Here is a 112,967-nt window from a genome sequence, read left to right on the forward strand (position 1 = left end):
CCTTTTTTACAGATCATATACAATGACTTTAATAAATTGTTTTGTTGCTCCCAGCATATCTTATATTCTGAGTATATTTAAAATAATATCTGAATCCCTTTTCACCACTGTTGTATACTCAGTACTTGCACCAAATAAGTCAAGTAAAAATGAAATAATGTTTGAAATTAATAATACACTGAATTCAGAAGGCTGCCATTCTCCTGAATTATTTGAATTACATTTTAAAATAAACAGCAATTCAACGTGTATATCTGACTTAAAACAAGAGTCTGTTCTATTACATTGTATTCATTTAATGTTTTTTTTTTAAAGCCATCATGATTACAGTACATGTAATTAGAAGTGGATGTTTCAAAAGCATAAATATACAGTGAAAAGTGACCTTCCTCAAACCATTTCCTAAGCCCCCTGATTGCTCTTATGATATGGTTTACTTTGCTAATAAAATAAAATGCAATACTGGTTTATTTCTGTCCTGGCTGGAGCTTTCCACTAAACAGTAACCTATCACATTTCACAGACTGGCCCTGACAGAGCACAGAGGATATGTTTAACCGCAGCACTAGACATAGTATTCCTGGGCCCTATTAAATATTTAAAAATATGAGACTGATGCTATCAAGCTCTTCGGTGAAGGAAAGGGAAATGAAGGGCAAGGCAAAGAAGTTGTGTTTCTTTTCTTTTTAAATCATATCATTGCACCATCCATCACAGAAAGGGCTCAATGTCAATGTCCAAGGCGGAGCAGGGCATAGTCAGTTCAAATTTGCTGATGACATCAGGATGAAGGACTCCAAGCTTCCCTACGCTCTGTCCGAGAGCCAAAATCTCAGCACATCTGCCAGGAAAAAATGTGGCATCTATCCGAAAAAACAGCAGAGAGACAAAGAGAAAAAGATCAGTGGAAAACTGTATAATAATAATAACAATAATAATACATTTTATTTACATAGTGCTTTTCCCATAAGAACATGAAATAAACAATGATACCATTTAAGGCTGCTCACGTAACAAAATCATTTTAATAATGCCTCAAATTTCAATGTCTTATAGCAAATTAAAATTACAGAGGCTTCTAGAAGTTATTACACATGCAGGTTTGGCCAACGCCTGTACAGAGTATGAGAGCAAATGATGACTTGCTTTGCACAACACATTTCAGGCCCTTTTCCTTATATCCCACATACTGTAAGAAGCCCTTAAAAAATATATTAAAATATAGCTTCAACTTACAAATCTGTCAGATGATAACCGAGATGACACATTTCTAAATACATCAGGGAGGGGCAAAAAGGTATGAGAGATATAAGAAAGCACTAAACAAGTTTACAAGTACATTAACTTGTTTGGCTGATGCCTTTATCCAAGGAAACCTTCAACGTCTAGAATACAAATGGTTACACTTTTTGTTTTCTTTTTCCCCCAGATGCAGTACAGGCAGGTGAAGTGGCTTGCACATAGTCGCACAGTGCCAAGTAGCAACATTTGAACCCACAACCACTGGGGCTGAAGTCCACAAACCTTAACCACTATGCCGCACTGTAACAGAAGGATAAGAAGGAGACTTCAGAAACATATATAAAAGTAGCAATGGTATAGGTAGGAAGAGGATGGATAGATAGATAGATAATGTACTATATGATGATAGACAGACAGACAGATAGATAATGTACTATATCATAGATAGATAATGCATTGTATGATGATAGATGGATAAATAAACAAATAGTATATGTGTGTGTACAGAAAGACAGGAGTATAAATATGTATAAACTTAACAAAGCATACACTTTAAAAGGGAATTGAAAAATAGAGTGCATAATATGGAGCAGCTGACTCGCTCTTGACACACACTGGGTTTTTCTAAGAAGGAAATATGCAGCAGATAAACTTAAAAAGTTGAAACATAAACTGCACATTTGCTACTTTTAAACTGCTTTGCCTATACATACATGAGCTAATGGCTGTAAGTAACCCTGTACTAACAGCTACAGATTACATCTAGAAAGAAATTTCAAGCTGAAATTTGGCTTCATTTTGATATTTGACCCTGCTATTAAAAGACTCCAAATCAACCGTCTCCTCCCCCCAGCACAGATAATAGACGATTTCAATAAACTGCAGTAAAGACAGGTCAGCATGTGACTCTGCAGGTCAAACTTTTTTCATTGCTGCTGAACTCCAGGGCTCAGACATGCCAGCGAGTAGTTAAATAATACCTTCTGCAAGCTCTTCTGAAACCTGCAATAGCCTCTCAGAGATGAACCAAGACCATCCCTTTGATGAAAAAGGCCTCCTTTGTTCTGTAATCCACTCAAGTATCTGCTCTTTAACACATTTTCAGCCCAATTGAGCGCCAAAGACCTAATACAGTCTCGCCTGCACTCAATAATCACATTGTTTTTCTTCTTTGTGCTTTTTTCTTATTGTGTTCCTTTGCAAACACAGAATTCTTTATAGAACAGTAATAATGTGTACAATGAGGTATTCAGTGGAAGCCCTACTACAGAGAAGTAAATATATAGCATACACCATTTTATTTTAAAATAACTGCAATTTTTTTTATCATTTTAATTATTTAGTAAAATGTTTGCATACTAAATCACAACTTGCAAGCAGTCCAACACATTTCAAGAGCCAAACACATCTTAGGAAGCTAGTAAAAAGTAGTATGTTTAATAACTTAAAAAATGCAGCTCTTAAAAAGTATGATTCTGAACATACATTTGTCAGAAAAGACATAATGGCCAGAAGGCTTGCTAGCTATTTCTGTTTTGCCTCAGTCAGATATATTTAGTAGAATGTTATTAGATAAATAAGTATTCAATGTTTATTTTATGTTACTTAACATGTTCACCCATCTAGCTATTTCCTTTACCAGCAACTTACCTCAGCAGCAATTTGTACAAGAGACCAACCCACCTGGGAGAGGGGCAACAGTCCTGGGTGCCGACCACCACAGATACAAATACACACTTCTGAGGTTTAGGGACGCCAGCTAACTAAATGCCCCTCAAAGTGCGAGAACGTGTCGGCTAAACTTAACCTAACCTCTGGGTTGTGCCAGCTATACCCACTTTGCCACGGTGCTGCACTCTCTTAACATTCACTGACATGTTCTTTGTTCTCAATACCAACCAGTTTGGCTTCAACAAGAACTACTTGAATAAGATGGATCTACTAACTGTGGTCAACCAGCTAAAATTGGCTAAAGCTACCAACACATCAGCAATCCTGATCTTTCTACACCTCTCCTATGCCTTCAAAACCGTCAACCACAACATCCTTCTTGCCACCCTATCTGACCCCGGCATCACTGGGACTGCTCTCAGACGGTTACAGTGCTACATCTTTGGCAGATCCTACAGTGTGTCCTGGCGAGGAGAGTTGCCAAAGGCACACCAGACATGCACAGGGGTGCACCAAGTATCAGTGCTGGGTCCATTACTTTTCTCTTTCTGTTTACTACCTTGCTGGGCCCCATCATCCAATCCCATAGGTTCTCCTATCAATGCTATGCCAATGATACACAGCAATACCTGTTGTTCCCTGCGGAGGACAATATGGTATCACCTAGAGTCTCTGCATATCTTATTGATATCTCAACCTGGGTGAAGGACCACCATCTGCAGCTCAACCTGGCAACAACCAAGCTTCTTGTGATCCCGGACAGCTAGTTGTATTCAGCTTACCATCTCCCTACTGCTTTGGCTCACTGTTGCTAACACCTGCCAAGTCAGTATGCAAACTTGGAGTAGTGATTGATGAGCAGCTTTTTCTGACCACATTTCTACCATTTCTCGTTCGTGCAGGTTCACTCTGTACTACACCTGCAAGATCAGACCTTATCTGACAAAGTATGCAGCACATGTCCAGGCTTTTATCTTGTCATATTTGGACAACTGCAACTCGCTTCTGACAGGAGTGCCCGCATGTGCTATCAAGCAGCTGCAGATGGTCCAGAACGTAGTCTTATATTTAACCAGCTGAGACAGGCAAGTCACACCACTCTTCAGGTCATTACTTTGGCTCCCTGTAGCATCACACTAAGTTCAAATCCCTCATGCTCACCTACAGAGCAATCAATGGGTCAGAACCTGCATATACAGAAACACTGGTGAGGTGCTATGCTCCTTCTCGCCTACTCAGGTCTGCCAGTGAACAGCATCTGGTGATGCTGCTTCTGTGTGGTATCAAGTCTAAATCCAGACTTTTCCTGTACAGTTCCTAGTTGGTGGAATGAGCTTCCCACCTTCATCCGTAACGCTGACTCACTCAAAGCATTTAAGAAAACTGATTGGTTGAGAGAAAAAAAAAAGTTGGTTTATTTGTTGTTACATTAAGTTTAATTGCTTTATTAATTGTTAATATAGAATTGTACATTTATTAGTTATTACATCTTTTCATTTGTGGCAATCAACTTTTGTTGCCTTTCCTACTACACTTGCTGAACAAACAGGCCCCAGCCTAATGTTACTCGATTATGTATACCGCTTTTGTGAAGTTGCTTTGGATAAAAGTGTCTGCCAAGCAGATAAATTAAACTGTAGATGTTTTATATCACTTTGAAAAACAGTACAGAGGACTGTAGAACAAAAGGCTGATTATGTCTATAACAGAGGGTCTGACTGGAGAGAAATTAAGGCAAATAAAAAACAGACAATGCATGACAGCAAAACTCGTACCATAAGAGCCAGTGTCAGCTATGTCAACCGGGTCAAAAAAAAGAAGTTCAATTGAGTCAAACAAAGCTCAGTCACACTGTCAACTTTCCTTTTCACTCTTACTCTGACCATCTTGACTGGGCCCAAACAAAGCAGCAGCAATATGGATAGAACTTGTATTGTTTTTATTTATTTAGGGCTTTTTTTTAATTACATTAATTAATTATTTAATTACATTAGTAAATGCGCCTCTGTTTTGTAAGATTTTATTCACAAATCTCCTCAGTGGAAAGCGGTAGAGAACAACAATGCTGGAAAATCCAATCTGCATTTTTTTTCATCTATTCCATGAAATCAACAAACAAAAATGATCTCTTATCTACTTTTCATTTTCTTTATTTAATTGTTTACATTTTTAAAACTCATTATACAGTTAATCTGGTCTGTGTTCTAGTGGTACTTGTATCCGTTGATACTTGGAACAACCTATGTTGTATTGCGACATGTGCTAGTTCTATGATATACCTTTGATTGTCACTGTGAGGATGGATGGAGATGACTAAAATGTTTCGTGATTGCTCAGTTAATATTGTTTCAATACAACGACAATAACAACATTTACTTATATAGCACATTTTCATACAAACAATGGAGCTCAAAATGCTTTACCTGATGTCAAAGTGACATCTTGTAAATGCAAATATTGGCATTTTTCTAAAGTATAAATTTCTTTTTTAATCTGATAATTTCATATTTTGTTATCCATCTACACATGCGTTTGCCTACCCACTTATCTATTTCAGGTCTGTAAGAAGCTGCAGTTCAGAGTTGCCAATCAGATATTCACACAAATCACTGGGATATGAACACAGGAAGAATAGGACAGTAAAAGTGCCAGGATTCTAACCCAGTACTGCCGCACTAAGCACTGCACCACTATATCATTTTGTGTAAAACACAGAGTATATAGTACATTACGAATATCAAGAAGGTAACATTTATGCAAATTTAACAGAAATTCCTAAAAGACTGCACCTAATTTTCTGAAATACTTTTTCCATTCCAGTACATGGACAATACCATAATTATTTGTCAGTACAGGACAATAAAATGTGATTTGGTTCCATCCCAGACACCAGCTGGCTGATCTATATCTGACATTCTTCCACCCACAGCAATTACAGCTTGTATTGTGGCCTGAAGTATAAACAATTTGCACAGATTCCAAAGAAAGTCACCAAGTCTAAATCTTCCAAAACAGTGTGTCTTTAATTACTGGATTACATATGAGCAAAAGGTCTCATTTCCAAAGAGAACCTTGACGATCTAATACCATCAACTGTAACGATATTGCTTCAAAGCAGACCTCGCCCTTCCTGAGTTAGAAGACTGGACACTTTCCTAACTCTCTGGAGACACTGCTGCCGACCTCTAGACTACATCTAACCTGTCACGCCTGTTACAAACCATCCACTTCCATATTGAAGTTTTTAAAAGGATTCCCATCATGTGTTTCCCCCCCTGGATGACCACCATCACTGACCATCTTTCCAATATTCTGGCGAAACTCCATAAATCTGGGGTCAACTTACAACAGTAAAAGCTTAGAGGAACATCGCAATTTCACCCACATCACTGAACAGCTGTGTTCACATACAGGTGTCTAATTATGAGCATCGGGGGTTAGGACCTCTAAGCAGACCTGTCAAAGAACTTAGCAGGCAGCATATGGCACCAAACCACACGTCCTGAACGCAGTGAACGAACAAAATAGCAAGGCCAGCATGCAAACAATGATGCAACACTAAAGTTGAGATAATGTTCTTCATTAAAATCCAGAAGGGTCACATTTAATTAAGGGTCATATCGGGAGCAGAGTGCAACTTGATTTCTATTGGTGTTGAATGTGCTGACCGTAGTAAATAAAATTACACTGCAGGAATTTAGTTAATGAATGTATTTTTATTTGTTACAGTGCATTTATGTAACATACTTTACAAAACTGGTGACTGACAGTTATAAAAAAAAATCATGGAAACTGTGTTTTGAGATATTGTTTGCTCCAATACTTAGAAATACCATCCAGCAATACATAATCAGTGGTAAAATGAACAAAAATACTCAAGCATGAGCAACTGAATGAGGACACAATATGATAATATAGAAATACTTAATTCTTAAGATGATCGAGGAATTGGGAGATATAGGAAAAGCATACCCAGTAAGCACAATTTCTGCTGAGATTTTGCTAAATGTCTCCAATGTCATAAGATCAAATCAATCTTTATTTTATGTGCTGTTTTTTGTCATAAATAGCTTAACATTTTCTTCATTATTTTCATCATTGCACATCTTTGACAAGTAATCTGTTATTATTTAATTTTTTTTCCTGGTGTTTTGTGTTCTATGATCAAATACCATTGCCTAAAGCAATAGAGGGGATTAATAATATTAAATTGATAATAATATTTATAATAAAATTGAGAAAGGGTGTTATTTAATTACTAAAGTATAGATATAATTTAAAAACCACTATGACACTAGGAATTCAATCTCCCCAAATACCCTTCATCTTCTTAGAAAAATGCATCTAGGGCAATAAAAACTCCCTGATGCAAGTACTGTGATGAAAAAGCATAGTTAGTTATTTCTCTGAAGTGAAGATTAGACTGTAACTGTCCTGAAAAATGTTCAGTTTCCATATACTAAGACTTACTGTGTACTGCATCTGTCAATCACTACTTCCTGATAGTAATAATCTGCATTTCTTGGAACATCACCACAGAGGCATCTGTATATGCAGACAGGCACAGAAGAAAACGGTCCTAACTTTAGAGCCTTGCGATCGATTAGATAATGGACCCTTCACAGATCCAAGGGCCTTTCTGTGTGCATGACCTTGAAGAGCAGTTTTCAACATTTATTATAACAGCAGCAATTTTAAATGAACACCATAATTCAGTCTACAGCATGTAACAGCTGGCAGACAGTGTAAAATAAAATCTGCTACAAGGGTTTTTCAAGAGGAGGTAGGTGGTTTCGTTTTAAAACTACAATAATTTTTTTTTTTTTTTTTTAAACACATCAACCCCAAACACAAATGTGGCTATGCACACATCGATACACTAATCCTGAATGTTCTAAACACTGTACAGACCTTACCTTAACATGTTAATGTGTGTTCTGTAAAATGTATATAACCAGTAAAACACTTCTGTTTATTTTCTTCACTGATAAAACAATGCAGTATGAAGCAGTATGAAGGCTTATTCAAATGCAAGAAAGTCACAGTGATCCAGGATGTGTCACATTCTCCCACAATACTCCCAGCTAATTATCATCATAGGAACTATTTGATTTTTTTAAATTAATTTTAAATCACTGACTGAAAATCACAAATCCAAAACCCTCAATTTTCAGGTCCTTACCCAGAAAGAAAACCTGAACGTTGACTGTTTTGGATTTGGACATGCTATTATTCTAAAATCTGAAATCTGTAGATCCTTGAGTGTGTCTCTGTGTCTGTATTTATGAGCATGAGTCATATCCTCTGCGTAAGCAAGTCAGCATCTATTATTGGAAAAGCCTGAGGATATTTCAGCTAATATATTAATGTATCACACTATCACAATATATCACTATACACACACACACACATACAAACATACACATATTATATATAATCACGACTAATCACATCTAACATTAAAATATGTAATTATAATATTAATACATATCTCATTAAGTAAATACACACTGAATCACACATTTAATCAATAACAGAAAGGAATTAAAAAATAATGGCATAGTTTAAACTTTATCAATGACGTTAAACCTGAACTTTTAAGAAAATACTACTTGAGCAAGTACAACCTGAATTTGAATGCCTTTCTAAAAGGCAAGTTGAAAAGAAGGCAATAACAAAACGAGGCCAATGTCTTAATTCTCAATTGGCATAGCATATTAAACACATACGTGTCAAAGTAAAAATTAAACAATCAAAATTACTGTTCACTCTTCAGAAGTGGATACAAAGTCATTTAACTGAAAAAATAAGCCTCTCTTAAATGAGCAAACTTGTGTTAAAACTCCACAAATACTATCCTCAATAGTTCATCACCGTCAGCGTCTTGATGATTATACTCTACATGAGTGTTTGTCAACTGCTGGGCTGTGGAAATAACAGTGTAATGCCACTGGGACATGCTCCTCAGGTGATTGAGACCTGTCTGAGAAGGATAGGACCACCTGGAGAAGCGGACATAAAAGCAGCTCTGTGATCACCGTTTTACAGAGAGTTTAGCACATCTAAGAGATTTACTGCTTTTGTGTTTGGTAGCATCATGCCTGAGGATTTTTTAGGTTACAAAAAGTGACTGGACAACACTGCTCTACCTACACTGTTGTTCCTGACATACTGAAAAATATCTCTGTAGCTGCTATCTCACTTAAAAACTAACACAGTGTATTACTTGGATAGTCATGTTGCATTCTTTGCATAAATTAGCAAAGATACTTCAAACTTGAAACATGAGTAGGGATAATCACTACACTTCTGTTTAGTAGAATTTTGTCATTATATAAGGGTAGTCAGCACTGTAAGCTACCTGGCAGACCAGCAAGTTAAATACAGAATTACTAGAGACTTATGTTGGTTTTAGTGCCACTCAAAGATAACTTATTAACTAAGTTATCTTTGTGATATAATTTGATCTTCTTACAGGAACATGAAATGAAAAAAAAGAGACAGTATATTTTTTACCTATGTAACTTTTCACTAGCACTGAACGAGAACTGCCGTAAAAGTCCACCTATGTCAGTATGTATAAATCAAGAAAATGAACACCAGTGCTACGTACCGACGTCCGGTGTATTGTTCTGAACTGTTTAATACAAAATGTTAAAGCTTTCAATTAAAATTTTATTTCATAAAATATTAAAAGGTAGTACTGATCGTGTATGTAATTCTTTAGGTACACATTTAAATTATTTGCATTATTGTTTCATAATGTTAAAAAAAAAACACATGAAAATGCCATCCTGACCAAAGCACTGGCTGCAGCACTTGCCTCGATGCCAGCCCTGGATGCAACAATATTTTGAAATGCGTTAAACAGGCCACATTAATCACAAACGTTAATGCGTTAACTTTCCCAGGCATGGAAGCTTAGCCCTGTTGGGGCACATGGTCGCGACTAGGGGGAGCCTGTACAATTCTGGAGCCCTGGACTGCTGCACTTCTGCCACAACAGGAAGTGGTGTAGGAAGAGCATCAGGAAGCACCTGGAGCACATCTGGGTGCAACATAAAAGGGGCTGCCTCACTCCATTTGGGAAGCCGGAGTCAGGAGGCAGAGGATAGAGCTTGCGAGTGGAGCAGTGAGAGTGGTAGAGAAGAAGTAGAAAAGACAAAGAGAAGGACAAAGAGGGAAAAGTGCAGAGCAATAGTGCTATGGGTGATTATGCATGGTGCTGTAAAAGAAGATAAAAAATAAACGTGTGTTTTGGGACCTCTGTGTGTCCTGTGTCTGTCTGGGTCCGGACTAATTCTGTTTAACAGTCCAAAAGAATCACTGATTTCTTTCAATGTGTCAAATACCCCCAAATAAATTATACAAAATTCTAATCAAGGTTTTAAAATAGTCTTTCAAAATATAATATTCTTGTATGAGTATATTAAAAAAGACATTTGCGGTTTATACAATAATATTTTTTAAGTGCAGTTATTCTGAATTCAACACAATTGTCTTTTTCATAACAAACTTACTTAACAAAATATTTGCATTTTGTACCATGAATGTTATTTGTTTTATACTTTACTAAATATCACAGTTTCCAGCCACTATCACCCTGAAAAATAATAATGTGTGTACATCTTCAAAATAACTATTTGGCAATTCACAAAGAGAGAGAGACAAATAGATTAACTGAAGTATATTTTAGGATGCAGGAATCCTTCTCTGACCTCTGAAGATTAACATACCTCTTGTGTCACATGAAATTATATCAGGCTCACATGTTAAAAACTCAAACTGATATAAAAGAAAAAAAAGGATGTCTTACCTTCAGCAGCTTGAATGTAGTATCCCTGCTCTTTGCCAGGCTTTATATCTAAAAGCTGCATAATTCTGTCCAATAGACCATGGATGACTTCAAACCCTGGGCTCTTGTTGTAATATACAGCACAGAGACGCCGGTTATTTTTTGCTCCAACATCTTCAAAAGTAAACAGAAAATATTCTTAACAACATAAATAACATTCAAACATTCAATTTAATTACCAACAGGAGCATCTCTACTTCAGAATTTTATTTATATATAACAATATTTACATATACAAATAAGCATAGGTATATGTATATACACACGCATATTTAATATATACAGTATTTAATACAATTTAATAAAAATTTATTCCATCCTTTAACTTATCTTGTAAGTCACTGTAGTATGTATTACAACGAAACTGTAATGCTTGCTGCACATGCTGACTGCAAAACAGCAAAGTGAAGATGAGACTTGTCCTTATTCATTTGAGATTGTTATTCGTGAGTACAACACAGGGAATCCAATTGCTGTAATTCCAGGGAATGGCCAAGTTCGCATATATAGCGTGTAAAAGTGTAAAATCGATCAAGAAATAACAGAGTTATGCTGTAGTTGAAAACTGAGGACTTCATTGATGTCTGTCAAACAACAGCTTTGAATATAAACTTGAAATTGCAATGCGTCAGTCTGTTGCATCCTCATTATCTGTGCCAAGAAACTTGCCGTCACAGAATGATGACAACAAACTGGATGCATCACTAACAGCTGAAATGGCGGTGTTTCACAGCAACGGCAAGCGCGGGCTTTGTTTAGAACAAGTGTATCTGTATCTGATGACTGTGCTGCCTACTTCAGTGGAGGCAAAGCGTGCTTTCTCAGCAGCTGGCGTACTCTGCACGAAGTACTCTCTCGCCTGGACGACCGCAGGCTGGACAAGTTATGCTTTCTACGCTCTTATTACCGCAACTAACTAGATCAGGGATGCCCACAGTTTTTCGGCTTGCGAGCTACTTTTAAAAATAACCAGGTCGAAATGATCTACCTACATTAAAAAGTGTGTATATATATATATATATATATATATATATATATATATATATATATATATATATATATATATATGCATAACTGAATAACCTTTATAGCACAATAACAATTCAATACATTTATGGTCACTACAGTATTTGGATTTAATAATCTTCATGTGGGAAAAGGCTGACTCGCATAAATAAGTAAAGCCGAATAATGCAGTCAAGGAGCTTTTGAATTCAGCTGAGTGAAAAATGACGGCTGTCCGATTAACTGCAATTTTAGTTCCCTCTCTTTTCTCTTTTTCAGATCGCTTTTCGGAAGGAAGTCAGTTTCGTAGTTTTTATGAACAGTTCGAAAGTGCCTTTCCACATTTTCCTTCTTTGGAATAGCAATGATAGACTGACAGATCAGACAAAGGCACTTCGGTTGTGACATTGTGAAAGAAAAAAATCCTCTTCAAATTACACATAAAGCCCATACCTTCCCCAAACAATTTTTTAAAAATCCCTTCTTTAGTCGATATAAATTGGAAGGCTAACTAGATCACAGCCAGAGTTTTGCAGTAGCTCGCGCGTTTGATCGTGCATGCGGGTGATCAGTGTCTTAGAAGAAAGGAGATATCAGACTGGCTGCCCTGTATGTCAATCAAGTGGCAAATGCCATAGGGAGGATATATGATAGACTAACGTTTAAAAAAATTTCTTTTGAATGCAACACGATCTACCTGCACTGCCTTTGCGATCTACCGGTCGATCGCGATTGACACATTGGGCACCCCCTCAACTAGGTACATGTACTTCTATGACAGCATGAACTGCTTGTAGATAAGGTTAGTCTTTTATTGGTGTCAACATGCTGCAGTAGTTTTATTAAAAATAAGTGTCGGTTGTTCTAAAACCGTTCACATGTGAGATGCCCGTGCACTGTGTCATCCCGGGAATGACATGCAGGATTCCCAAATTCCCGGGAATGGATAAACCTGTCTGGGAATGGATTCCTTAGTACAACACATAGAGCTATATATATGTGAGTTAGATGTTCTCTTTCTTTGACACATTGATGGTCTGTAAAGAATTCAGAAACCTCACAATATGAAGAAGAAAAGGATGATTCGGCTCCTGATGAAATATTTTTTAGGTCCCTGGGAGTTTGTTGTGACAGAATTTTACCTATATATACACATATACATTTCATGTTAGGCTTTGTCTTGTTCCTCCGAACTCTGGGTCTCTTTATGGAAGAAGTGTTCCGAAACTGTTTCTTCTGAGTACTTACAGGTACATTTGAAATCACACAAGGTAGGGCTTTCTAGTCCCTTCAGTGCCCCCTAGCATGCCACCAGGAATGCAACAGGGCTGACCCAAGAACTGTAATTCCCATGTTGCCCTGTGAGTATCTGCAGGGGTACCGTAGCCCAGGGACGCTGCCACTTACCATGTAAGGGGGAGACAATGACCTGAATATATTGCCTTCTCTGTCCTTCCATGATACTGGCATTCCGGCCAGGTAAGAATCCCAGATCAACCCCGGCTGGGCTGCCAATCCCAACATGCCGTCTCTCACAATATAAATACAATATATGTATGTCAATTTCAGGGGCTAAACAGTAATTGGACAATTGACTCAAAGGCTATTTCATGGGCAGGTGTGGGCAAGTCCGTCGTTATGTCATTATCAATTAAGCAGATAAAAGGCCTGGAGTTGATTTGAGGTGTGGTGCTTGCATGTGGAAGATTTTGCTGTGAACAGACAACATGTGGTCAAAGAAGCTCTCCATGCAGGTGAAAGAAGCCATCCTTAAGCTTCGAAAACAGAAAAAACCCATTCGAGAAATTGCTACAATATTACGAGAGTGCATGAAAGTAAATACAGAGGGTGCACTGCAAGGTGCAAGCCATTCTTAAGCGTCAAGAATAGAAAGGCTAGATTGGACTTTGCTAAAGAACATCTAAAAAAGCGAGCACGGTTCTGGAAAAAACAGTCTTTGGACAGATGAAACCAAGATCAACCTCTACCAGAATGATGGCAAGAAAAAAAGTATGGAGAAGGCATACCACATCATCTGTAAAACACGGTGGAGGCAGTGTGATGGCTTGGGTGTGCATGGCTGCCAGTGGCACTGGGACACTAGTGTTTATTGATGATGTGACACAGGACAGAAGCAGCCGAATGAATTCTGAGGTGTTCAGAGACATACTGTCTGCTCAAATCCAGCTAAATGCAGTCAAATTGATTGGGCGGCGTTTCATGATACAGATAGACAATGACCCAAAACATACAGCCAAAGCAACCCAGGAGTTTATTAAAGCAAATAAGTGGAAAATTCTTGAATGGCCAAGTCAGTCACCTGATCTTAACCCAATTGAGCATGCATTTCACTTGTTGAAGACTAAACTTCAGATAGAAAGGCCCACAAATAAACAGCAACTGAAAGCCGCTGCAGTGAAGGCCTGGCAGAGCATTAAAGAGGAGGAAACCCAGCATCTGGTGATGTCCATGAGTTCAAGACTTCAGACTGTCATTACTAGAAAAGGGTTTTCAACCAAGTATTAGAAATGAACATTTTATATGTCTAGTTATTTAATTTGTCAAATTACTTTTGAGTTCCTGAAATTAAGGAATTTTGTTAAAAAATGCTTTAGTTGCCTCACATTTTTATGCAATCTTTTTGTTCAACGCACTAAATTAAAGCTGAAGTCCTAACTGTACACACACACATATATATATATATATATATACACACACACACACACACACACACACACACATACATACATATCCCCCTAGTCTGTGTGTGTGTGTATATATATATATATATATATATATATATATATATATATATAGAGTCACATGAAAAAATTTGAGAACCGCTCTTGTTTATCTTTGGCTGAGCTTTCAATGTAGCAACTTCTTTTTAATATATGGCATGCCTTATGGAAACAGTAGTACTTCAGCTATGACATTAACTTTATTGGATTAACAGAAAATATGAAATATGCATCATAACAAAATTAGACAGGTGCATAAATTTGGGCACCCCGACAGAGATATTCCATCTATACTTAGTTGAGCCTCCTTTTGCAAATATAACAGCCTCTACACGCCTCCTATATCCTTTCATGAGTGTTTTCATGAGGTATTTTTGACAATTCTTCCATACAAAGTCCCTCCAGTTCAGTTAAATTTGATGGCTGCTGAGCATGGACAGCCTTCTTCAAATCATCCCAAAGATTTTTAATGATATTCAAGTCAGGGGACTGTGACGGCCATTCTAGAACATTGTACTTCTTTCTCCCTTTGCATGAATGCCTTTGTAGATTTCGAATTGTGTTTTGGGTCATTGTCTTGTTGGAATATCCAACTCCTGCGTAACTTCAACATTGTGACTGATGCTTGAACATTATCCTGAAGAATTTGTTGATACTGTAGTGGGTTGAATTCATCCGACCTTCGACTTTAACAAGGGCCCCAGCCCCAAAGCATGATGGAACCTCCAACAAATTTAACAGTAGGTAGCAGGTGTTTTCTTGGAATGCGGTGTTCTTCTTCAGCCATGCAAAATGCTTTTTGTTATGACCAAATAACTAAATTTTTGTCTCATCAGTCCAAAGCACTTTGTTCCAAAATGAATCTGGCTTATCTAAATGAGCATTTGTATATAATAAAGCGACTCTGTTTGTGACATGAGTGCAGAAAGGGCTTCTTTCTCATCACCCAGCCATACAGATGTTCTTTGTGCAAATTGCGCTGAATTGTAGAACGATGTACAGATACACCATCTGCAGCAAGATGATCTTGCAGGTCTTTTGAGGTGATCTTTGGGTTTTCTGTAACCATTCTCACAATCCTGCGCATATGACGCTCCTGTATTTTTCTTGGCCTGCCAGACCTGGGTTTAACAGCAACCATTTTCTTACAGTTGAAACTGACAGTTTAAACCTGTGAGATAGCTTTCTGTTGCCTTCCCCTAAACCATGAAACTGAACAATGTTTGTTTTCAGATCTTTTGAGAGTTGCTTTGAGGATCCCATGCTGTCACTCTTCAGAGGAGAGTCAAAGGGAAGCACAACTTGCAATTGACCACCTTAAATACCTTTTCTCATGATTGGACACACCTGTCTATGACGTTCAAGGCTTAACGAGCTAATCCAACCAATTTGGTGTTGCAAGTAATCAGTATTGAGCAGTTACATGCATTCAAATCAGCAAAATTACAAGGATACCCAAATTTTTGCACAGCCAGTTTTTCACATTTGATTTAATTTCATACAACTAAATACTGCTTCACTAAAAGTCTTTGCTCGGAAAACACCCCAATACTCAGATGTTCCTAGGAAATGAATTACATGCCACTGTTATCTTTTTTGTTGAAAGTAGAGTAAATTATTATGCAAGCTGAGAGGGGTTCCCAAAGTTTTTCATATGACTATATATATATTTTAAAAATACTAATAAAAGGCAAAGCCCTCACTGACTGACTCACTCACTCATCACTAATTCTCCAACTTCCTGTGTATGTAGAAGGTTGAAATTTGGCAGGCTCATTCCTTACAGCTTACTTACAAAAGTTGGGCTTAATTTCGAAATTCTACGCGTAATGGTCATAACTGGAACCTATTTTTTCGTCCATATACTATAATAGACTGCAGCTCGATGGCCGTGGGAGGCAGAGTTGCGTCTCCCAACATCACGCCTCCCACGTAATTGAGTGCTTGCCCATATAAGGTAAATATTTGCGGGTGAAGGACTGTGCTTAACATATTCATAAGTAAAAATATCTGAATCACAAACTGATGTTAATTATATTTTGTCCATGAATACTTATTAAATAATTCCAAACAGTCTGTCCGCTTCCTTTCATAGCTTTTCCGATGGTTGTGCTGCTTCCAGGCATGTATTTTAGTATTAAAGCATTTAACCAATCAAATTTCAGCCATCATTTGTTGCCAGGCAGAGAGGCCTTCACAATCCGTTGTGCAGACACTCTTAACACAGAATAAATGTGGATTAACCTGTTGCTGCAACCAATCAGATTTTGATTTGGTGTCAGTACGGCCCTCTAGCAGGCGTTCGGCGACGTCACTGTATTCAGACCCATTGATTGGATAGAAGCCGCAGGTTCGACTTTCAGCGTTAGCTTCGATGGCGATAGAAAGGGACTTTTAGATGGAACTGAGGCGCACGGATAATCCGTACGACAGAGTGATTGAACTGTTTTTGAGGAAAGAGAGGAGGATGGATTTTGTTTACAAATAATCCAAATTTTTGGTGAGTAAAATTTTGCGATTTTCCTAAATAATATTGCAAGTTTATGAGTTATTATTGATGTTTTTTATGTGTGTCGTGGCTGTGGCTGCAGTAGAAAGGAACTTGTTCACCCCTGGTTTGTCTATTCAATAAAGGCATTTATTGTGGCTACAGGAGTTATCTATCTGTGATGCAGCGGCTCTTTATACTGTATTTCTGCATATTAAGATGTTTTTTATAATCATAAATTAGTTTTTGAGGGGCGGGTTGATTTAGACGGAGCAGTACTGAAGGCCTAGGTGTGAGATGCACGGTCCGCCAATGGACCAGATGATACGTAAATTTAATGAACATTACAACCCAAAAAAAACCAAAACTGTAGAGAGGCCCATGATTAAATGAACAGTAAAAAAGTAAGATCGAAGCGACGGTGACTTATTGAGGCAGGCAGCCGAGACCACAATAGCAAGGGGCTCGATGTAGTGCACGTTAAGTCGATCTAAAATGCGTGCTCAGATTTGAAAAAATATATCTTTTCAAGTTCTATTTGGATATAAGTCAGTTCTGTTTATTCGACAGAAATATCTTTGGTAGGAATGTAAGCTGAATTTAGTCTTTACATTTCTATGGTGAAGAAAAATTTATGCAATGATGACTACATTTAACTTACATTCCTACCAAAGATATTTCTATCGACTAAATAAAAATTACTTATACTTAAAATTTAAATAGAACTTGAAGAACAGATACGATAGTTCATAATGCCCACGCAGCACTACGTGCACATAAGAGCAGAAGTCATCCGTTTTAACAAGCAGCGTATTGCACTGATACGAAATAGCCTGCCCATTTATTTATTTAGGAATGGATAGATAAATTAAGATTTTGTACAAATAATGTTTTTCATTTTCCTTCCTCGATGGATTTTGGCACGCCCAGCAACAGTTGCTCGCACCCCAAAGGGTATATATATATATATATATATATATATATATATATATATGTATGTGTATATATGTATGTGTGTGTATGTATATATATATATATATATATATATGTGTGTGTGTGTGTGTATGTGTATATGTATGTGTGTAGATATATATATATATATAAACTGCTCAAAAACATTAAAGGAACACCTCAATGGGAAAAAGAAATCCTCCTGGATATCTATACTGATATAGACTGGGTAATGTGTTAGGAATGAAAGGATGCCACATCGTCTGATGGAAATGAAAATGATCAACCTACAGAGCCCTGAATTCAAAGACGCCCCAAAAATCAGAGTGAAAAATTATGTGGCAGGCTAGTCCATTTTGCCAAAATGTAATTGCAGCAACTCAAAATTGTATGCAGCACTTTGTATGGCCCCTGTGTTCTTGTATACATGCCTGACAACATCGGTGCATGCTTCTAATGAGATGACAGATGGTGTTGCGGGGGATCTCCTCCCAGATCTGGACCAGGGCATCACTGAGCTCCTGGACAGTCTGAGGTGCAACCTGGTGGCATTGGATGGACCAAAACATAATGTCCCAGAGGTGTTCTATTGGATTTAGGTCAGGAAAGTGTGGTGGCCAGTCAATGGTATCAATTCCTTCATCCTCCAGGAACTGCCTGCATACTCTCACCACATGAGGCCAGGAATTGTCGTGCACCAGGAGCCACTGTACCAGCATAGGGTCTGACAATGGGTCCAAGGATTTCATCCTGATACCTAATGGCAGCCAAGGTGCCTTTGTCAAGCCTGTAGCGATCTGTGTGACACTCCATGGATATGCCTCCCCAGACAATCATTAACCCACCACCAAACTGCTCATGCTGAATGATGTTACAGGCAGCATAATGTTCTCCATGGCTTCTCCAGACCCTTTCACTTTTGTCACGTGCTCAGGGTGAACCTGCTCTCATCTGTAAAAAGCACAGGGCACCAGTGGTGCATCTGCCAATTCTGGTATTCTATGGCGAATGCCAATCGAGCTGCATGCTGCTGGGCAGTGAGCTCAGGGCCCATTAGAGGACATGGGGCCCTTGGGTCACCCTCATGAAGTCTTTCTGGTTGTTTGGTCAGAGACATTCACACCAGTGGCCTGCTGGAGGTCATTTTGTAGGGCTCTGGCAGTGCTCATCCTGTTCCTCCTTGCCCAAAGGAGCAGATACTGGTCCTGCTGATGGGTTATGGACCTTCTATGGCCCTCTCCAGCTCTCCTAGAGTAACTGCTTGTCTCCTAGAATCTCCTCCATGCCCTTGAGACTGTGCAGGGAGACACAGCAAACCTTCTGGCAATGACACGTATTGATGTGCCATCCTGGAGAAGTTGGACTACCTGTGCAACCTCTGTAGGGTCCAGGTATCGCCTCATGCTACCAGTAGTGACACTGACTGTAGCCAAATGCAAAACTAGTGAAGAAACAGTCAGAAAAGATTAGGAGGGAAAAATGTCAGTGGCCTCCACCTGTTAAACCATTCCTGTTTTGGGGTCATCTCATTGTTGCCCCTCTAGTGCATCTGTTGTTAATTTCATTAACAGCACAGCAGCTGAAACTGATTAACAACCCCCTCTGCTACTTAACTGACCAGATTAATATCCCATAAGTTTCAGTGACTTTATGCTATACTCTGATTAAAAGTGTTCCTTTAATTCTTTTGAGCAGTATATATATATATATATATATATATATATATATATATATATATATATATATATATATATATATATATATATATATACATATATATGTGTGTGTGTGTATGTTGTCACGCACGAGTGCTTGCGGAACAGCGGATCGATCCGGTTTGTTACGGAAAAAGTACCGCGAGGGGTCTACGACAGGGTACTAATTTGTCTTTCTTTCCTTCTTCAGAAAGCCCGAGGCCTCACAGACATAAACAAACGCCATGATGGCTATAGGAAGCACGCACTTCCGGGTCTATTTAATTCCTCTGATGACCCCTTGATGACATCACAGTTCCCAGAATCCATCACGAATACCCAGCATCCTTCACATCAATCTCCGCTGCGCCTACATAAAAAGCCCGTCCTTTCTCCCCTCATTTGTCTTTTTGCTTTCTGATGTTTTGTAAAGCGACTGACTGCTATACTTTGGTTACAGTATACGGGGTTAAACACCCCAAAACTTGCAACGTGTCTTGTCTTGTATTACAATGTATATATGTGTATATGTATACAGATACCGGTCATAAAATTAGAATATCATGACAAAGTTGATTTATTTCAGCAATTTCATTCAAAAAGTGAAACGTGTATATTAGATTCATTCATTACACACAGACTGATGTATTTCAAATGTTTATTTCTTTTAATTTTGATGATTATAACTGATAGTATAATTGAATGGAATTACTGAAATAAATCAACTTTGCCATGATATTCTAATTTTATAACCAGCACCTGTATATATGTTTATATGTATGTGTGTGTGTGTGTGTATGTGTGTGTATTCCAAAATGGATTAAATTCAGAATTCTACACACAACACCCCATAATGACAAAGTGAAAAAAGTTTACTTGAGGTTTTTGCAAATTTATTAAAAATAAAAAAACTGAGAAAGCACATGTACATAAGTATTCACAGCCTTTGCCATGAAGCTCAAAATTGACCTCAGGTGCATCCTGTTTCCCCTGATCATCCTTGAGATGTTTCTGCAGCTTAATTGGAGTCCACCTGTGGTAAATTCAGTTGATTGGACATGATTTGGAAAGGCACACACCTGTCTATATAAGGTCCCACAGTTGACAGTTCATGTCAGAGCACAAACCAAGCATGAAGTTAAAGGAATTGTCTGTAGACCTCCGAGACAGGATTGTCTCGAGGCACAAATTTGGGGAAGGTTACTGAAAAATTTCTGCTGCTTTGAAGGTCCCAATGAGCACAGTGGCTTCCATCATCCGTAAGAGGAAGAAGTTCGAAACCACCAGGACTCTTCCTAGAGCTGGCCGGCCATCTAAACTGAGCGATCTGGGGAGAAGGGCCTTAGTCAGGGAGGTGACCAAGAACCAGATGGTCACTGTGTCAGAGCTCCAGAGGTCCTCTGTGGAGAGAGGAGAACCTGCAAGAAGGACAACCATCTATGCAGCAATCCACCAATCAGGCCTGTATGGTAGAGTGGCCAGACGGAAGCCACTCATAAGGAAAAGGCACATGGCAGCCTGCCTGGAGTTTGCCAAAAAGCATCTGAAGGACTCTCAGACCATAAAAAACAAAATTCTATGGTCTGATGAGACAAAGATTGAACTCTTTGGTGTGAATGCCAGGCGTCACGTTTGGAGGAAACCAGGCACCGCTCATCACCAGGCCAATACCATCCCTACAGTGAAGCATGGTGGTGGCAGCATCATGCTGTGGGGATGTTTTTCAGCGACAGGAACTGGGAGACTAGTCAGGATAAAGGGAAAGATGGCTGCAGCAATGTACAGAGACATCCTGGATGAAAACCTGCTCCAGAGCACTCTTGACCTCAGACTGGGGCGACGGTTCATCTTTCAGCAGGACAACAACCCTAAGCACACAGCCAAGATATCAAAGGAGTGGCTTCAGGACAACTCTGTGAATGTCCGTTAGTGGCCCAGCCAGAGCCCAGACTTGAATCTGATTGAACATCTCTGGAGAGATCTTAAAATGGCTGTGCACCGACGCTTCCCATCCAACCTGATGGAGCTTGAGAGGTGCTGCAAAGAGGAATGGGCGAAACTGGCCAAGGATAGGTGTGCCAAGCTTGTGGCATCATATTCAAAAAGACTTGAGGCTGTAATTGCTGCCAAAGGTGCATCGACAAAGTATTGAGCAAAGGCTGTGAATACTTATGTACATGTGATTTCTCAGTTTTTTATTTTTAATAAATTTGCAAAAACCTCAAGTAAACTTTTTTCACGTTGTCATTATGGGGTGTTGTGTGTAGAATTCTGAGGAAAAAATTAATTTAATCCATTTTGGAATAAGGCTGTAACATAACAAAATGTGGAAAAAGTGATGTGCTATGAATACTTTCCGGATGCACTGTATATATGAGACAGCAACACTCATAACAGTGACAAAACAATTACATTGACAATCATGTTACGTTATTTTCAAAATGTTTCCTTTTCTTTATCATTACTTTTAACACACTACTTCTCCGCTGCGAAAGCGCGGGTATTTTGCTAGTACATATATATAAATATATATATTTATATATATATATATATACACACACACACACACACACATACAGTATTTCACAAAAGTGAGTAAATCCCTCACATTTTTATAAATATTTTATTATATCTTTTAATGGGACAACACTGAAGATATGACACTTTGATACAATGTAGTCAGTGTACAGCTTGTATTACAGTGTAAATTTGCTGTCCCCTTAAAATAACTCAACACACAGCCATTAATGTCTAAACTGCTGGCAACAAAAATGAAAAATGTCCAAATTGTGCCCAAAGTGTCAATATTTTGTGTGGCCACCATTATTTTCCAGCACTGCCTTAACTCTCTTGGGCATGGTGTTCGCTAGAGCTTCACAGGTTGCCACTGGAATCCTCTTCCAATCCTTCATGACAACATCATGAAGATGGTGGAAGTTAGAGACCTTGCACTACTCCACCTTCCGCATGAGGATACCCCACAGATGCTCAATAGGGTTTAGGTCTGGACACCTGCTTGGCCAGTCCAGCACCTTTACCCTGCGTTTCTTTAGCAAGGCAGTGGTCATCTTGGAAGTGTTTTTGGGGTCGTTATCATTTTTTTGTTTTTGTGTTTGTTCTTTATTTCGCCTTATACAATTTCTCTTATAAGGAATTTGTTCGTTTTCGCATACCCCTTGGGGTCAGAGCGCAGGTCAGCCATTGTACAGCACCCCTGGAGCAATTGAAGGTTAAGGGCCTTGCTCAAGGGCCCAGCAGAGAAAGATCTCTTTTGGCAGTGACGGAGTAGCTCCCCAGTGCCGGCAGCACTCATACAGCCCCAAAACATGACACTCCCACCACCATGCTTGACTGTAGGCAATACACACTCGTCTTTGTACTCCTCACCTGGTTGCCACCACACATGCTTGACACCATCTGAACCAAATAAGTTTATCTTGGTTCTCATCAGACCATGTCCTCAGTCTGCTTGTCTTCAGCAAACTGTTTGCCGCCTTTCTTGTGCATCATCTTTAGAAGAGGCTTCCTTCTGGGACGACAGCCATGCAAACCATTTTTTTTTCAGATCTTCAGAGAGTTCTTTGCCATGTTGAACTTCCAGTGACCAGTATGAGTGATTGTGAGAGCAATAACACCAAATTTAACACACCAGCTCCAATTCACACCTGAGACCTTGTAACACTAACAAGTCACATGACACCGGGGAGGGAAAATGGCTAATTGGGCACAATTTGAACATTTTCTACTTAGGGGTGTACTCCCTTTTGTTGCCAACGGTTTAGACATTAATGGCTGTGTCTTGAGTTATTTTGAGGGGACAGCAAATTTACACTGCTATACAAGCTGTACGCTGACTACTTTACATTATATCAAAGTGTCATATCTTCAGTGTTGTCCCATGAAACGATATAATAAAATATTTACAAAATGTGAGGGGTGTACTCACTTTTGTGAGATACTGTGTGTGTATGTGTATGTGTATTTATATATATATATTGAGATGGTATGCAAGATAATATGTGGCTCCCCACTGAAACATTTATTCCACTATTCCACTGCAAAATATACATATTGTTTATTCTAATGCACCTCAGTTTTCAAGGGAGGCAGATCTTTGTTTTGCAACCACAGATAATGAATGCAAATGCACACACAAAAAATACATTACTGTTCAGTTTGCACTAGACACACAGTAAACCAACTAAAAATTGTACACCTTAAACATCTCTCCAGGCTCAGACTTCATAAATATTTACATAAATCTATCTATGGGGATGGAAGAATCAGCTACATCAAAAAGCAGAAAATAATATTGTATTAATGCTGTAATGTAATAGTACACTTCTTTCTGCTTTATTAAAGACATTTAGAGATAAAAATCATTAAACAGACTACACAATTTGCCATGAGTGAGAAACAAAATACTTGATTTTCTTTCACCTTTACTATCCAAGCCATGAACTCTTTAGGTGTTCCTGTCTATAATAACACCGAAAAAAATTAAGAAAACAATTACAGTAATCATCACAATCTAACACCAAGTTAGTAAAGCGTCAGAGACATCAATCTGTCTAATTAGGAAGCATAAGCGTGAATCAAATATACGTTCTTTGGTGCAAATGAAAGTGACAACAGGTGCACTGGAGAGGGAACAGCAAGACATCCCACAAAAAGAAAACATATGTATGTACTTAGTTTATTCCAGATGTGAAATGCAAGAAAACTCTGGAACAAGGAGAAAGAAAGAAAGAAAGAAAGAAAGAAAGAAAGAAAGAAAGAAAGAAAGAAAGAAAGAAAGAAACTAAACCTTTGTGGGGCATTAGAATAGAAAGCAGGACAAAGATGTGAAAATGCAGTGCAAAGCTCTAATCTATTGTACAAAATGTAAGGTTTCTCTGTGTCTATTGGCAAGCAGAAATTGTTTCAAGGACTGATATGAAAAACAGTTTGGAGAACAAATGTTTAGAAGAATACATTAAAATTATACATACACGGTTACAATTTTATTGCTTGTGGCTCGTTTAGGTGCAAGAGACTAAATGTTTCCAAACTGGGACACAAAATGCTTCCACAAAGGGGGACACCTTGTGTCAAACAGTGTAAAATGCAATGCTACTAGACATGAAATCTAAATTTAGTACAATGATAACTGACAGACTGGGACACAAAAAGAAAATTGATTCCAGGGTTGTGCATTATAAAATGTCTTGATTTTATACTGTAAAATTCAGTTTCTTTGAGAGAAGTTCCTAAAACACCTAATTTTATTTAGTTGATATTGATGTGAAACAAATGATTTTAGGGCTATTCAATTACAAATTCAGCTGGGCCAGATTTTTAAACCAAGAAGTTTAGGTGGGCCAGACATTTTCAGCAGACCATAAGCAGCAGGTAACAACAAATTTTAAACCAACGCAAATGAATGTATTGAAAAACAAGTAATGTTTATTCATTCATCCCTTTTGAATTTGGTCACATGTGACACAGACATATCTAAAAATGCATAAAAAACAATAAAAAGGCAATAACTGAACAGAATCTGAGGTAGTAGCAATACTTTTTTTCCAGTTATGAAATAAAAAAAAAATAAACATTTCGGTCATATCTCACCTAGTCATACCTCAAAGTGCAGAAAAAAAAAATAGTGCGCAGTAACATTTTTCCCTTTTGAATTAAATTAAACATTTTGCTAACATATGATCCAGACATCTCTCAAACAGTATAACATCAAAAAAGTGCACAGTATTATAAATAACATCTGCTCACCTTTTGAAATAAAGTAAATTATTTTGGTCATCAATGACCCAGGCACATCAGAAAGTGCATTTAACAGAATAAAAAAACTATCAATGCTACCAAAGCTCTCAATGCAGAAACCCATAATAAGTGATAACAGTAAGTAACACACAAGCCTACAACATCTACTGTACATTGAGGGAACATAGGTTCATTTTATATCACCACATGCATGATTAGCAGTGCATTTTTTGTAAACAAAAAGGTGGCAGGACGCATATGTTGTATTTGGATGAAGATTGAGGTGCTGGTATATAGAGGTCAAGAGTCCTAGTGCTAATGTTTTGTTTATTTCATGAAAAACATAATGTGCAAAATATGAAATTGAGAAATCATCAAGTATAATAATAATAATTCTTTTATATTTATATACCACTTTACTCACTACTCAAAGTGTTTTGCAAACTCCTTGCAGGAGGACCCACAACGTGAATCCATGATCTCCTTATTACATGGCAGTGGCGCTACAATTATGCTACCTGCATAGGTGTACTGTACTGCATAATATTGTGCTGGATAAAATTACACAGAATTTCCAAAATCAAAGAATATTAACCGAGCTCTGCATTCAACAAAAAACTGTAGTTGCAGTTCCAGAAAACAATGAGTGCTTAATTTGATTGTGTTTTAAAGAAAATTCCAAACTGTTTGCATTTTTTCATCAAATGCAGTCTTTCTAATTCCTTCTTTGCTTTGAGTGTCAGTGGCTGATCATCATCTTCTTAACAGCCATGAATCCGCTAGATAGAAGTGTATGAGTGGAGGGCCAACCAATCATATGAAGAGAAGTGCGGAGGCAGTGTTTGTCAGTAATGAGGCTCTCATTGGAGTAACAGTTAGATTCAGTTCTGAAAACCCACATTCTTGATGAAACTGGAGTACAACTAAGACTCAGCACACAATTGATTATAGAATCATTTAACATGTAGTCAATGCCACGACCAGCTGTCGCGGCCGAGGTGCTGGTACAACATATTCCTGTATCTCAGACTACTACCATCACATCTAGACACACTACAACGCACTGAATTATGGGTTGAATGTTGCTAGGCTAAGCGAAGTTTTACATTCGCGGTCAGTACTACTGTAGGAATTTATGTAGGAATTTCTGAAGGCCCATAAAATGTGTTTTTCCCAGTTTTTCTCTGTGTTTCTAGCAGAACCATGGGCTGGGCCACTTGAAAGTTGTTTATGGGTTTTTACGTGGCCCACGGGCCGCCATTTGAATAGGCCAGATATAAAGACTTTCTTTTAAAAATCTGGAGTGTTATACTCACTACTCTTCAGAAAACTGCAGCTCCTTTATTAAAAAGAATAACATTCATTTTTGGGTATGCAAAATAAAGAAATTATATAATGACAAAAAACTCTCAAGGCATAAGGAGTTCAATTCTTCATAACAGCAGAACTGAATAAATTTCAAATAAGATTAAGAAAATAATATTTAAATAAATAAGTAAAATTTACTGGCCAGATTTTAAGAAGATAAATGAATGTCTGTTCTGGTAGGGTGTTTTACCATGTTAGCCATTGAGAGTACAATGATTACATCTTGCATGAAGCAGGAGCATGAGCTTGCATTTTGTAATCTTTTCAGTTAGCCAATAAAAGGTGTCATTTAGCTTGACTACTCAAAGGATAAACGAGAAAACCATGAACAGGCCATATATATGCATGCATGATTTTGTATATACTCTGGTTTATAGTCATGGGTTGCTTTTTGCTTTTTGAACAGTAACTTTTCTTCTTTGGCCCTCTGAAGTAAATTTTGCTATTACAGAATCAAGGTGAAGGCATGTGTGTGTGTTTGGTTTCATGCATACAAATCCTAAGGTATAAAGAGAAAAAGAGAACGGAGTGCTCTTACTGATACATTTTTAATCACTTAAATTGTGAACAATTCACCCATTTATATTACCATTCAGTTAATCCACTGAAATAAAGAAAATCACGGCCAATTAATTATATAACATATGTTGCTTATCAACAAAGCAAGATTAATTAAGAAATTCTAGTAATCTAACAGACCACAATGTCTTTCTATGCTACTTGATTTTGTACAACTGCTAGATATTACAAAACTCCCCTTAACACCCTTAAATGATCCATTTATTTTATTTCCAAACATCACAAAAAGGCTAAAAAAATCAACAATTTTGCCTTTACTGTCATCATTTTATTTGTAAGCCGTGTCTTCACTCAGACAGTGCTGTTTGGCAAAAGGACACACATCTTCTGCATGACCTGTTTCAGATAAATCAATTAGCTAGCTAGTTAATTTGTCTTGGGTGATGTTTATGTCACATGCATACAACATGACAATACAATGCCACTCTTTGTATTAAAGACTAGAATTCTTTGTCTCAGTAAAAGCATCAAAATCATTTTCTTAATGCTCAGGTCATCACAGCCTCTAGTGCATCCTTGACTACTCTAAAAACATATCTGAGGCCATTCAGCTAGCTGTGTCTTATAGCTGCTAATTTTAAAGTTTTCAATGCTATAGTTTCTATTCATAAATTTGTTTATGATTAGATTTCGAAGTTTTAAGGTATGGGCTCCGGAAACATGTACTGTTAAGCATTGTACATAAATACATACATAAATAAAAAGACTCCTCCAATAACTTATAAAGGTGGGCTACGGGACGCCAGACCAAATGTGTGAAAAATTTGTCAGTTTCAAAGCAACAAAAAAAAAAAAACATGCCTTCCATGTCTCTGACGTATATTTACAAATTTACAATTTATTCTTATAAATGATTCTTGGCTCCGTTTTTTTCAAACTAATCTTTTAACAGTAGTTCTGCACCGATAATCCAAGGTGAAAATTTACTAATTCTAGGTGATATTTTTATCATAAAGCTAGAAATAAAGTATTTAATCAAGTGGTTGGGTACAAGGCGAGGAACATTTTCCGGGTACATACTTCACTTTAACCCTTACTTTTCCAAGCACTAAGATCGTCTGCTGAATAGTGTGGTGAACATTTGTCCAGCAATAAAATTCCCCTTTCTTCCAGTTTTTGTGAATGAAAATGTCACCTAAATGATGACATAAAAAATACCATACTAATAAACATATGCTATGTCAACTAAGAATTCTCTGAATTAGCATTAGAATTCACGATACAAGCAGCAGCACTGAGTAGATTGTCCAATGTATAGGGGCTTCAACTGGTGCTTACTTACTGCACAAACGGCAAACAACAATTTTAGGTAATTATTAACACTTTCACCCCATTATTATTTCTCACATTTCATAGACTGATTTTGGCCTTCATCACTAATTTTGAGAAAAAAAAACTATGCAGTCTTCAAACTTTCTAATTACGATTCTGCACTCAGGACTTTCATAGTTATTTTCATTTACAAAGGAATAGAATTCCAAATTCTCTGTGGGCACAAAGTAGATAAAGTTGCCAAAAGAGAACTCCCTTCCAAGTCCCCTAAAAGCAAATACCAAAAGAGTTTGGTTACACTAAAAAGAGTTACAATACCTGACATAAAAAACTGTATGCAACAAAAAAATAAATAGGTAAATAAAAAAATAAGCAAACAATAAGGTTTATTAACTCAGTCAATTCAGTAAGCACTAAAATAATCATATCAAAGTATAAAATCCTGGACAAATCTTAAATGTCCGAGAGGCTCCTTACAAAGGAAGACAACTCTTGTCAATTTGATCTTACCTATACAGATACTTCTAATACATAATGCCATGATCCAAAGATACCTCAGATAATATAAGGAAGAGTGTTGTATGTGCTGATCTCTACATATACCTATATCTCTATAAAATGGCAAGTTGACTTACTAACATATTCACTCACTCATCAACACAAGCACTACTTCCAGTTTAGTTAAAAAGCTGACATCTGGCAGGACTGTACATCTAGGACAGTATGCACACACTAAAAAAGGACCTATAGTCCAGTAACGAAAACAGAAAAACTAACTGCCCTAAATTCTCAAAAAATCATCAACTGATTTCACTGAAATTTGGTGACATTACAGAAAAAGATAACTAGCCAAACAATGTATTTTTATTTGTCAATATTTATTAATATTATGCTAACATATATACTCTGTGCTCTGCTTGGAGATGTCTTAATGCAAGCAAAGGACACATCAGAAGGAACTGATAGCACCACTAACCAATATGTCTGAAGAAGTGGTGGTGACATAAACAGGAAAAAAGAGACGTGGTCACATTTGTTGAGTTCAGTAAGGTGTGAATTGGAAAAAGAATATTTGATGAAGCTCAATGTTTAGAAAGTGCACTATAAATCTCAAGTATTGGTAGCAGATGCTATGGTTGTGAGTGCTGGAGTTGCTTCACTAGTAGCAAAAAGGGAGGGAGAGAGAAGTAGAGGTGAAAGTGGTGTCCTTGGATCCAAGAAAAAGGGGGACAGACAGAGTAAGGTTAAACTTAACAGGTCCCCCACAAGGTACTCCATTGTAATATACATTCAAATCTGTGAACTTTGAAAGGGAACACCCACCCTGCCCCCTGAAATTGTTTATATTTACATGCAAATCTGCTTACTTTGAAGGGCATGTCCCTTCCCAAAATTCTTTACATACACATCTACAGATCTAAATGGATCTGCAGACTGTTTAATAAGCCTCCAAAACATAGTACAGGCAGTCTTCTTCTTCCACTTGAAGCACTTGGAAAAACAACCTCAAAAGTAAAAATATTCAATTCACTGCATGGGCTGCCTTAATATACAGCCTGTAAACATCACTGCTGTTTTTAATAAGTTGAAGTAAAATGTGTTAGACAGTGTCAGTAGTAGGATTTGAACCCACAACCTTGGTCCAAAGTCCAAAGCCTTAACCACTACACCATACTACTTAATAATAATATTAGCCTTTGGTTTAAAAAAAAAAAAAATCTACAAATACTTTATACAGAAAAGTGCTTAGTTACATAGTACTTTTGATACATCTTATTAACTGACAGCACTATAACTGAGGCCTATCGTCTTAAAAAATTTCCTGGGTGAAACCAGGTAACAAATTTTGAGCTCTATAAATGGAGAATATTACAGAAGCTGCCTAAATGTATCTTGGAATGATAAACTATCCATACAAAAAAGGGACTGTAACACAAACTCTTGAAACACTTCAAAAAGCCTCTTGATAATGCTCTCTGCAAAATGTGAAGACAGACTGATTAAATTGATACCATCATCATATAATCACACACCTGTTTTACTGTCCTTCAGAACCACGTCAGATATTTCAAACAACTTCAGAGGAAGAGGCATTTTTCTATTAGCTGCCACAGTCTTTAAGAGGCCAGGAAGGAGAGTTGTGCGTGCCACCTAATGAAAGAACAGTCCACAGAGTAACATAAGTAGTAAGTTTCTTTTACGTCATTAATAAAACACCATAAATGAAAGCCATCTATCTTCAAAATTAAGCATTTGCTTTTTTTTAGCTCTTCAAACTAAAGCATGAAATATTAAAATAATTTAAATGCTGCTGTGCTACATTCCTCTCTTACCACTTTAAAGGATACTACATAAATGAGAACTTTTTTTCAGACTGTTGCATTCAATTTTTTATATTAAAATAATAACTATGTTAAAACTGAAATGATTATTTTTTTCGTATATCACTACTGTCCATTATTTGAAATATAAAAATGATCAAATCCTGATATTTCTAATATGTAACTTTCTACTTTTCTTCCTACCTGAAATTCAGCAGTTTTTGGATTTGAAATGTGGACTGCTCTGATATTACCAATGTCCTTGCAGAGCTTGTCAGCAATATCTTCCTTGGAACACTAAGAAAGTAAATCATGTTATTCAGACAAACTGTACAATATAAATAGAATTTGTTATAGTAAAAATGAAGTCAAAGAACAATTTTACTTTTAAAATTATGCTTTTGATAACCAACACTAGCTGGGCATATAGTCTATAATTTTCAGTAATGATTATACCTGCTTTCACGCAGACAACCTTTCTTTTTCATAGTTTTGATGCATATGCCTAGTTCGCTAGAATCATGTTAATCTTAATAAACAAAATAAATAAATGCAGCAGGTGAGAAAAATCATATAACAATTCTTTTTTATTTAAGTTGTTCGATTCTTTTCTAACAGCTAGGTGAGCATGTATCCTTCTGTATCCACACTTGCTCCAGCACTTGCCTTAGTATAATGAAACACACTTTCACTACGAATACAAGAATAAAGCATACAAGGCTGGTGTTTATACTTCTGGCATCAAAATAACATTACAGATACAGCAAAAAAATAGCCATGCCTGCATACTGCTAATGTAATATTGTTTGTGATTCAGTGCCTTGTAGCGATGTGCTGGGGGCTGTGTCAGAATTCATTACTGTTTTATCTATGACCTGCTGGGACACATGTTCAACAACGCACAGTACACCGTTAATCGGAAATTAACTAAAGTTTAAGAAATTTAGAAAATCAAAATTGTGCCTCTTCTATTTCGCTGCCACTGCTGTTACTACTTGCTACGTCTCTGGTTTATGCTGTAGTCTATATACTGAGCCAGTCCAATTTTTTTCAAGAAAAAAATGGCTTTGTTTTAGACTATGTATAACTGCAATGTCTGCAGGGGGTTGGCACCCTTCCTGGGATTGGTTCCTGCCTTGTGGCCTGTGTTGGCTGGGATTGGCTCCAGCAGACCCCCGTGACCCTGTGTTCGGATTCAGCGGGTTGGAAACTGGATGGATGGATAACTGTAATGTAATCTTTACCACTAAAAAACTGCAACACATTTTTTTTGTGAAATGCATTATATTATATATGTAGTAGTCAAATTTAAAATTAACATATACCGCTTATGCTAATTTTTATAGCAGTTCTTTGTTACAATAAGAAATAATCTGTGAACTGCATTCCTGAAACTTAATTATGCACCCCTACTAGTCACAGGCTCTTTTACTAACATGCCTTTATATTTTTCACAGTCCATTCATTTAATTTTGTACATTCAGAACTTTACAAATGACTCAAAAATTGAATGTTTAAGCTTATTTTTTGAATATACTGAAAAATATTTAATGTTTTTTTAAAGGTTGCTAAACTAACTAATTTTAACTCAAGACAAGAACAGGTTTTCAGCCTAACATTTTATTATTAACCTACTGGTTAAAACACTAACTAGTATAAATGTAAAAAAAAAAAAAACAGATCCACATGTACATTGTTCTAAAATATACAAATATTTGCCTTTATCCCAAAATAATTAATTAAAGCAGCTCTCTGCTGCCCTCTAAAGTTTGAAATGAGTGCTTTTTTCTAGTTTGTATATTAACCTTCAAACCTCACCAACATTGTTTCTATTATATAGAAAATATCAAATGACATCCTGAAAACTATAGTATAGTATATAGTAATTGAGCTTTGAAAACAAATATCCTTTTAGGTCATTTTATCACACCAACAATGATTTAGTATAACTTTCCTGAAAAAATTATGTCAGAAGAAAAAAAACCTTCATTTTTCAAGACATTTATACGGAAAACACATCTACTGAAGCTTCACTTGGTTTTCCAGATATACTGTAACCAGTAGCTCTTACTGAAGAATACATACCAAAGCAAATGTGAGTGCCTCGGTAAATCCAGCAGCTGCCATATCTTGCCTTAGAAGTTCAGTTAATTTATTTAAAGGGAACTAAAATGGGAAGGAAAAAGAAAGCAAGTATTTCTATTTTGTTGTATTTGATGAATATCAAATATCTTTCATAAAATCAACAAAACTGAAAGGTTAACAATGGAAGTCATAAAATACCTTAGTTACAAGTCTCAGACTGAAATTACAAACCTGATTAGCAACTGTATATGTTGTAGGTATAGTCCTTTTAATGTTGTTAAAACCAAAGGCAATGGCAGCATCCTCTACAATGTCACATGCATGAATAATATCAGGCCTGGTCGGTGGGATTTCAACTTCAATTACGCCTTCTGTTCCTGAAACGTTTGATTTCAAGCACATTCGGGTCAGCAGTTTTGCTATGCTTTCTGGGGTTTCGCTGTATAAAAGAAACATTTTTAGGAATTAAACTTGAAACATGAAGGCTAACAGATATATCAAAATCAACCAATATATCAGAAACACAACCAATCATTTCTTGCTAAATGTCAATTTATGTTCTAAAATACAGAATCATGGACTTCCAAAGCTAAAACAAAAGAAAAACGTGCATGGAAAGTCATTTTAGTACATACTTTTAAATGGTAACAAATAATCTTGCCTTATATTTTAGCAGATATTTATATCCTTTCATTGATATTATAGATCATTTTACTGATATTGATTAAAGAAACTTTTTAATTTCTGTTTAGGGAAGTCGTATATTTTGTAGTAAATTCAGATTTGTATTTGTGGCATGCTAGTTCAGAGGTTTACTGCTTTTGCACAGACCTCCAGCAACCTGGATTCAAATTTTCACCTATTCACATTTTGTATTTTTCCATGTAGTTTAAATGTTTCAGTATGTCTACATGGATTCTCTTTGCAAATTCCAGTTTCCTCCCAATTCTCAAAGACATGCTTGGTTAGGCTTACTAGCATCTTTGTACTGGTTCTGCATGAGTCAGTGGTGGTATATGAGTGGGTGTGACCTGTGATACAGTGGTGACCTGGTCAGGGTTGACTTCTTCTTTACACGTGAAGTTTCCAGAACAAGCTAAAGCTCCAAACTAGCCCTTTCCTAGTTTAAACACTTTCAGAAAATACATAACCTGACTCAGGCACTAGCTCAAAAACCTATTAAGGGCCAATAACAGCTTCTCCATTTCATCAGACCAGTTATAATATAAAGTACGTAAAATTACAACACATACCTGACACCTATTTTTTTGTTGATTAAATCACCAGTCAGCGTTTCCTTTCTGTAAGGTAGCTCCTGAAATGCAAAATAATTAATGGAAAATATTAATCAAGATACATAAATAATTGTGTCTCTGGTCTTTATTTTATAAGATGCTGTACACTAAGATGTAACAATGGCTCTTGAAGCTATTGGCTATTGTCTGTCCTTGGTGTCAAATATAGGATATAAATTTTTGTGAATGATATAAAATACATTAAGGAGATGCCAGTCAGGTAAACAACAGCAAATAAATAAAACTCAAATGTTATTTTCTAAATCTAGATCTATTATGTTTCAGACTTTGTTTTCTTAAAACACATGCAATAGTGATACAGAAGTTTAAAAATACCCATATAATAAATAAAAACTGGTATATTTACCAAAAACTCACGTTTCTTTTCATAAAAGGCTACTGAGCATAACACGTTCAGATCTGTTACATTTGTGCATGGCACAGGTTTAAAAATAAATAAATAATACTCTGATTTGGCATGGCTATTACAACTTTTATAATAGGCACCCTTTCCTTTTTATAGTGTTCTGACCTGTTCCTTTACTAAAGGAGAACAATTTAATATCAGCCACCCAATCTAAGCATTTTGTGGGCGGGTTTAGACAAGTCATTTGTGAAGTCACAGGTTAAGTACCAGACAACAGAAAAACCCCAAAAGAAAACATCTAAACAATACAGCAAAAGTTACATACAGTTCAAGTGTAAGTTAACCTCTGTAAGTGAAGTGTTGGTGCTTGCTTCACAACTCCACTGATTGAGAAATTCTAAATCAACAATTCAAAAAACTGTTTTTGAACAAAGTAATATTGCCTGACAACCGTAAACTACTGTACATCTGATACAAATGTTTTGAACAGTTTGCCATGTAAGGTCTTTAGGTGAGTCCACAGACTGTCGCTGGAGTTACTGCTATCTGAGACATCCCTGCCACATAACCAACAACAACACATCACTTCCAGGATTATAAGAAAGTGAAAATATTCAATGAGCATCACACAAGACACTACATTCTGTTTAACTCAGAAATAACTGCAGCTTCCACAGATGCATTATCTCTGAAAGGTGGCCATGTACTGCTTAGTCTTCTTCTTCTGTCCACTGCTCCCGTTAGGGGTTGCCACAGCGGATCATCTTTTTCCATTACTGAATAATAAACTGAATTTGGCACCTTTTCAATTCTGGAGCCATTCTTCTTATTAAACTAGCATGTTATTTCGATCCAGTTTAAAGACCAATCAATTAATCAATCAATTAATAAATCATAAGCACAGATGATATGAATTACATAGAATGGTATGCATGTGGAAGGACAGAGAAGCTGCTTGATCTAAGTTTTAAAAGTTGTCTGAATCAAAAGACTTGTCTACTAGAATCATAAGAGGATTCAGTCAAGATCAACACTGGGCATTCTAAAGTATACAAAATAGTAATTAGAAATGGCTTTCACCTGAACAGTGTTGAAAAAAACTTGCAGTATTTTCATTTAAGGGGTACATTAGCTGACTCTAATGAGAATATTATAAGTACTGCTACTGGATATATAACACTGATCCCTGCAAGCTTGCCAGGCAGCATTTCCTGACTAATTTGCATCCATAACTAGCCATGTGCCCAGAAACATCTCAAAACAAACCTTAAAGGAGGCAGAGAAAGAAAATACACACAACCCTGTGAAATAATAAAACATGAAAGAAAAAAAATGCAAAGCTTCTGCACAGAGATCAGAAACAAAAAAAGCTTTGCAGCTGTAATCGGTGCCGCAACTTCATACAATGGAACAAGCCAGTCTCATGCCACTGCTTTGTCACATAGCTAATATAAGCCACAAGACTGGAACTCTGTAAACACAATGATATATATAATTTTAGTCACTGCTAGTTTGTGGATTTGTGGTTATCATTCAGTTTGCATCTTTTGTTATTTGAGACATGATGGTGCAGTAGTTCGCACTGCTGTCTTACAGCGAAGATCACATTTTTGGCCACAAAAAAATCAGTCCCCCATAGTTGGCGAACACTTCCCCTCAGGGACAATTAAAGCAACATGGCACCATTATAAGCCCTTTAAACCTAGTTAAGGTCCTTCTTTACCATTTACTTCAATACATTTCACAGAATTTGGCAAAGTTTGTGAACATTTCAGTGATTTCACCAATCAAATGGCGAAGCGAACTCTACAGGATTCATTCATGACAACTCCTGAATTACTGCTTTCTTTTTAGTGGGCTCAAATGAAGCACCCACTGAATATTCATATAAAACGTTCCACAAAACATCCAACCCTTTTCCAATTGATGGCTTTCCATTAAGATATAGATTTTCCATGAGATATCCATTCATCCATTTTCCACCCCGCTGAATCCAAACACAGGGTCATGGGGGTCTGCTGGAGCCAATTCCAGCCAACACAGGGCACAAGGCAGGGACCAATCCCAGGCAGGGTGCCAACCCACCGCAGAACACACACAAACACACCCACACACCAAGCACACACTAGGGCCAATTTAGAATCGGCAATCTTTGGACTATGGGAGGAAACCGGAGTACCTGGAGGAAATCCACGCAGACATGGGGACAACATGCAAACTCCATGCAGGGAGGACCCGGCAACGCTACCACTGTGCCACTGTGCCGCCCTCCATGAGATATCATTTTTTTTTATTACCTAACAAATAGCACGTAGGAATAAGCAAGCACAAGCCTTTCAAAAAAGCTGTCAAAGCAACCTTAAATCAAACACTCCCTGAAGCACAAAAACATAAACAACAATAACATATTGTGAAAGAAAATAGAAGTACCCACATTCAATCAAGACTATAAAAAAGGATTATTTTAAATATTGCCTTTTGCATCTTTTCATTCTGAATCATCAACTATTTGATATATCAATTTAAAAAAATGAAATTACTGTCTAATATTACATAATTGAAAAGCAAATTGGCAGAAGAATATGATATTTAACTTTTCCACAAAAACTAAAAAGTTATGAAATCATCAAGAGTTATTTCAAAGTAATTCAAATAAACAAATAAAATAAATAACTTCTTGTTTCAGAAACAAATTTAAAATTAAATGAAATACTTACAGGATAAATATAGGTGTTCCCATCAGGGTATAGGACTTCTGCTGCTTCAACTCTGTAAACATATATATAGTGATAAATGAATTTGCAAAAATATGACCTACTTTTGCATTGTTTTTCTTAAATTTTGAGATGTACTTACGTGAAGGGTTCTTCACAATATTCACTGAACATTGTCACCATCATATCTAAAACTATTTTAGCCTGAAAGGAAGAATGGCAAAAGTTATGCTAAACTTTTCGTAAATGCAATTAACAATAATACAAAATGAATGTAGACATAATTGATTTACCTTTGTTAAATCAGTTCCTGTGCACTCAATAAATACATTTTTCGTGTTCAAAGAAATCTTTGTATGATTCCCTGAAAAAGTAAGTGTTTTCTGAAATTCACTGATTGCAATAAATGTTATATAGCAGTTAATATAAATACAATCAAAAATCTGAATGCTTCACTGTGTGTCTACTCTTGAAAATTAAAATTGACTACTTATATGTTTCCACTGTGAGAGGACACCTTATGGCTTACAACTAGCATATAAAACACAAACACACACATAGATATATACACACACACACACACACATAGATATATACATACACACACACAAAATGATTAAAAACATTCCCATTTTCTCCTGGCTTGAATTGTACAGGTACAGATTAAACTCTTACAAAAAACATCTACCTTTAAGATGCATTAATGACTAAGTTATTCTTAGTACAAAATACATACTGTATTATGATGTATTTAGTGTTTTTTGATAACAGCTTCACCAAATTTTACTTAGTGAATTTAATTTATACCTTCTTTGAGTGTTACACAAAAAAGGAAAACTTACCATTGATAATTGGTGGCATCGACAAAACAATGCCATTACTATCATAAATAACAGGGTACACTGGCTTGTCTTCAATTATATGCAGATAGTGGCGTAGATGACTATCATTCTGAAAGAAAGAATGAACAAGTTAATGCAAAAAATGGCACATTTGTAATCATGTTGTTCCTTTGCTTCTTTGTATTTGTTCAGTACAGTGGTGAGTAAACTTGGCACTAAATGGCACCTGGGGTTTCAGGTTTTTTCAGATTAAATCTTTCAAACAGATGTCAATTTATGCTCATAAATGTTTCATTAAGAGATTTTGTGTCATGTATATACTCTCAAATGAACTGTTCAATATATGATAGGTACCCATTAATCTAGGCATTATTTAACCTTTTAAACCCATTTAGGGAGGCAGAAGCCAGAGCCCATCCAACAGCAACAGGCACAAGAACCATTTTTGGACTGGTCACCAATCAATTAAAAAGGCACACACTCAAATGGAGTAAATTTTGATTCAGCAAATTTTTTAGCATGGCTTGAAAATGCCATGCACACATGAGGAGCATGTGCATTGAGCCTGGTTGGAACCCAGGATCCTGAAGCCCTAAAGCAGCAGCACCAACCACTTAATGAAAAAGGATGTTTAATAAGTAATATTTAACTGTCTTACAAAATTTTCCAATGCAGGGCTACATTCAGTCTCTTCATGTTTCCTTACTTTTCATGATGACCTGATATAGGCAAGAATGAAAGTATAAAGACCTTCATATAGTCAGCTTCCATTACCACCTGAACTTCAGAACAGCTGCTCCACATCATGCTAGGCATGCTTGGACCCAGTCAGTACTTGGATGGGAGACCATCTAGGAAACAGCTTGGGTTGCTGCTAAAATAGGTGTTGGTGAGGCCATTAGAAGCAGCTCACTCAGTGTGGATCTAAATAACTGAGCAAAGCGACAGGAACATTGTGCTTTAAAAATTGTTAATGTCCTTCAGATGAGACATAAATCTGAGGTCCTGACTCTTTGTGGTCATAACAGATCCCGGGACATCTTTTGAAAAGAGTAATGTGTTTCTCGATTTCCAGGCTAAACTGCATACCACGGCCTGACCATTCTGGCCCCTAATCATCCTCTGTCCCTTACTGGTTAACTATCTCTTCATCCCTTCACCACCTAATAGCTAACATGTGATGAGTATACAAAGAGCAAAAAAAGCTTGCTTGATCCAGGTGGGTTCCCCACTGTCTATATAAAGTGCTTCCAGTAGGTTAGAAAAGACTATATACTATACATTATATACAGTGTAATTATTCAATTAAATCATCCACTGGATTTTGCAGCACCAATTTGTATTTGTTCACTCAAATAAATAGGCTGAAAATACATTAAAACTGCAAAATGAAAGAGAGGAAGTCTTCTGTGTATTTATTAAAAGAAAAAAAAAAAGATAACAACTTCAGATATATTAATTTAGTGAGTGCCTTAAATAAATACATTTAGATGTATGTATATATTAAGCAATTCAGCTGAGATTGACAATATAACACTTCAAAAAAATTAAAAGCCGAACATGAAAAACCATCCACACATGAAGGTGTAAGTTATATTAACTTGAATAGTTGTGTTACACTGGTTAACCTAAGGACGTTTTCTAGGCCCATGGGCCTCAGTTATATTGCCATTTTTTAATCGGATGTATCAGAAGTAAAATTTAGGTACTTTAGCTGCTTATATCGTTGAACATGCTACATACAGTACTTGGTGGTGTTGGTCTGAAAGAGATTGCAGCAGAACTCCATATTAAAAAAGTATTCAATAATGTTACAAAGGTGATTTAAAGTGGATTCACTCAAAGCTAAAAACTGCTAAAAATCTAAAATTAGTACTACTTCAGTATACAATGGATTTACCAAAAATGTTTACCAATAAAAAAAAAACAAAAGTTTTAACAAAAGGATTAACCATCCTGTTCTCCTCTTATCACATTCAGAAAAACAGAATTTCCATCAGCTATAGAAATTATTCTGCTTCATTCTGTTAAGCTGTGGCTATGTTCCATTAGTTAATCTGCTCTTTTTTGTTTCCTTTTAGTTTTTTTTTTATATAAAAAGCACTTAACACTGATCACTGACTGGTATTGTGAACTTAAAAAAGATATGCAGGTATACAACAGCGTTGGATTTTTCAAAAACACTAGGCTATACACTAATTTTAAAAAATGTAGTGTAATCAGTTTCTCTCTGATCTGTTGTCACATGTAGCACACTTCTGGGACACTGAAACTATCACCAGTGCTGACAGATATAAAGATTGAGAAACACTGCTCGAAAATAAATGCTGTAATCCAGCAAGACAACAACACTGATATCTCACAGTGGGGGCAAAAAAACGCATCAGTTGCTACTTTTGATGACATGCCGCGTTGTCATTGGTCTTATTTAAAGTTTGTCTATGTTGACAGTCACAGCACCCGGCAAACTCTTGCTAAACGCGTCTTCTTTGAGCTTTGCTGAACTTTGCTTCTTTCGCTTTAAAATGGAGGATGCGGTACATTAGAATATGCCATTCTCTCTTGGGTATTACAAATGACAAATATCAACAAATAAAAAAAGTGCTGGATACATTTGTTTCTACCATGTCACCAAATTTCAATTTAATCTGTCAGATATTTTTGTGATTTTTAGGATGTTTAATTTTCCTGGTTTTACCCCTAAATATTGATACTGTATATCGAAATGTCCTTTCCTAGATGTACCATCCTGTCAAATTTCAGGTTTTTGGCTAAACAAAACAAGAAACTGTGTTTTTGCTGATAAGTGAGTGAATGAGTCAATCAACTGTGCATTATATATAGATTATGCTGTAACTGGAACAATCTGAATGTAAATCCTTCAGAGTACTAAGCAATATACCTTACCTTATAGAGATGCATAAGCTCAGAAGCTGTATATTCTTTGCTTTGATTCAGAGGTGTAAATTTAATATCTTCTGGTGGTTTTGCAGTGTAGGTGAATGGTCCGGAAATTGTGTCCAGATCATGAGTGCCAATTGCTACAAGTGTTCTTTTTCTGAAATGATAATAGAAATAGAAAACAAAATTTACATTATTATAAGAAACATTTCTTTTCAAGAACTAATATCAATCAGTTATTACCTTTTATGACTCATACTGTATATGAAAATGGTATTAAATAAAGCCACTTCTCTAAAAACAAAGGAATTATAAGGAAGTCACCATCGTTTAATAAGAACACACACTATCTTAAATTAGAAAGCTGTAAAGTAGGACATTTACAGAGATCAACAAAAATTGCAAGTTTACTACTCAACTTTACAAGCAATTTCAATACAAGGCAGGTTCTAATTTACTATTCCAGATCCATAGATACAAATTAAATTGAAGTCACTTTATACATTCTTTAATAATAAATCAGATACTGATCATCACCAATTTATCAGTAATCTGGGAGTGCAATATACATGTAAAATATGGTACCAATGTAGGCAACACTTTAATTCCTGAATCCAATGATTATTCCCATACATGATGATCATTTATTCCATCCATCCTCAACCTATGTAGTATTTAATTCATGAAAGGCAATTGGTAACAGAACCATTTACGTACAACTACGTTGATAATAAATTTTGCATCCTTTGGGCAATAAATTTCACATACATTCTGAAACTAGCATGCTATTTTAATATGTGAAAATTATAGGAAAAAAAACCCACCCAGATTTCATTAAAATACATTAACATCAGAAGTTAATCATCATAGGAAAGAATAGGAGATTTCACATTTGACTTTCAAAACGAAACCTACTACCCATTTTTTGAGTATGAATGCCTTTAAAGCAGCCATTTTCAAATCAACATTAAATAGATCAAATGAAGATTATAATATTCTCAAGAGCAATAAAAAATTTTTCAATTTACCTCTGTCCTATAAAGTTTTTAAGTAAATGGTAATTTCATCATTTTCTTATTTTAAAAAATATAATCTTCAAGGGAATTTTCAGTCTAGCTTTCTCCCCAGTCCCTCTTCTCTATATACAGTACATTACAATTGGGAAATGTATTTCAGAAACGCAATATCCAATTTTATTTGTATGCTAATTGTACTCAAATGAATTTATAATGTAATGTAAAGAATACTTTTTCAGTTTCATCAATAATTAACTGGTTTACTGATTTAAAGTAGTAGATGAATAAAAATGATTTGTTTGGTTGAAACCAGTGGATATGTAGGGATTATCTTTGACCTGAACTTAACTTTTGACCAACATATTTAAATGTCTTTAAAAATATGTTCTCTACAGCTAGAAAATATTGCAAAATTATCGTACATATTGGCATTTAAGTTCTCCCACAAATAAGTCAGGGATTGATTTTACCATATAATTTCCAATATTTTATAATGTCAGTTGTATAAGTCAAATGCGGAAAATTCACGCTGTTGGTCCAAGAGATTATGATATGCTAATGCCCACCTGAAGAGAGTAACCATGGAGCACACTACCTTTTTGTTCTATGTATTGGGCCGACGAGACAACAATGTAATTACCGAACTATTCTGAAGCAATATTTGCACTGTTTTGTGTTTTCTGTATCTCACGTCCTCATATGCCTTTATCGTAAGAGCATCCCTTATCTACAATGGAGTGTTCGATCAGAAGAAAATATGAAGATGGTTTTAAATTTAAAGTCATCGAAGTGGCGAAAGAAATTGGTAACTGAGTTTCTGCAACAAAATTCAATGTGTCTGAGAAACTGGAGCGAGATTGGAGGAAGCAAGAAGATATACAAAAAAAAAAAAAAAAGTGTCGTATTTTTGAGCGGGCATATAAGTTGAGGTCTGATTTTACGATGGATTTTTCAGGTTTCAAGACAGACTTATACGTGGGTATATATAGTAAGCTATTTCTTAAGCAGTAGGACATTTTGGTGATTAACAGCAAAATAAAAAGTTTAAGATATAGAGATAGTAGAGGGAAAAAAAAGAGGTTGCATTATGACTATAGATGGGGACTCACTTACTTGATTTGTATGCTGACCACTCCTTAATATCATTCAGCATCTGAAACCTACCAATTTTACTTGTGTTGTTATTTTTTATTTGTATTTGTAGAACTCAAAACCCCAAGTGTCAGTTTAGTCAATTATAGGAGAATAAAATGAACATATACAATTGGGTCATGTGTATTTAAATGTAAGGATGTGTAATAATAAAGTTGTTTTAGTAAACTATTATGTTTGTAAAGTATTAGAGTTAACACAAGTGGCACAGGGATTTCAAGAACATGGGTTTGAATTATGGGCCGAGTCATTGTCTGTATGGTGTCTACACAGTTTCCTCCAGTGACTTTGGTATGCCACTCATCTTGAAGACATACAGTACATGTCAGATTAAAGGATGACACTAAATTGTCCCTGCATAAGTGTATAGGACTAAAGCACCCTCCTACAAACAAAGGCAAAGAAAATAAAGTGAAAACCTTACGTATTTATAATTTTCCAAATTAATGAACTAAGTTAAAACTCTCTTTATTTTTCTACAAATGAGAGCAGATATGTGCATAAGTTTTCCCTGCACCAGTTTTTTGGCTGATTTTGGGGTAGGCTCTCATACATACACTGAACTGAATGAATCCAGACAAATAATGAATTAATGAACACTGTAGACAATTAAGATCTTTGTAATACATTGATGGGAATATCATGTCATTCACCACCTGCTACTGTCAGAATAAATTGTGCTCTCCTTCTAATAATACTAACAAAGTTAACATTCTTATGAATTTAATAGAACAATGGATAAAAATGACTCGTCAAATAAAAAAAATATTTTCTTTGCAGCTCAAAACCATACATTAAGCACCTAATAACATTACTTTTCAGTTTGCAATCAATTGAAAAATTTGTATGTAGTACAAATTTAGTCTTTGACTGAGTATGGCAGGTACAGCATGGCACAGATCAGCTAAGATGATTCATTGCATAGCACTGGCATCTCTATAGTCTATTCTCTTTTCATGATTTCTCTGTAAACAATTTTAACCCTTTATAAGGCTCCAAAATACATTTGTAATTGTTTATTCTCTTAAATGTCAGCTACCAGCTACTGAGCTTGGGAAATGAGTCATATAAATAAAATGTATTATTATTATTACTATCATTATTAGTTCTTAAATTAATCCTTAAATTCTTAAACTACCTGTCTCAAAAACCTCAAGATAAGAAACTTATGCTAGGTCTACTTAGTACAGGATAGCCCCTTTGAGTCACTTGAATTTATATCTAATTTCAGGGGAAGATTTAACTCTCACAGGAGATAATAAAGAAGACCTGCTATAACTTAGAGAATATGTGTAGGAAAATAAGCGTCTTCAATATTTTACTCAAGAAAAACACTATATAAGAATGGCTGATTCTCTGTTATTATGGAAAAATCACTAGAAAAAGAAATATGTACTGATTCTTAGCATGTTGCTTCCATTATATTTGGTGTTTTCCTATCTTAGCAGTGTAAATATTTCATATTTTAAAGAACCAACCTGCATACATTCTGGTGCAATTTCTCCTGTAACTCGATGAAACTCTCATAGTGTTCTTGATTGAAACTGATGTTTCGCAAGACTGCAGCCACAGCATGTGGGCGCACTTGAGCAGTCTGGAAATATTAAAAAAATAAATAAATAAATAAAAATTGCAAAACATTCTTGATAAAACTGCTAATTATGCATATTGCTTAGTTGTCATGGAAAACGAAATGTTAAAATGCACAGTTTAAGTTGTTTTGACCAAAGACAACAGCAAGAAAATATTAATTCCAAACATTTTTTGGAAACTAACTTCTTCAGTAATAAGGAGTCTTTGAAGGTCCCCATTAGCTGGAACAACTCGCTTGAATCTGGGAGGTTCACACCTATTTGAAGAAGAAAAAAAAAAAAAACATTAATTAGATAAACTATAAAGCCTTAACAACTGTTGTCTCTACTGGGTGACAGCAAGAGAAGTGGAAAGAACTACATTATAGTCATTAGTTATAGTGATACTCAAACCATTATGCCACCGATGACTTTCACTGTAAAAAATTATCAATAAATTCACCAATCACAAAAATTATTTTTTTCCCCAACATCTATTTTTCTAAACTTTATGGTACTCAAGTTCTAAGTGCTCTTTTACACTAGGTATTACGGTAGTTGAGCCTGCTGTGAGAGCTTCCTGTAAACAGACATTAGCAAAGCAAGAAATGGGAAAAATTGGCTTTTAAATGAAGGTGGAGTAATAAACTGAGAAAACAGAATAGGTGTAGTTGGACCAATGGCAAGAAAATCTGCTTCAATGAACTCAAGCCTTTTCATTTTGCCCTTTAATTAAGACAGATGCTGCTTGTTTAAGTTTGGATAGTGAGCAAGCTTTTCTTTAGTAATGCACCTCACATTTTCATTTAGAAATAGCACAAGTAAAGAAGAATATGAAATTTCTGAACAGGCTTATGTAACATTACACTCCTTTTCCAGTGATTTTCGGTTGTAGACTACATTTACATAATCTTAGCTAATATTAGCCAGTTAGAGGCTGTTGACAGCGAGCGCCCGTGAAGTTGACTGTCGTGCCTAAAAGCTGAGACCAACTAGTTGGTGACTGGCTAGAATAAAATCAAAATGTTTGATTTTCTCGTTAGTCATAGGGCAGGCTGTGTACACTGGACAGCTGACAACCACATGAAACAATGAATGCTCCTTTGGAGGTACAATGCATAAAAAGTAGTGGTAAGGAATAACGAACATGTGTGTTCTGAAACTCACTAACAGATGACAAGCTTATATGTCTGATGCCTCATATTCTAAATACCATAACAGAATGGAAAACATGAATTGAAAGGCAGAGATTGCTGCGAAACGCATTTCAACAGTTAGCTCTTCATAAAGCATTGCTCCTTCAGGAATTTTCAGTATGTTTTATTAGTCAAAAAAATGTGTATTTTAAACAAATTTTATTTATTTTAGTATTTTATGGTCACTTAAATATAAGCCAAAAGAATTTTATTTTGTTAATAAAAATTAACAGGTAATAATTTATTGGTTAGTAAGATTATCAGTTTAATACAGAATATAACACTTCTACACATCTGGTTATGAAGGAGCTTAGTGTAAAAAATATTTTTAAAGGGAAAAAGAAAAATATATTGTAATCAACCAGTTGTAACAAATTGAAATCAGTGAACAGTATCAGTCTTTCCAAAACCTAATTGGGGTACCACTATTAAAGACACAATGTTTTAATTCCAGAGTACTTACAGAATCAAAAAACACTGATACTGTGGCTGTGGCATGCAAAATTTAAATAAATAAACTCCAGGAGACTGCAGTCAAGTCCCAGACTAGTCTATGTGAAGTTTATATGATCTCTCCTTGTCAGAATGGGTTTTGTTTATAAGTACTCTGGTTTTCCTCACACATCCCAAAGATAACTGTATGTAGGATAACTGACAACTCAAAACTGGTCCATTGTAAGTAAACATGGGTGTGCACATGAATGTTACTAGAGGAGATTAGTGTTTGTCACGGATGTAAATCGCTGTATGTGGCGTGTAAAACAGTTTGTTTGTCGCGGATATGAATCGTTGTATGCAGCGTGTAAAACAGTTTCCGAGGGGTTTCCCATGGTCTTAGACTTGGTGGCCAGGTCTCTGTCAGTTGCTCTTGCGACCAGGCACATGACCAGGCAGTGTGTATGCTTCGAGTGCGAGGGTGGACGCGACAGGACCATCTAAGAAAAATCATGTCGCAGATGTGAATCTCTGTATGCAGTGTGTAAAACAGTTTGTCGCAGATGTGAATCACTGTATGCGGCGTGTAGAGCACTTTGCGAGGGGTATCCCATGGTCTTACAGTTGGTGGGCGGGTCTCTGTTAGTTGCTCTTGCGAGCGGGCACATGACCAGGCAGTGTGTGTGCTTCGAGAGCGTGGGTGGACGCGACAGCACCATCTAAGAAGATTCATATTTGTCGCTGATGTGAATCGCTGTATGCAGCGTGTAAATCGCTGTATTGTATGTTGCCCTCTCCAGAGTTACATCTTTTTATTCACCTACAGTTGTATACACAATGAAGTAAGCAGTCTTTAAAAACCGAGTTTTCAGTTACGATGCACGGCCGCGTGCACCATAGCAAACTGTTTTACACGCTACATACAGCACTTCGCATCCGCGACAAACATGCGTCTTCTTAGATGCTCCTGCACTTTGTAAACACCCCCATCTACCTCGCTACTACCGTGGTCGGGTGTCTTGGTTGATTATATATAGAGAGGCAGCCAAAACCGCACAGAGCAATGAAAAGTCTACGTGAGTCACAGGTGCATCTGGACTGTGCAAAGACGACAACGACTCGAGTGACGAGTTGGAGATGGGCACATGAACAGGCAGTGCATACTGGACGAGAAATCAGTAGACTAGCATGACGGAGGGAGCGGAGTGGACGTCCTTCTCCTCTCCTCCCGTTCCACCCTCCGCGCCTGAGCGCTGCACAGAAGATTGTGTGTTGGTTCGTTCCGTGCATTGTTACAATGTTGCTTTTCTTGCTGATATATTACATTACTGATTTTTCAAATGTTAATTTTCTCCCTGTGCTTAAAAATCATTAAAAAACCGGCCTGATTATGCGGCGTATGGTACGCCGTGGGTTGGCTAGTTGTACTTTTCTTTAAAAAGAAAAACAAAATTTCACATTCCATCCTAAAAGGTGTAATTGGAAGTATTTTTTGCACTTGTTAAGCATCAATCATGCTGAACACAAGGAACACCAAACTCAGTTTTTTAACTAGATATACAGTAGTTTATGTTTCAATATATAAAATGTATTTTAAATCATTCAACTGTGTATTTGCATTTGATTAAAATGTTGGAAGCATACAATTATTGCACTTTGAGCTACTGTTTGTATGAAAATGAGCTATATAAATAAATGTTGTTGTTGTTGTTAATGTAATAAGCACAAAGAACACTTTCTTAATAGATTTATTGCATTTTAATGGTGATCTGTAATTTCACTAAAAGAATTTTAGCATTAACTGATACAAGTAACACTTAAACTGTGCTGTGCAGCATCTCTCTGTTACAATAGTAACACTACAGGCTAAACTAGCAAGTTTCGAACTTAACATTTAGTGTAAAAATAAAAATGCATGAACTTACTTTAAGAAGAATACAGCTAGAAGGTGATCCAAACTTTTTTTTCTTTATAAGTGCATATTCAAAAATATTTTAATACTAAAAAACACTCAGACATTCATTCTTAGAAGAATGGTGGTTCATGCTCCTCTCATAAAATAGAGCACCCCATGTCACTCCACATAGGGTGCTGCCACCTTTGTTGTATCAATCAGTTAGCCTGTATAATGTCATCGACTACCATCTAATGTCACTGCATCTCGTTTCCTAACCACATGCTCACAACACCATTCTTTTTTTATTAGCCATGATGCATGGTCGTGCCACCACTTGCTGTCCCAAGTATCCAAATCCCAATAACATGGCAGAGAAACACACACCTCCAATTCTTTGGGTGTGTATGACTTTCTCTTGTACTCAGAGTTTATGACTTATGTTTGTGATGACAACAATTACTCGACTTGTGTAATGTACTTCACTGTCAGCAGAACTCGCTGCAGTTTTTTTTCTTGTCAGCAATTCCGTGTACCCGCTCTGCTATTCTTTTCCTGTTAGCCAGGGTATGTAGTTGCACCACTGCACCTCCATTTCTTGGTCTATTTACACATATCACTTCACAAGCTGCTGATTAAGACCAAAATCAAGGTTCAAGCCCCAATGTTTTGCAAGTTTTTGTGTGACATATAACCCTTAGCATTTTATATATATTGAAGATATTAACTCATTATAGATTATTCTCAACATCTCTAAAACAATCATACTGATATTAATGATTTTTTCAGTGATGGAGGATACATCTAGGTTTTTTCACTTTTAATTTTTTTTTTTACTTCAAGATTTTATATACACACACACACACAACACAGATCATTAAAGTAAACATTACAACATCTTATTCAGAAGAGGTACACCTTCCCTATCCCCAAGTTTCAAAGTGAAATAATCTTTCGGTTAGTGAAATATTCAAAATGTTGCCACAACACAGACAAAAGCCTTCCGGATTCTAAAAAACATTTGAATATTCTTGTAAGGTGCATTTATTTATTGTAATTTTAAGTAAACCAGGTCATCATCCTTCTATTATTTTATAGCAAGTATGGTGGAATACATTCATTTGGGGAAATTAAGACATCATGCTAGCAGAGAAGGGCTGAAAAACAAACAGAAATAAGCAGAACCCACAAGTAAGTCACAAGCCACCCCCTTTGTGTCTGCTGAACTGCTGGTTTCCAGAACATAGCGAGCAATCAAGAGAGTCATAATAACTACGTAATAGTAGTACACATGATGCACATTTGAAAACCCACTTCCCAACATTTAGGCATCAACCAGCTACATAAACATGAAATAACTAGCAAAACCTTCCTGTCCTCGACATTATACACAAAATGACATTGGAAAAATAAATCTGTAAATTTTGAGCTGTCATAATTTGACATTAAGTCTAGAAATATGCCTAAATGTTTACATGTTCCTGATATTTTTATAATAAACATTTACCAAATTTCTTGGATTTTAACATCTGTAGTCATTATTTTCTAAAACAACATGTAAATGAGCTAAAAAAAATCACCTATTCATGTTTCAAAAGCCACTGAGGAGCCAGAATCTATCAAAGAAACATCAGGCGCAAGGGAGAAGCCATTCTTGAACGAGATGACAGATCATCAAAGGATCTTTTCATACATACAACCATTCAAAATTTTCATTTAAAAATGTATTTAATACAAAACTATACAACCTATTTCATATTATCTTGTGATTGTGGACCTTGAAAATACACTCATTTTTTAACATCATTTACCCATATCTAAATTCATGAATTGGCTTATTAACTTTTATTAAGGAAATATCATACTAGAGGACTACTAAAGAGATTGCTTACCTCTCTTTGAAAACCTGAAGTCCACGGCTCAATCCTTCCAGACATAATAGATCATAACGGTTTGCAGGAACATCGATTTTGTATAAAATATCATCTGAAGCACCCTCTGCTTTCACTGTCCCCTGTTCTTTAGCAATTATGTCCTTCTCTGATGTCTAGAAATGTATTTAAAAAAAAAGGGATACTCACAACAAAAGGTAAAACACTTATACATACTGATTACTAAATTTTAATAAGTTTAAAAATACAGTACTTTATACAGCTTGCATCTGTAAGGTATGAGATAATGAAAGATAACACATTTACTAATGACACAAATGTATCAATTCATGAGGGCAATCATTTTTAATACATAGACAGGAAATTCCAAGAATTTACTTAACAGAGAAAGAACTATATAATGATATACAAAATTACTATAGCTCCCAGGGCCAAAAGTTTGGCATGGTTAGTGCTATGTGTGTGCAACAGACATTCAGAGGATTGCTACTGGGAGCTTTCTGGTATTGGCAAGTTTACCCTGAACAAATCTGTCTCAGGGAGGGGTAGGATAAAAATTATTAAGGTTCATATAAAGCCCAATAAAGATCAGGGATGCAAGCATCCATTATTGGAGTACGGCCAGGTGTTGGTGTTCAACAGAGGGAGCTTATTGGCCAGTTGATCCACACAGCTCAACAAAATTCATCCTAAACATAATCTACACAGCTGTTGTGTGGGCTTCACCACACACAAAACAGAAAATGTAAGTCAGGTGAAATGTCTGTTGGATGTGCAAAATAAATCCAGTTAGATTAGATCTTGGAAAAGGGAACTGGCTCTTGGGATGTGAAAACTTATTTGACTGGAATATTCTGAACATGTCAGTAAAGAGTAAAGTTGTAATGTCTATTTGCATCAAAACTCAAGCATTCAGATCACAACTTCAGTAATGTAGTCATACTTCACAAACACTCCTGCCTATTTTTTTAACCAATTAAAGTTAAAAAAAGACAAAAAAAATACACATAATAGGTATGTTTTAGGCTGGGAAACTATTCATAGTGCTTGTTTCACTCCCAGCACTTTTAAAAAACTTATGAACTTCAAATATAAAAAAACACCCATGTGAAATAAATGTAAGTACTGTATTTAAGAAGGCATTTAATGCAATGTTCATTAATATTCATTGGTCCAGAGCTTTAAACATAAAGCACAAATAACAACAGTAATTTGCAGCAAATACCAAAATCTGTGATGAATTTACTTAACTTCCTTCCTTAACTTACTTAATTTTTGTAAACCCCTTCCAACCTGACGGTTTTAATGCCAGGGTCATTTGTTGCTTAAGTAAGGTTAACTAGTTTTGTGCCTGAATTGATTTAATGTTTGCTTACTTATAACTTTTAGAGCGCTTTTCACTTCTTATGACTCACTTTGTAACCTAGTCTTTACTATTTCCAAAAACAGACCCCTAACTGATGTTTACTCAATTATGTTGGCCTCATCTAACGTAAATGTAAGCAAGCTTCACTTGAAATTGATGGTGTGGGCTAGTTTTCCATAGTACTTAGGCAAATATCTGACACATTTAGCATACTGTTAGCATGTAAGCATAGCAAAACTATCCCTTAGCAGTTCATTTCCAATTTTATTTGCAATATTTATTGTATGTTACAAGATGCAGGGGACAGGAGGATATGGAAAAAGATGATCTGCTGTGGCAACCCCTAATGGGAGCAGTGGAAAGAAGAAGTATATCAGAATTCGGACTTAAAGTTGTTATGTCAGTATAAAAATAAAACTAGGCTATGAGCAGCAAAGAAAAGAGTAGTATAAATATGTCTGAAAGTTCATTTTAAATGAAATATAAAATGTTATTTTGGAAACTTAGCTGCTGAGTCTCCTTTTGAAGGAATATGGTGATGCAGCCCTAATATTAATTCCGATATGCACTATACAGTGCATCCGGAAAGTATTCACAGCGCATCACTTTTTCCACATTTTGTTATGTTACAGCCTTATTCCAAAATGGATTAAATGAATTTTTTTCCTCAGAATTCTACACACAACACCCCATAATGACAACATGAAAAAAGTTTACTTGAGGTTTTGCAAATTTATTAAAAATAAAAAAAACTGAGAAATCACATGTACATAAGTATTCACAGCCTTTGCTCAATACTTTGTCGATGCACCTTTGGCAGCAATTACAGCCTCAAGTCTTTTTGAATATGATGCCACAAGCTTGGCACACCTATCCTTGGCCAGTTTCGCCCATTCCTCTTTGCAGCACCTCTCAAGCTCCATCAGGTTGGATGGGAAGCGTCGGTGCACAGCCATTTTAAGATCTCTCCAGAGTTGTCCTGAAGCCACTCCTTTGATATCTTGGCTGAAAGCTTAGGGTTGTTGTCCTGCTGAAAGATGAACCGTCGCCCCAGTCTGAGGTCAAGAGCGCTCTATAGCAGGTTTTCATCCAGGATGTCTCTGTACTTTGCTGCAGTCATCTTTCCCTTTATCCTGACTAGTCTCCCAGTTCCTGCCGCTGAAAAACATCCCCACAGCATGATGTTGCCACCACCATCATTATGGGGTGTTGTATGTAGAATTCTGAGGAAAAAAATGAATTTCATCCATTTTGGAATAAAGCTGTAACATAACAAAATGTGGAAAAAGTGATGCGCTGTGAATACTTTCCGGATGCACTGTACCATACCCATTAAAGCATGTAGCGTATAACAAGACAAACAAATGAAAGCACACAACAATTAAAAAAAAAATCAACCAAGAGGAAGCTATTTCTGAATGAAATATTTAAAACATTTGTTTTTCTACGGAAGATAACAATGTATTTGTGCTGGCAATATACTTCTTTAAACCAACAAATTTGAAAAGACATATGGAAGATTTTATAGTGGGAGAGATATCCATACTTTTAATCTGAAAAGGATTTTCTACTTTGAAATATCATATTGTAAAAATAATGTGTGTTGGAAAGACATTGTGACTCCTGTATTTACATTAACTGGCAATATTATTCTTGTAAGATGCATTTTTCAAGGCTTTGGTATAAACAACTAGTTTAAAAGTACTCCAAATACTACTGAGCAAATGTACAGTTTACACTAACATAGATCAAAGATTGCTATGTCTGCTACTTGAATAAATTCCTCATCTTAAATGTGTTTTGGTTGTGTTACTATGCAGAGAAAGGATTTGTTGCTAAAATAGAGTAATTTATGTAACCATTCTTTTGTAATTTCATTAAGTAAAATAAATACACACCACCATCTTTGTAGCCTGGAGTTTAAATGAACACCCATATTTCATTCATTGTAATGTATGAAGTGAATTAAAATTATGAGGACTTTGTGAGCTTTTTACTCTTGTGTTTCAATGTTATCATGTTTCCTCCATATGTATGATCAGACACAGTTGCCTAAACATACTTCTTAACTGGAAATACTGTATGCGCCTTGAAGACTGTCTACATGTAACTTAAGTCATAGAATAGAGGCATGTGTTTTTTTGTGGCTTTCAGTATGCCATGTCCTTTCCATGTTTTTTTAGACATAGTGATTAATTGTAATTGTCTATTCTGTCCATTACATTATGGTGAAACCCTGTTTGTGCAGTGGCACACAAAAGCTTGGGCAACCTTGCTTAAATTGTCTGCTACTGTGAATAGTTAAGTGATCAGAAGATGAACTGATCACTAAAAGGCATACAATTAAAGATGACACATTTCTTTAATATTTTAAGCAAAATTACATTTTTATTTCCACAGGTACAAAATACCAAAAAAAAATTAATAAGGCCTGAAGCAAAAATGTGGGCACCCAATATGGGCAGTACTTAGTAAGACCCCCTATGTCAAGTAAATGCTTTTTGTAGCCAGCTAAGAGTCTTTCAGTTCATGGTTAGGGTAATTTTGCCCTTTCATCCTTGCAAAAGGCTTCTAGTTCTGCAAGATTCTTGGGCTGTCTTGAATGTCCTGCTCTTTTGAGATATATCCACAGATTTTTAATTATGTTTAGGTCGGGAGACTATGAGGGCCATGGCAAAAACAACCGCTTGCGCTTCTTGAGGTATTCCATTGTACCTTTTGAGGTGTGTTTCAGATCCCTATCTTGTTGTAAGACCAATCCTATTTTTCATTTTAACTTTACTACAGATTGTGTGATGTTTGCTTCCAGAATTTGCTGGTGTTTATTTGAATCCATTCTTCCTTCTACCAATAACATGTTCCCTGTATCACTGGTTGCAACACAAGCCCAAATCATGATCAATACACCCCAATACTTAAAAGATGGTGAGGTGTTCTTTTCCTGGAATTCTGCACCCTTTTTTATCCAAACATACCTTTGCACACTTGGTCAAAAAGTTCAAGGACTTGTTTCCAAAGTGCATTAGGCTTTTTTTACATCAGGCACTGAATTTTGTGGCTAGAATGCATGAAATATTTTATTTTGCTGACTGTACCATGAAAGTGATATTTGCTCAGGTGTCGCTGCACAGTAGAACAGTGCACCAACACTCCAGAGTCTGCTAAATCATCCAGAAAGACTTTTACAGCCCAGTGGGTTTTTTTTAAATTGTCTATCTACCAATCCAATGAGCAGTTCATTCAGAAAGTTTTCTTGATCTTCCAGACCTCAACTTGACCTCCAACATTTGTGTTAACTGCCATTTCTTAATAACACTATGAAGTGAGGAAACAGGTACCTGAAAATGCCTTGCTATCTTCTTGTAGCCTTCACATGCTTTGTGAACATCTATTATTTTATTTTTCAGAGTACTAGGCAGCTACTTAGAGGAGCCCATGTCTGCTGATTGTTTGGACAAGGTAGAACTTATACAGCTTTGCACTTTGCATGAGATGGGGTTTCCTATTGATAACTGTTAACAAGCCATAGCCCTAACAAGTGAATTAAGGTCTGAGAACTTGGGAGAAGTTATCTGAGGCCTCAAATATCTTGGGGTGCTCAAACTTTTACATGGTGCTCCTTTAATTCTTTGACTGTAAAAATGTACAAAACAAAAACAATACACTAATTTTGCATAAAATGTTGAAAATAAATGTCACCTTTAATTTTGTCTTTTGGTGATCAGTTCATCTTATACTCACTCAACTATTCACAGAAACAGACATTTTAAACAAAGGTACAGAAGGGCTGTACAATCATATCCTAAAAACAGCACAAGGTAGTCCATTGTTAAAAGTGGCATATGCTGTGAAATTGAAAATCACAAATATGGAGGCAATAGTAAAAAGAAAAAAAATTGTTATATACTATATATATATATATATATATATATAAAGCAGAGTCGATGTACGTGTGTATGTATGTATGTATGTTTGTTTGTCCGCCATACAAATCTGCACCAGGTGTCCGATTGCTACCAAACTGGGGATGGGGCTCCTTTGTGACCAGGAGCAGGTCATGGGGTATGTTTGGTTGGGAAAAATGTTTGTGGTGAAGTGCAGGGAATCTTTTCACCGACGCAATGTTCAGCACATGTCCCCATACTTATCATCGACAAGATGGCCGCACATTGCAACAGACGTTCACGGCGGCACCATCTAGTGGCAGCTTTGGTCCCTGTGTGTCGCTCTTTACCCATGTTTCTTTAAACTGCCAAGAGATGGAGGAAGTGTCCAAGTATTACAAGGCCGACTGCTTTGATCAGGTGAAGGGGAACTGCCTTATGGATGTAAAATGTGAACGATCCAGTAAGTGTGACTGGCTCACACACTCGCATTTCTGCGGGTCACACTCCCACACGCACTGATACTGCTGTATTTCATTCACCAATGTCCATTATATGGCAGCACGTTTGAACAGAGACTTGCCTTAAAAAGAAAGCATCCTTCCCCCATAATTTTCCCCACAAGTGGCAGCGGTTGTATGTCACTTCTCTCTGTAGTTACCATTGCCAACTTCCGTTAGATGGCAGCACAGTTCAACACAGACGCTCCTTACAAACAGAGCACCCCTACCCGCCATTTTTCCCAGTACGGTTTCAGTGATACCGTTTCTCACTGGCTTTCCGTATTTGTGGTGCTATTTGCTCACTTTCCGACTCACAGTACGATTTCAGTGTTGCTCTTTCTGACTGACTGGTGCTATTTGTTCGCTTTCCAACATATTGTTAATAACGTAAATTCATCTCACTGTAGTGCTTATTCTATATGTAATACCATTTAACACATTATAATTGTCCTGCTTTTCGCTAATATACCCATGCCACCGAAAAAAGACGTAGAATTGGAAGGTCCACTTCAGATGCCAGAAGAAAGTCTATTTCAACAGCATCTGAAACGTCACACCAGCCAAATCCACATTGGAGGAACTTACAATAAAACGTGAATCAGAAAACTGTTTGTTCCATTTGGGAAGAAAGAAAGAAAGAGAGAGAGAGAGAGAGAGAGAGACAACCCCAATTCCCAAAAAGTTGGGACGGGACCATGTTTTCCATAGTGTAGCGTTCTTTTCACAACAGTTTGTAAATCTCTGGGAACTGAGGAGACCAGTTGCTGAACTTTTGGGAGAGAAATGTTGTTCTATTCTTATCTGATATGGGATTCTTGCTGCTTAACAGTCCTAGGTCTTCTCTGTTGTATTTTTTCATGATACACCAGATATTTTCAATTGGTGAAAGGTCTGGACTCTTCTACTATGAAGCCATGCTATTCTAATAGATGCAGTATGTGGTTTATCATTGTCTTGCTGAATTATGCAAAGGCCTTCTCTGAAAAAGACGTCATCAGAATGGGAGTATATGTTGCTCTAAAACCTGTATATCTTTCAGCATTGATGGTGTCTTTCCAGATGTGCAAGGTGCCAATTCCATAGTCACTAACGCACCAGCATACCATTGGAGATGCATGCTTTTCAACTGAGAGCTGGTAATAATCCAGATGGTCCCTCTCCTCTTTAGTCTGGAGGACGTGGCTCCATGTTTTCTGAAAATATTTCAAATTTTGATTTGTGTGACCACAGAATAGTTTTACACTTTGCCTCAGTCCATTTTAAATGAGTTTGGGCCCAGAGAAGACGGTGGCATTTCTGAATCATGCTCAGATATGGCTTCTTCTTTGCATGCCAGAGCTTTAACTTGCATTTGTGGATGGCATGGCGAACAGTGTTCACAGACAATGATTTCTGGAAGTGCTCTTAAGCCCATGCAATGATTTCCATGACAGAATCAAGCCTGTTTTTAAAGCAGTGCCACCTGACGGCCTGAAGACCACAGGCATCCAATATTGATTTTCAGCCTTACCCCTTGCACAGACAGACAGATAAGACAGATAGATAGAGAGATAGATACTTTATTAATCCCAAGGGGAAATTCATATAATCCAGCAGCAGTATACTGATAGAAAAAAACAATATAAAAGAGTAATAAGAATGCATGTAAAAACAGACAATACCTTTGAATAATGTTACCGTTTACCCCCCCGGGTGGAATTGAAGAGTCGCAGAGCTTGGGGGAGGAATGATCTCAGCAGTCTGTCACTGAAGCTACTCCTCTGCCTGGAGATGACACTGTTCAGTGGATGCAGTGAATTTTCCATGATTGACAGGAGCTTGCTTAGCGCCCATCGTTCTGCCACAGATGTTAAACTGTCCAGCTTCATTCCTACAATAGAGCCTGCCTTCCTAACAAGTTTGTCCAGGTGTGAGGCATCCTTCGTCTTTATGCTGCCTCCCCAGCACACCACCGCGTAGAAGAGTGCACTCGCCACAACCGACTGGTAGAACATCTGCAGCATCTTATTGCAGATGTTGAAGGACGACAACCTTCTAAGGAAGTATAGTCAGCTCTGACCTTTCTTACACAGAGCATCAGTATTGGCAGTTCAGTCCAATTTATCATCCAGCTGCACTCCCAAGTATTTATAGAGAGATTTCTCCAAAGTCTCTGAATCTTTTGATATTATGTACTGTAGATTAAGAAATATTCAAAGTCTTCTCAATTTTACGTTGAGGAACATTATTCTGAAATTGTTCCACAATTTATAGGTGCAGTTTCTTGCAGATTGGTGAACCTCTGCCCATCTTTACTTTTGAAAGGGACTGTCTCTCTAAGATGCTCCTTTTATACCCAGTCTTGTTACTGACCTGTTGCCAATTAGTCTAATTAAATTACAAAATGTTCCTCCAGCTGTTTCATTTAGTATAACTTACTTTTCCAGCCTATTGAAACCCCGTCCCAACTTTTTTGAGATGTGTTACTGCCATCAAATTCAAACTGAGCTAATATTTTTCATTAAATAATAAAATGTCTCAGTTTCAACATTTGATATGTTTTCTGTGTTCTATTATGAATAAAATCTGGGTTTATGAGAGTTGCAAATTATTGTATTCTATTTTCATTTACATTTTACACAGTGTCCCAGCATTTTTGGAATTGGGGTTGTGTGTGTGTGTGTATATATATATATATATATATATATATATATATATATATATTGTGAACGCTGGCCCCAGCACAGACAGACAGACGACATATTTTTCACCACACACTCTTTATTATCCACTATATACAAGTTATGCACTCACGCAACCCCAGTGCCTTCAGCACCGAATTCCCCAAAAGTCCAGGGCCCACAGTCACTGTGCCTTTCCTCTGGCCGCCTCCTGTCCTCTCTCCAGCTCCGTCTGCTTCCTCCCGACTTCCACCAATGACTGGAGGAGGCCCTAAATAAGGCTCCCGGATGAGCCCCAGGTGTTCCGTCCTTAGCCACGCCCCAGCGTGGCGGAAGTGTCGGCTGTCTTCCTGGCAGCTCTCCGGGTGCCACACAAAGTCTTCCCCGGCACTTCCTGGTGTGGCGGAAGTGCGGGCTCCCGGATAATTAGGCACCGGGGCGCCGCCTGGCGGTGGCCACGGGTCCCTACAGGGCTGGGCTTGAAGCCCTGTACCCGAGGCCCCTGCCTAACCAGGACGGACGCCCCACTCTGTCTGGAGGAGGCACTCGCCTCCTCCGGTCCTCCAAGGCGGCCCGGCCGGGCTCCAGCCCCGACCGGCAACCGCACGGGATAAACCGGCATCGGGGCGCCGCCTGGCGGTGACCACGGGCCCCTACAGGGAAGGGCTTCCATGCCCTCAACCCGTGGCCCCAACAGAACCAGGACGGACGCCTCGCGGTCTGGAGGAGGCACAAGCCCTCCTCACGTCCTCCTATATATATATATATATATATATATATATATATATATTTTGTGAACGCTGGCCCGGACACACACAGACGGACAACATAGTTCCACCCAACACACGTTTATTTTCACAATATTTACAATTAGTGCACTCACAAACCCCAGTGCCTCCAGCACCGATTCCCCCAATGTCTAGGCCACACAGTCCTGTGCCTCTCTTTCTCCTGGCCGCCTCCAGTCCTCACTCCAGCTCCGTCCTCTTCCACCCGACTTCCGCTTCTGACTGGAGGGAGGCAGCCCCTTTTATAGGAACCCGGATGGGCTCCAGCTGCTTCCCGGCAATCTCCCGCGGAACCACCCCCGTGTGGCGGAAGTGCCGGCTGCGCACCCGGAAGCCGTCCGGGTGTCCCCTGTCGTCTTCCCCCCGGCACTTCCTGGTGTGGCGGAAGTGCCGGGCTCCCGGGATAATCAGGCACTGGGGCGCCGCCTGCCGGTGGCCACGGGTCCCTACAGGGCTGGGCTTCCAATCCCTCTACCCGAGGCCTCCAGCATAACCAGGACGGACGCCCCCTCTCGGTCTGGAGGAGGCACAAGCCCTCCTCTGGTCCTCCCGGGCGTCCGGCCGGGGACCACAATATATATACACACATTATGTATATAAACTGTATATATATATATACACACTGTATACAGTATATACAGTATATATATATTAATGAATCTACTGTTTTAGACTCTACAATCACTGCCAAATATTTTCTGGATTATCGGCTAAATTATTGGAATTTCTGTGTACATAGACATTAATATTAAGTATGTTCCATGTATATAGTCTAAATATACGAGTATAAACAAAAAATGCATTTTTTCATGATTAGTTTTTAACACTAAATTTATTAGAATTTCTTCCAAACTTTGTCATGAACTGCATTGTGTGCATAGCATGATTCAGATAATTGCTTTTAAATTTATGATTCATTTTGTGGTCCCAAGGAACATAAAAATATAATTGACTAGAACTGAAAATGAGTCAGTTATAACATAAAACACAAAAACTACTTACGATTTCATCCAGTTCAAGTCCAAACTCAAAGCAGAGTTCATCAAACTCCTCATCAGCTACAAAACAAAATATTGGAGAATTAACAAATTTTAAAAGTTAAAAAAAATAAACAATTTGATTATAAGCTACATATTACCATGTCATACTACATAAGTTTGACAGCTTTTACAAATACTTGATTGAAAAAATGTTAATTATTTTTAAATAGAGGATTATTTATACACAACCAAAAATCTATTTGATCAATTGTCATTTACCACTTTTAATTCTATGCTAAAAAATATTTACATAAGTGAGACAAAATATATCCCCCAATCTAACAATATTTGAGTGATTTTGCTATGTTAGACTTTTGTGTGTATAATTACTAAATTACTACCAATTAAAATACTCCAACAAATGTATAATGCATAATCTCCTATTGTCAATGTTTAGCACATACAGATCTGTCCAACAAATACTAGTCAATTGAATGTTACCATATCCAACTACTACCCTTCTCATAGCAAGTAAAGCAATCATATACAGGAGGAAACATAACACACATCTGGCCTTGAAATTTCCCCTAAAAGAGCTAGAAATTGTTTCTGGGGATAGAGAAATTTGTGCTGTTACCAGCTGGGGGCAGGCTAGAAAAACCAAACCAAACCCTACATGGGAAATGGTATCCAGTGTCTAAAAATAAGTTCTATCTGTGAAATGGTAAAATGACTGCTGATAAGGTACAAATATATACAGGTAAAATTCCATTACAACGAACTCCCAGGGACCAAAAAAATATTTTGTTGTAACGAAATTTTCTTGTAATGAGATTCTGTATTTGTTACGATTGTGCTTTCTTTAACTTGCATCCAGGCGTTTGCAATCATTTCAATAGCTTCTTTCACATTAATTTTAATCTCCTCCTGCCTACATGTTATGCTGATGAGAATTTTTCTCAGCATTTCCTTGCGATAATACATTTTCAGGGTGCGAATGATGCCCAAATTCAATGGCTGAAGCACTGCTGTGCAATTGGGTGGGAGGAATTCAACGTGAACATTATATAAATGTAATAACATGTTGTGGGCAGCACAGTTATCAATCAGGAGCCAAATCATTCATTTCTTCTTCATATTGCGAGGTTTCTGAACTCTTTTGAGACACCCCAAACCCCACAGGAACGATACGCTGAAGTGAGTTCCGAAGCACAATTGCAGCACCTGTGGAAGATTATTTGTCTGTTGCTGCGGCAGGGCAACATCAGGCTCATAGCACTGCAGTGAAGTGACACAAAAGCAAATCATAAAAGATTGGGGTCGCGTTATAAGTTCCTGTCTTGTACCCCAAAACACGAGGCTTAGTCTCATTACTTTAGCAAAACCAGCTTTATTCAGTTTCGGCACACTTATTAATTGTAGCGTGATCAGCCACTCTGCTATACACAGACACAGCAGTCAGGCAGGGTCATGGCCAGATCAATGACCAAGTAAACCTGTTTTCTGCATTTACAATGTACCTTGCATTACCCATCGATATCTTTTCTGTTTGCTTTGGCAGAGAGACACAGCATAGCTTTGTGCCTGCCGTTGCCCCGGCAACAGATAAACAGTCTTCCATAGACACCAAGATTGGACTTCGGGACACTATTCAGCGTGCTGTCTAGTTGGGGGAGGTCCCAAGAGAGTTTACAAACCTCACATTTTCTTGAATGAGTACCACATTAATAGGAATGTTTCATGAATGAGCATCACTGAACCACATAAAAACTGCTTTTTCGACGTCTTCAAATGCAGCAGTTCACAAACGTTTGCAACCCAAGGTTTTTCTTCTTTTTTTGCTCGGTCTTTCAAGAAAGTTGACAGCGTCAATAGCAAAATTCCGAATTCACTGGCAACGTCTTTTTTCTTTTTGCTGCAATCGAGAGCTGCAAAAATGTAAAGTTTTTTTTTTATAATTTGAACTGTTATCGTTTTTTCGTGTCTGCCGGTGACAATGAATTAAATTCCAATGGATGTTTTTCAAATGTTGACAAGCAATAAGCACCGAAAACAAACAGGGCAAAAAATAAAAAAACAGTACGAGGAAAGTTCAAAGAAAGAAAAAAAAATGAAATGAATGAAGAAAGGTCTTTTGTGCACTTCATTGTAATGAAAGTATCTGCTGAATGTACTTTGTAGTAACAAGATTTCTATAGACTTGCATCATATGGGGAAACTGTCGGGACCATAAAAATACTTCGTTGTAAAGATATTTGTTGTAATGGAATTTTACCTGTACTTCTCTTTGATTAACTAGGGCTGAATCACACAATTTATATCTAGACAAGAACATACTGAAAAATATATCAGCATATTCAAAGTGCATTTGTTTTAAATGTACTAATATTACTAAAAACAAACAATATCCACTAAGCCACATCCATGTTTTACTTCAGTCTGTAGGAACTGACACTGCATCTACTCAAGCTGTTTCTAATGAAGGTTTATGTACTTGTAAACTAACAGTGCTCAGCAAAAATGTATTTTATTCCTTTTTCAGCATTATTTTCAGTGTTTTATAATGTTTGGAGACATGACTCTAAGCTGGTTTACCAAATCATCTAGCAGTGATCATGAATTTAAAATGTTATTTTCTATAATGTTTTAAGTGTATTCATATAAAAGGTATACAACCTCTATACAGTGAATTGTAGAAAATGTTGTTTAATCTGTGCAGCAGATAGGAGTGAGAATATTAATGTTTTTATTAATCATAGTCTTTTTTTAGCAGACCCTAAATTTATTATTCACAATCTTTTTAGCAGACCCCAAACTGTAAAGTATAATTTCTTTAACTGCACACTATTGTAAGAAAATACAGTAAGCATGTCCACTGATAGGTCCTGCGTATTTTAGCACTAGCTGATACATGGAAATTTGATTGTCATTTCCATGCTATATGTATATTTAGCAATGAAATATAGCTATACATATTAAGGGTTTTCTGCATGATTGACCTGATAGCAAATCGATGTTTAGTTCAGCTTCAGCATTTTGACATTGCCTCACATTGTACTCAGAGTATTCTACAATACAAAGAGTAAGTTATAGTTGAATCAGTGACAAAAAAACCTGCCAGGACCTTATGCAGGAAGGTACATAAAAATGTAATGTTCACATCACAATAATTCACAGCTAGTAAAGGGTTCTTCAATTTTTGGCACGTGCCAAACATTAAGACCACCACTGAAGCAAAACGAATCTAACATTGACTCATTTTTATTTGGTAGAATGACTGAATTGAAATTAATTTTGTGAATTCCCCCAAACCCAAGTATCAACAGTCTTTCAACTCTATTGACCTTAACACTTCAGCATCCACATATATGAATTTAAGGCTAAACCTGATAAAGTTTCTCATCTTCATTTAAAGCTGGGAACTATAAGCTGATCTTTAATAATACTTCTCTGGTGCATGCTAATGCAAAGTGTAATTTATCCTTTAGTATTATATGTTAGATGGGGACACTAAAACTACTAACAGAACCAAACTAATACTCGTATATAACATTTTATTACAATTTGTATGAGAAGATTAGGCTGTGTTCTTGATACAACTCAGTGAATTTGTGATATAATGAAAGCAACTATGTAGTTCACAAATCTACAAAATTTACAACAGTCAGTCACTCATCTGCGAGGCTGATTAGCACACTTGCATGTTCTGGGGTCCAGGACAATCTACAATCACTTTCAGAGGGCCAAACGAAACAAAACATCAAGAAACAAGATTTTTAAGCTGTCTTCCAAAAATGCTAAGCACTATAATGTATTACCATTCCACCCTAACAAGTAAACCTGTCAACATACATTTGTAAAGGTATTGCAGGTTGTTTCAGATTCTTTTACTCACACATTAAAGCAAAGACGTATGTGTGGCTGAGTTATACAGTGGGTATAGAAAAGAATCACCCCCTTCAAAATATTCTCATTTTTTGCTTTACAGCCTTAAATGAAAACACACACAAAACATATTTCTTCCCAGCTTTATTTACTCAATGCAACCTATAACATCAAAGTGAAAGATATCACAGCTACAGTTTAGAAAAATAATAAAAAATTAAAAACAAGACATACTGAGATTAATAAAGGATCACTCCCAATGTTAATATTTTGTTGAACCACCTTTTGCTTTAAGGACTGCCTTGAGTCTGCTGGGATACTTTTCTATCAGCTTTGCATATCTAGATTGAGCAATATTTGTCCACTCTTCTTTACAGAACTGGTCAAATTGGATGGGGAGTGTTGGTGGACTGCTATCTTCAAATCTTTTCATAGATTTTGAATAGGATTTAGGTCTGGGTTCTGATTGGGCCACACAAGGACTTTCACTTTTTTCTCCTTCAGCCACTGTGTGGTCAATTTAGCTGTGTGCTTTGGGTCGTTGTCATGTTAAAAGGTGAACATTCTGCCCATCTTCAACTTTCTGGCAAAGGGTAGCAGGTTTTCCTCAAGAATTTGATGGTATTTTGCCCCATCCATTTTTCCTTCTACCCTAACGAGAGCCCCAGGCCCTGCGGCAGAGAAACACCCCACAACAGGATGCTGCCACTTCCATGTTTTACTGTAGGGGTATGTTGTGGATGGTTAGCTGCATTGGATTTCTGCCAGGTGTACCGTTTGGTATTGAGGCCTAATAGTTTGATTTTGGTCTCATCTGATCATAAGACCTTTTTCCACTTGGCATCAGAATCTTCAAGGTGCATTCTGACAAAGCTCAAACGAGCCTTCCTTGCGACCCTCCCGAACAAGCCACAATTGTGGAGCTGTTGTGAAATTGTTGTCATATGCACACAATGACCACTCTTTGCCAAATAAATCCTGTAACTCCTTCAAAGTGTCCATTGGCCTCTTGGTAGCTTCTCTTACCAGTTTCCTCCTTGCTCTCCCATCCAGTTTGGAGGGATGGCAGGATCCAGGGAGAGTCCCAGTAGTACCAAACTGCCACTTCTTTATTATGGACTTTACTGTGGTCCTTGGGATTGATAAAGCCTTTGAGATTTTTTTGTATCCATCTCTTGCCTTATGTCTGTCCACGGCTCTCTATACCTGAGATCTTTTGAAAGTGGCTTGCCTCCCACAGTCAATTGTTTGCTGTCAATTGCACTACCAAGCAAGGGAATGCTCCAGGAACAGCTGTTTTTAGGCTTCATTAATCACACTGATTACAGTTGATCTTTGGTGGAAGCCGGTAACCATGGTCTGCAATGGAAATTGTGGTTACTTAAACCTGATTGAGTTTACAAATATTGTTTAGGATGGGGGTGATCCTTTATTAATCTAAGTATTTCTTGTTTTTTATTTTTTTAAATTCTTCTAAACTGTAGCTGTGATACCTTTCACTTGGCTGTTATAGATTGCATTGAGTAAGTAAAGCTGGAAAAAATATTGGTTTGTGTGTTTTCATTTAAGGCTGTAAAGCAAACAAAAGGGAATATTTCGAAGGGGGTGATTCTTTTCTATACCCAATGTACATCCAATTTATACAAAAGACGTAAAATGTAAATAACAACGTTGAGATTAAACTATTATAAGCGCAACTTTATTCACATTTCTGAGACACTGAAACGTCAATACGCGACTGTAGGAACAAATGATGCAATCCACTGACAGCGAACGCTCCGCCCAGCTGACACAATTAAAACCATGTTAGCCATTTACTCAAAAAAATAAAAGACTTGCATATCAGATTTCTGTGATTCTCAAGTTTTTTACACAAGAACACCACTGCCGTGAAATTTCCTTGCAAAGACAGGAAAGTCAAAGACGTCTTCATTCATTTTTTTGTAAGAAAAGCACTCAGCGTGTCATATGAGCAAACCACGAGTATACCATTCGAATATAAAGTAATCATCCAGACCACTCTACAAAAGACTCAAATAAACAATATAATATTTTTTGTGTACTCACTGTATTCTCTCCCTAAAGCTTTAAAAAGCAAATCACGTTTAACGCTAACAGTCGGCATGGTCACCAGCTCCCGATCGCCAACTTCCTTAGCACAAGGACCTCGCCGTTAGCTGACGAGAATTAGGCCTAAGCAAAATTATTATGTATCCAACGATACGCATCTTAATAATTCATAGTAACGCACTTAACTAACATTTATTAGTATTTAGAAAATTGGAATTAACTTGTCCGGCAAAATATGTATTAAATGGATAAACAGGCAAAATATAAGTCAACTAAAGTATTAACTAAGTAGAGACTAAGTAAGCGTCATGTCTGGAGATGTTGTCGTTGCCTTTTACAGAGACTGAGGTGTTAACACTTAACGGCGTTGCTGTGTGTACACTCGATTGTTTAATCTAAATGCTTCACACAGAAAACTGTACAAGGATGCGATATATTTTTTGTTTACTATTATTTCAAACTACAGTATATATCTTCAGCATGTACTGTTATATCATCGGACCGGTAGGGTAATTTAATTACAGTACTAGCCCTGGTGACTCGCACTTTTAGAGGCCAGAACTTTGGTCTAGTATCAGTCTTTGAGGATTTTGAATGTCTGCGTTTTCCCGTTGACCCTGGTTTGTTATAAATATGTGCTTGATTATTATTGGCGATCCTTAGCTGGTTCTCTCGGCTGTAATTGGTACTGTAGGAGTTGGCTTTAGTTGACTTCGCTGTGTAATGGATAACGTGAATTCAGAAAGTGTAGTAATGATTTTATTCAACTTTGTTTTTTCAGTACGTGTTATAGTTAAGGTATATGTGTATTTTAGTACTATCCCGGAAGATAAATATTTATAAAGAAAATATTCAGGATAACACTTATTACCAGACTTCCGTCAACAAATATGCGTCGACTTGTGTAAAATATTTATAATGAAAACGTTCTTTGGTTGCACAAGGAACTGTTGCTACCAGACTTCCTTTAGGTATCAGGCGAAAGGAAGCGTCCACTTGATATTCACACACAATGAGGATTGGCCTAATGCTATGTCTTGGAAGTACTGTAAATTTCAAAGTGCCCTTTAAAAACTGAGAGAAATTGATTAAGTAACATATATGGGTGCTGGATTTTATGAGAATCTTTGCAACATATACTGTATTTGCTGTGTTATATTTGATTAAATACATAAATATACAGTATGGGTGCAATTTAGATTGACTGATGTGCTGTAGACAAAAGAGCAATGCAATCAGAAGTGAAAGCAAATGGAATACAAATACTCATATTCATACATAAATATTATAGAAAGGGAAGTGGATCAAACTGACAAGTCATTTTTTTGAAATAGTTAATATACTGTCATATAAAATCCTATAATTAAGGTATAGCATGATTTACTGACGTGTTCCATGGAACATGGTGGTAACATGGATCAAGGCATACAAGGCCTCCTTCCTAGAAGCAGTTTTCTGCTACTTCTGTGCAGTTTCCAGATGCTCAATCAAATTATATAATCCCTCCAGTGTGTAAAGGGTCTGTTGCCCACTACACAACTGTAGGAGGTGCCCAGGGATAAGGTCACTACATGCCCCAACTACTTAACTGGAAGTTCTACTGCAACCTCAGTCACTACTGGAGCAGATTCAGTAGCAATAATAATGTTAAGTTATTTTCAAATTATTTTTATATCATTAAACTTTATTCTGGCTTTTATTTTGACAGAGACCAATATTTCTACCTTTAAGTTCTAAAAGGGATGGTTTGTAAAACACACTTTTGTAAATGATAAAATATTAGATACTTCTCAGTGGAGATGTACCAAAATGAAGGGCTGACACTAGTGAGAAATCACTTGGAACCCTACTTCTCTACATTTTGCATCTTCACATGTAGAGGCTGGCCACATACACAGGATCTTGGATTAAGAAAGTACCAGTTTACCCAGTGGAGCTAAAGAGAATTACTCAATGCTCAAATGAGCAAATTGGCTTATGACGTCTCTGCAGCTGCAAGAGTGTCATATTGCACAGCTGTCTCTCTTTCTCCTTCTCTTGGCCTCACTGTCCCTCACAATGTCTGTTGATTCAAAAGCCCTCTAGTAGTGATGAAAATGAAAAAAACAACAATTTTTCATAATCCAAAATTGTTTATTCAATCAAAGATTTGTGGGGGGCCAAAACCCACACAAGGACAGAGAGAATGTAAAAATTCCACCTAGAGTATGCCCAGTTTAAGATTTTTAATAAGGGTTTTTGTGCAAAAATAATAACTACACTCACCTAAAGGATTACTGTATTAGGAACACCATACTAATACGGTGTTTGACCCCCTTTCGCCTTCAGAACTGCCTTAATTCTACGTGGCATTGATTCAACAAGGTGCTGAAAGCATTCTTTAGAAATGTTGGCCCATATTGATAGGATAGCATCTTCCAGTTGATGGAGATTTGTGGGATGCACATCCAGGGCACGAAGCTCCCGTTCCACCACATCCCAAAGATGCTCTATTGGGTTGAGATCTGGTGACTGTGGGGGCCATTTTAATACAGTGAACTCATTGTCATGTTCAAGAAACCAATTTGAAATGATTCGAGCTTTGTGACATGGTGCATTATCCTGCTGGAAGTAGCCATCAGAGGATGGGTACATGGTGGTCATGAAGGGATGGACATGGTCAGAAACAATGCTCAGGTAGCCCGTGGCATTTAAATGATGCCCAATTGGCACTAAGGGGCCTAAAGTGTGCCAAGAAAACATCCCCCACACCATTACACCACCACCACCAGCCTGCACAGTGGTAACAAGGCATGATGGATCCATGTTCTCATTCTGTTTACGCCAAATTCTGACATTTGAATGTCTCAACAGAAATCGAGACTCATCACACCAAGCAACATTTTTCCAGTCTTCAACTGTCCAATTTTGGTGAGCTCGTGCAAATTGTAGCCTCTGTTTCCTATTTGTAGTGGAGATGAGTGGTACCCGGTGGGGTCTTCTGCTATTGTAGCCCATCCGCCTCAAGGTTGTGCGTGTTGTGGCTTCACAAATGCTTTGCTGCATACCTCGGTTGTAATGAGTGGTTATTTCAGTCAAAGTTACTCTTCTATCAGCTTGAATCAGTCGTCCCATTCTCCTCTGACCTCTAGCATCAACAAGGCATTTTCGCCCACAGGACTGCCTCATACTGGATGTTTTTACCTTTTCACACCATTCTTTGTAAACCCTAGAAATGGTTGTGAGTGAAAATCCCAGTAACTGAGCAGATTGTGAAATACTCAGACTGGCCCGTCTGGCACCAACAACCATGCCACACTCAAAATTTCTTAAATCACCTTTCCCATTCTGACATCCAGTTTGGAGTTCAGGAGATTGCCTTGACCAGGACCACACCCCTAAATCCATTGAAGCAACTGCCATGTGATTGGTTGATTAGATAATTGCATTAATGAGAAATTGAACAGGTGTTCCTAATAATCCTTTAGGTGAGTGTATATCACAATGCTACCCCTTAGAACCCATCCAAGAGAAACAATTTCTTTTAAAATGTTACTAATGCAATTTCAGCAACTAATTCTTACATTTTTTTTCAGGGAAGTTAATATACCAGCTTTATAAGAATTACATTGAAGTAGTGCACTATGACATGAACTAGTAATGCGTTAATTTCCAGTACAAAGGTTACGTTCTTGAAGATGATAAAAAGCACTACCTCTATCACTATCTTGAAAAACAATGGATTTACAGGTAGATCAGATCTCGGGTGCACACCCCCATTCACCCCAAAACATTTTGGCTGTTCTAATTTATTTTTCCAGACCACCATTCATGCTTCCTTAATACATTGACATCACCACACACACTTAACTTTTCATATCCATTAAACCATCTCAATGCCCATCTTTTTTGGCACCCTGTAAAGTACCTTCTCCATATCTATAAAATGCATAATACAGCTTTTATGTAGCCTGATAGATTTCCTACATTTACCTGACAACAAAGATTGTATACTGCATGTTCTTCCTTTTCTAGGCATGAAAGAAAACCCATGATGAAGATAATGTTGATGAGAGGCACAATGCTTAGAAAGTAAATACAAAGATGTAAAAATATTCAAATATTTTGAAATTTTCTATTTTGCTCTTTCTGTAATTTATTATTTAGAGTATATACTGCTTAAATTCATTCTGCTACAAATTTGCTCTTTTTCTGTTGTATTTTGTACTTTTATTATTCTTTTGCTTTTTACTTTTTCTGTTGTATTTTGTACTTTTATTATTCTTTTGCTTTTTATTGTTATTTTGGTGATGTCAGAATGCCACCATTTTATTTCTCAATTCTGATCGTGGGCAGCAACATGTTGTATATTTTTGAATAGCAATATCAAGGTATTGGCTGAAGTTCTAAAAAATAAGATTTGAGAACCTATTTCCTATAATAATATCACAAGATCAAACCGGATTCATTAAAGACAGGCATTTATGATCACATGTTTGCAGCTTGCTCCATGTACTGTACATTCCCTCAGCAACCAAGCTCCCAGAAGTTTTAGTGTCTCTAGATTTAAACTTTCTTAGTTTTCAACTAAAATGGGGATATGTCTTTACTGTTTTGTTCAAATTTGGCTTGGTCCAGATATTGCAAGCTGAATTAAATTACATAACTCAAGCCCAGAAGCAGGTAAAAAGTAAAATAAAGATTATTTTAGATTAGAACATTTAGTCCTACAAGGTTCCTCACTATCTTCAGTCCTGTTGATCTGCTAGACATTTGTCATCTGCAAAACTAAGAAATAAAGGGAATTGTAACTCAAATGTATAGTTTCTGATCTGAATAAATGTGTTCAATTACTTTTCAAGATCTCTGGATTTAAAATTAACCTGGAAAAAAAACTTGTTTTTTCTGGTAAACTCATTAGCATGTAATATTATATTAGGCTATCCGTTTACCATTTCAGAACAGTTCATGTGTCTGTGAGTTACAGCTACAAGGAAGCTTAAAGATCTTTTTAAGCATAGTGTTGGCAACGTGATGGAATGTATTAAACAAGATGTCAATGGATAGTCAACTCTTTACTTCTAGCAAAGTTAATATAGATAAAATAAATATCTTCACAAAAATGTTATTCCTACTTCATACTACGGTACTATAATTAGTAATAAATCCATTTTCTAAAAAGCTTGATTCCATTATCAGCTTATTTATATGAAAAACAAACAGCAGATATTAAAAATCAGCATTATGGACTGAAAGCAGAAGGAGGCATGGCACTGCCTTACTTTCAGCTGTATAGCAGGGTTGTGAATTTTCATAATTTGAGACAATGGATAAAACTCCATGATGAATAAAAACTTGTGTGGTTAGATTGGGGGAGAACATGCTTTAAGAAATCCTCACTGTATCATCTACTCTCTGCTCCAGACACATTAATACATTTATAATTATCATGAATTTATAAGATTTTGCTTCACTCACAAAAAAAAAAAAAAAACATGGACTCGACATAGAAAATACTTTAAGGAAAATACAGTACCATCTGCTGCTCCATTACAGGATAATTTTACATTTGAGCCCTCCATTAACTATATAATAGTTAGGTCTTGGATGATACTAGACATCTCGACCTTCAGAGATCTTACTATTGATAATATGTATATGCCTTTTGATCAGCTCTGTTGTAATAATGTAATTCCTAAACATACTTAATAACAAGTCAGAAACATTGTAAAAAAAGAATTTGCCAAACTTCCATAATCCACCAGATATATTTTCATTAGTAAGCATTAGTAGCATTTCCAGACTTTATCCAATATTGTCACAGTACTAGACAACCTTTGGCAATGCAACATGCTGTAATTCAGCAGAAAATCATACAGCGGACACACATCTTCAAATTAAAACTATATAATGTATTTTAAAGATTGTAACCTAATTGTGAATAATGACAGGTAGCTCTAGCCTCACTCAGGCATATGCTTTAGAACTGTGCAAAGTTAAAGCCCTTTTGTGAAGAGTTTTTTGTTATCTATTGGAGAGTGTAGATTTTATTATCATTACAAATCCTGTTACAGCAGTCTTTTATGTTATTTTAGATGAGGTTAGACTATCTGGTGATAAACTGACCATTATTTCCTATGGTATATTGCTAGCACATCAGTTTGAAGAATTATACCCTCCATAGGTAAATGAGGAAATTATATTTTATGTTTTTTAAATCTAGGAAAAACAAACTTGTCTGTAGAATTTGTCAAGTTTCTAAAATAAGTTTGCTAACCCTTTGCCAGTGCCTCTACAAAAGTTTTATTGTTTTAATTAATATGGGCCTGTATAAAAGAGTGTACCTCTCTTTTTATTAAAACGAGCTCTTTCTGCTGGTTGAGGGTAGGAGACTTTTTAAATCTTGTAATTTTGACATAATTAAACTTATTCTTGATTGTCGTATTATAATACTTATTCAGTATTATATAGATGTGGAACATATAAAACAAAGAAACTTGAGCACCTGTGAAAAACTCAAACACAAGGAGAATATGTAAACACCAGAAAAATTGTAACTGGTTTAGATTTTAAATCATGGTTCAAGGAACTGAGAAACAAATCTGTATTGATAGATTGATAGGTAATCCTGCACAAAGCTCATAACAGATTACAGTATGAAAAACATGACAAAAGCTTGAATATATAAAGCACTGGATATTCATAATGACTCTACTAAAAGACATTTTAAAGAAAGATAATATTAGAAATGGTTGAGATGTTACAGAGGTTTCCAATGCTATTGAGCTAAGCCATGAGGACTGAAAAAGAAACAATTGTAAAACCCAAATACGGAAATAGGTTAAAGGTTTAAACAGCACAAATCAGAAAGGTAGTTGAGATATTTGAACCCCAGGAATAAGACAAAATCTGTAAAAGGAACATAATAACCAATATACAGAGAAAATCAGATAGATATATGTTTTGCCTGGCTAAAAAATGCTAGAGTGAATAAAGGTACAGATTCTTCTTTATTTCTCTTTGCACCTCATATCATGTTTCTGAAGCCCATTTCATGCTCAAAATAAAACAGTTAGAAATGGACTGTGTTATGAAACATCTTTACGTGGAAGGAAGTGCTGGGGTGGAGCCCAAGCCAAATCTTTACTTTAAATGTAAAGTTCTCAAACTGTCATAAAACTGTCATGGTTATAAAACAAAACTAAATTACTTTGCTGCAGAACAGTTTTCTCATCAATAACACCTCAGATTATTTATACAAAGTAATTTTAGGCTAAATATTAAAATGAGTTTGTTAGCTTCTATCCAGAATGAAATCATTAAGAAAAATATACATTTAAAACTATCTCAGATATGTTTTTGGAAAGCACATAAGAATAATGAAAAATTCTAAGTCATTAAAAGTCCTGTTTTGAAAAAAAGACTTTGGACCAATAAGAAGGTGTGGATGGTTAGAGTAGATGTATCTGTATTCTTTATTTGATGCAGTGTGCCAGGACCACTGCAAAGGCCTGTAAAATATATACAGTGCACATTTGGCTATATAACCCAACAACATCATACCTTTCTTAAAGGCTTCTGTACAGTGTTTGGACATAAATAATGAAAAGTCTACTACAACTCATAGGTCCTTCTCATGAGGCATACTTCTCAAGTTTCAAATATCTCACTGTGTATTAAAATCTAATATTTTTACTTCCTAGGTGAAAACCCATAAGTGTATTCTACCTGAATTTCATTCCCCACCAATTTTGACTGAGTTGTAATTCTTTCCAGGTCCATCTGTTATGACTTTGCTGATTCTACATTAACTGACATTCCACTTTGTTTAGTATCATGTGTACATTTAACCAGCTTGTTATTTACATTCATATCAAGATCATTTGTACATATTAAAAAGAGTAGTGGCCCCAGCACTGATCCCTAATGAATGCCACTTTTAACAACATCCAATTCTGATAAAGTTACCGGCACCCTTTACTTACTCTGGTCAAGACATTTTTTGCAGCCATCTACACAATGGGCCTTGAACTCCATCTTCTTTAAATTTTATAACTTTTGTTTCTAAAGCTTTTTGAAAATCCAGATAAATAATGGCATATGCCTTTGAATGATCATATACTTTTCTTGCATTTTAGTGAAAATAAGGATACCAGAGTTCAGATCCCAGGTCCTCTGTGTGTAGAGTTTGCATGTTCTCCTTGTGTCTGCATGAGTTACCTCTGGGTGTTCCTCTCTAAGTACCTTTACTGATGGGCCCAGTAACTGCACAAAGTTTATTGACTTCTACATTTGTGAAAACGTTACAAAAATAAAAATTTAAAACATTTATAATTTCACTGAGTATATTTTAGATTACCATTATACATTTCACCTCCTCTTTCACTATTTTTTCACTACCGTGATAGTTAAAAAATCCATCCATCCATCCATCCTAGGACTATAAAGCACATGCTGTATTAATTGTCATGTATAAGGTACTGACACAGTTGTTTTTCAAGATATTTTAAACAAATGTTTTTATTCTCTATGAGATCTTCTAACAATCAATCATCATTAGAGATGATCAGATAACTCCCAACTACAAGCCTTTACCATTGTGACATTTTTACACTTATAATTTATATCTTACAGCTTTATAATCCTGTATGGCAACCACTTTAAAAAATAATTTCACTACAACTCATTATTTTTAGTGTTTAAGACACTTCTGCACCAAAAGACTTGAATCCTTGCTGCTTGACACAATTTAATGTGCATGTTTTCTCATTCCAGACTTGGTTCATTCACCCTTCGAGCCCACAGCTGCTTATCCCAGACCTGTAATCAAACCTCAGCCCACATATCTGCCTCAGACTGTACACACAAGCAAATGATCCTGCTGGCAATTTAGTTATTTAATGGAGTAAAGACATTGTTACACTTGTATTTGGTTTGCATATCAATCACTGTTACCATATACAATCAGTGTGAATTTTATTACATATGCCTGACTTTCCCACATTATTGACTGTCCAAATGCTGGCAGCATTGTTTGTGCAGACAAAGCTATTTAAAGTAGGTAGGCAGATATTGAACCACACATTTATACACATTTATCACTAGCCTGCTGTTTATATCCAACGAGAAGACTCAAAGAATTCATAGGTTTTTCACAATATCCTGTTCCTCACATCAGCATGAATCAGCAGCAAATGGAATTTGTCATGCTAGACACAGTTTTCTAATCCTCCAGTGTGCAGTGTGTGTTACTCAGTGTACCACATTTGCACCTTTTTATATTTGTATGACCGGAGTGGTACCTGATTGGGTTGTAATGCATGTGTTTGTGTATAATTGAAAGGAAGGAAGGGCAAGACAAATTATGATAGAGGTGTTGGCAGTAGTCTGTCAGGAACAGCACTCCTGCTAGGGTGTGTATGTCATGGGTGTATTCAAAATGAAATAACATTCACTAGCTGCAGTCATATGGTTCGGAAAAGACCATTGTTAAAAGCTGTTGACTGAGACTGACATTACATAACAAGTTATACTCAGTCAACTAATACAGGTAGTTGTGCGAAGAGCTGTTACAGAATGCAGAACTTATTCTACCTTGTCACAAACTGAGCTTGGCAGCTGACAAACCAAACCACATTTCACTCATAAAAATATAAAAGGCTTAAATTGCATTGAACTAAGTAACACAATGAGAAGTTTAGGATTGCAAAGAGACTGTATCATGATGACTTCCATTAGCTTCTGATTCATGCTGATGTAAAGAACAATATATGGCAGAAAACTTATGAATTCATGGAATATTCTTCTCAGGAATCTATAGCAGACTGGTGGTGGCAATGTAAAAATGTGAGTGTGTTTTCCTGTTACACATTGATCATCTATCTACATTTGAATGTCAGATATATGAATATTGTGTTTCAAGTGGCTCCATCAGCTAAAGTATATTTACAGTATCTGCCAAATGGGTCAAGAAACATGATGAATTCAGTGTAAAGTAGTTGCCTCCCCAGTCATCATATCTCAGTTTAATAAAACATCTGTGGAATGAAGTGAAATGAGCTATTTGTAGTAGAGATCCAGTACCAGCTAATTTACAGCAGCTACAGGGCACACTGGAGTTGACCACGCTAAGATCTTTCTGTCACACTTTAAAATACTTTATTGCATCTACTGTATGCCAAAACAATTGAAAGCTAACATGTGAACAAACGGGAATTAAACTCTCTATTATGTGATCTTTACATCACATCATGGTAAATGCATAAGAATGTGGGATCACTTATATTGGAAAGTGGATGAAGGAACACCATCTCCAGCTCAACCTGACAAAACCCTTTTTGTTATCCCAATTCATCTATCTATTCAGCAGCCTGTCTCTGTTCAGTCTGGCTCATGATCGCTAACACCCGCCAAGTCTGTATGCAACTTTGAGGTGGTGATCAATGACTATATGTCCTTTAAGGACCATACTGCTACATTCTCTCAGTCTTGCAGATTCACTTTATATAACATCCACATAATCAGACTATATCTGACAGAGTATGCCGTAGTATAATAGCTTGTGGTACATGCAATATATGGACTACTGCAAGTTTCTGCAGCCAAAAGTACCAGCAAATGTTGCCAAAACCTCTGCAGAAGACTCACAATGCAGCAGCATATCTGTTGTGCAAACAGTCAAGGTGGGTACGGGTCACTCTTCTTTTCCGAGCACTACATTGATTCCTTGTTCCTTCTCAACCACTCAGATCTGTGAATAAATTGCATCAAATCACAATCTAGACTTTTTTCTTGTAGATCCTAGCTGGTGCAACATGTTGTCCATCTCCATTCAAACGTCTGACTTCCTCAATGTATTTTGAGAAGTGTTTGAAGACTGTCTTGTTTGGTGAATTTCTGTCTAACTGATATAAGCTGTTAGTTTTTTTTTTTTTTCTAAATTTGTAACTCACTTGTATTTTATTCTGAGCTTTTCATTTGTGATGATCAGTTTGTAACCTTGTTCTGCAACACTTGTTTCTCAGTTCCCAGACTGATGTTTACTTGATTATGTTGATGTCCTTTATAAACCATTTTGCATAAAAGTGCCTGATAACCAAATAAATGTAAATGTAAAATGAGGATAACTGCCAAAAGTAGTTTTACAGGAAATTAGAAAGAACATCTTCTTAAATTAACTTTTGAAATATCTGTCACACGATTTGCAGTGGAGCAGTAGTTAAAGCTTCTGCCTCACAGCTCCAAAGTCCTGAATTCAGTTTGCACTGTCTGTGTGGTGTTTGCATGTTCACTCTGAGGCTGCGTGAAATTTTCTTAGATTATTCTGTCCATTCTCTTAAAACAATCTTAATACGTTAATAATAACAATAATAATAATAATAATAAATATGCAATTTTATTTATATAGCGACATCCCCGTGCTCAAAGCGGTACGTTAATCGGTGCCGTGTCCATTGCTGGTCCCGTTTAGTGCTTGATTCTGCCTTGACAAATCCCAACCACTGTTACTCTGAAACGGAATAAGTCTAGCAAAGGATAGATTGGCGGTTTGTAAACATTTGTATTGGTGGTTAGGGTCTGCTTGCGCCTAAACGACCTATGTTAGAAAATTATTATTTTTTTAATATTACATCCTCCTTTTGTACTGTCTGAGCCCCGCATTAATTGCATGACCGAGAGTAACCTCTCGCGGCCTCGCGATGACGTCAGAAACCGGCCTCCAACACGCGCCACCGCTTGAAGGCCAATGGGATCGCTTCGTTCAGCGCGTGTACAGTAATGCTACCTTTGACGGCACTCCCGCTACTTCCGGACAGAGAATAGAAGAAATTATTAGGAAAACCGAACAGTTGAATCAAAACACATTTGATATATTTATTTTTTTTTAAGAAAATGAATTTAGTTTTTATGCATTGGCGAGAAAATACATATAAGTCATAGAGGGATCGTATATTTCAACGAAAACCAATAATTTTACAAGCAAGCAGGTCAGTAGTACCATTATTCAGATGTTATTATCGTTATCTTTATTTATTTTGTGGGCGTGATGTAACTGAATGTTACAGACGGACAGTGGCCTTTGAGAAGAGGGGCATGCAATCCCCTGACAGGTCATTACAGGGGCAAATGGATTTTAATTTGTTGTATAGGAGAAAACGGTCAGCAGGCAAACTAATTCTTTAATTTCGCGTGTAGAGTTAGCAAACACTAATCGCTTTTAAAGGCGACCCAAGGTTCCGGACTGCAGGGCAGCTTGAGAATACATTCATTTACAGACACAATTGAAATAGACGCCGAACAGACGGCAGCCAAGATGCGTTACTTATCAGGTTAGGGAGGCAGTGGCGCATGTTGATCGTCTTCTGTCTTGGGGGACTGATGAATATGACCGTAACGTTCGAAACAACGCATCTGAAACGTGGCTCTGATTGCATGCATGTGCCCGCGCTCGCACTGATGACCAGTTTTCAGAGATTTATTTCCGCACAAATGCGAGATTACAGTAGGATTATCTGGACGGGTTTTGCATCGCAGTTCAGCTGTATGAGACGGTAAAGCTGAATAGGCCCGTGTGTCCGTAACAGGAAGGAGCGCAAGAAAAGAAGCATGTATTTCTTTCGTTAACTAGCGTTTCTTCATTGGGGTTTGCAAACAAATCTGACAACTTTATTTCTCAGAATCACTCGACCAACCTGTTAATGACCTTATGTCATGAAAAGTAAATAATATATTTCCGCTACATTATATACTGGTTTATTTTTTTAATTATTTTTCAACCGCGCTACGTTTGTCGAACAACTTGTGAGGCTGACAAACCTGTGTTAATGTCTCTTTTTGTAATTTGCGTAATATGATAAATACATAAACCTTATATTGTAATATATTTAAAACCATAGGTGTTTATTTGTATTATCACATAATTTTTAAATCGCATTTTGACAGTCTACAGAGAACACTTAAAACGTATGTTCACATTAGGTCTTTTAATAACATTGAATTATATTGTAAAGGCATTTTTTTCGTATGTATTGCAGTTACGATTGTTTTAGTTTCAAGTACCTAATATTTAGTCGAAAGCACAAGTTTCATCACTTGTGTCACTTACCATACTGACTTTCATTTATCTGGCAAAATTAGTGTAATAAGTCAATCTTGCATATGTGTCACTGGTCACTTCACATGGCCATTTACTGGGTGTTTATTTAAATTAATTATTTTGAAAATATTTAGAATATTTTAGTTCAGTCTAAGTTATGATTGTTTTTGGTACCCATTCCTTATATTTTATTTAGTCAAAAGCACAAATTACATCACTTATGCTACTTGCCACATTGACACTCATTTACTAGTCACTTCACATGGACAATGATTGAGTCTGTATTTAAATTCATTCTTCTTTTAGTTCAGTTTATTTTTTAAAGTGTTTCATCCTATAGACCCTGCACACTATGCAATAAGTGTGTAGATAAAACGCACCAGAAATTTATATTAAAACACTGCTAAAAAGGAAATCACCATACAACGTATGTATGTAGATTTCTAAATATTAGTTTAAGGCATATAAATCAAAATAGACAAGAAAACTATAACACATTTCCCAAATTTCCACTTTTATTAGTTTAGCCCAAATTTGTGCACTCAGCAATGCACTTTGGTAAAGGAAGAAGCTGATGATTCTGGTGGAATCTGATGAATACCTCACTATTGGCCTATCATTTGTGATTACTCATCCATTCCAATTTCTCTTTTCATTACTTTGCTGTTAACACAACCATAATGCAAGTGTAACCAAGTGCTACTACTTAACACTGAAAAGAAGATTCTAGGTAGCATAATACTATCAACTGCGGTGGGCTGGCGTGCTGCCCGGGGTTTGTTTCCTGCCTTGCACACTGTGTTGGCTGGGATTGGCTCCAGCAGACCTGTGACCCTGTAGTTAGGATATAGCGGGTTGAATAATGGGTGGATGGATAATACTATCAAGTTAAATAAAAAGTTATATGATAGATAGATTGAAACTTTATTAATCCCAAGGGCAATTTCACATACTCTAGCAGCCGCATACTGATAAAAAACAATATTAAATTAAAGAGTGATAAAAATGCAGGTATAACAGACAACACACATGAGTAGTCTTATTTGCAGTTCTCATAAGAGTTTACCATAGTGACTTAAAATGTATCTTCAGTCTTGATTTAGTAGTAATAGTAGTAGTAGTAGTAGTAGTAGCAGTAGTGGTATTTATTTAATTGCTGAGACAGAAAGGTAATTTCCATCTTGGCAAGTTGGAAATCCAACGACAACCCTATAGCTAAAAGCTTTAATTGTATCAAGTAATTTTATTAATCACTGCAGGATTATATAGGTCTGCTTCTAGGGATGTCAATGTACACTTTTTGCAGTGTACTGTGAGATATATTATAGAATTAATATTATTGATAAGTTATATAAGGTAAAGTAAATGGGTTGGGTAAGCCATTTATGACTATATTTCTGAAAGAGGATTTTAAAATTGGCTCTAAACGTTATGCTATTGTAATAATTTAGGAAATGAAGTTGTATAGTTGTACTTCCCACTTGCTGTTTTGTTTTGAATTAACTTTACCACAGTAAGCTAGTGATTTGAACATTCTGCCACTGCAGCATTAAAATAGCCAATTAACTATTTTTTTCATGATCTTACATAAACTGCTATTTCTAAACTGAAGAAAGTTGGTATTAGAACATATGAAAACGTTTAGCCCTTATTATGTAAAGCTCCTATATTTTGTGTAGGTTCAGTCAGACTACAATTGATTATATTAAGAACTGTTAGCATTGCCTTACTGTTTGCAAAACTATGATGTCGGCTGTTGAGAGATAGCTATTGGCCACTACTTCTGTGATAGATTCTTGCCCCCTATACCATTGACTGGACTGAGCAGGTTGGATGGATGGATGGATGGATGGATAAAAGATTTTTCTAGTTATTCCAAATTTAAGGGAATGTAATTTTCACTAGTCAAACTATAAAAACAACATTTATTTCAATAGCACATTTTTATACAAGGGATATGTAGCTGAAAGTGCTTTAAAAGATGTTCAAGAAATAGTTAAAAGCAAGCAAAAACAAATTAAAATTAGATAAGAATAATAATTGAATACATAGTATACACAAAACAAATAATGCACACTTACATAAGATAGATATATAATTAAGAAAAGTACAGTATAGTCTTTAAATATAGAATTGTTTTTTTACACTCTAAATGCAAGTCTGATGATAACGCCTGGTGTTCAGGATGGACAGAAAAATTAAAGGAAAAAAAAATACAGTTAAGCTGAAGAAAAAAAAATCTGTAGGGGTTCCAGACCAAATGACCTGGCAGCCCCCACTGAGCATTATACTAACATAAATGTGCTTAAGTAGTTCCTTATTGTTGTATTAAAAATAATCTATAAGAAGGAGCAAGATTATTTAACACTTAAAATACCATTAGTAGTATATTAAAATCAATTCTAAAGGACACAGGTATATAATGTAATAATGCTAAAACTGGTGAGATGTGCTGAGATTTTTATTTTTCTGGCTAATATTCTTGCTGCAGCATTCCGGACTAACTGCAACTGATTGATGTATTTCTTAGGTAGATGTGTTAGGAGTACATTATAGTAATCTAGCTGACTAAAAACAAAAGCATGAATTAATTTCTCAGCATCTTGCAGTGTTATAAGAAGTCTAACATTTGCAGTTTTCCTTAAATGAAAAAAAACACAGTCATAGTAATATGGTTAATATGTGATTTAAAGTTTAGGTCAGAGTCCATGATTACACCTAAGTTATTTACTTCCTCCTTGACTTTTAATGCTATAGGATCAAGTTTGTTTATGATACTCTTATTATTTCCATTTTTACTAACAACTAAGATTTCAGTTTTTTTTTCCTTATTTAGCTTGAGGAAATTACTAGTCATCCATTCAGAAGTACAAGGCAGACATTGGGTCAGAGAACTCAGTGCATCGGGGTCGTATCTATAGCAGGGTCATATAGGGTCATGCTATAGATATGTAAGGCTAAGCTACAATCACCACAACTACCAAGAACTTTTTGCCTTTTAAATCAGACTGAAACCAGTTAGAAATACTGCCCAAGAGGTGCGCTCAGTTGAGTAGTAGAAGAATTGATTTGTGGCCTATGTTTGCACTAACCTGCAAGTCATTTACTACTTTAAGCAGTGTAGTTTCTGTGTCATTTAATTGCTGAAAAACTACTTTTTTAGAATTTTACTTTAAAGGCAGGCTAGAAATAAGTCAAAAGTTGCCAAGTATAGAGAAGTCAAGATTATTTTTCTTAATCAGGGATTTAACTACTGGAGTCTTTAAAAAATCTGGGAAGACCATGATATCCAATGATGAGTTCACTGTGTCAAATACACTTATCAATTAGCAAATCCAATATTCTTTAAAAAAATCCTGCTGGGACTGAGTGAAGGACACAAGTGGAAAGTTTTAGTTGAGAAATTATTCTATGGAGTTCAGTAAAACCTATTGCAGTGATGGAATTTAGTTCTCTAAAAAGTGTATGTTGATGTTCAACAGGATTCATTTTGGAGGGGATGTATTATATTACTTCTAATATTCTTCATTTTGTGTTTAACAATGTGTCAAAAGCCTCATAAATTTCGCTAGAAGTTTCCAAGAGGCATTCTGTTGAATGAACTGGGTTTAGAGGACAATTAATAGATGAGAATATGATTCTAGGATTCATTCATAATTTTGGAAAAATAACCCTGCCTCTAAAAAGGGATTGCTTTGTTATATTGTACTGTATTTGCCTTTAATATTTCATAGTGGACTGTTAACTTGGTTTTCCTCAATTTATGCTCAGCCCTGTGGCATTATCTCTTAAGAGCCAGCACTCAACAAGTTTTCCAATGTATTTTGGTGCTAGAGTATTTCTTAACATTTTTTTAAGGGGACATTTTGTCTGCAGCTCTCATCTGGTTGTTTAATGCCCAAGGAATGTGAGGCTGTTTTACAGTACCGGGTGCACCATTAGATGCAAATACTGTTATCCATTATTTTGTTTCTCTACACTAGGAGCATAAAGCCTTGATACATACTGGTAAAGTAATTCAAGAGTGGTTTCATGGATAACAACATGAATTCATATGTCTTCCACAGCCTCTTGAATCACCATATCTAAACATCAGTGAACCTATATGAAAAGTCTTAGAGAGCTGAGTACAAACAAGATTTCCACCTTCTTGATCCCTCAAGTAACTGGAGGCTTTTCTTCTTGAAGAACGGTGAAGTATTCACCGCCATCTATTAAGGACTTGTATAATAGCATTCTGAAGGCAAACGGTAGTCCCACTTCTTGTTAGGTCTTTGATATTAATATTTTGTTAGATGTTTTTGTTAACTTGTTCATCCTCTTTTCAAATTAAACATAACGTTACGGTATGTTTACAAGTAATTTATTTTATAAAGCAATGTTTGAGTGAATTATGGTTTCATTTGGAATAAAAATGGCTTGTACAAGTATTTGACTTTAGAGCTGTGTGCTATAGTGTTCCTAGACTAGATACTAGTGTTCATTTCAAATAATTATTTATTCAGTTGTCAGTTTTTGTCATAAGTTAATGTCTTGCCCAGTTGAATATATTTTTACACTCTCTTTGTGCAATATCAAAAATCACGCTTGTTTGAGATTACCATTTTAAAAAGTACAGAATGAAGCATATTGTTATTGTAGTTTTTAATTAGTGTGGCCTTACGGTTCTAGCTTTGAACTTTAAAACTAAAAGCTGCTGGTTAAATCAATGCCTCAGATTTACTGAGACACTCTTAAGCAAGGAAGTTACCCTTCATTATTCTGATTATGCAAAGCTCACATAAGCAATTGTTCTGTACTTATGTGATTGTAAAGGGTTTTCCCCAATTGAAAGCAGCAATGTAATTCTAAATTATGGAAGCATGCTTGTTCAGTTTAATTGACTCCTTTGTTCTCATTATCAAAGGTCAGCTTAATAAATATTTTGATGATATGATAAAATCTTAGAAGTAAATTCAGTCACTAATTCATTGCTTGCCATGCAGTAGCACAAAGATGTCTTTGACAGATTCCTTCAAATGTAAAACAAGTAGTCTTTCTGTGTTGCCACAATAACTGTGGATCCTATAATTACACATTTAATTAAGATTAAAATGATAATGAAATTTGTAAGAGTGTGTTATGTTACATTTGGAAATTCCCAAAGCAAACAAAATATTTTGACTTTCAGGAATTATTTAAATTGGAAAAGTTAATATGGAAAATTATAGAAATTTAATTGGGGCTGTGATTAATGCATGCTTTCTTTGTTATTATTTTCTTTTAAAACTTTATTTTGAACATAAATGTTCCTAAATCAAACCTCTTAGTTTCCATGCTTCACATACAGTATTAGGATTTGCTGAAATTGGTCTTGTGGACAGCTGAGACACTCACCAGTTAGCTTTAGAATTGATTTAAAAATTTTGCTGCTGGTATTTAAATCATTACATGGGATATGCTCCTGCCTATTTATCTGAATTCTCTTGTATACACCAGATTTGATAACATCTGATGAATTTCTAGGAAAGCAGAGAAATATGTGACATCACATTCAGAGGTCTTCGTCATGGTTAAAATGCCATATGAAATGAGTGCCATCTTTTAGAATTTTTCATTTTTTTATATATTACTTTTTTGTTTATTATTGAAAGTATTTTTGGTGCAAAGATTTCTTTTGGCCTGTGTGAAGGAGTTATTTACTCACTTCCCTTATTATAATTTTCTTAAGAGTTTTCTCATTTTGCAGTAGTCTTCTGTAACTGGAAAATTTTAAAAGAAGACAACACAGATACAAGAAACAGTATATCATAAAAAAGTAGGTAACATATAGTTAACTCCTTAGCGGTTAAAAATAGTCATGGATATTTCTGCATAATTCACCACATTTAGAGTCAACAAATAGACATTTGTGTGAGAGTTCTCTTTCTCCATTTGTCTTTATCCAACTGTCTCTTTTATAATGCATACCACTACCTCATTTTAATTGCAAAGAATATAATTATTTTTGGTATGGCTATGTTAACATGAGAGAAAATGCAACTACTTTAATTTTATTTTTTGGCAAAGCTACTGTTGCATGTAGTTTTCTTAAAATTTCTGAGTAGCTAAATGTTCAAACATAGCATTTGGCGTTATTGGACTGTCTAATGCTCGATTAATTGGATCGCTAAGATCCTCAAGCTGCATAAGTGCAGATTGTGAAGTTGCACCTTTTAGGGTCTACCAGACACTAAACCTTTTTGGGTTATTAGGTGGAGCCTAGAGAGTTAAGAAAGGCGTGATTAACCTGCTCAAGCTGGATATGCAGTTGCTATAGTTACAGTTTAAATAGCTTTGTGCTACTGGTCTTGCCTTTAAGGTACTTCTCGTTACAAAGTTTATTTGTAAATCACAGGAGGAAGAGTACAGCTACTGTCTTACTTGGGTAAGTGTTTCAAGTGTGCTTTTTAGTTTTACTAAATTTTAGCCACAGTTGATTTTAACAATTAGCAAAAAAAGTCATTTCCTGTGTATTTAAACAGTATTTCAGTGTGCCTTCAACAATCTGAAATTAAATGCTTCTTTATTCATTCTACACTAATCATCAAAGCTATATTTAAATTTGTTTTTGCTTGTTGAGCATATTACTGATTCTGTAGTATACCTAGCTTTTCAACTGTAAAAGTATTTTGTTTCATTTTCTAAAATTTAAAAATATATTACAAACAGATATAGATACAAATATCTTATGTGCACACATTTTCTCTGCCTGTTATCCTTTCATGTCTCACAGAATAGCTTATCAAAAAACAATCACTGCAGTATTATTAAAAACAAGCCGCATGCCTGAGTTAACTTATCTTTAACCAGCTTCATATTTGAATATCTAAAATATTGTTTGATATTAATATTTTACTAGTGTGAAACTCCTTGCTTTTTATTAGATCTTTCAGGCATTTAAAATATAGTATCATTAACATACTGAGTTAAATATAGAGTTGAGTTTTATCACAACCTTTAGTTAGCACCATTTTTATATGGGTATAAATTATGTTGCCAGTGGTTGACAAAAGTTTATTTATACATTTTCATTGTTGTTGCAGAACAACAATTAACATCTTGTGACACGAGCTGTAGTTAATCCCTCTGCATTTGATACTTACTACAGAAGTATATAGAACTAAACAATGTATAAAGAGTAGATATGTAAAAAAATATATACTTACGATTAAAATGTTACCTTTGACAATTCAGAAGTCTTAGAGCTTTCATAAATGTTTAATGTGGGGCTTTTCAAATTTAGTATGCTTTATTTAACCTATCACACTGCAGCTTTTATTTCTCTTCTGCAGAATTAAATTTGAGTGTTACTTGGCAAATGAGAAAACATTTATTTACATGATAGTATTATTTTTGGTCATTTTAGCAAAAGGCTTTTAGGATGATTCACAAAGAAATTATTCTATGTCATTAAAGAGAAGACATGTCTTATTAGGTAGATGGATAGATAGATAGATAGATAGATAGATAGATAGATAGATAGATAGATAGATCAAGAAAAAAAAAGGAATATTATAGTCAATTTTTTCTGAGTCATATTTTGCCTGACTGACAATGGCAGATGTTGTTAAAAAATGCAAGAGCAAAAAGTAGATTTAATGAATTATATATACATTAACATGTACACTAACATGGTTCATTCATAGTTAAAATGGGCAAGAAGAATACTGCTGCCTGGAAGAAATGTAATTACTGATAGTTATTTGTTTATAATATTATTTGTTTATAATGCAAAATAGTATGTGTATTGAACAAATTTTAGTGCCTCAAAGGTAAAGATAAATGGCAAACATAATTAAATCCTCAATAACATTACTTTGTTTAAACAGCTAAAGTTTTTAAGTATACCAGTTACAAAAGATACAAGAAAGTATCTGTTATGGATCAAGAAAAGTAATTTTACAAAGTTTACTTATAGTAAGGTTAAAGTAATTTAAAATAGACCATATGATATTATCCTCACTTTTCACATGTTAAACTGTACATAAAGAAAAATGCTTCTTCAAATCACAGAACATTCTATTATTTATTGAATTAAAAATGTCAGTTTTGGTACAGTTTTGTTTCAAAAGAGAGCATAACCGTACTAAATATGCTTTGTGTATTGGCTACTATAAATAAAGCCTGCCTCCACGCACATTTGAGTAAGTGAACATCTGCATGTTATTTTCTTTCTGTATATATTGCTTTAGGAGATTCATATCAATCAGTAATCATAATTTCAGGCATGCCACTACATTATGCTATTAGGGATGAATTAAGACATAAAATTTGTACCAAAGCAACAAACTAATTGTTGACAGAGTTGAGCATACCTGGAAATATTTAGACTAGGCACAACTGAAAAAAGAAAGTAATTTCAAAATACATAAGGGACAACTCGCTCAGAAAATTCTTGTTACATTTTATAGGCAAAACCTAGTACTTTATTTAAAGATAGTTTCGGTGCTGTCTATGGTACATTTATTACTTAGACGTTTTGTTGTATGGCATAAACGCCGGTGCAACATTTGTGTTGTTGGTAAAATATGAAATTTGCAATTTAAATACACAATGTGTGGTTCATTTTTAATGTTAGTGTTTGTGAGAAGGTGCTGTTATACCATGTTCGAATATTGCTTATTCTGAAATTGTAAGACAAAGAATCCCTGGTAGAAGAGAATAATATTTAAATAAAATACATTATTGGTTTTACGTTTAATATTTTTAAAAATATATTTGTACAAGTCAGGTCATTTGCTTAGGTATTTCTGAAAATCACTTGTCATTAAAGCACAGGTTAATCCAATATACTGCTTGGCTCAGAATCAGCAGCACAGATCACAGTTTCGCCATTAACTCTCAGTCAGTCAAGGGCATTTTTTCCCTGTGCTGTGCAGTCATTCAAATATATAATTATTTAATATTTTTAATTTGGAATTTTTTTTTTTGCAGCTGCCAGTGTTTTTTTATTTGTTATCTTTCTTTTTATTTTAAATTAATGTTAATGTTAGCCAGAATTAAGTAGAAAATTAACAACTAATTAAAACACTCCAGCATCTTTGATGAGGTATTGGGATTATTTTATTTTAAGATTCATGCATATGCAAAGTTCATTTATTAGTACTAGTTGTTCTACCCTTCTAAGATGTGTTGAAATCTAAGCAACCAATGTAGACCTCTGCATTAATGTTTATAGTTTACCATCTACTGGAATGTATTTTGTAATGGCATGTAGTAATAAAATGCAATGCATTTTTCATTCCAACAGATGGGGCAACATTAAATATTCATAGTAATAAAATGCAAATGTTTGTGATGTGCCTGCCATATGTTGCAATGTATTTTATTACTATAAATGTTTGTAATGTGCTCTCTGCTGGAATAACAAAACAAAAACATAGCAACTAGACAGACTCACAGACACTTGTTCTTGTTAAGAACCCTGTGTCAGCTATATTGATTTTAATGATATTGGAATTCTATTAAAGGTGTCCATTTTTAAGAGTCATATAAATGCATTAGCAGAGCAATAAGAATGCATTGGCATGACAGCACTTGATATGGCAGATTGAATTTCCTGCTTTCACCTGTACACATGACAATAATAACCCTATAAACTTTGCGATGTAATACTGTGCCTTAAAAATAAATCATGTAGTCTTGCCCCAATATATTCTGACAGTGTGCTTGTGCACTGTCCTCATCTAACATCGTAGGTTTTCCCTTTATTGAGAAAACTGAATTGCAAAAAATGTGTTATTTTTCAAGCAGTTACAATATTTTTTTTCATTTTTTTCATTTTTATTACTATTTAATTTAATATTGTTTCTTTGTATCAGTATACTGCTGCTGGATTATGTGAATTTCCCCTTGGGATTAATAAAGTATCTATCTATCTATCTATCTATCTATCTATCTATCTATCTATCTATCTATCTATCTATCTATCAATCTATCTATTTACATTACATTTAACAAAAATATTTTGTCATTATATTTAATTCACAGGTTCCCATGTGTTTAGTGACTCTGGGATTGGGGCTTCTGTAAGGTTTGTTTTGACTAGGCATCCTGCTGCACCACATGGCTAATTGCACATGCATTTGACTCGCATCTCTTCTCTTATATGGTCTTAGTGCATGGTTGCTGGGACTCGAAGATTGGGTTGCCTTACTCCATACTGGTACGACCCTGTTTGAATTTCGGAGTACCGGTAGACAATGTATGTGTACCAACATATGCAGAGAGCCTGTGATGTGAGGGATCAGCATTATATACTCAGGGTGGGCTGTGACTGTCACTGTCTGATGTGTACTACATAGCGAGGAGCATAACATTCATAATCTAGCAGTAAAGATACAATGAACAATAAAACTATACAGAATAACAAAGTATTTCCGTAATATTTTCATTATGGCAGCCGTTGTATCCCTTAAATGAAAATACTGCAGGTTTGTTTTTTTTTTAACACATGCATGATGCAAATTCAGCTGGAGTAATGACATTCATTATGCATGAGCGAAGCAGATTGGGCATTGATGTAAAATGTTAGGTGGAGTACTCCTATGGTATGCAGGCATGAAAGTTCTGTCCATGGCTGCTAAAACTCTGTGATGTCAAGCTTGCCTCACAAAGTACTATGGGGCAATGGGAAAAAAATGTTTGTATAAACTGGCTACATGGCAAACTTCCTGAAAAATATATGGAGAACAAGGTCATTAATGAGCACAGCATATTTGTGGTAAAAAACATTTTGGCGAAATATGTCTGTTGCCACTAAAATTTAACATCATTTTGGAGTGATCTTCTGATAACTGTCAATGCATTAAATGTTGACAAAATAATTTAATGATAATTATGATTGTCAATGCAAGAAAAATCTGCAGGGTAAAATCCCTGCTGGATTTATTTGCTAGAGAATCACATGTGCATCACTAGCCTTAAAGTAGCCAGTTATGCAAGTTTAGTATTAGTATGTTTTTATTGCTTGACCTGCATATTACATTTATAAGCACTGCTTAGCTGCATGGATTCTGAGCCTTCTAGAATAATCTACATGACCAGCTATTTTCTAATAATGAATCAGTTTATACAATATGCATTAATTTATTAAAAGTTGAACTTTACATGTGATTATTTGCAGCCTCAAGGATTCTATGTAATATTTTATATAACATATTTTTTCTAACAAGATGGTTATTTAGAAAAACCCACAGTATTTCTTTCAATGTTATTGGACACTTTCACATTGCTGTACTGTTGTCATTCTGTTTTTACAGCAAACCCATGTTCACAAACTGGAACTGAACTGTACAATAAAGAATAATAGTTGCAATTTATTAGTTAGAAATGAGAAAGCAGGACAAAAGTTTAAAGGAAAAGCACATCAACCATAGGTCTTAGTTTTGAAGTGCAGCAGTTTGGAACCTGTCCTGGCAGCAATGTGGTAATGGACCCAGTATGTGTAAAATTGTTAAAAAGAAAAAGTATGCATATTAAGAAAAGCAGTTTTATGAAATATGCCTGACAAGTTAATGCTCAGGAAAAGAATATACATCCATATACTGTACTTATGCATTATATAGATCTATAAACCATTATTCTCTTGAATGTACATATTATATGGCTTTATTTATATGTATATACTGTAAATGAAAACTTTTATAGGTACAGATGAGTACCCATAAAAATGACAAAATAATTTTTAGAATTTTAAGAGATCAACTGTACATCATTAATCAGTGTGTATGATTGCCACATAATTGATTAATGAAGCTGACACAAATAGGAAGGAAGTAAAAGAAAATAAAAATTACAAAACAGAGCCCTGCACTCTCTCAGCTCTAAATAGTAAAAGAGAAAAGCTCATTTTTATGAACTGCAATTTGAGTTATGCAATTTAGTCCATTTGTATTTAATGGTTCCATTTTTAAAGACATTTGAAAAAAAGCAAAGCCCAAAAAATAGCTGTGATTTTTATAAGACAGTCTAAAACTTGCATCCTCTTTTTGCATTTCATAGACAATTGTGACAGTTTTTAAATAATTGTAAGTTTGCTTTTATATCAAAAAATGGCTGCTGCCAGTCTGTAATTAGAAAAAAAATAGTAGTACTATAGACACACAACTTAATTAAATTAATTATTTTTTAGTGAGGGATTATTCAGTGCCTTAAATTTACAAACTAATACACTTTTTTGTTCTTATATTGCCACAATACTATAATACAATTCTTTGTTATGTTTTTAATTGTAAAGCAAAATTTATATCATGTACATTATTAGAGGTGCTAATTTTGGCCAGACATTATCTTGTTGGTGATTAGAAGCAGTTATAGTTCCACATGTGCTACAAAGATTCCTTTTGGTTATACAGTACTTATCTTCTTAGAATGCCTTTTACTCAGTTAAGAACTTGGATATACTGTACAGCATGTAAAAGCAGGTACTATCTATGGTAAAACCACAATAAGCACACTGACACCTCAGACCTGTTCACAGTGTCCCTCTTTTTCGATGCATGTTACTGAGAATGTCTTTATAGTGATCTCTTCAAGTGTGGATAGGTTCTCAAGTAATTATCATTTAAAGAATCTTCTAACACAGCAGTAGGAAAGTTAATAGTCTTCCCCTCAATATTCAGAAGAGATTAGCCTGTGTACCTTTCACCTAGTTCAGGATTTTCTTTTGTAACAAAACAAGTGTTTGTCGCTCTGCTTACAGAATTGCTCAGACTTAATCATTTGATTCTATATCACAACAGTTCAAGTGGATAAATAAATATGTGTGTGGTAGAGAATTTTAGTAATGTACTGGAAGAAAGCAATGATAACCATTTCCTGTTTATGGATGTGAAACATTTAATTACAATTTTTTTGCTCCGTAAATCACAATGCAAAGGTCATTCCTAAATAAGATAACATGGTAAATGTGTTGCACCTTTTTTACCTTAACTTTTTTACATTAGTATTATAGTTTTTTATAGTAAATGTTCTTGGGAGAACCAAATTAATATCTGGGCTATACAAATTAATTTCATGTGTGTTAAGAAAATTATTTTTCCTATATCCAACATTATTTATTTTCAGTGATTGTAACAGTATTTTTATGTATAAATAAATTGTCCAAATTTATGTATACCTAAAGCTGAATTCCATTCGTATCACAAAGTTTGAGTATATTTTTCTTGGTTTTGCCATGTATTTGTCTAGATATGATTTTGTGTCTTATATAGCACCTATTAACTTAAACGAATTAAGTTTGCTGTTAACCACACTTTTATCACAGTCAAATAGAGATACTTTAGGCTAACATTGAATTTGCTTAGTCTCATTTTGGCAGCATCATTTATACAAAACTCAGACTCGGCCCTCTAACCCAGTGCTAGTAAATAACTTCTGAAAACAGAATTCTTTGTGAATATTCTTTTATTGTAAATAGCTGTGGTGTTTAATAGATTATAATTGACATAATATTGGTTAATTAATTTTTTTCCAAAGTTTTTTTTTATGATTTTCACTCTAATGAACTTTGCAAGAAAGTATAATGCATAATAAATTATTTTATTGTTATGTTTAGAATTCTTCAATATTTCCTTTTTAATTTTAGGTAAGGAAAACCTGTGTTACAGCATTGGGAATAACGTGAAAACTGAAAAGCCCTGTTGTGCCTATACACCTTAAGCTCCTTTAATCAACTTCAAGAATGAAATTGAAAGAGAACATCAATCCTTTATTATTGCAAGTTTTACACTCACTAATATGGATCTATTCTATGGTCACTTTTATTCCCTGGTATTTAGTATCTGGAGTCAGTCAAACTCTCTCTATAGCCAAACGGGTTAAAGCACGACCTGTAAATTCAAATCCTGGCTGTCCATACCGTTCTGTAAACAGCATGCATTGCCTTGCCTCTGTTCTATACCCTGGCTGTGACACATTGGACAAAGTGTTTGAATATGCCAAGACCAAATTTGGGAAAAATGACTGCTTGGGAACTCGAGAGTTAATAAGTGAAGAAGATGAGCTACAACCAAATGGGAAAGTCTTCAAAAAGGTTAGTCTGGAATTAATTTGCAGTATTCTTTTAACATTTTCTACATTTAACTGTTTGCTGATTATGAGGAAATACACAGTAACTCCTTGATATACAAAACCACAGCAAGATTTACTTACCTTTTGATTATACTTCACTCTTAATATGTGAATTTTATATTTTGTCTTTGCTTTCTTATTTACTTTTCATTTATGCACTGGTTAAGGCTATTTATTAGATGTAATGAAAATACAATAGGATGAACTGTTTTACATTGTAATGAACCTAAAAGGAAAAAGAAAAACTGTAACTGTAATTTTCAGTGATACCTATTAAATATGTTGTATTTATACATATAAGTTTTATTGAGACTGACAATGTACAGATTTTAGCTAATGGAACACTTCTCCAGGTTTTAAATCCAGATTCTGCATGTTGTTATAAATATATCCACACATCCATTTAGCGGTCCAGCTTAATCAAAATTCTGGGCCACAGGAGTAGGGAATAAGAGCGTATCTAGTGACTTCCGGGCAGAAGGCAGTATCAGTTTCTTTGGACTGAGCCAGTACTTCAGAGGATACTGACACAAATAAAACTGAACTGATATCCATTTGTGACCTTTCTGACTTGGTGCAACATCATTTTCCTACCTGCTCAGGTAACATCAATTAGAAACTCCAGCAGGATTTTTTTTTTAATTTAAACAATCTCCATTTTTTCTGTTTGATAACTGCAAGAGACAAGTTTCCTAACTTAAATATTTAGTCCTCTAGACGTTCTGACACAGTTGTGATATTTTTCTCTCATCCTCTTTGCCTTCTTCATGAGAAGATTGTCTTGATCACAACAACTACACTGCTTGAGATAAAGTGGCCAAACCAGTTACATACATAAATCATTTTGTTGACTGCACATACTTGAACATATTCACGCTTTCTCTAATCAGCATATAATTTATAGAGATGTGCTTAATACAGCAGAAAAGTTTATTATGGCAGAATGATTGAGAGTTGCTATGAAAACCTTTCTACTTTGTTGTATGTTCTCTGTGATTCATTCATTGCTTCATATTGCATCTTGCTCTTTTCTCAAATTTTCCAAAAAAAGTAAGAAAATGTATCCCTTTTGCCATGATAAAGTTGATAATTTCTACATACATATCACTACATACTGTATATCCTAGTTGCACACAATCTTTTACTCTTTACTGCTACACATATTTCACCATTCTCTTTTAACAGTTTTTTTTTATATTTTAATATTTAATGAACGCTGATCTGCAGAATGATGTTTAGCCCTTATGTACTGGTCCCATCTTCTGTATGCATGCATCTGTCCTTTGTGAAATTGTTCCTGTTGTCATGAGAGTAATAAACACATTTGTAGTTGCTTGTTTTGTGACCTCATCTTAAAAAAAAGAAAAACAACTTTTGTCTTGAACCTGAAAGTCTTGACAAATTTTGCCCAGTCTCTCACTTGAGCTTTCTTTTCACATATTTTGAGGATCTTATTCTTTTCTAGCAATATTTTCAATTTCTATTAACTTGAAAGAATATGAGTTCAAGACACAACATAATTTAAAACTTTCATTGCTCAGAGCCTTTACTGTTTAGTTCACTGTCTGCTACAAGTAAAACAGTATCTTAATCCTGTTAGATCTTAGCACAACATCTGATACATCTGATCTGAGTATATAACTATTTTATTGTGTCTTCATAGACTTGAGGAAGACATTTGATAGAGTATCATAAGAAGATGTGTGTTACTATATGAAGTAAAAAAAACGTATTTCAGAGTAATTTAAGACATGTACAGAGAAAGCAAAACTACTATTTGATGTGATGGATTAGGTCACAGATGACATAAAATTGATTCTTTGTGGTACATGAAATTTGCTGAAAATATGATGTTGGTAAGTGAAAACAGACTGTTGAAGGAGAAAAATGAAAATTGGCAAAACTAAGACAGTGGACACATGCATGAATGTTTAGTAAGGAGACAATTACATACATTTGCAAAACAAGTAAGTAAATAATGTAATTGATAGATACAAAGTGATGAAGATTATTATATTGAGATGCAAGCTGCATTTACAATCTGGAGAAAATAATAGGGATGTCTTTGTGACAACAATTTCCCGGTGAAGGTTAAATTAAAGCTGCGGTGGGCTGGTGCCCTGCCCGGGGTTTGTTTCCCGTCTTGTGCCCTGTGTTGGCTGGGATTGGCTCCAGCAGACCCCCGTGACCCTGTGTTGGGATATAGTGGGTTGGATAATGGATGGATGGAGGTTAAATTAAAGATTTGTTGTACAGTTGTGAGACCAGCAATGATAATATGGCTTAGAAACAGTGGCCATGATGTAAAAGGTTGGGTCAAAGTTGGATCTTGCTGACATGAGGATTGTAAAATGGGTTGCTGGGACTGTTGAAGCTAGTCTCACATACAATGGTGGAAAACAGAAACTAAAAGGTACAGAACCAAGAAAAAAAAATTGAGTTGAACCCATTGAGTAAATTTAATTTTTTTCAAATTTCAAACTGTAAAGTGCACTTCCATGCCAGTGTGAGACAGTTGGAGGATTACACCCAAGTATAAAAGCATGTGTCTGTTGATTGTGGCAAATTTATGAGCTTGTCAGCTGATGGCAAACATAAACAGATTCAAAGTTCCTAAAAGATGTACTATAGAGAACCCTATCATGTTTCTTAGACCATAGAATGAACCATGCAAAACAATTACAAAAAAAACAAACAAATATACTGTGTTTTTGACATGCCTTGCCAATGAAAACACAGTTGGTGGTGTGCTTTCAGGTAGGATTAAAACAACAAGCTGGTATCTATTATAAACAGAATGAACTACTGTTCCACCATTGTTGTAATTATCACAAATGCTTTAAACAAAGAACTCATGGAATTCACACCCAATTTGTACTTCAAAGGCAGTTGTATATTCACTCCTAAGTATAGTGGAGTCAAAGTATTCAGATCCCTTTCCTGTTTTCATTTTGCTATGTTGCAGCTTCTGTTCTAAAATCATTTACATGTGTTTTTGTCCCAACATTAAGCAACACTCAGTACTCTAGAATGACAAAGGGAAAACAAAACTTTAGAAAGTTTTGCAAATTTATTTAAAATAAAAAAACTGAAATACCACATTGACACAAGTATTCAGACATTTGTGCATCACAATTTATTGATCATCATTTAGATTCTTCTACACATTGTTTATTTGTCCACCTGTGGTGAAGTCAATTGATTGTACATAAAAATAAGAAAATACACACAACTGCCTATGTAAGGTCCCAATATTGACCATTTGCATCAGAGCAGAAACCAAGACATTAGGTCAAAGGAATTGTCCTCAGTGCTTAGAGACAGGATTGTGTTGAGGCATAGATCTGAGAAAGGCTACAAAATATTCTGCAACACTGAAGGCTCCCATGAGTGCATTTACCTTCATAATTCTTAAATGGAAGAGGTTTGAAACAACCACAACTGTACCTAGAGTTGTCTGTCTATCCAAACTGAGCAATCTTGGGAGAAGAACCATGGTAAGAGAGATGACCTAGAACCTGATGGTCACGCTGCTCAGCTCCAGAGAACCCCTGTGGAGTTGGGAGAAACTTCAGCACTCCACTGATCTAGCCGTTATATAGAATGGTTAGACAGGAGCCTCTCCTCAATAAAAGACATGAAATTCTGCTTGGAGCTTGTAAGAATGCCCCTAAAGGACTATCATAGTGTAAGAAACTAGATTCCCTTGTCTGAAGAAACTCTGCTTTCACTTTTTCATTCTGGGATTTTGAATGTTGTTTGATGTGTGGAAAAATGTTTTCAGATGATGTTATTACAAGGCTGCAACATAAAAGAGTGAATGGGTCTGAATATTTCTAAATTCAGTGTACTCAGGTTTTTCTCCCACATCTTAAAGAAATGTGTATTAGGTGGATTGCAAAACCTAAAATGGACTGGTGTGGATATGTGTCACTTGTGCTCTGAAAGGGACCAAGTTCCTGCCTTGCTCTTAATGATGCTGCTGTGATATGTAAACAGATGGTAGAGGTTTTGTGAGATTGCTTGGTGTAGCAGTGTCTTGTGGTTATTTCACATTAAAAAATTGAAACTGCCATGTGAGTGAAAAGACACCAGGGGGCAACAAAATATAACAAAGATTATTTCTATGAAAAATGGGTATTATACTGATTAGCAAACAGTGTGGGAATTGGGGACTATGATACCAGACGTTGAATAATTTCATTGTCTAGTTTATATAAGTGAGAAAACATAAGCCTCTCAACTTACACCATTAAACTGTAATTTTAATTTTCATACAGCTTAACTAACTAAATTGAGCTGCCTCTGACAAATTTAGAAAATGTGCGTATTTGTTGTATTTTATAGTATAGGGTTTAATAATAGAATATAAATTGAATATTCAAACATGCCAGTTCTGATAGAACTATATCATTTTTAGAGGTAATAAAGTAATAAAGTTGTCTGCAAGTTAAAAAGGGTAGACAGTATGGGGTGGTGATTAAGGTTTTGGGTTCAAATCCTGTTACTGATATTATGTGACAATGAGCAAGTCACTTCATCTGACCGTGCTCCAAGTTGAAAAACAAAATAAATGTAAAAAAATTGTATCTCAAAAGTTGTAAGTCACCTTGGATAAAGGCATCATACAAATTAATAAATATAAAACTAACAACTCTCCAAACCAGTATAGTGTATTACTGAGTAGTGTCAACCGAAAAAGATAGTATATTCTGTCCATTTATTGAATCTGTTTAATCCATTTTTATGATATTTGAGAGCTGAATTCCATTCTATGTGCATTGAATGCCACTCTCTTAAAGGGCATATTAATAGCCATACCCATGCTAGTCCATTTTATGTTTGTGAAGTCCACTTAACCTTCATGTCTTTGGAATACAGAAAGAAACTAAAATACCTGTGGAAAGCCTATGCAGAAAAGGGAAGAATGTGAAAAATTGTTTTTCATTAAATATTTTTTGAAAGACCAAAAAGCCAACAAATTAGATAATAAAATAACAACCCACCCATGTTGCCTGCCCATTGTTATGGTTAGCAAAAAGCAGGGACTAAGCTAATTGACCTTTCTCCAACCAATCAGTGGACAGCGGGACTCCTATTACATTATCTTTTGACCCTCAAATGTATGGTAACCCAAAGGGCAAAACACAAACAAGAGTAAAAACTCTAACAAACATAAAAAAAAATAAAAACAAAAACAATAATATAACAATAAGAGAAAGTGAAGTGGCAGATAAAAAGATGACAACTGAGAAAAAATGTAAGAGGGTAAACAAAAGGATGAAAATGCAAAGAAAACATGAAAAAGATGACAGCACAAACAAAACCTGAAGACGCAAAAAAGTGACATGTTAAAAAGATACAAATGCAAATAAAAAGTGAAACCACAAGCAGAAAGATAATGCAGATAAAAAAGATGAATAACACAAACACAAAAAGTGAAAAGGCAAAAAGATAAATGGAAATGCTAGGAAACAATGAAAGCATAAAATACATTAAAAACACAACAAAAATTGAAACATCAATGATATCACTTGAAAAAAAGTGGAAGTGGGTAGATCAGTGGCAAGTACCAGGAAAATCCAGAGTAGGCATTTCTTTGAACTTGAGAAACCCAATCAAAATATTTTCCCCACTTTACATTTAAAAGCTTGAACTTTAAACCGTAGCATTTCTTGTTCAGAAGCAAACATCTGTGTAAATCTGGGTGCAGCAGACAGCAACATATTGCATGTCAGTTGGGGCACTGACAAAGACTTTTGTTTGTCTCATTTATGTCTCAATGCTGACATGCTCATCTGCTGCACCAAGGTTTACAAGAATCTTTCTGTGAAAAAGGAGCAGTTTCACTTCAAAAAGTTCAAGCTGCTCTTGTAATCTGTTTGTTCCTTTTTTCTAACATCAACTCAAAAAAGGTAACTCTGTTCATTAATTTGTCATGAAGAGTCTTAAAGAATATCATACAAGTAAGCTTTTAAGGGTAGATACAAGTGATCGCCCCAACACTCATAGAGCACTTTGAGTATACAGGTTCCCAGAAACCAGACTGTGTTCACCTTATACAAAGTTGATCCAGCTTTTGTTGTTTATTTTCAATTAATCTTTTGATTGGTCACCTGTGATTAACAAGATGATGCTTTGGTCTTCAAAGTCATTTTTTGATGATAATACAGTCATATGAAAAAGTTTGGGAACCCCTCTCAGCCTGCATAATAATTTACTCTACTTTCAACAAAAAAGACGACAGTGGTATCTTTCATTTCCTAGGAACAGCTGAGTACTAGGGTGTTTTTTGCAAACAAAGATTTTTAGTGAAGCAGTATTTAGTTGTATGAAATTAAATCAAATGAGAAAAACTGGCTGTGTTGGTTGGATTAGCTTGTTACGCCTTGAACTTCGTAGACAGGTGTGTCCAATCATGAGAAAAGGTTTTTAAGGTGGTCAATTGCAAGTTGTGCTTCCCTTTGACTCTTCTCTGAAGAGTGACAGCATGGGATCCTCAAAGCAACTCTCAAAAGATCTGAAAACAAAGATTGTTCAGTATCATGATTTAGGGGAAGGCTACAAAAAGCTATCTCAGAGGTTTAAACTGTCAGTTTCAACTGTAAGGAATGTAATCAGGAAATGGAAGGCCACAGGCACAGTTGCTGTTAAACCCAGGTCTAGCAGGCCAAGAAAAATACAGGAGTGGCATATGCGCAGGATTGTGAGAATGGTTACAGACAACCCACAGATCATCTCCAAAGACCTGCAAGAACATCTTGCTGCAGATAGTGTATCTGTACATCGTTCTACAATTCAGCACAATTTGCACAAAAAACATCTGTACGGCAGGGTGATGAGAAAGAAGCCCTTTCTGCTCTCATGCCATAAACAGAGTCGCTTGTTGTATGCAAATGCTCATTTAGACAAGTCAGATTCATTTTGGAACAAAGTGCTTTGGACTGATGAGACAAATATTGAGTTATTTGGTCATAACAACAAGTGCTTTGCATGGTGGAAGAAGAACACCGCATTCCAAGAAAAACACCTGCTGTCAAATTTGGTGGATGTTCCATCATGCTCTGGGGCTGTGTGGCTAGTTCAGGGAATGGGGCCCTTGTTGTCTATCTATCTATCTATTTTCTGTTAATCCATCCATCCATTATCCAACCCGCTATATCCTAACTACAAGGTCACGGGGGTCTGCTGGAGCCAATCCCAGCCAACATCGGGTGCAAGGCAGAAAACAAACCCCAGGCAGGGCGCCAACCCACCGCAGGGTGCACACACACAATCACCTACACACCAAGCACACACTAGGGACAATTTAGAATCACCAATGTACCTAAACCTGCATGTCTTTGGACTGTGGGAGGAAACCGGAGTACCCGGAGGAAACTCACGCAGACACGGGGAGAACAATCCAATACTATTGTTTCCATAAGGCATGTCATATATTAAAAGGAAGTTGCTACTTTGAAAGCTCCGCCAATGATAAACAAAAATCCAAAGAATTAAGAGGAGTTCCTAGACTTTTTCATATGACTGTAGTCCTAGCACGGCACAATGTTAAGTGATGCTGTCTCACAGCTCTAGAGTTCTGTATTTGTTTTGTGATGCAGGTTTCTGTGTGTCGTTTGTGTGTTCTGTGTGTGTATGAGTTTTCCTCCAGGTACACTGGGGTGTGAGTTGTCACTCAAAAACGTACCTATTATGACAGTGCATTGGATAAACAGATGTGAAAGTGAAAGAATGAATGGGGGAAGAAATTCTAATTTTTTTTTCTAGATATTTACTTCATCATATTGCATTTCCACACTCTCAAAGTTTTCTTAATGCTGACATGTTTTGTACAGTATATAAAAAGCCTGTTCTTGTTGGCATCTGAGGCTTTGAGCAAATGACTTATAGACTTGCACTTAATAAGTATTTGCCTGGCTTTCTTTGGAGATCCTGTAAAATATGCCCAGTGTTGTTGTCTAGTACTCTTTAGTGGCAGTATGATTTTATCGATTTCACTCCTATGTCATTCCTGTATTTGCCTCACTGAATGACCATGAATGAGTTTCTTAATCTGTTTGTGCTTCACCTTTAAAAAATAAAATGTTCAATCAAAATTTATCCTAATCTGCTTGGCAAAGGCATCACACAAACATATAAAAAAACACAATATTTTTCCTAATTTATCTTTACATTGATCTTTTCTCACTTTTTACTAATTTATGGTCACACCTGAGGCTGTGTAGCTTATTCAGGCAGCATCATACATTAACCATAGACATTGTGGTTGTCTTTCACAATGCGATTTGTGCCAGTTTTGAGTTGCGAGTACATCATTTCTTTTAGAAGGAGAACCAAAGTATGCAAAATAAAATACTACAGTCATGGCCAAAAGTTTTGAGAATGACACAAGTATTGGTTTTCACAAAGTTTGCTGCTTCAGTTTTTTTAGATCTTTTTTTCAGATGTTCCTATGGTATACTGAAGCAGGGAGATTCACTCAAAAGAGACCCCGAATATTCTGTTGTAACTTCTGTTAGGATGAAGCAATCTGAACCAAAAAAATATGCTTGAGGTATGTGTAATCGATTGCATTACATGTGATGCTGGAAACTGTTTCCGTTTTCTGCCAGACACATTTCAGTTCTGCGCTCCTTGCTCCTGATCATATTGGCAAGCATCTTGGGGGGAGAAGCTGCAATTTCACGTTGGATTTTTTTCTTCAAATCTTCCACAGTGCGAGGCCTGTTCTGATAGACTTTTCCTTTGAGCATACCCCAAAGGAAGAAGTCTGGTGGTGTCAGATCCGTCAACTGTGGTGGCCAAAGTCCCTTTGAAATTACCCTGTTGCCGAAGAAGGACTCAATTTTTGCCATGCTCCTTGCTGATGTGTGAAAGGTTGCTCCATCTTGCTGGAAGTAACCGTCTGTTAACTCACGATCATCCAGTTGATTCACAAACTGTTCAAAAATGTCCAGTTACATATTTGTGTTTATGGTAGTGTCAAAGAAAATGGGGCCTATGATGCACAACTAAGTCATTGTGCACCATACACTGACTTTTTCATCATGGAGCAGTTTTTGGTGAGTGGCAAATGGATTTTCAGAGGCCCATATACAGGTGTTTTGCAAGTTAACATAACCCGAAAAATGTGTGGAACCACACCTCATCTGAGAACCATGTGATATCCAATATTCTTTTGTTGTCCCTCACAAACGCCTGGAACCAGATATGGCTCTTTTCTCCATATCACTTGCTTTGAGATTCTGATCAATGGTGACAATATACGCATTCAATTTTGCAGCTCTCTGGCATGTTGAGTAAGACCTCCCAGTCTCATTTGCCAGGCATCTCAGAGATTTATTTCATAGGCGACTGCTGCAGACGATGTTACACGTCATCGATTGTGTCCTGCAACATTTTCGGACAGCCTCCACTATGAGAAGGGATTAATGATCCCATCGTTTCCAGTTTCCGTACCATCTTCTGAATACTGTAACTCTTTTTGAGGGTATGTCATGAACACCATGTTTATTTCCAAAATTCACTTGGACATCATTTAAATTAATTGGTTACCCAATAGGTTTGCAGCATGAATATTCGCTGCTTAATACTGTACACCACTATCCTAATGAAAAGTAGAGTGACTGAGTGAAGGGGTACGAGCAGTATGCACCCAGGTGTTGCAAATAGAGGTGAAATGTTGCGATTGCTGTCTGGCACCTACTTCATTGCTCTGATGCAGGGGCATCCTGACTTGTTTGAAGCTCCATATACTGAGGAGTACATTGCACGTTGTTTCGTTCAGATTGCTTTGTCCTAGCGTAAGTTACTACAGAATATTCGGGGCCTCTTTCGAGTGAATCTCCCTGTATAATTACAAGCATAAGTTTCAAAGGCTTTTATTGACAATTACATTACACAAAGAATCAATATTTTCAGTGTTGGCCCTTCTTTTTCAAGACCCCTGCAAGTCACCCTGGTATGGCTGTCAGTCAACTTTTGGACCAAATCCTGACTGATGGCAACCCATTCTTGCATAATAAATGCTTAGAGTTTGTCAGAATTGATGGGTTTTTGTTAGTACACCTGCCTCTTGAGGATTGACCACAAGTTCTCAATGGGATTAAGGTCTGGGTAGTTTCCTGGCTGACTGAGATGGGAATAGACTCACACCTGGTGGCATGGATTGTGGACTATCTTACCGACAGACCTCAATATGTGCGTCTTGGGAACTGCAGGTCTGACATTGTGTTCAGCAATACAGGGGCGCCGCAGGGGACTGTACTTTCTCTGGTCCTGTTCAATCTATATAGTGGAATCTATATCTATTGTAGGAGTAAAGTTGGACAGTTTAACATATGTGGCAACGCGATGGACACTAAGCAAACTCCTGTCAATCATGAAGAATCCACTGAACAGTGTCATTTCCAGGCAGAGGAGTAGCTTCAGTGACAGATTTTTGTCACTGTCTTGCTCCAGTGACAGACTGAGGAGATCGTTCCTCCTCCACACTATGCGACTCTTCAGTTCCACCCAGGGGAGTAAATGCTAACATTACTCAAAGTTATTGTCTGCTTTTTTATTTTTATTTTTTTAATTTTTCATTTTTATTACTATTTAATTTAATATTGTTTCTTTGTATCAGTATACTGCTGCTGGATTAAGTGAATTTCCCCTTGGGATTAATAAAGTATCTATCTATCTATCTTATCTATCTATCTATCTATCTAATCTATCTTATCTATCTTATCTATCTATCTATCTATCTATCTATCTATCTATCTATCTGTTCTTATGCAAAATTGTGAGTGAGCCCACTCCATTGGCTGAGAAGCAACCCCACACATGAATGGTCTCAGAATGCTTTACTGTTGGCATGACACAGGACCGATGGTAGCGCTCACCTTTTATTCTCTGGACAATCTTTTTTCCAGATGCCCCAAACAATCGGAAAGGGGATTCATTACAGAAAATGAATTTACCCCAGTTCTCAGCAGTCACAATCCCTGTACCTTTTGCAGAATATCAGTCTGTCCCTGATGTTTTTCTTGGAGAGAAGTGGTTTCTTTGCTGCCCTTTTTGACACCAGGCCATCATCCAAAAGTCTTTGTCTCACTGTGCGTTCAGATGCACTCATAACTGCCTGCTGCCATTCCTGAGCAAGCTCTGCACTAGTGGTGCCCCGATCCCGCAGCTGAATCAACTTTAGGAGATGTATTCAGATGATGGTGCTTGCTGGACTTTCTTGGGAGTCCTGAAGCCTTCTTCACAACAATTGAACCTCTCTATTCTAACTCAGTCAGCATGACAGAGTGATCTCCAGCCTTGTCCTTGTCAACACTCTCACCTGTGTTAATGAGAGGATCACTGAAATGATGTCAGAAGGTCCTTTTGTGGCAGGGCTGAAATACAATGGAAATGTTTTTTTTTTTTAAGATTCATTTTCAAAGAGTGACTTTGCAATTGATAACATTCTGGAGTATATGCAGATTGCCATCATAAAAACTGAGACAGCAAACTTTGTGAAAATGAATATTTGTGTCATTCTCAAAACGTTTGGCTACGACTGTGCATGGACAAGGAAGAGAATAAGCAAGATGTGCACAGATAGTCTATTTGGCATTCAAACAACATCTTTCTGGAGACTTTACAGTATAGTTCACATCTTCAAATAATGTCCTTCATTTGACTTTGCATTCTTGCTAAACGTCTCAGATCTTTTTAAATGTAATTCTACAAATCTGTAAAAATGTGAAGCAAATAATAAATTATGTTTGTGCTTTACCCTTTGGGCCGTTGTACCAATATTATTATTGTGTACCACATCCCCAACAGTACTCAAATCTCAGGTTTTCCCTATCACTCTCTGGCAGCATGCCTGTACTTGGCATAGAGCCAGTTAATCCAGTAAACCACTGTCTTAATTTCCCATCTTAAGAGGGCATACTACTTCTCATGAGGCATTTTGCATAATTATGGAGCCTATTGTCTGATTATGTTGGCAATCAAAGCCTAGTTTTACTTGAATGGTCACGAGGGTTTCCAGTGGCACCGTATTCTCTGTCAGAACATATTACAACACAGTTTCCATCATGAACAGAGAAATTGAACTGCAGACCTGCTCTGGATCTACTTCTTCAAAACAGTAATACGCTAATTAAAATAGGTATTTGTATTAACTATCCCAGCTATAGACTGTAGGAAACATATGTTTAATAAACAGAAACAAAATGTGAAAAAATCAAGCGAGATCTTTTGTAGACCTTTGGAACAGGTAAAGTTAAAGTTAGGCTGACTAGCCATTCATCTCCTCCTTGGAATTTTATAATATGCTACAATACGTGCAGGTATTTAAAACTGTGATATAAATCATTACATTGTTATGCTGTCTGTGTTCCTGTTGATACTAGATGTAGTCATTCATCTATTTCTCAATCCATGGCCAGGGATAGTAGCTGGGTCAGGCTTTCAGTGGCACCATTCATCATCTTTAATTCACTTTAGGGTCAAAAGAGACAGCATCTTATCCTTGCAGTGCTTCCTGAATAATTTTGTACTTAGTCTTGTATGAATAGAAGACTAACAATGGCATTCTTATATGACCAATGAAAAGTATTTCAATAATAAAAATGTTACATTTGAAAAGATTATAATGTACATAATAAATAATTAGAAAAGCTTACATAATAGAAAGTAACCATAGTCCATTAGAACATTACAACAATCTAGACAGAGGCAGGCCATTCAGACTAACAAAGCTCACTAGTCCTGTCCCCTTAATTCTTCTAAATAAACATCAAGTCTAGTTTTGAAAGTTCCAAAAGTCTTACTGTCTACCATGCTACCTGGTAGTTTATTCCAAGTGTCTATAGTTCTCTTTGTAAAGAAAAACCTCCTACTGTTTGTGCAAAATTTACCCTTACCAAGTTTCAATCTGTGTCCCTGTGTTCTTGATGAACTCATTTTAAAATAACAGTCTCAATCCACTGTACTAATTCCCTTCATAATTTTAAACACTTCAATCATGTCACCTCTTAATCTTATTTGATAGACCATTGCTAATAGTTTTATAAGCCAACATTTCAAAGATTTCCATTGCATTGTACAAAATATTGAGGAAAAATAATGATATTTGTTTTCATAACAGGCAATTATTGTTAGCTGGATAACTACTGATTTTTTAAAATTTAAATATATTTTCAAGTATGGTCTGTATATTAACTAAGATCATTATGTCTGATCTTTAACTGTATATTTTTTTATTTGCATTTAAGGTTATCCTTGGTCAGTATAACTGGATGTCTTATGAGCAAGTTTATGTTGCTGCTTCTCAGTTTGGTAGTGGCCTGGCAGCCCTTGGACAAAGAGAAAAGGCAAACATTGCTATCTTCTGTGAGACAAGAGCTGAATGGATCATTGCAGCACAGGCCTGCTTTATGTATAACTTTTCTCGTAAGTAGAAGTTAATCACTGCAATAGAGGTTTTTAAAAACACATATACATAAGATTTTTCAAATATGGAATTATAGAGTATTTTTATTAACAGATCTACAGATAGTACGTTTTTAATAATGTTAACAAATGTTAACTCTTAACACTTCAGTATTACCTAAAACTTGTCTGAAAAAATCCTGCAGACTTTGAGTAAATGATTATATTCAGAATAGCAGGACATTTTAATTGAATTAATTTAAAAAATATTCTATCTTGATGGGTTTTAGGTTTACTTGGACTTGTTGATCTGTTGTGGTTTCCTATTTGAAAAATGAAGGCCTCAGAAAATACTTTCATATAGTTTTGAAAAGATACATAAAAATATTCTTAACCTACCCTGTTTCAGTACCTTTCAGCGTAGTATTCAATTTTTTTTTCACTTCTAAAGACAAATCTAGAACTGGCACATATGTGTATGAGTATGAAATAGCAATATAAGTTTACAAAACCATGTTACATTTACAGTACATATCTAAGACACATTTATTTAAATGTCAGTAGTGGAGTAATAAACAGTGCACCAAAAAAAACATGTAAAACACATAAGAACTGACAAGAGAGCATGGTGTCAAAAGTGTGTAGCTGATGAACTGTGAAAAGTGTGGGACTTTATCTTAGTGGGCACTTGCAGAATCCATGGCATATTAAAATGTTGTTAGCTTTATGTTTTGTGCCTTGTGAAGACATTCCTGCTGCTTTTGAAGAGCTTGCAAATACTTTTAAATATAAAAATGTTATATGACAGAAGGAAATGGAAATAGAAATATGGTTTTTAAATATGTAGTTAAATGTTTTAAAGTTAGTGTCTTTGCTTATGACCTTGTTTGTTATCTGTGTAATAAGTGAGACTACCCCTTTAAGAATAATGTACATGCAAAAGAAAACAGGGAATGTATTTTATACCAGTATATTATCATCTTTAAGGTAATGTCAGTGTGAATGGACTTGTAAGTGAACTGTGTGTACTGTAATAAGTGATCTGCCTTTAAGGATATTGCCAGGAATGCTGAGTTATTTGAAGCAGAAGGAGAGATAGAAAAAATGCCTTGTGAAGGATTGAACAGTGCAGATATCCTTTTATGAAATGGGTTTGTTGTCCCTCATTTGTACTATGTCACATTAGTTTGGTCCACAAATCAATGAAAAGAGTTGATGTTTGTAGAATCATTTCTCCACAAGGCTAATCTTTATCCATTGGGGGTAGCATACACAATGAAAATGGCTTTGGGCCTAACACTCTATTTTGAGAGATGCCATGTCCAAGTTCACACATAAATGATAAAGTACTGTCATCAGATACCTTCACATATAGAAAAAATTCTGAAAATAAGTAGATTAACTATCTGTATGACAGCTTAATGTAATTCTCAAGTATGAGTAATAAAATGTTGTGGCTAGTAGTGTTGAGCTAGTTATTTAACTGAGGTTCATCATAAATTCCTCCAAATCTACAAAATTTCAGCAATTGATCCTTGAAAAATACCCCTGTTCTTGTCATGGTGGCAACCATAGGGAATGTTGATTGAGACCAGATCTAAAGTAAGTTGTCAAGTGTCCAGTGTTAAAAAGGTACCCAGATTTGACTGAGAGGTGTTGGCATGCCAAAAATATGGCAACTGTAACAATTGTTTAAGTGAAGGCCCAAGAGTGGGTGGAGTTGGAGGTCATGGAAATGACTTTTGGATGGCCTGCAAGCGGTGCCAGCAAATAATTTGATGACTAGAGAAGTTTGTCAGTAAGGATAGAGAACTGTTGACCTCAACTAGGGATATTGTTGAGAGTGGATTGAAAACTTTGAGGTACCTGTAGATCAAACTTGTATCTTTGATGTGCAGTTTGCAGTTAGTATGATGCAAAGTGATGTGATGAAAGCTAGCACCGTCTTATCTGAGGTCATGGTCGTCTTACAGAATAAAGTGGTTTGTTCTCTGTGGGTAAGGTGTGGGTAGCTACCTCAAGTGGATACAATCACGTGCCTCATGGTCTTATTCACTTGTGAGACAAGAGAACAGATTGATCGCTGAGGTTATTGATACGTTGAGAGTATTAGGAACATTAAACTGGCTCATAATAGTAAAGAAGGACCTAAGTCTACATACCAAGCTGTCAGTTAATTTATCTGTGTGAATCCTATCCCTAGCTTTGGTCACAAGTTTAAGAGACTGCAGGTGAGCACAAAAAGTAAGATTACTACACAAAGGGGCATTGAGCTATATGATAGGATGAATAGCTCAGGAGAATGGGAGGGCCTCAGCTTCATCCCACTGCTTTCCAGTATTGGCAGGAGCCAGAGGTGGTGATTTGGATAAATAGATAGGATACCCTCCAGACATCTCCCACAGGGAGATATATGAGGCAGACCCAGGACAGGACATAGTAGAACAATTATGTCTTTCATATGTTCTGGGAGCATCTGGATATTCCCAAGTAGAAATGGATTAAATTTGTTAGTTATAGGGAGGCCTGGTCAAACCCACTCATCATGTTGCTGCAGTTAGGAAAAGTGGAATAAAAAGCATGGTGATAAGGAAGATGATGAGTATTTTGTATGGGTATTACAAATAATTAAGTTACCTAAGTTTAAAAACTCATTAAAATGTACTTTTTCAAGTAAATCTGGAAATGGTAGAAGGCAAGCAAAGCACAGATATGATGGCTCAAGCAGAAGGTGTCAATGGTTTGGGAATATTTCATTTTAAAAACAAAATAGAAACAGTTATCTGCTGAGAATATAACATTAAATGTGTGCAACATTAACTGTGCTGCAGCATCTATAAAGAAGATATGTAGGTTTGACCCAAGACTTGTCTGACACCACAAGGTGAGCTATGGCTAACTGCAGATTATGTGTCATTGTGGTGAGCTACTTAACTACTGGCTTTGTCAGCTTATTAAACATAACCACTGGTTTAAATGATATGATAAGAATAGACAAATTTAAAACTCTAAATGTGCTTGAATGCATTCTAGCCCCATAATAAGGAATAAAATAATGTACAGCCTCAGACTTTTCATTATTGTAAAAAAAGTTATCCCATGTACTTTTTATTTTCTAATACAAGCTACTGTATTCATAAAATATTTTTCCAGTTGTTTAATGCTATGAATATTCATAACAGCATTCAGAACACATAGCACGTGAACACAACTTGATTACTTTATCAACTTTTTGTATTGTTTGAACTGCTAAAATCCTTTTTCACTGGATTACGTAACAGTACTTCATCATCGTGAGAGAGGGCACTTGTAAGGTGGAGCGAATACCTAGATATGTGTTTATAAATAAACACTGTACAAAACACTGTACACTCCCTTTTTGAGTGCCTTTTTGTATAGAGTTTGTACTTTGTTTGGATTTTGTCTAGCAAAGGCTGTTAGTTACTGTTCTGCAGTTGAAATCCTATGGTTATTCATTTGCTTATATTGGTGATGTACAGTATATATAGGTTTACAAAAGTCATCTTTTTCTCATTTGTTGCACATTTCCTTTTTATCAGAATATTACTTTTTGCATAAATTACTTTTTCATGATTAATTTAATATGTGTTATGTGACAAGTCTTAATACTGTCTCCTTTCTGTATATGTGTTTAATGTCTTTAAGCCATGTACAGTGTAAACAGTTATTACCTTTGTTTGACATTTAAAAAGAAATATTGTTATTTTGTTATCATATGTTCATATAACATAAGACAAAAGCTCCTTATTAACAAAAAGAGATCATGCAGTCATATATTTTTGATTTGTTTTAATTTCAGAAGCATATAATGAAACTGTTAGTGTTAGCCTCCAAAAGGCTTTACTAAAGGCTTTACTGGTCAGAGAAGGCCTCCTTTGCCTTCCTGGAAAAGGCCTACCCCAATGAGGCCTAATCCCAGCTTCCCTGGCCTGCCTCAGGCATTGCATATCCAAAAAGAACTGAAGCCTTCAAATAGAAACTTGAAGTCCCAAAAACATATCAAAACCCATAACCACCAATAAGAGGGTAAGATGTAAGATGCCTTTATTATCACTTTACAATACAGTGAAATATCATTTGGAGCAAGCGTATAGATAAAGGTATATAAGATTAGATATTAAACTACAAGAAGAACATATTTTAAAGTAAATATTAAACTATGAGAAGCACAGTTATTATTTTAACCATGGGGGTTTGTAGGGGAATGTAAAAAGCTCCAAACCACAAACACAGTAATACAGCACACAATATATGAATACTGTAAAACAAGAGATTTGTATTCCTTCTAAAGCACCTTTCCAAAGATGTCCTCCACGAATCAGCCACAAATACAATTCCAATCACAATGAAGCAATGAATCTTCCTCCTTCCGTCCTCCAATTGAGTGTTGCCTGCTGCCTCCCAACTCTGACTCTTCCATGAGTGGCAGAAGGCTGCCTTTTATACCAGACCCAAAAATGCATCTGGGGTCACAGCATGTCTTCTGGGAAGCACTTTCAGGTCATAGTTAAAGTATGGAGGTCCTGTATTAGAACTTAGAGACCCTGACAGGGCTTCACTTCTGGGCTTCATATCCCAAGCAGCCTAGCTGGTGTCCTGACTGGGTTCCCATGTAAGGACCACTGCCACCTGATGTATGGGGGATTGAATTGCACCTGACTCCCGGCTTCTTCTGGTCCGTCCATTATTTTGTACTTGCTGGGCCCAAAGTTAATTTATTTGCTCCCCTGGCCAATTTGTCGTTGCACTGGCCTCGCATTCAGGTAATGTTTTTCTCCCCATCCCATCTGTAATGCCTTTTCTCCACCTACACTATTAACAGTTTCAGATATGCAAGAGTAAAAGTAAAGGTAAATACGAGGTGTGGCAGAAAAGTAATGAGACTGGCAACACTGCAAGCGATCTGGCAACGCTGCACTGTTGTCCTTGATAGAGCACGTGTATCAGTACCCTCCCATAGCTCAGTGCGAGTTTCAACTCCTTCCGTTAACTACGTGATTTTTGTGACTGCTATTAGCGAAGTTGTGTTTTTGGTTGTGTGTCACGCAAAATGGAACAGCGGAATTTGGAGCAACGTTGTGCCATTAAACGGCAAGTGTGACATTTGAAAAGTTAAAACAGGCCTATGGGGAACATTCTTTATCCCAAGCTTAAGTTTTTCGCTGGCACAAATCATTTTTGGAAGGCAGAAAACAAGTTGAAGATGAACACCGTTCAGGGAGGACTTCAACTTCGAAAACCAATCAAAACATCAAACGTGTGAACACTCTTGTGAGATCAGACCATCGTTTAACATTAAAAATGTTGAGTGAACAATTAAATTTGAACAGATTTACCGTTCATCAAATTTTGACTGAACATTTGCACATGCAAAAGGTCTGTGCCAAAATGGTGCCGAAAAACTGCCCTCTCCATAACAGAATTTTAGACCTCAAAATGCATTCCTGTGGTTCCCCAGCCCCCTTGTTCACCTGACCTCAGTCCATGTGACTTTTTCCTTTTTCCTAAACTGAAAAATGTCCTCAAAGGACGTCATTTCGGGACTTTAGAAAACATCCAAAAGAGTGTAACGGACATGCTGAAGACCATACCGGTTGAAGACTTCCAACAGTGGGAACAACGTCTCCATCGGTGTGTAGCTGCCCAAGGGAACTACTTTGAAGGGGATAACATTGATGTTTGAAAAAAATAAAAACTTTGGTAAATAAAAAATCAGTCTCATTACTTTTCTGCCACACCTCGTATGTAGTAAAAGTAAAGGTAAATATGTAAGTATAAAGTCACAGTTAGAATTACAGTCAATGTAATGGTCATGACTTCCACATGGTTCTACAGTCAGTGTAATGGTCATGAGTTCCACATGGTTCATGCATAAGTGTGTGACTATGTGTGGTTGATGCACAAGTTCAGTTCAATCAGTA

At 36.2% G+C, this 112,967-nt stretch overlaps 2 protein-coding genes across 4 annotated transcripts in view; one reads left to right on the forward strand and one right to left on the reverse strand.

Annotated features, from left to right (window-relative positions):
• Window positions 1-278: 278 nt before the first annotated feature.
• On the reverse strand, window positions 279-66,547 carry farsb (phenylalanyl-tRNA synthetase subunit beta). Its single transcript, XM_039755957.1, has 17 exons — window positions 66,438-66,547; window positions 60,508-60,563; window positions 50,305-50,459; window positions 45,093-45,165; window positions 44,795-44,910; window positions 41,155-41,305; window positions 38,248-38,356; window positions 37,699-37,769; window positions 37,548-37,609; window positions 37,409-37,460; window positions 34,283-34,344; window positions 33,261-33,468; window positions 33,030-33,110; window positions 31,149-31,241; window positions 30,657-30,774; window positions 10,730-10,882; window positions 279-863 (listed from the first exon to the last, which is right to left on the reverse strand). Exons 1-17 carry the CDS (start codon window positions 66,493-66,495, stop codon window positions 712-714), a joined length of 1,770 nt encoding a protein of 589 aa, XP_039611891.1. The 5' UTR covers window positions 66,496-66,547; the 3' UTR covers window positions 279-711.
• An 11,640-nt stretch (window positions 66,548-78,187) lies between these two features.
• Window positions 78,188-112,967, forward strand: part of acsl3a (acyl-CoA synthetase long chain family member 3a) — a 93,911-nt gene continuing 59,131 nt past the window's right edge. Inside the window, exons 1-4 of one of the 3 annotated variants that reach the window (XM_039755968.1) lie at window positions 78,188-78,406; window positions 83,583-83,765; window positions 93,125-93,571; window positions 106,869-107,046. In XM_039755968.1, coding sequence (XP_039611902.1) covers window positions 93,221-93,571; window positions 106,869-107,046 — 529 coding nt within the window. In that variant the 5' untranslated portion in view covers window positions 78,188-78,406; window positions 83,583-83,765; window positions 93,125-93,220. The remainder of the gene's footprint in view (window positions 78,407-83,582; window positions 83,766-93,124; window positions 93,572-106,868; window positions 107,047-112,967) is intronic. The other 2 variants (XM_039755977.1, XM_039755987.1) reach the window with 2 other exon arrangements.

Source organism: Polypterus senegalus, chromosome 1, assembly GCF_016835505.1.
Source record: "Polypterus senegalus isolate Bchr_013 chromosome 1, ASM1683550v1, whole genome shotgun sequence".
NCBI classification, from domain to species: Eukaryota; Metazoa; Chordata; class Cladistia; order Polypteriformes; family Polypteridae; genus Polypterus; species Polypterus senegalus.

Excerpts from the sequence above, each read along its gene's own strand:
- farsb (XM_039755957.1), bottom strand. The coding sequence starts at position 66,495 with ATGCCGACTGTTAGCGTTAAACGTGATTTGCTTTTTAAAGCTTTAGGG. Across the intron at positions 44,911-45,092 it reads GACTCCTTATTACTGAAGAA|ACTGCTCAAGTGCGCCCACA; the intron begins GTTAGTTTCCAA and ends TAATATTTCCAG. Across the intron at positions 33,111-33,260 it reads CATATACAGTTGCTAATCAG|TTCCCTTTAAATAAATTAAC; the intron begins GTTTGTAATTTC and ends TTCCCATTTTAG.